At 38.4% G+C, this 105,231-nt stretch overlaps 1 protein-coding gene and 1 non-coding gene across 2 annotated transcripts; one reads left to right on the top strand and one right to left on the bottom strand.

Annotated features, from left to right (window-relative positions):
* Positions 1 to 1,330: 1,330 nt before the first annotated feature.
* On the bottom strand, positions 1,331 to 102,841 carry UBE2G1 (ubiquitin conjugating enzyme E2 G1). Its single transcript, XM_059046822.2, has 6 exons — positions 102,238 to 102,841; positions 31,067 to 31,169; positions 23,840 to 23,937; positions 18,566 to 18,744; positions 14,234 to 14,356; positions 1,331 to 2,444 (listed from the first exon to the last, which is right to left on the bottom strand). Exons 1-5 carry the CDS (start codon positions 102,281 to 102,283, stop codon positions 14,270 to 14,272), a joined length of 513 nt encoding a protein of 170 aa, XP_058902805.1. The 5' UTR covers positions 102,284 to 102,841; the 3' UTR covers positions 1,331 to 2,444; positions 14,234 to 14,269.
* TRNAR-UCG (transfer RNA arginine (anticodon UCG)) lies at positions 58,212 to 58,283 on the top strand. Its single transcript has one exon. It is a non-coding gene; the product is annotated as a tRNA-Arg (tRNA).
* Positions 102,842 to 105,231: the final 2,390 nt, after the last annotated feature.

Here is a 105,231-nt window from a genome sequence, read left to right as displayed (position 1 = left end):
GACAAGACTCACACTGATGATGAGGCACTGCTGGGACAAAAGCCACCTGGATCAGTGTCACCTGAGTGTGTTGTAACATCAAATGTAGAGGCATTTAGATTCACAGTCAGATGAACACTGGGAAAGGCACAGATGACACCTCTGACGGAGGAAAAGAAGCCAAAATCTCTCTCGAGGCCTGTGTTTCCATACGTAGCACGCTCAGGGCACCAGATGGAAACGGGTGTCATGAGACGTGCACTCATTCCTGGCTCTCCTTCTATCCCCCAAGATCTAGCCCTAAAGAACACATGGTTACACCAAAGTAACTGCATTAATGTGGCACTTAAAGTTCAAGAATAGTTGTCCCTGAGTTACTAGGTCATTTGCTCCTCTCTGAAGAGTCAAATCCCAGGTTTTAACTCAAGAGATTGCTAGCAGAATTACAGCAATAGGGGAACAAAATTCAGACTCCATCTTGCCACAAGCAAGCACCATGTGAACAATTTCTGCTTTAAGAATAAAAAGGGATTGCATTCCAAGTCCCAGGTAGGCATGCAGTACTGGCACTTTGGGGCAACAATATTTACACAGTCTTTGAAAAAGTAAAGTCACACGCCAAGTTCTTGAACAAAATTGGGCTGCAATCAATCAGACAATTTCACATTCAGCCATTACACATTTATGGGCTTTTTTAATGCTTCAGAGTGAAGAAGAGACTGAGATTTAGAAAAATCATTCTCTACTGTGACTACATCCTCAAATTATTTTACTTCTGCTTTAAAAAAGACAAGCAAAGTTCATAAAGGACTGGCTCCTCGCAGGAATCCTTTCACTCTTCTGCCCAAACATTTCTCCAAACCCCCCAGAGCAGAAAGGCACCAATTCTCACTGATTCTCACAATTAAACACCATGTCCCATCAGGTACTGTCTCAAGTTCTATCCCTTATATGCCAAAGACTACCTCCCAATCCCAGCCTCACACCAAACACAGAGGAACCTGGGCCCACCTTTAACACTGCACATGCTCATTTTACATTTCCTGAAATTATTTTTGAAAACTTATGATATGAAATATACTTATGCTCAAACAGTAATAAAAATCCAAGTGCACTATGTCAGTGGCAAAATCTGTATATGTCAAATAACAAAGCCTTTACATCCCTGTAATGCTTTGAGATTCACGTAAGAATCTACACAGAACCCATTACATACACTGCCATGGCCATGTGATTTTCAAGTATTAAATTTGTTTGCATAAGGAAACAACCTGAGATTTTTCTAAACTGCACTTCTCTGGCACTCAGTATTATAACCTTCATTCAATACAATAAAAGCCAACAACTTGACAATTATTGGAAAAAAATTATATTTTGGAAGAACTCACTACATAAGGTGACAGAATTCCAAAATCAAATTACATGAAAATATACATCGCAATTTCTCTGTACAATAGGTGAGAAAAATCTGCAGTATAGAGAATAGAGGCAAAGAAATATGAAGGGCTAAGGAGAAGGGTGTGTGGGTAAACAGCATTTTTAATAGCAAACCCAGAAGTTAAGTAGAAAGCCTGCAGCTGTGCATGCTTTATTCATCCAACCTTCACATTAGGTAACTGAGGGCAAAAATAAAACCAAATCAGAATTTTGTATTGTTTGGGGTAAATTTCAATAATTTAAAAACTGAATTGAATTCAGAACCAACTCTTTTTAGTTCTTGGGGATAATGACTGAATTCAAGAGCTCTCAACAATGAAAAAATGTTATTGCTGTATCCAATCCAAGAGATGGGTGCAAGTATAATACAAAAGGGATGAAGCACCTAGCGATGACCATTCCTCTGAAGTCATCATTAAATATCAAGTAGTTGCTTATTGAGTGTTTCAGTATTTGAACTAAATGATTTGAAAACTTCCTGGCAGACAGAAGAGATAAAAGCAAAGGGGAGTGTGTCAAAACAAAGAAGATACAAAGTTTAGTAAGTGAAAAGAGTTTAATGAAGCCTCAATGGTTTAAAGGAAATTAAATGGAAACTTTTAATCCTAATTGCTTTTTATCTGACATGCTTTAAGGAGTCTTTTAAAACTGATAAGAAACAATGAATAGGGAAAGAAAACCTGCTAAAATCTTTTAGAATTTACACGATTCTTATTCTACTACAACAAAAGCATTATTTGGTACAAGGTGTGTTTGTGGATGTACATGAACAGTATATATATTATCCGGATCATGTTGTGCTATGTACAGGTCTTTACAATTCTTCCTGAAGGTTAAAACAGTTCATTAGAATTCAAAATGCGTAATCATCTGTAAGTTGGCACTTGTTAGGCTCTTGTCAGCATTGATACTGGCATGTTTTATTGCAGCCCAGTTCCAGCCAGTGTTTGCCAACTTGTTACAACAGAAGTCCAGCAATAGGTGGGTAGAGTGCAGGAAAAACAGTGCCATGTTTCTCAATTGGAGACCTACAAGAAAGCAAACAGCATTATATAATGATTTTATAAATTACAAAAGAATTAATTGATTAGAAATTTTTATTTGTATTCCATTTCTTGGGAAACAAATTTTTCATTTCACTTTAAGCTCACTTTTGTGCTTTTCCAATATGATAGCCACATACAACCATTTCATTTTAAATTCAAGTAATTGTTAATAAAATTTTAAATTTAGTTCCTCAGTCACACTACCCACATATCGAGTGCTCAGTATGTCTACTGACTACCATGGTGGACACTGCAAATATAGATTATTTCCATCAGTGAAGAAAGTTCTATTACTAAGCCTTAACTTAGATTTCTCTAGGTTCAGTCCAAACCTATTTTATCCATGAAGCCTCCAACAACTGACCTTCTCTCCCAATTAGAGTTCCCTATTGTTTTGTATCTGCTGATCTCATGTGTTCAATTAGACTAGAAGAACCACAGCTAAATAAAAACAACTACCACCTTATTATGCTTATTATGTGCCAAGCAGTATACAAAGTGCTATACAAACTTATCTCATGCAATGCTCATAATCACCACATGAAGGGGTTTCCCCCATTTTACAGAGAAAAGAGAAACAAGGTCACAGAGCTAATTAATAAGTGGCAGAGGGCTTCCCTGGTGGCACAGTGGTTGAGAATCCGCCTGCCGATGCAGGGGATACGGGTTCGTGCCCCGGTCCGGGAAGATCCCACATGCCGCGGAGCGGCTGGGCCCGTGAGCCATGGCCGCTGAGCCTGTGCGTCCAGAGCCTGCGCTCCGCAACGGGAGAGGCCACAACAGTGAGAGGCCCGCGTACCACCAAAAAAAATAAATAAATAAGTGGCAGAGTTTCCTGTTCAAAAGGTTAGGAAAACATTAGTTTCAATTTAAAAAAACCTCTAATTAAATGATTGGACTTTTCAGAGCTTTTATTATATGAATGTGTCCTTTGAGTATGTAGGGGGAGCAGGAGAAGGGGGCAAGGGAGGAGAATACCTATTACTATCACATCGGATCAAGTACTCCAGAAACACAGAAGTCTGTATCACCTGCCAAGCCAATGCTGGTCACAAAGAAGTCTAATAGAAGATGACTGGGAATCCAAGGGATATAATTTTAAACTCCTAACAGTGAAGCCAAATGTACTTAGAGCCATGGCAAATATTTAACTCACACCAGACGTGTGAAAAGTTCAGTGTGTCTTCTAAGTCCCTGAATGAATTTATCAATATTACAATCACCCGAATTCAACCACACCAGAGCTGATGTGGGCAGGAAGAAAGCTGTGGGCTTCTCTATGGCAGAACATGTGCCTATTTCCCAAATTTAGACTACCTCCCTAAGACAGCTCCTGAGAAGGAGAATGGCTGCTAAATTTCTCTCCAAAGTGCTCACACCAATCAATGTAAACGGTCCCCAGCAAAGCACTGAATCCACCAGATATGACTATACCACCTTCACCAGCAATCAGGTTCTATTGTTTGCACACAGATACACATATGTGCACACGTTTTATTAGAAAATCTAAAGACATAGACTGATACTCAAGAGAAATCATTATGAATAGGACTGTAACTTTTCGGTTACGTTACTTAAATGTTTTTCCAAAGACTACATATCACACCCAAATTTACCCCTGTCCAATTAACCTCTCAGGGCTGAAAAAGAACTGGGTATAGAGCTTGGGCGTTCAGTAATCATTCCCTTATGATATGAACAAGAAATGTCAGGGCCACAAAAGAACCATTTAAAGACTACCTCCATGTGAGGTTTTAAAGAAAAATACTCCAGAGACGACTGACTATAGAAAGTCATTAACTACCTAAAATCAGGTATTTGAGCCTTTTAGTAGTTAGGACCCAGCTTTAAATAGCTTTAGCTTTTTCAGCAGGAAAAGGAAAAATCTATTCCCCCCCAGCTCCGCCTTTAAATAAAATATATTCTAAACAGAAAAAAGGCCTTGGTACAGAAAAAGCAAGTTTGTTGTTTTTTTCTCTAGAAAGAGAAATGTGAAACTGAATTACTTGCGTAACACTCAAATAAATGGTGCTGACCTAAAACAGTCATTTACAATTTGTAAGCATATCCCATTTCTGATTTAAAATAAATCTTCTGTTGTGTGACTCTGTTAAAAAATCACACCATTTTTATATTAATGGAAATTATATCAACTGTATGTCTTTACAAAATGACTTAAGTATCTATTTTTTGCCTCAAACTTACACTTCATTATTCTTGATTTCTAACCTACAAATCCGGAGATGGTTTAGTTGGAAAGTGTCTTGTTCCATTTATTTCTAAAACTAGAATCAAATCATTAGTTTTCCATGTGGTTACACAATTTAATCTTTTTAAAAGGCCTAAAAAAATAAAAAGCAGACAAGCGTGATTTAAAAAAAAAAACAACACTTTTTTTTCTAACACTTTTTGATGTTAAAGACAATATTGAAAGTAATTCGTCATTCAAGGGTAAGTGTCCCAATAAGTTCAACCATTCTTAAGTGAAAGCAGTCCGTGAGTTAAATAGCTTAGTATCAAGGAAGTTTTCCCCATTATCTTTCACACAGATAATTCCAAAAGTTCCAATTCATTCTACACTGCCAGCAAATATACTACTTACTAAACAACAACTCTCCCCCTATCACCAATCCATCCGTTTTTCCCCCAAACTGAACTATGCTTTTTCTTTTCCTTATGTCATGCACTGGTGACCATCCACACACCTCCTTTCTGAGGTCGGTAATACCTCACTGTCCTAGCTCTCCTCCTTGTGACCAAGCAGCCCACATGTTTCTGTCCCCTAAATGTGGAAATTGTGCAAGATGCTGTCTTTGGCCCTAGTATGTACTGCTCTCCATACCAAATGAATGGTCATCTCTACTCCAGAGACTTCTAATCTCACCCGCAGCCCTACATCTAACCTCTGTGCTAACCATTCAGTATCAGTCATACTTTCTCAAAGCCGCACCGTGCTTCTACTCCCACTAGAGCTCTGCGTGTGGTTTAACCTTTTTTATGCCTGGTCTAACTGGCTAAGTGAACAGCTCTCTAATGGCCTGGATAATGTGTATGGTACTCCTACAGAGCCCTTTCTTTCCCAAGAAAACAGTGCCTTTGTAAATATTCATTAACAAGAAATGAAATGAGCTCAGGGTCAGCTGTTCTTGGTGTTACCTCTCATTTCAAGATATAAATCTTAATCCTTAATAACACGCAACTGTTAAAAGGGAAGCAGATATATATTATTGAGCTAGTAAAATATCAAGACAATGTTAAACGCAAAGTACAGATTGTATGCTATGTATACATTTATGTTATAAACACAGACACACAAAATCACACTTGTGTGTACATGTGTGCTGGGGGGAGAGTAAGATTTCTGAAAGATTAAACAGTGTTTACTTCTGATAGCAGAACAGGGGAGCTGAGATGGAAAAGAGATTTACTTTTCCTTATATATAGCTGCAACTATAAAGGTAGCAGTCATATTCAGAGGGAACCAAAATAGAGCCATGATATTTATATAGGTTAGAGAAGATGTTTCTAGAAGGGAGATCAATAGTCAATTCAATTCAATTGCTACAGAGATTAAAAATCAAAACTAAGGGACTTCCCTGGTGGTCCAGTGGTTAACACTCCCCACTTCCACTGCAGGGGGCACAGGTTCGATCCCTGGTCGGGCGAACTAAGATCACACACGCCTCATGGTGCGGCCAAAAAAACCCACTAAACTAAAATTAAGCCTTTGGATGTGGCAAACAGGCAGCCCCTGGTTTCCTTATTACTTTAGTTTTCTGTGGAGAGGGAAGAAGGTGAGCCAAATGTGCTAGAAGATTGACAGTTTAAAAAAAAAAAAAAAAAAAAAGCAAAGCCCCTTTGCTTCCCACGTCCCTCTCTTCCTCCCTAAAGTTAAGTAGTACTACAAACTGTAAGAATTTTATATATTTTTTCTAGTCCTTTCTTTTTAAAAAAACTTTTATTCTATCAGATAACTATGATAGAATAAAATATAGTTGGTTTTACTTTATAATTTACATAAATGATATACTTTTTTTTTGCAAATTGCTTTGCTACTCAAGATTGTGTTGAGATTTAACCATGTTGATTATATATAACTAAGTCTACATTAGGTATTTTAGCTGATACAACAGAATATTGTGATATAAATAGTAACTGATCAATTCTGATAGGCCTTTTAAATAAAATTACACACAATACTGCAAGCAATATCCTTGTATCATGTCTCTCTGTACACACGTGCTAGAGTTTCTCTAACCTATACACCTAAACCACAGGATATGTTTTCAAATCGACTAGATATTACCAAATTGCTCTCCAACGTTGACAGAAAAACTTCACTCATGCCAGTATTTCCGGTACACCATTTCCCGAAATCCTCACCAACACTTGGGTTTCTTGGACATTTTGATTTTTTTTTTGCAGTAGGCGGGCCTCTCACTGCTGTGGCCTCTCCCGCTGCGGAGCACAGGCTCCGGACGCGCAGGCTCAGCGGCCATGGCTCACGGGCCCAGCCGCTCCGCGGCATGTGGGATCTTCCCGGACCGGGGCACGAACCCGTGTCCCCTGCATCGGCAGGTGGACTCTCAACCACTGCGCCACCAGGGAAGCCCCAAGTTTTTGGTTTTGATACTGCCAAACTTATCAAATTTTTTCCTTTTATGGGTGTTACTGGTGCCTAATAAATCCTTCTCTACCTTGATATTCTCCTGTATTTTGTTCTGATAGCTTTTTCACATCTGTCTTCTGTTTTAAAATTTACTGAAGATAGCTTAGTCTCCTCCTTACCTCAGTCAACAAGATCACCTGTATTAGTGGGAGTGAGATGGATGCATCCTTGAAGCAGGTTCAGTAGAGTTTGCACTTTTCTTCATAATCTTATTGTAACACAAGAGATCAGAAAGCCTTTAAGGAGCCCTAATTTTAAGGAGATACGGGTGAGATGTGGAGGCTAATCCTTAAATGATCAGGATATGAAACCCATCAAGGATGTGGTCCTACTGTGATAATCACATACTCCAAATGTGGTCTCAAATAAGCCATGAAGAAAATATGGCCGCCTAGGAGGAACAGAAGGCATATACATGGAGCCACATATACTTCTATTTGTGAGAAATGACTAGATTCATGCGTACGCATATGCAACGAGGTAAGGCAGAAACTCTTCTTACTGTGCTGGGCTACACAATGCCTACTATCCCGGGTCAGGTTATCTACGAAACAGATTCTCAGACAGGTATTTGTAAAACGTTTACTGGGAAGTGCTTCCAAAAACAAGAGTGAGAGAAATAGGTCTAAGCAGAAGAAGAAGAACTGAGGGGGGCAGTTGAAATAAAGGCTTCAGTCAATCCCACACTGGAATGGCCCTTCAGATAATTCCCAAATTGAGAAAAAAGTCCAAGCCTTTGTATCAACCCATCCGTAACCCAAACCAACTAGTCCTTGGGTGCAAGTGGCCTCTGGGGAAGGACTAACTTGGGCAAGTGATCTCTTGTAGCGACTCCTAGAAAGCACCTCAGCTATGAGTTATCAGTAGACAACATTCCCAACAGGCTGGGATATGATGATTTCCCTCTGGACAGGAGACAGTCACATCCACTACACCCATAGCTTATCTTCTCTTATCATCTTACTTATCCCCTGATAAAGCCAACCAGAAAGTTGTGAGTTGACCTATGAAGAGGCCCATGTGACAAAAAACTTAAGACTCAGTCAATGGCCTGTAAGGAATAGAAACCTGACAAAAACCAGTTGACTGAACTTGGAAGCAGATCCACCCACAGCTGAGCCCTGAGATGGCTGCAGTGCCAACCAACAGCTTGACTGCAGCATTATAAGGAGCCCAGAGCCAGAAGAATCAACCGAGTCATACACAGAACCCTGGCCTATGGAAACCATGGGTAAGAAATGCTGTTTTAAGTCACTGAATTGTAGGTAATCTGTAACACAGCAACAGAGAATTAATACAACCCCTCTAGCCTTGATACAGAACCAAAAGACCAAAGTCCTTTTGTCTAGTGGTATAGAATGTGGCCACACTGCTGATCTATGGGAAAGGGAGGATTTGTTTCTCCCTTTTTCCTCTCTCTTCATCCCATCCCACACCTGAATTAGAAAAAGGATATGGTTATTAATTATTAATAATCTTTATATAGGAGACACAGATACTACATGATTACACTTATATGAGGTATCTAAAGTAGTCACACTGATAGAAACATAAAGTGGTGGTTGCCAAGGCCTGGGAAGAGGGGGAATGGAGAGTTGTTCAAGGGGTAGAGAAGTTTCAGTCGTGCAAAATGAAAAGGCTCTAGAGATGTACTGTACAACAATGTGCATATAGTTAACAATACTGTACACATAAAAATTGTTAAGAGGGTAGATTTAGGTTGTGTGTTTACCACAATAAAAGTAAAATAAAGAAAATCTGGGTCAAGTACATCAACACTAATGTTTCCAGTTTAAAAAAAATTACATAAGTTATGGATTTTGATGTAAAAAATTACATCATAAAAAATACTAAATTAAATTTACTTTTCATTCAACCCAAACAGAATGTACATTTTTCAAGTGCTTATTGTGGGTTTTATTTTACATCATCCTATCACAAGACTACAGAGACTGAGGATATTCAGAAAGTGCATGAAAAAAGCAAGTCTTCAAGAGTTTGAGTGATAGACTAGAGCTCGCTAAATCTGCCACAAAGCAACAGGTTTCTAAAGTATAGCTGTGGGCATAAAAATCATGTAATGACAGAGACATTTAGATTATGTGGAGCTTCCCTGGTGGTGCAGTGGTTAAGAATCCACCTGCCAACACAGGGGACACGGGTTCGAGCCCTGATCTGGGAAGATCCCACATGCCGCGGAGCAACTAAGCCCGTGTGCCACAACTACTGAGCCCACGTGCCACAACTACTGAAGCCCGCATGCCTAGAGCCCGTGCTCTGCAACAAGAGAAGCCACCGCAATGAGAAGACCGCGCACCACAATGAAGAGATCCCCCACTTGCTGCAACTAGAGAAAGCCCACGCGCAACAGCGAAGACCCAACACAGCCAAAAATAAATAAGTAAAAATAAATAACTTTATAAAAAATAATAATAATTAAAAAATAAAGATTATGTGGGCACCTCAACCCTACAGCCTACCTTGTTCTGTGCATTAGGTAGATGAGTAAAATATAGACCCTTTTTTAGAAGATATTAGTTAAGTCATGGAGTCTGATGTGATTTCTTAATTTAATTTTCAAATGATTTCACTTTTAGTGCAATCCAAACAGATGACTGGAATTGGGTACTCACTGAGGCATCATTTCCCAACTGCATCATATCGTACGTAACAAGAGCAGTAAGACAAATTCATAAATGGCTAAAAGTTAATACTCTGTGCTACAGTGCTTCAGAAAGGGAAGAATTTGCTTGGGGATGAAGAGCAATAACCTCATGAAAGAGGGGAAATGTGAAATGGACCTCGTATCAAGTGGCAAAAGAAAGAGAACACACATTCCAGACCCTTGGCACGGGAGATGGGTCGAGTATTTGAGTTGAATGAATGACGAGATAACATTTCAGAAAGAGGGGGACTACATGAGCATAAGAGGGAAGCTACTGGTAATTTTTAATCAACATACAATAGACAAGATTGGGTCCCTGAATGCTAGTTAAGTACATCTGCTTTAATTACTTTATTTATTTATTTATTTTTTGGCAGCACCACACAGCTTGTGGGATCTCAGCTCCCCAGCCAGGAATTGAACCTGTGCCACAGCAGTGAAATCTTAACCACTATACCACCAGGAAACTCCCCTTAATTACTCATTAATCAATGTTTCCCAAAGAATGTTTGTCTTTGGCCATAGGTGGGCCAAAGGATCCTCGTGATGACGATGAGCTTCAGACTGAAAACAAAATGCAAAATCGTTTACTCAGTTCTTACTAATGAAAAACACACAGTTCAAAGACTATATAATTTTTATTTATTTATTTTTTTTTTTGCGGTACGCGGGCCTCTCACTGCTGTGGCCTCTCCCGTTGTGGAGCACAGGCTCTGGACGCACCGGCTCAGCGGCCATGGCTCACGGGCCCAGCCGCTCCGCGGCATGTGGGATCCTCCCGGACCGGGGCACGAACCCGTGGTCCCCTGCATCGGCAGGCGGACTCTCAACCACTGCGCCACCAGGGAAGCCCAAGACTATAATTTTTCACACAGAAGCCTGAGCTTAATAGTAACACAATAAGTTAGGAATAGTAACTAAAATTAACCATTAAAATATTAGTGCATTAATTTAATTCAAAATTCTGTCCTATCTAATGTCCAGCTGCCACACACACCCTTCTACAACAGTGCACAGCCATTACAATGCACGAATGAATTTATATGTAGGACTTGCGACTTTAAAGAAGGTTGTTTAAGCAGTGCTGACCTGTTTGCCAAGATTTCCAGTTATTGCTTCCTACACCTTTAATTGTAAGTTCTCAGTTTAATTTAATTATTAACAGTATATTATACTGTTTTTCAATTAACCTATTCTATGCAAGGAGGTATTTTGATTCAACATTATTATCTGCCTCTGTCTTCTTTTTCCGTGAACCTTAATCTTGATAAGTATACTTTAAAGATGTGTATGTTATGATCAAGTATAAATTAACTCTAATCCCACCAACAAAGAAGATAATATATAATCCGTTACAAAATTGGTTTGTGACACTTCATTAATACTTATTTATTTTACTTGCAATATAAATAAAAGGTAAATAAAATTCTTGATTATTTCCTAAATTTATAAACTACTGTTTATATGGTAAAATCACGCATAAGCTTAGGCTCCAACCTATTATTTCCTTCCTCTCAATTCGTTGTTGTCACCAAGCTCTTTTCTGACTGGAAAATAGTATGGGTAAGGAAAACAAGACCTGAAGTGTTTGTTGTTCCTAAAATATTGTCCGACCCATAAAAGAACCAATGCAATGAATGAGCTGAGCTTTGTGAAGACTAACATGGCAGTTGTATCCAGGACAAATATCTAGGATGAAGTGCAGGCCGACACAAAAGATGTTCAACTAGTAACAAGAACTTGACCTAAGGTGATAGAAAGCAAGAGTCAAAAAAAAAGATGAGGATCACTGACTAGACATGTGGCAGGTATTAGATGTTAATGATAATGAAATCAGGACAGGACTATTAGCAAAAATAAACAAAACAGATATAAATAAGGTGGTGAAAAACAGAAATAATTTGAAGACTGCAAGGTTACCGCTATATCTGTTGGGAACAAAGAGAAGTAAGGTTAATTTTCAGCATTTTAGGTTATTATAACAAGATCTAAAAGTAGATATGAGTCTTTTCAGAAACTGAGAGATATCAAACATGAAAACAGAATGAAAAGTGGGTAGACTTTAGCTTAACTTCTGATTTACCTTTGCATTTGATACATTTAATCATAAAAATCAAAAATAAAAATTAAGACAGTGTGATACTGGTTCAAGGATAGACAAGCCAACCAAGGAAACCTAGAAAGGTCAGAAACAGATCAACACATACTGTAATGTAGTTTTACAACATAATTGACACTGCATATCAGTGGTGAAAGGATGCACTTGTCAATAAATGATGCAGTCAACAGTTATATATTAGGGGGAATCAAAGAGTAAAGCTGAACTCCAACTCTCACCATACATCAACCAATTTCAGTGAATTCAACACATATGTGAAAGGCAAAACCATAATAACTTTTAGAAGACAGTATACAATAGTAGCTTTCTGATAGCAGGGAAGAAATTAAGACATAAAAAGTAAAATGCATACAGGAAACAACTAAAAAATTAAACTGCATCAAAATTAAGCACCTCTGTTCATCCAAAGACACAATGGCAAAAAGTGAACTGACAAGGATACAAATCAATAACCGAACTGAAAAACAGGAAAGACCAGAATAAGCATTTCACAGAGGAAGTGTCGATGGTCAAACACGTTACAATATGCAACTGCATTGGTAACTAAGGCAACACACATTAAGTCCATAATGACATATCATTTTACACCAGTTCAAAAACTTTGGGAAAACAAACTTTGAAGAAGTCTGATAATATCAAATGTTAACGGAATAGGGAACAAATGAAATCCTTGTCCTTGCCAAAAGGAGTATAAATAGATGCAACATTTTGGAAGACAATTTGGCATGATCTACTCAAAGTGATGTGCATATACCTTTAACTTAATGCCACCCTTAGGTATACACCCAAGAAACTCTTGTAGTATCTCTGCAACAAGAAACAAGGATAGCCACATTCTCTGTAATAGCAAAAACAGAGCAAAACAGGGGATTCCCTGGTGGTCCAGTGGTTAGGACTCTGTGCTTTCACTGCCCTGGGCCCAGGTTCAATCCCTGATTGGGGAACTAAGATCCTGCAAGCCAGGAGGCATGGCCAAAAAAACCCAAAAGAACAAAAAACAAACAAACAAAACACCAAGCAAAAACAAAACAACAACGACAAAAAAAAAACAAAACAAACAAAAGAACCCCTCCCAAAATAGAGAAATAATGCAATGAGAATCGAGAGTAATTTATCTAATGAAATACTACTTAATAGTGAAAACAGAAGAAATATAACTGCACATAACAAAGACCAATTTCAAGAATATAATGATGAGCTAAAAGTCACAAAAGAATGCATACATTACAATTCCACATATATTTAGTTCAAAAACATGGAATATGTTGTTTAGGAATACAAACTTGATGAAATTGTGAAGAAAAGCAATGGTACACAAAGAATTGGGAATATGAAAAAAGGATGGGGTAGGAGGGGAATATAGGAGATGTAACAGGTAGTAATGAAGTTCTTTTTCTTTTTTAATATTGATTGATTGATTGACTGGCCACACCACACAGCTTGTGGGGATCTTAGTTCCCCACCAGGGATTGAATCCAGGCCCTCGGCAGTGAGAACACGGAGTCCTAACCACTGACTGGACCACCTGGGAATTTCTAAAGTTCTTTTGCTTAAAATAGGTGGCCAGGTACAGGGATGTATCATGTATTCTGATTTTTCAGATCCTACGTTTCATAAACAGGTTTTATCACCTCGATATCTGATTTTAGAAAGGGAAACCAAGTAGCTTAAATATCACACATTTGGTCAATTCATCTACACCATGTCCTCTTCTAAGCCAGATGGGCGGCTGCTATCTTTGGCTCCTTGCTAGACTTAAAACGGACTTGTAGACAGGTGGCATACAATAAAAAGGAAAATTTTCCTACTGGCCTTATAAGTAATAAACAAGGATAAAGACCAATTAAAAAAACAAAGGTAGATGTTTAATATAAAATATAATCCTTCTTTAAAAAAAACTGGGAAACAAAAATTTAAGTCATTCTTTATCCATATAGCACAGTATGAGAAGATACAAGAAACTTCAAATGCCTAGCTTAGTCAAAGATGGTAAACCAAAAGGTAAAACGGAGGAAACTTAGCTTTAAAAAAAAAAACAGAACAGAACTTTATAATGAGAAACTTTACCATCAGTGAAAAGAGATAGACTGCTACCACACTAACAACCAGTTTAACACAAAATATCTTGTAAAAAACAGCTGCATTTACTGAAGGAAAAAGCAAGCGATGACACTATTTCTGCTGAGAAATAGGAGACTACTAAGAAATGAGGCCAATGAAAACAGGCAATTCAAATACCCAAATCACACAATTTCTAAAAACATTTATGACGTGTATAAAAATGCAAAAGAATAGGATGATTTTTTAAATGAACTTACCCTGAAATAAATGAAGTTACAGCTGTTGAATAAATGTCACTCAAAAGCAGTCTCTTGGCTTTTTCTTACACAGCGGGCAACTTTCCTTTTGAATTCTCCATTTCTGTCTTCCCTCCATTCTTTCTATAAGTACAAAAGAAACAGCAACTGATTTTATGTAAACTCCTCTTACAATCTCAAATACTAATTTTAATTTTGAATGTAATGCTTTGGTAATGTGAACACTTTTAAAATGTTAAAAAGTTGACAAGGTAGGAGTAGTCAAGAAACACTTTTGCAAGGCACTCTGCTAGGATACATGCAAATGACCTCTACAGGCAAAAGTCTCTTTAAAAAAGGAAAAGGCCCTGAAGATCATCAGCAGTTCTGTATTATGGTAAAAAGAAAGCTACGACTTACACATAAGATACCCAGGCTATCTGAAGGATCACCAACTCTCCCTACTGGTAGCAACCAGAAAATAAAGTAGACATAACAGGGCCTCCAATATTAAGTATATGGGTGTAATGCATCATACTGAGATGATACTGAGTACTATTTCTAGCGGGGGTGGGGGAATGAGGGGCTGGGACACATGACAGTGACAATATCACTATCACTGCCTGGCCCATGAAAATGGAACACAAAACAGCACCAGCATAGTTTCACAGGAGAATAGAGCTGATCTTACTTAGCCTGTAAATATCAGGAAATTCTCACAAAAATGCCCAGCCCTTTCCCCCCCAGCCCATATCATCCATTTAGGGACAGCAGAGACTACAGAAATCTTCAATACTTGCCTGTGCAGAGGAAGAGATGTGAACAACAATTTTTGCCCTCAAAGCAAGGCACCCCAGAAAGCCAATCATTATAATAAATGAGATAAACTATAATGCTAACATCTACAGAGATTTGGAGATGTTTGATGAAGTATTTATGGATAAAATGTTACTGTCTGTAATTACCTCATTAGCATATTTAAGAAATTTTAAGGAGAAAGGGTTAATTCCAGAAAAGAAGGAAGGTCAATCTCAAGAAAAGAAAAGAAAAAATCACCTAAAAAGAGCACTTAGCAGAGAGAAGTAAGACTGAGAGCAGGGAGATCAGATAGAAAACTATTAGAATAATGTAGGTAAGAAGTTGAAAGGACTCAAATCAATGGCAGAGGGGTGGAAAGGAATTTAGATATATAATTTGACTGACATTCTCTGGTGACACACAAGACTGGGCTAGGATGATGTCTAGGTAGAAGACAGATTGGTAGATGATGGTTCAAAGCAGGAGCTAGCTAATAACAGAGTCGCCATTTGTTGAATCCACTATGCCATACACTGTGGATGACCAGATGGGTGGTGTTATCATCTGCATTTTACATGTGAAGAACCTATGAAATCAACAGACCAAAAAGCACATATGTTTATCTCTTAGCTCTCCTAAGATCCTATTAACATGATCATACCGGAATTATTTTTTTAAGGTATAAATCCTCACTATCAAAGAAAATGGCATGAAAATCATCTAATAATGGGGAGAAATTTTTTCTGGAAGACCAAAAGTAGATGGAAGAACAATGAAACACGCATTAGAGGAGAGAGTAGTAGCCTACAGGAGTCTCAATGGAACCCCAGCAAAGGAGGGAAAAGGACCTATTGAACAGAACTCTGTTGTTAAAGTTTGGAAATGACAGCTCTGAAAGTCAGTTAAGAAGTGGGGTTGAGGTGCATGCCACAGCTAAAGAAGACCCAGTGCAGCCAAATAAATAAATAAATAAATATTTAAAAAAGATGTGGGGCTGAGGGACTTCTCTGGTGGTCCAGTGGCTAAGACTTCACGCTCTCAATGCAGGGGGCTCGGGTTAGATCTCTGGTCATGAAACTAGATCCTGCATGCTGCAACTAAGATCCCACATGCCACAACTAAAGATCCTGCATGCTGCAACTTAAGATCTCACATACCGCCAACTAAGACCTGGAGCAGCCAAACAAACAAATAAATAAATGAAGTGGGGCTGAAAAGAGTTTGACAGAAAGTCTGTATGACTCAATGCTTGGCCTTTCCTCCTACCTACATCCAAAATTTTAATACCTTCCTAAAATAATAATGATGATATATAGATTTTATATAAATACACTGAAGACCACTAGAATTAGAGCTGCTAGTGTGGGTATTGGTACCGAAAGTAATTACTTCTTCCGGCATTTAAATGGTACCCCTCTTCCTCCAGCTCACTCTTAGTTTTTTGTTTTTTTTTCACTCTTAGTTTTAACATCTGGCTTATTACTCACACACTCGAGTGGAACCAATTCTGCACACATGTGCCCCTTATGTTGTGTGGACTGATACTTGACTTATTAGAAGTTAGAATGGTTTTCTGCCAGTGTTTACGCCAATTCAATTACTAAATTCAAAGCCAGAGATTTGAAAGGGGGTTATTATATGTAGTGTTTTTCTATATGTAAGATTTCACCCAAGTTTTTAATGCAGGTTTGAAATAACAAGAAAAAAAGGTGAATTTAGCCTCCCAGCTTTCACATATACTAACAAAGTTTCCAAGAATAAGAATTAGAACAAAAGGATTATTAAAGAAGGATAGACGGCTGAGGAACTAGGATTATTCTAGATTAAAGGAGACTAATAAAACATGAATACAGGACTTCCGTGGCGGTCCAGTGGTTAAGACTCCACACTTCGGGACTTCCCTGGTGGCACAGTGGTTGGGAGTCCGCCTGCCGATGCAGGTGATACGGGTTCATGCCCCGGTCCAGGAAGATCCCACATGCCGCGGAGCAGCTGGGCCCGTGAGCCATGGCCACTGAGCCCACGCATCCGGAGCCTGTGCTCCGCAACAGGAGAGGCCACAACAGTGAGAGGCCCGCGAACGGAAAAAAAAAAAAAAAAAAAAAAAAAAAGACTCCATGCTTCCACTGCAGGGGGCATAGGTTCAATCATCCCTGGTCAGGGAACTAAGATCCCACATGCCGTGGAGTGCAGTGCAGCCAAAAAAAGTTAACAAATAAATAAAATAATTTTTATAAAAAAGAAAAGAACACCAAAAAAATGAAAATAAAAACAATAATATAAAAATGAGAAACCTACAATAAAATGGTAAGAAACACCACCCTTTACAAAATTAAAAATAAAAAAGTAAGTAAAAAATAAATAAAACGAATACAAAATGTAACGTGAGGACTTCCCTGGTGGCGCAGTGGTTAAGAATCCGCCTGCCAATGCAGGGGACATGGGTTCAAGCCCTGGTCCAGAAGATCCCACATGCCGCGGAGCAACTAAGCGAATGTGCCACAATTACTGAGCCCGAGTGCCACAACTACTGACGCCCACACGCCTAGAGCCTGTGCTCCACAACAAGAGATGCCACCACAATGAGAAGCCCGAGCACTACAATGAAGAGTAGCCCCCACTCAACACAACTAGAGAAAGCACTCGTATAGCAACGAAGACCCAACACAGCCGAAAATAATTAACTAATTTTTAAAAAGTAATGTGGGTTCCTAAAATTCTGGATTCTGCCGCCCACCCATTTTGTTCTTAGGAGATACATTTTGAAGTATTTAAGTATATACTTAAACATAAAGATCTGTAAAGTATTCTTAGTTTAGCAAATAATAATAATGATAATGATAACATTGTAAAATCTCCACATTTGTGAACCTATATGTGTAGGGTATAGGGGTGTTTATTTAACTAATGCAACATTTTGTAGGTCTAAAAGTTTTAAAAATAAAAGCTTGGGAATAATAACATGGACCTACTACTACTAGGGACTTGATAATAAGTTCTCATAGGTATGACAGCTGTTTTATAGTTATATAGGATAGTGTCCTTATTCCTTTTTTTTTTAAATTTATTATTTTTGGGGGGGGGGGTGCGTTGGGTCTTTGTTGCTGCTCGCAGGCTTTCTCTAGTTGCGACGAGCACAGGCTACTCTTCATTGTGGTGCACAGGCTTCTCACTGAGGTGGATTCTCTTGTTGCAGAGCACAGGCTCTAGGCGCGCGGGCTTCAGTAGTTGTGGCACATGGGCTTAGCTGGTCCGCAGCGTGTGGGATCTTCCCGGACCAGGGCTCAAACCCATGTCCCCTGCATTGGCAGGAGGATTCTTAACCACTGTGCCACCAGGGAAGTCCCTAGTGTCCTTATTCTTAATAGATGCAGGTACAAATATTTAGGGGTAAAGCTTAGTTATGTCTTACTTATCTCTGTACAGATTCATGAAAAAATTAAATGAATAAAAACATACCGATACATACCCACACATATATACTTATAAAGCTACTATAGTTCTAATCAAGTTTAATTAAACGGGAGGGGAGATGTGTGCATGTGACCACCTTACCGCAGCATCAACATTAGCAGGTGAGTCTCCATTAGGGTCTGCCAGCATAGAAATGACACTAATCATGATGGTTTCCACGGTGTGAATAGGCAGCCAGCGCTCCTCTGGCTTTTCATAACCATATTTATCTTCTCCGGGCTCGTGAAGAATAGAAATGCATACATCACCATTTTTATCAACTGCAAAATTAGAGATTAAGATTACTGTTTTAAATATTTAAAATAATTTGGCTATACATAAAATACATATTATAATAAACATGGTCCCGATTCCCATGGCATCTGTATAAAATTCAATACCACTGTACCATTAAAAAGATACAGAAATTAATTTCCAAAATGGAACCTGTTAACCTTTTAGGAAGACCAAAGATTGTACCAAGTAGGATCCACCTGACAAACCCAAAAGGAATGTAAGCTACCTTTTTCATTTGTGCAAAATTTCAAGACACCTAGTATGTAGATGGTGCCTAGCACTTACACGTAATAAATACAATGAAATGAAGAAATGGCATCTATTGAATCTGTTCTTCATTTGTAGAAAGTATATGGTCCAAACACCAGAACTGAGTTTCTAGATAATGAATTCCTAGTTTCCCCACTAACTTATTGATTGAAATTGTTAATAGTCAAAGGTCTAGAGACTTTCCTAAGAAAAAAATAAAAGGTAACATGATAATATACTTTTAAAATCACATAAAGGCAAAATTATATTTTCAGGGAAAAAGTATACTCAAATCCACAAAAGGAACATGTCATATTGCTAGTGAAAATTCATTAACATAAGTGATATTCATTAGGCCCCTAATCTATAAAATGGTTTTAAAATCCAAACCAAATTAACTGTTGATCAAAAGGGGTAGAGGGGTCCTAATCCACATTTACATCACAGAAATATTCCCTATTAGGAAACTATCAAAATCATAACATTCACTAATCTTCTACAGTGAAATGTTCCCTATTGCAAAAAGCATACTTATTGGAGAAATGTTAGAAAAGACAGAAAAGTATAAAATTTTGGTTAAAAATTTTTTAACCAAATTTCCAAACCCTATAAATAACCAATGACACTATTTACGTATATTTCATCCCTGACTTCCTACCTAAAGTCCAACAAATTTATGATAGGTATAATGTTAAAGCCTACTTTTCATCTCCTAACTCAAGCACTCCCCTGCTGTTATAAACTCTGGTTAACCAGAGTCAAAGTTCGTGTGCACTGTGGCTCTACGATAAATGCTTCTTGAACGTGTGCTGTGTGCCAGGCGCCCACCACCTGACTTGGAGTTCAGCAGTGAATGCAACATTCAAGACCCATGCCTTCAATGTCTTGTATATGAGCTGTTCTGCAATTAAGGTTCCTTTTCCCAACTCACCTACACCTCCTAGTAAAATCTCTTAACTAAAATGAAATAACTAACTAGATCAAGAGGCAAGAATAACAACAGCAAAACTTGTAACAGCACTATAAAGTTGAACAGAAAATGCTTACACAGTATTAAGATATTTTCCTCACTTATCACTTAAAATTTTTTCTTTGAGGAAGTCATTCTTTGAGAACATTTAACATCAAATGTTTGTATAGAATTCTATCAGAGAGAATCTATTTAAGACCCATTTTCCTTTTATAAAAATTATCATAATTTAGCACCTTTAAATTTTTTTAACCTTGTGTCATTTCATTTTAAACATACAGTTTAGTTTCTTAGAAAGAGGTTTTTATGCTTATACCTATTACCAAATTACACTTTAAAAATGCAAGATATGAGCTGATAATTCTGAGTGACAAGGCAATAAAACTAAGATTTTTCTTTATTGAAAAATTTTTAAATTTCACAACTGAAATCTAGTTTAAAATACTTTTAGGGGCTAAATTTTTCCATGTACAGAAACTTTATGTATTTCCTCTTTAGTCAAATGTCTGTTCATATCCTTTACTCATTTATGTACTCAATGTTTAGTTTTCTTCTTGCCAAACTGCTTCTTAATTTTCCTTGTTTAATTTTTGCCTGTTATTTTTTTTCTTTCATTTCAATACCCCAATAATGTTTTTTAATAGCTGGCCTTATTATCTGACACAAGATTCATTTAAGAATCCCATACTGAATTTAGTTACCATTTCTCTTTCCTCTTATAGTCTTCCAATATTTATTGCTTTTGAAACTAGAAATTTCTTGTTCCTAACACCCAGAAAATAATATTCACTATTTTAAAAAATCACCTGAAACTTTTTATTCCATTTAGAGTTTTAATTCACTTTGCTGTTTGGTGTGAAGTAAATTTCTAAATCAATTTCCCCATAAGTAGCTAGCCAACAGTCTCAGCATCAATGACTGAAAAGAAAACACAGCTCTTCTTCCATCTTGAAACTAAACTACCTGAACCATGCATACCCTTTCAAGCTATCTCCCTTCTCTTGAAGCTGTGCTCTAAAATTAGGAAAATCTGACTTCCCCTCGTCTTCTCTATTTACCCATCACTTGGGTACTCTCTTTTCTGCCTTATGGGAAACTGTCTTCTGCTTCCAAACAGGATGCTATGACTATTCTCACAAAGTGATTGGGAGAACATATTCTCCTGGGTACTTTTAAAGTCAACCCTTCTGGGCCCAAAACAACTGATACTGTTGAGGACACCTTCCTGGACACGTTTTCCTCTCTTACTTCCGTGGGCACACTTCCTTTCCCTGGTTCTTGAAGCCATTCTCTCAATCACTTTCTTTTTTCCCTTTTCCTTGGTCTGACTTTTGATGTTATCCTAATCTCCAAAATTAATCATCTTTTCCCTAAGTAAATTAAACCATTCATTATATCACAGTGTTACCCACCATCCCCCCCCCCGGCCAGCTTTATTAAGATATAATTGACATAAAATGTTGTGTTAAGGTATACCACATGATGATTTGATATATGTTACCTGTCATCTTGATGTCAGTAACTTCCAAGGCCCTAAGCTCACTGCTGAGCCTTGACTAGTTTTCTTTAATCACCTAAGTGGTTATGGCAACTGCACCTCCAGAAAACAAGTCCCAAATTGAATGCATCTAAGTCATACAAATAACTTGTATGACTTTACCATATAATAATTTTTAATAAAACAGCTTTTGAGATATAATTCATGTATTTGAAGTACACAATTTAATGGTTTCTAGTATGTTTAAAGAGTTGTATAACCATCACCACAATCAATTTTACAATACATTCATCACCATAGAAAGAAATGCCATACCCACTAGCAATTGATAAAATCCTCTATCTCCTAGCTATTTTGTCTGGTTTTCCCTTCCAAACCTTCCCCCGTGAGTATAAACTTTCTAGACATAAATATAGTCATGATGATAAATATAGTCATGATGAACCTATTATACAGCTTTAAAACTACTGAGTCTCCATGACTAAAGATACATATTCAAAATTCTATTTAAGAATCACATTCTCCATCATTCCCTGACTCCCTTTTCTATGCTACCAAACACCTTTATAACATCACTGTTGTCTCTGTTTCACCATTAAATTTATGTCGCTCTTTCCCTTACACATACCATAATATCCTTACAGAAAGACCATAACTCTATCATCTTTGTATCTCCAGCACCTAGCAGAAGCTCAAATGCTGGTTTTCCCTCTCGTTCCCATTGCAGACCACTCTCACTCCCCTTTCTAAGTCTAGCTCCTTCTGAACCTGCCATCCCTGGCCTGTTGCCTCCTTGGGTATCCTTTCTTCACAAAGCATCCCTTCTCTCAAATCAAGTCTTAATTACTTCACTCTCTAATGCCTTCTCCCTTATAACCTGCAAACCAACAATCCCTTCAACCTTAAAAAACAAAGAAAATAAACACTCATTTCAGTTGCCCTCTTCAACTACGGAGGCCATTGCTATTGTTCCTCTTAACAGAGGTTCCATGTACTGCTTACATATATTCTCTCATATAATTCTCACAGATAGAGAACCTAAGGTTCAAGAGGTTTTACCTACAGTAATATAGCTAATTTGTGGTAGAGACAACATTCAGAAACTTTGTTACATTTTCCTTTGAAATAGGTGCAAAATGATTGACTATTACACATCAAATAATTCAAGAGAAGGCAGGAGAAACTGCCAAAAGGCTAGGAAGAAATGAAAGAACATCCAAAAGGCAGATGTGGTCAATTTGTGCCTCCATATGACTATCGCTAATGTGTTCTACCAGAAAGAAATTATTTTTCTCCCTTCTTCCTAGTGCAAAAAATAACTATGTCTTTTGTGATCACCGCTATCTTAGATGTGATGAAATATGGTGGCTTCCTTAGTTCCCAATGGTTTTTTCCATTTGCCAGTCTAGTCTCTCCTAAGTAAGACTCATCTCTTTTTCAAGTCACTGAGTGCTATTACACTTCCTTGAAACAAAGCCTTGGTTTATTCATGCATCCGTTACCCTCACTGATTTTTGCTTCAACTAACATATAAGGGTTTCTATTCCTTGCAACTGAAAGTCTGGACTATGAGAAGTAGAATGCAGATTAGTGTAACTGTCTAAAAAGACAACTTTGATTACAAAACACTGATAGTCAAAATACTTAGGAAAGAAATTCTTGCAAGCTCTATCATACAAAACAAGGCCAAAAGTTCAGGGAGACTGTATACACATAGTTTATCTAGCCTAACCTTTGGCTCACAAAGTGAATTTTAAATGGTAGTACATCTTTGGGTAAAAAGTCAATGTCACCATTTTATGCACAGCAGTACTGGATACTTTTGAAGGTTTAAACACACAGTATTGTATCTCATTTGATCCTATCAATCACCTTATGAAGTAGGTAAGACATTCCTTTTTGACAGCTAAGAATATACATTAAAAGTTAAGTGTTGTCCATAGTCTAGGAGCTAAAATGAGAAAATAGAAATTAAAAATCCAGGTTTAATTACTTCTGTGCTTTTTGTAATAGCCAATGAGTCACCTAATACCTTGGAAATTATCTCCTCAATTATAAGAGCTCTATTAATGCTGAATATCACCCACCAACCCTGCCTCTAGTTAGGAACATCATGAGTCTCAAAACGAGCTGAAAACTAAGTAAGTAAGTAAATAAATAAAGATTTTTTTCCCATGTGATCTCTGTCACTCCTCTTCTAAGGAATCTAAATCCAAGCCCACGTGCATAACAAACACAACAAACTTAGTACAAAAATTCCAACGCAATTTCATTGAGAACTACATCTTCCTTATTGACCTTGAAAACTTCAGTGACAGGCCATCATACTTGCAAAGGTAAGAGTAAAACTAGATAAACTTACCATTTGGGTGCCAGATTTCTGTAATGAATTTCATTTTAGGAGGCCGAAGGGGATAATCTTTTGGGAAAGTGAGATGAGCCTTAAAAACACCACCTTCACTGAAAATACAAAAACAAAAACAAGTTCTTGCCTATAAGTTCCTGCTTATAAATAAGAAAATTATTAAAACAAACATAAAACAAGGATGCTAGTGCTAACACTATAAACAAAATAAATAATCTGGATTTCAAGCAGTTTACTTTACTCAAATATCCAGTTTAATAAACTGTCATACCTACCACCTTATTAAACTCTCAAAAAACAGTAAAATGAAAGAAACAGCTTTTAAAAAAGCCATCCAGATCAGATTACACGACTGCTGTGCTACAAACCTTTTAAACTCTTCCCACTGCACTTAAAACAAAATTTAAAAGTTAAGTTTAACATTGCCTATCAGGGTCAACTTGCCAATTTCTCTCTACGTTGATCTCAATCTTCCACTCTTCTCTCTCGTTCCAGCCAGTCTTCTTTCTGTTCTTCAAACACAACAAGCTTTTTCTCATCTGAGAGCTTATGCATTTTCTTATTCCCTCTCTGGGAACAGCTGTGCTGACCTTCAATCCATCCATCCATTTATTCATCTTATCATTTAACAAATATTTATTCAGTCTTTACGTGTCAGACACTGGGAGTACCGCAGTGAACAAGCATAAAGTCTCTCAAGGCGTTTAGAATCGGGTGACTTTCCAAAGTAGGGCTGTGCAACAGAACTTTCACACACTAGAGATGGTCTATAGTTATGCTGGCCAATATGTTAGCCACCAACCACTTGTATCAATAATATGGCTAGTACAACTAAGGAACGAATTTTTAATCTTGTTTAATTCTAATAGGCACATGTGGCTGTGACTGTTGTGTTAAGGCAGTGCAGAGCACTGTCATTTGCTTAGGAACTGTTCCTGAACAACTGTCAAAACAACATAAGTCATTGTTAAAGAAAACCAATGAAAAAAAGTCAGCCTTATGGGGCAAAAATGACAAAGTTCCTGACTTGTGTCCTTGGGTACTAGCTGTCTCCTCTGTTTGAAGCACTGTTCTCCCTTTGTCATATTCAGAACTCAGCTTAAATGTTACCTCTTGAGAAAGATTTTACTTGACTACCCAATCTTAACTAGCCACTGTGTCCCTATATTACACGGACCTCTTTTCATTTCTTTATTGTGAAAGCAATTCACACCTCTGATTCTCTTATTGTAAGGTGTACACCCCATCAGAGCAGGGTCATCTGACTGTGTTTGTTTCAGACCAGTGAGAAATGGAATCCTCAGCTCATTAAATGGTTTTCATTCATTAAACAAATAGATAATGATTATCTACCTATGGGAGGCACCGTTGTATGTAAAAGAATACAGCAGGGAACAAGACATTAGAGGTCACTGATTTATGGCACTTACCGTTCTAGAGTCAGAGGAAAATATCAAGAAAAATACCAGTAATACTGGAATGATATGAGCAATTATTGTTAATTTTTTTTTTTAATCTATAGAATAAGCTCATTTGCCTTTATGAAGAAAAAGTGAGGGTACGTTTGTATACAAATAGAAAAATGTCTGGAAACATGACACCAATATATAATAATAATGTTTAATTAACTTTGAAGCACAAGATTATGAGATTTTTTTACTTTCTGCTTTGTACATTTTGATATACCATGAATTTTTAACCACAAGCAAGTATTAACTCTTACTGCCTTTTTCTAATCATAAAAGCAAGATGAGGGGAGAGGGGAGTTAAACAAAGAAAGGTAGATCATTAACACCAAATACTTCTGAATACTTAGGAAAGGCCACTAGATTAGGAGTATAAAAAGTAACCTCGATTTTAAAAATCTCAAAACAGAGTATATGAGAAATTAGAAGAAAGAAAATAAGGGTAGTAAAGGGCTTACCAAGAACAAGAAAGAATATCCTTTCCTTTTGCACAGGAAGAAAACAGAATGAATGTAGTACAGATATCCAGGGGTAAAAAGGAAGAAAGCTGACAAAATTTTATGCCTGCCTTATGGTTTTAATTTTCCTAATTTATGAGACTATCTATTGAAGGGAAAAAACACAAAGACTTGAGGGAAATGGAGACTAGAACAGCAGTTGTAAAGAGCACATTACACTGTTAAGAGGTAAGTCTACCTTCTCGGACTATGTTACCCCAGCTGGATAAAGTAGTGCCAAAACTGGCCTTAGGACATATTAATTCTATGAACTAGTTTTTCAAACTGGGGCTGCAAAGCTAATTAAGTGAGTCACTAACCAGTTTTCTTTATAAACAAATAAAAACAGAAAAAAACATGGGCACTTATCACAAATAGTTTGTTTCAGTTATAAAATCTAGTTTGTTTCAGTCATAAAATCTACATGCATGTTTCTTTCTATTCATTAAAGTGTCTTAAGTATACACTGGGTCATGATGTAAAATATTTCTGATTATGGGTTGTGGTTTAAAAAAAACAAAAACAAAAACACTTTGAGAGCCACAAATACAGAAAATAGCCAAGAATCTATGTAAAAGAACATCAAAACAGCTACCACAAAGCCCATGTACTTTATCCCACTGGTAAGACTATTCCCTGATACTAAGTTAGCTTTTCTGGGTCCCTGAGTTCTGACTGATATCAGATCTACTTAAAAGTTTTATATTAGGGGCTTCCCTGGTGGCGTAGTGGTTAAGAATCCACCTGCCAATGCAGAAGACATGGGTTCGAGCCCTGGTCCAGGAAGATCCCACATGCTGCAAAACAACTAAGCCCATGAGCCACAACTACTGAGCCCACGTGCCACAACTATTGAAGCCCATGAGCCTAGAACCCGTGCTCCACAAGAGAAGCCACCTCAATGAGAAGCCCGCACACCTCAAAGAAGAGTAGCCTCCACTCGCTGCAACTAGAGAAAGCCCACACAACAAAGACCTAACAAAGCCAAAAATAAATAAGTAAAATAATTTTTTTAAAAAAGCTTTATATTAACTGATTGGAATTCCTATCATGAAAAATTGCCTTCGTCTATTAAATTATTTTCAATCTTTAAATTTTAATACGACTATCCTTAAAAGTTTAAAGTACACAATTTTAACTCTGTCTGCAATGTCCTCACCCATTCTAAACTAATCATGCAGTTCCTTACAGTTTTTCTCCTACAGGTGGAATCTTTCACTTCTCTAATACCTGTGAAAATCCTACTTGTTATTTTTAAAAGCCTAGTTCAGTAGTCCCAACTTATGGGCACAAACTTCTTGTGAACAGTGAACAGCCAAGTTAGCAAAAAACTCAAAACACTGAAAGAGTACAAAACATAGTAAACTAAATATTAAAATGTCACATATTCACTGTTTTTCAATTATATAAAGATCTACTATGATGAACAAAATGAAAGTTTATGAAAAGCATCAATGAATTAAAAATACCTTCCCTCCCATTATACATTCTCTTCACAGATATTAATAGTATAATTACTAGCATGATGTTAAAAAGAGGTATGAAACCAATAGTTTCACATTTGAAAAGGTTGAGAAATCTAGGCCTAGTTCAAGTTTCTTCTATTAGGCTTCCCTTACCGTTTTTGTATTAAAATTATAAAAATCTTTCAAGTATCAGATCCTATCATTCTACTTTGTCAGATCCTATCATTCTGCCATATTTACTTATTTAAATGATATACCATATGCTGCCATCTGAAATTTTGCTCAACACTGTTCTTTTATATATTCCTGTTACTATCTGTCTCCTGTTTATTCGTTTTTAAATGCCACAATTTTTCTATTACAATCAAAATGTTTGCTTCCGCTTTCTTTTGCTATTACAAACAACAGAATGTTGAACATTCTGAACTCTTTCTAGGCATTGGGTTTTACCCTAGAAATGAAACAAGACAAAGTTTAAATAACTGTTTAAAGTCACATAGATAACAGTGGTGGACTCAGGGAGCTAAACAAAGACTGTCTCCAAAACTCACGTTCTTAAGCACTCAATGGTAACTGGCACGGCACTGCCACTGATCAATCAATCTCTAAGCCATGCAGGCAGGTTCATTCCCTCCAAAATTTCATTACGGAATATATGGCTTGCGCCTCTAAGTTTTAAAGAGAATTGCGGAAGAATGTTGTTAGTGTAAAAGAATCTTAATCAGAGAGCTTAGTTAGCCGCCTCTTCATTCTCCATACCCACTCAAGGTAAGGCAATACTACAAAATACATATAATCTCAAGATTCTCCAGATTCTTCACATCATTGCCAGAGGTAGGAAACAAAATAAAGCATACTTCTTGAGCACGCTAGCCATTAGTGATGAAAAAGAGAATAAGAGATACAGGAAAGGTATACACTCACCATTCCCTCATACAAATTTTTAAGATTTATGATTACATGGTGCTACCCATGTCTCCTAAAGTTTCTTTAAAAACCTACTGCCATCCTACCTGACATTTTTCTTGCCGTGGATATGGGCAGCTAGCCACACTACTTGATAATCATTAGTCTGAAAATAGCAGGCATGTCACACCAGTTTCAGAATGTTTTTCATAGAAAGAAAGCCTCAAGAGGGGGCTTCCCTGGTGGCACAGCAGTTAGGAATCTGCCTGCCAATGCAGGGGACACGGGTTCAAGCTCTGGTCCGAGAAGATCCCACATGCCGCAGAGCAACTAAGCCCGTGCGCCACAACTATTGAGCCTGAGCTCGAGAGACTGCGAGCCACAACTACTGAGCCCGTGTGCCACAACTACCGAAGCCGGCGCGCCAAGAGCCCGTGCTCCAAAACAAGAGAAGCCACCACAATGAGAAGCCCACGCACTGCAAGGAAGAGTAGCCCCCGCTCACTGCAACTAGAGAAAGCCCACGCGCAGCAACAAAGACCCAATGCAGCCAAAAATAAATAAATAATTTTATTTTTTTTAAAAAAATCCTTATTTTCTAAGCCAGCTAAAATCCAATTTCTGTTGCTTGTAGCAAAAAGCGTACTAACTATTACAGTTACTAACTCTTCAGTTCCCACTTCAGACATCTCTTCCTCTGGGAAAAATTCCCTGACACACTCATAACCTGCCAAGCTACCAACTAGTTCTCACAACACCTGATGCCTCCCTCCATCATGGCTGTCCTCAAATAACTATGCAATGAGCTGTCTTGCCGACTAAACTGTAACTAGCCTCTTTGGGAGCAGTGACTATCAGCTAATTCAAGGTCATGCTCCTAGCATCTAGCATTAAGAGTGCTGAAAAAACATTTGGAAACTAAATGAATGAGTAATGTAAATGTCAGTATACTGCTTTATTTTTGCAACCATTCTAAATAGGAAGTCTCTAAAAGGGATGGCCTAAACTCAATAAATCATAAACCTCTTTTTTGAGGGCTGTAAAAACAATTTTATAACTATCAGCACATAAATTTTAGAAAAGGTCATTAATAAAAAGCAATCATACCAAAGTAATTTTGGATGATTATTATAAGGTCTGTCAATTGCATTAAGGCTTCATTACTCACAGGATGTTCAAAGTACGTGTGGCACTAAGGTTAAACTGCAGCCCAGGTGCAGCCAGTGCTCTCATCAGGAAGGGACAGTGCAGAAGTGGCAGCCGGTTGTCTCGTCAGCAAGTCCAGAGGAGCTGCCACAAATGCTTCTGCTGTCCACACCTCTGATCAACAGCCAGCACTTTTTAAATGTATACGAAAGGCCAGAAATAGATTTTTATAGGCGGCAAGAATGGCCTGTTAATTAGTGCAATGAGTATTAAATGTCTCTCTTTGGTGAAGCTGAAGGGACACAACATATATATGGACCAGCTGATAATATTTAGAGATGTATGCCACCATCGCACGAAAAAAGTGTAATAATTTTGCAAGGTCCTTAGAGATCGAGGTCAAACCTGGATGCCTAAGTAATCTTCTACACAGACATTAGTTTAGGAGAATTTCTCTTTTTATTGCATATCAACTTTAAGATTAACAAGATTCTGTCACTGGAATGTTGCTGTATCTCCCTTGAGTAAACCTTCACGCAATATGTTTTGATTTAAAAACCTAGAAGACCAGAACCTCATCAGGCTCATAGGCCAGGCTGCATGTATGATTTTTGTGTGCAAAATTTGGTAAGAAACTTGCTTTCAAATAAATAATATTAAGGTTGTGGAGGAATACCTCTAGGATGGCTTTCACTGGCTACTGTTATTTACCAAACTAACACTGTAGAATGACTAAATTGAGGTATTTTAGTTTGCAACAATTACCAATGCAGGGACTTCCCTGGTGGCACAGTGGATAAGACTCCGAGCTCCCAATGCAGGGGGCCCAGGTTCAATCCTGGTCAGGGAACTGGATCCCACATGCATGCCACAACTAAGAGTTCACACGTCACAACTAAGGAGCTTGTGAGCCTCAACTAAGACCTGGTGCAACCAAATAAATAAATGTTTTAAAATAAATAAATAAAAATAATACCATTAAAAAAAGTTACCAAGGCAAACATACCACTGGGAAATCAGCAAAAATTTTGATTGGGAATAGTTGTGACAAAACATAAATCATTTTTTTCAGACCTCAGAAAACCCCCAAATCAATACTACAGCTCAACTCTGTATGTCATACACCAGTTTGCTCTGGTATAGAACTAGCTCTGAATTTTCTCTTATATCAGGTGTTGGCGAAGGGGAGACAAAGGAGGTACCATCTCAGAACATCTAAAATAGAACTATTTCACCATCAAAAAAATGTTTGATGTATCCGAATCCTTGCTGCTTAGTACCATCGAGGACCACAGCTAAGTGACCAAGTATACTCCCCAAGAAGGTCCCTGCTGTCCTTCAGTTGTATGTCTTCGAGAAGGTTGCTGCATTTTTTTTCAATACCTCAACTTCTATAATAAGTGTGAGACTTGTACTAGTCACTAACATCAGATAGTCATGATCCATCTTACAGAACATTAAATATAAGTTTAAGTTGGTCTGCAAACACACAGAACAGAAAATCAGACTGTGGTCTTTGAATCTAAAAATGTATTATGTAACATATTTAAGAAACTCCATCTTTTTCTATTGCTCTTTGATTACACCACATTCTGTTGTGTATCTTTACATCAGTTAATAGTGATTAATTAAAAGTGATTAACTTTATCACTTTTATAAACTGGGAAACTTCAGTTTGTCAAAATAGTTTATATTTCAATTATTAAAAGAGCTCCACTTGGATGTTAGTTCCATTATACTTACTAAAGTGTATCTGGAGGACCAATAATAAGGACTTCCCATCGGTAGAGATCATTGTCATCTATTAAACCTGCTGAAAAGCCTTCCACTGGGTTTTTGTTGAGTTCTGTGGAAAAAGAAAATGTTTATCAAAAATTTTAAGTAAATCATCTTCACCCAACATTCATTACAGAACTTGAATATATACATGTTATAAATTCTAACCTGTTAAATGAACACACCTGGATCCATTAGCAAAATGCTACCTGATGTCCAAAACATTTCCATTTCTATAACACAAAGAAGCAATGGGTAAAGCAAACTATCCAGAAGATCAACTTCTACTGTGCCCTTTTACTTCTACCCTGGTTCCCAGCTAGGTTCTTACCATTCTAGTAGCTCTCTAGAGGTATATAGGTATAGCCAGACAGAGAGCTTATTAAAATGCAGGTATCAGGACTTCCCTGGTGATCCAGTGGTTAAGATTCCACACTCCCAATGCAGCGGGCCGGGGCTTGATCCCTGGTCAGGGAACTAGATCCCGCATGTCACAACTAAGACCCAGAACAGCCAAATAAATAAATTTTTTAATAAAAAATAAATAAAATAAAATAAAATACAGGTGTCAGGCCCACCCCCTAGAGATTCTGGTTCAGAGGGAAATCAAACCAATATTTCTCTGGTAATTCTTATGCTGTGGTCTTTAGGATACATATTCAGAAACACCAACAGAGTGCCTGATACCTTTTCATTGGAATTTGCTGCTTAACCAACCTTCATTTATACTAATAACTATATGTCTACATGAGTAAGTCCTCTGTATTCTTGGGGATATCCAACTACAGTTGGCGTTCATGTGTGGCCCATCAGACTCTGAGCACAGAGAGAGCAGAGGCTCCATCCATCCTGCTATGTGTGTTGACCCCCTTGCTGACCAGAGTTTCCAGCACCCAGGAGTAGCTTAAGAATAACAGCTGGAGCCCACAGGGATGGCAGTAGCAACATGAGATTTTCCTCTTCCAGAGAGTGCTCTAGCACGGATGGGGGATGACGGGGGCTGGGGACGACAACAGAGGCAAAGAACTAGTGAGGTGGCGGGGACACAGGCCATGAGGGCACCTTAGAGGAGCCAGGTGAGAAACAGTTCCCAGAGACACAGAGCTTAATAAAGTAATGACCAATCCATAGTGAGCGTCATGTCAGGATTTTTTAAACAGCTTTAATGAGATATAATTGACATTCGGTAAGTTGTGCATATTTAAATTACATAATTTTTTTACATACTGATATATGTATACAGCTGTGAAGCCATCACCACAGTCATGATTGTGTGTGTGTGTATAAATATACGAATCACCAACAAGGGGCACTGGTTGGCTCAAATTGAGAAGTGGGACAAAGTGTACAGGAGAGCAACTGAGAGAGGGCTTGCTGGGAGGCTGAACAGGTTTGTAATTCTCATATAATTCCTGCCATCATCCTCAAGGAGCTCAGTCTCATGATAAGTAAGTATAATACAACTCAGAGTGCTATAAAGACTGAACAACGTGTGTTAGTAACTGAGAAGAAAATATTAATTTTTTGAGGAATTAGAGGGGGTTATTTCAACAGATTTAACACTCCAACATGCCAGTGAAACACAGAGAGAGCCAAAAGTGAAAGTTTATTTATATTTAAACATGAATGGCTTCTTTTCTCAAAATTTGAGGGGAGATTTTTTTTTTATAAGTCTAGTATTTTTGCCTAGCTGGCAAAACAGATTTTTATAAATAGTTTTAAATCAGTACTGTGTCTTGAAACACAAGAAATGCATTACTTTTAAACAGCTATTCTAAGACATTTTTTAAATACTGAAAATGCAAAGAAATTGTATTTCAGTCTTGTTATTTTGTTTATGAATGCAAACATTTACTGAGTGCCAATATGCTGCAGACATACTGGGAAAGATCTGAAAGTCCCACTTTTACTGTCAACTGAGGGACAGAGTGGAGCATAGACAATTACAATCTGGGCAGGCAAATTCTACACTGAGTTATCTCATTTCTAACCTTTCTCTAGACAAACACTGGTGTATTACTTAGACCATTTTCTCCAACACTATATGTAAGAGTCTTATGGAAGATTCTATAATTTATCTAGAAATCACCTAATTGTTGCATTTTACATCAGAAGTCCAGTGGAATTTTATAAATGTAGGTGGGTAAATTCTTAAATTAGCATACATGGTCAAAATTACCCTTGAAAATTTCCTTACACTTTCCATAAAGTAAATTAATCCTTCTCACTTTTGTCAATACACCATAAGTTCTTTAAAAATCTTCTGCACTTTCTTTCCATGCTTTTCTTCTACAGGGGTGATTGTGTCCATTCCTTGTTTCATTAAGTAATGCAAAAGTAATGCTGCAAGATGTCCATCTATCTTAGTTTGGTCATGGCTTTTGCCCTTAGCATGGATCCTCATAGCCTAGATCCATGGGTATTAAACAGGCTTAATCTACCTATTAGTGGCAGATAGTTACCGTACCTTCATGATTCCTTCAAGGTCCAATTCCTCCATGGGGCCTTCCCTAAATAACTTACCAAATAATCTTCTTTTGACTTCTGCTAAATTCCTATTAATCATACTTTTAGTCTGTACTGCATCACCTGGCACTTAACTATCAGCTCCTGATTCCCACAGAAGTAAACAGGCAATTAAATACTCCAACATTAGTACAAGAATTTGGAGGGGCACAAAGAAGGGCACATTATAATCATGAAGAGACAGAAAGGCGTCTAAAAAGAGAAGAGACAGCTGAAATAAGACAAAGGATTTTGGTGGAGAAGGTGCAAGGCTTACACAGAGGAACATATACAAAAACTTGAAATATGGAGATCAGCATATGGGGGGGCTGAAGCTAGATAGCATGTCGGAAGGACAGCAAAGAGCCTTTAGAAGCCATGTTAGTTTAGACTATCCAGAGAGAAATGATGAGCCTTGGAAGAGTTTTTGTTTTGTTTTTAAAACAATGAGGTGACCTCATGAGATTTACATTTTCAAAAACCAATCTCTCAGTATGTGAAAGATATGTGAAAAAAAGTATGTGAAAGAGTAAGGCCATGTGATGACAAAGAAACCAGAAAGGAAACTATTAAAGTAATGATGAAAAGTGTACCTTTAGTATATGGTAGTGGGAATAATAAACAGGGATACACAAGAGATAGAATCAATCAACCAAGCTTCATGATGTGGGGGGTTTTAGATATTAAGCCAAAATTGACACACCATTTCCTCAAAAAGTTTATAAACAAAGAGTTACCATATAGCCCAGTAATTACACTCTTAGGTATAGACCCAAGAGAAATGAAACCATCTACCCACATAGGAATTTGTACCCAAATGTTTATACTGCAGCATTATCCGTAACAGTCAAAAAGTGGAAACCCAAATGTCCATCAATGAATGAACAAATTATAATATATACATACAATGGAATATTATTCAGCCATTAAAAAGGAATTTAAGTGCTGATACATGCTACAACTTAGATGAAACTCAAAAACATCAGGCTAGGGCTTCCCTGGTGGCGCAGTGGTTGAGAGTCCGCCTGCCAATGCAGGGGACACGGGTTCGTGCCCTGGTCCGGGAAGATCCCACATGCCGCGGAGCAACTAAGCCCGTGAGCCATGGCCGCTAGGCCTGCGCGTCCAGAGCCTGTGCTCCGCAACGGGAGAGGCCACAACAGTGAGAGGCCCGCATACCACAAAAAAAAAAAAAAAAAAAAACAAACATCAGGCTAAGTGAAAGAAATCAGACACATAAGGTAACATATTGTATGACTCCTTTTATATCCACAAATCCAGAGACAGAAAGCAAAATGGGGGGTGAGGGTGGGGGGGTGGGATGGGATGGAGATAGAGTATGATAAATGAGTATGGGGGTTTTTGGTGGGGTGATGAAAATGTTTCGAAACTGAAGAGAGATGGTGTTTGCACAACATTGTGAATACACTAAATACCAATGAACTGTATACTTTAACATGGCTAGTTTTTTTTAAAAAAATGGTTAGTTTTATGTTATCTGAATTTCAACTCAATTTTTTTAAATGATAAATAGGTTTCTACATAGGGCAACTGGGTAGGAGTCTGTTTTTTTCTCTGAAATGGGAATTATAATAAAGATGTGCTGATTTTAGAGGTTAGGGAAAGAAATAATGATAGGTTTGGTTTTAAGTACTTATGGGGGCATAAACATTGTTTGGGGTTTTTTTAAAATATCTTTACTGAAGTATAATTGCTTTACAATGTTGTGTTAGTTTCTGCTGTACAACAAAGTGAATCAGCTATACCTATACCTATATCCCCATATCGCCTCCCTCTTGAGCCTCCCTCCCACCCTCCCTATACTACCCCTCTAAGGTCGTCTGTCACAAAGCACCGAGCTGATCTCCCTGTGCTATGCGGCAGCTTCTCACTAGGTATCTATTTTACATGTGGTAGTATACATATGTCAGTGCCACTCTCTCACCTCGTCCCAGCTTCCCCCTCCCCCTCTGGGTCCTCAAGTCCGTTCTCTACATCTGCGTCTTTATTCCTGCCCTGCCACTAGGTTCATCAGTACCGTTAAATACATTGTTTTTAAAAGAAATTTGAGCTAAAGATAGAGACTTGGGGTTATCAGAATATTGCTGATAATTGACGCCGTAAGAGTGGTTGATGGCATCACCCAAGGAAGAGCCTGAAGTGTGAACTGCAGAGAATCTAACTGAAGGAATTCTAGAGAATACCAATATTGGGGGGATTAAAAAAAGAAGTGGCTACAAAAGTGACAGAAGTAGGAAGAAAACCAGGAAAAAGCTAGGCCAAAGAAGCCAGAGGAGATGCATTCCAAGGAGAAAGTTACCAACAACGACAATTACACGCTGCTCAGGAAAGAGAGGGTCTAAATTCAGTCTACTGGGTTCAGTTAAAAGAAGGGCAAGCCTGCCCTAGGCCTAAGTATTTAGTTTCAGTGTAATGGTAAGGCAGAGACAGGCCATGCCAGCAACACTGATTTGACAGAACGAAGGTGAAGCAGAAAAATACAGTTGGAAACTTTTTCTAGAAGTTTGTGATGGAAAAGTGCAGTAGCCATAAATTCGAGCACTTTTTTTTAATGTGAAAGGCCAACGAAAGATGTTTAAACATCCTATCACATTTAAAGGGTAATAGAGATACCTCATACTATATTTGAATCCAGATATGAACAAACAATAAAATTTAGCTGGAAAAAAAATGCACAGTTATTTTTTAACATACTCTTGGGTGGACGTGGCCTTCCTAAGCAGAACACAAAACTCAACAGTCAGATTATACTACACAACATATTTTAAATCCACTACAGCGATAAAGTTTAAATACAATTGAGGCTGGGGGAGAATATTTGCAGCACAATAGGTAAAGTCTAATATTCCTAATACAAACAGTTACTGTAAATCAAAAGAAAGAGTAAACACGCAAAGGGTACAAACACACTGGGGGGAAATGGAAATTGCTAACCAACACAAAACTCCAGCCTGCTGAAGATAAATATTTAAACCAATAAGTGCCTGTGCTTGGGTTTCTTCTTAGATTCCTAAGGTATTAGAGAAGTTCTGAATGTGACAAAGATACATTTTTTTCTGAATGCTACCTAGACACAGTAGAGTTGGAAAGAGCTAGAAAGAGCTCTCTTTCCCTCATATCACGAAGGCTAAAACAAAATTTTAAGTTCTAAAGCACACAAAACTAATCAATAATATTAGAAATCCACTATATCATCTTTTCTTCTTTTTCTTTCAGAGTGGCGAATGAGAGTGGTATATGGGATGAAGAATGAAAGAGACTTCCGGGATGCTAGTAATGGCATGCTGTACATCATTATTTATGCATTTTTCTTTGTGTATATAATACTTCAATTTTTAAAACTCAGTAAATCCCGAAGTGCCAGTGATTGTTAAATGAAAGTTATGTATGCCTGCTGTGAATCTGGAAATCACTGTGGGCCAAAATGGTCTACAAACCATGAATTAAGAAAGAAATCAATGGCAAGGTAATGTCCTTGAGAATAATGATTTAGATAGGCATAAGTAATGGAAAATAATGCATGAGCAGGCTTGCTATGATAGAGTCATTATTTAAGAATAAGACTAGAAGAGAATGGGGAGCACATATGAAAAGTAAGAACTCCACAGTCCTTGGGCTTCCCTGGTGGCGCAGTGGTTGAGAATCCGCCTGCCGATGCAGGAGGACACGGGTTCGTGCCCCGGTCCGGGAAGATCCCACGTGCCGCGAAGCGGCTGGGCCCGTGAGCCATGGCCGCTGAGCCTGCGTGTCCGGAGCCTGTGCCTCGCAACGGGAGAGGCCACAACAGTGAGAGGCCTGCATATCACACACACACAAAAAAAAAACAACCTCCACAATCCTGAATCTGAATCAGAAGTATCGATGTGAATTCACGATATAGCTTCTAAAAAAAATGCTGAGCTCTGTCCACTAAAAAGGTCGAGAAAAATGACCAATTCTGTAGCAATGAGCATCCCTAGCGCCCAGAATATGGTCTCCAAATATGAGTTATACTTAAAGGGAGCAGGGCTCTTCAGAAAAATGGCTGATTCCAGGTCTGGGGTAGGAAATGTTCTAGGATCATCTCATACCAGATAAAAAGGAAGCTATCAAATAATACTATGGTCTTGTTAAAAGTACAAGAGATTCCCACTGGCTCAATATGGGACAATTTGAGTAGCAACAGTTAATAACCACAAAGGATTGAAACATATGTTTCAACCCATGAGTTTAAAACCAGTGACTTAAGAAACAACAAACTAGGGCTTCCCTGGTGGTGCAGTGGTTGAGAATCTGCCTGCCAATGCAGGGGACACAGGTTTGAGCCCTGGTCTGGGAAGATCCCACATGCCACAAAGCAACTGGGTCCGTGAACCACAATTACTGAGCCTGCGCGTCTGGAGCCTGTGCTGTGCAACAAGAGCGTCTGCGATAGTGAGAGGCCCGTGCACCGCGATGAAGAGTGGCCCCTGCTTGCCGCTACTAGAGGAAAGCCCTTGCACAGAAACGAAGAGCCAACACAGCCATAAATAAATAAATAAAAATTTTAAAAGAAAAACAAACAACAAACTAATTGGTCCCATTACAGGATGCTAATAAACCATTTTGTTATTTTGAAAACGAATTAAAAAAAAAAAAAAAAAAAAAAGGCGAGGGCTTCCCTGGCGGCGCACTGGTTAGGAATCTGCCTGCCAGTGCAGGGGACACGGGTTCAAGTCCTGGTCTGGGAAGATCCCACATGCCGCGAAGCAACTAAGCCCGTGAGGCACAACTACTGAGCCTGCATGTCTAGAGCCTGTGCTCCGCAACTAGAGAAGCCACGACAATGAGAAGCCCCCGCACTGCGATGAAGAGTAGCCCCCGCTGGCCGCAACTAGAGAAAGCCCTGTGCACAGAAATGAAAACCCAACACAGCCAAAAATAATTAAATCAATAAATTTATTTTTTTTAAAAAAGGTGAAAGAATCAAGATTTATTCTTCCTTTTCTATACAAATGGTATTGTCAGGAAATCAAACAGTAACTACTATTTGATCAAATGAGTTATCTCTCTATAGAAATGGTGCAGTTAAAAAATGAAAAATTATGGGAGGGAGGCTCAAGAGGGAGGGGATATGGGTATATATATATAAATATAGTTGATTCACTTTGTTATACGGCAGAAACTAACACAACATTGTAAAGCAATTATACTCCAATAAAGATGTTAAAAAAAGAAAAATTACTGAAACATTGTCATTTTTTTCATTTTAACCTAGGCATTTTAGAAACGACAACCAGACATTAACGTCTCCTGATAAATAAACCACCACTTACGAAGTGATCTCACCTGATCTCACCAGAACCCCTGGACACAATTCCCAATTTATAGAAAATACAGAGAAATATGTTTAAGAACATTCCCGAGACACAATTAGCAAAATCTATACTTTAGAAAATTCTAAAAAGCAAGGCCTAGAATCCTCAAGAAATATACTGCAACAGGAAACAACAGAAAGACTGAATTCAAACTTTTTAATAATGTATGACATGTGCACAAATTCAGAGGCTGACTAGATCTAACAATATTAAATTATTGTTAATTTTTTTTCAAGTGTGGTAATGATAATGTTTGGGTTGGGTTTTTACTCCCATTTTTTTTTAGAGATACACGAATCTTTAGAGTTACTTAAATACTTACAGACAAACGATGATTATGTTTGGGGTGTGCTTCAAAATCACAAGGGACGGGGCAGAGACAGATCAATCAAGAGTGGTTGTGACCTAATAACTGTTGAGGCTTGGTGAGCACATGGAGGTTCGCTGTACAGTCAGTCTACTTTGGTATTATTATATGTTTAAATTTTTTTCTCCATGAAAGTTTTTTTAAATGCAAAAAAAAAGTTTTAATGTAGTCTAAAATAACGGTTTACATTTGTTGATCATGTGAAAATAAACTTTCACTGGGCCTTAAGCAAAAATACAAGGTGTCTCAAAATAACAACATTCAAAGACCCAAGTATGTCATTTTATACTTAGCTATTAAGAAAATAAGCTACTTTAACTGTAAATACCCTTTGCCAAGACCAAGAGTTGACTAAGTCTAACAGCTACAAAGCTAAATGCAAACTGTTATTTAGAGTCTAGAAGTGATGTTCCTTTATGTCTTAATGGTTGTAGTCTCCTGTTCTGGGGAATGTGCATTCCTGTCAAGTTTATTTATGTAACACACAGCTGGCTGTAAGGTGCATTTCTGTAAAGTGACTATTTTTATGCTGGCTTCATTTTGAACTGCCGAAATCTCAGATAGAACCTTTTATCCAGACACTATCTAATTACTCTTCCTAAGTATTGAGATGGTTTGTCAAAATAATTTTGACCTTAGAATAAATTGCCATATTACTTTAAAACACACATCGCCACAAAACAAGTCACCAAAATTAACTGGGAAAATATTCCTGTCTTGCAAACGTCCATTAACTAATCAATATTGAAAAAAGTAATGTATCAGCAAACTACCAAAGGTTTGTTCATATTTCCTCTAAAGGTTTTTTAAATGCATCAATTAAATCACCTTTACAGATTTCTGGTAAACTTTAAAAGTTTGCTTAAAATCAGAATTTTTTTCTTTACACTATGTCATAAGCCAGGGCTAGGTAGGGCTAGCTGATTTCCTAGTCCAAAACATTTTCAACCTAGATGAATTTCTTTTACTGTGCTTCAAAAACATAAGGAATATGGAACAGACAAGCAGAGGGGGTCAGAGATTGTATCTTGCAAAGATTTTGCCAGTATGCTTCTGAAAGGATTTGCTTGGCAGAATTCCAGACCACATTCCTAAAATAGCACTTAAGGAAGTTTTGCTGCCTGTAATGTTTCACCCTGCTTACATCCTCTGCAAACACTTATTACCTAAGGGCTCTTCAACAGTAAGTCCTGAGTATGTTGTTGCTTGTGCTCAAATACAGCAGCAGTGGCTCCTATCTCTGACAAGATTTGCTGTGGCAGGAATTCCCCACAGTACATAAAACGTTACACCTTGACACTATAGCCTACAGTTTACGGTTTTATATAAACTTCTCACTTATTTTTTAGAAATAATTTGATAGACACGATGCGGGGGGGGGGGTCCCACAACACTTGTGAATTTCATCTCACAAGAGAAAATATGGGCCATAGTTTGGAACAGAGTATGGTATTATGTCAGTCAAACCTGGGTTTGAATGCCAACCTCTCTCACTACCCTTAGCATCTAAACAAGTCATTTCTCTTTTTTTGAGTGTCACTTTCCTCATCTGTAAAGCACAGTAAAAAAAAAAAACCCATGGCAGTGCTGCAGGACAGATGAGCAATACTGTAATATGCAAAAAAAACACTGTCCATCTTAGAGTACCAATAAATGTCAATTGTCCATTTTCCTCCTTTGAAATTGCTCATTAGACTACAGGCTATAAAATGAATACAGGGACTTCCCTGGTGGCGCAGTGGTTGGCAATTCGCCTGCCAATGCAGGGGACAAGGGTTTGAGCCCTGGTCGGGGAGGATCCCACACGCTGCGGAGCAACGAAGCCCATGCGCCACAACTACTGAGCCTGCGCTCTAGAGCCTGAGAGCCACAACTATTGAGTCCAACACGCCACAACTACTGAAGCCCACGTGTCTAGAGCCCGTGCTCTGCAACAAGAGAAGCCATGGCAATGAGAAGCCAGCACGCCGCAACTAGAGGAAGCCTGCATTCAGCAATGAAGACCCAATGCAGCCAAAAATAAATAAATTAATTTAAAAATAAATAAAATAAAATGAATACAATGTTCTTCAGAATCTCAAGAACAAGCCATACCTTAAATACTTCTTTTTGGAAATACTACCCACCCCTGAGCATCACACTGAACTGCTTGTTTTGGTGTTGTTTATTCTGTACCAGTTTATTCTGTACCCCATACCCCAGGGCCAAAAAAATGAGTGAATGAATACCTGACAAGCCAAAAGAATGAGATCTCGCTGAGGATTTTTAAAATCAGAATTAAACAACGGGAGGCCCAATCCATGGGGGAGCCTGAGAGCTGCCAATAGCCACAGCTCAAATCTCAAGAAGAAAACAGATATGTGAAAATGAAGCCAAAATGAAGTCAAATAAACAAAAGTAAGCAACAAGAAGAGAGGTCCTAACAGAATTCTAGTTCCTTAAACCTGGTACCTGCCCTCTTCCATAAATTTGGTTAAGGGTCATTTTTCATTTTTTGTCTAAACTTACTCTAGTTCAATTCCTGTCACTTCCAACTAAGAGTACCCTTTTCTCCATTCAAAGAGTCATATTTTTAAGCTTACACCCCAGTTGGCCTCTAGTCAGTTTCCCCTCTAATACTGTATTAGCAGTGGTTCCTAGCTTTCCTTTACCCTCAGCCACATTACACAGGGGTTACAATTGGTTCTCAGCAGGGCTGGCAGGGTATGATCACCCCCAAAGGCAGATGAATGGGGTAATCTATTCACTCTGCCACCAACAGCTGAGGGTGAGAATCATTAAGCACTTCACTCCATGCTGATTTTCTTAAGTACTACTCAAATTAAATTAACATTTCTAATAGCTCTTATCTCCTTATCTATTTGTTTTGTATAAAACTAGGTAAATTGCTCTGCTTCATGTATCAATACATGGAATGTGCTTTTTTTTCTTTCTTTATTTTTGCAGGGGTGGGGGGGGCATGTCACACAGCTTGCAGGATCTTAGTTCTCCCTGGTCATGGCAGTGAAGGCGCCAAGTCCTAACCACTGGACCACCAGGGAAGTCCCTGGAATGGGCTTTCTTTTGTATTTCTCCAGGTTTCAGCAACCTCAGAGTGAAGTCTACATCTCCTCACCACCCCTTGTTATGATCACTTGCATGAACAGCGTCACAATCAAAACTCCCCTCACACTGCGGCGAGGTTCTCGAATCTCCATTCCAGTTCACTTCGAGCTCTCTTTTCAACCACCTAACACTACATATAAAAACCCAGGAAGACTTTAGAAAAAGTCTCAAAGAAATTACAGAAATATGAAAGAAAATATTATAAAGGAACAGAGACCTGAAAGGCAAAGTATAAGAGTTTAGAAAAGAACAAAGACAGGGATTACAGTCATTTTAGAAATTTTTTAAATGGGGGGGGAGGGAATACAAAACAAATCATGGTCATAACTTTAAGAAATATACCTTAAATGGGACTTCCCTGGTGGTTCCGTGGTAAAGAATCCACCTTACAATGCAGGGGAGTTGGGTTCGAACCCTGGTCAGGGAACTAAGATCCCACATGCTGCGAGGCAACTAAGCCCCTGCACCACAACTAATGAGCCTGCGCTCTAGAGCCTGTGTGTCACAGCTTAGAGAAGAGAACCCATGCACCACAACAAAGAGCCCATGCGCGCCGCAACTAAGACCCAACGCATCCAAAAAATAAATGAAATAAACAAATAATAAATCTTTAAAAATAAAATTTTAAAAGCTGCTGCCTATCAGGATCCCAGTGTCAGAAGCCAGAACTGAGAGTGTTCCCAGAAACAAAGATGAGGCACACCTGCTGCTCCATCCCCACCCACCATCGTCCCTGGGAGGGCAGCACCCCCCCAAAAAAAAGAAATACACCTTAAATGAAAAGGTAAACAATCACATGTTGAACAGAGTAAAGATAAAAGATTAAGCAGATATACTTAAATTGATACTCTTGAAGAGTATCATAAACAAATATACGAAACTCTCCTGTAATAAACAACTAAATATGCAGGCTGAAAACATACTCTACAACCCACAAAAAAACTGGTACAAAATAAACACCACCAAAACATCTGTCAAATGAGAGGTACTGAGCTTTAAAGCAAAACAGTATCATGAGCATCCAGACAGAAAAAAATCAAGTCAAATGTAGGCGGGCAGGTAGAATCTGGTTGGCCTCAGATTCTTCCACAACAGGGAATTCAGGAATACTGAATGAATAATCACAGAATTCTGAGGAAAAGTGTGATACAAAAAATGTGAAACATAAAGAAGGGGTAGAAACAGGATGGCATTAAGCTCTCACAAGTATTGTGAACTTAAGGACTTAAGTTATTTCACTTCTTGAAATAACTGCTGGGAAATTAAAATAAAGAATGCTGTAACAGAAAAACCAAGGTGAAAAGACCAATGTACTTACTGACCATTTAAATACAGGACCAAAACTAATCAACCATGAATGGTTATAAGCTTTTAAAAACATATTATAAATCCTGATAATGTTAAAATAGGTCTAATCAAAAAATAAATAACATAAAATAAAATAAAATAAAAATAGGTAGGTATGTAGTCAGGAGAAAGGAAGAAAGGGAAGAAAGAATACATGCAAGTGTTTATTCCCTTATCCTGGTTTATCAATAAGTCAATGGGTTGTACTAAAAGAGACTCAAAACTATTTAGAGGTTTTTGTAATTTTCTTCTCTCCGCTTTAGGACTATTTTAGGAATTCATTCCTTCTTGTAGTAACAAACATCTGTTTGTGGTAACAAACATCAATCATGTTTGTAATAGTATCTTAGTTTCTCTTTTTCAGCCAAATGCAACCAATTTAATTAAAAATTTATAAACGGCATGCATATTATAACTCCCTATTTCTACATTCATTATATATGCATTAAAAATATCTGGAATGATGTTCATCAAATGTAGGTGATGGTTATTACTAAGTGCTTGGTTTCTTTTTAACTTTTTCTTTAAATAATGAAAAAAGCCATTTATTCTAAAATAACACAGGAAAATAAATTGTAAGCAGTCACTCTACCTCCGCATCCTTCAAAAATAACCGTTATTAATAATTAGCTCTATATTCTTTCAGATTTTAAGTATACTACCACACAGTACAGAAAGTAAGATCATATCATTTTATACCTTAGTCACTTAAGTATGGTATGAACATTACTTTCTCCCCCTCTAATACTGCCATAAAATTTTTCGTACTGTCCTCTACATCTGTGGAAGCATACCTAGAATATATAAGTTGAATTGTGAGTCAAAGGAACATGTATATCATCTACCAAAAGTTCAGTTCAATTTATAGTCCCAGAAACACTGTAGGTATTTCTCTACAGCCTTGGGTGTTATCCTTTTCCCACTGACAACTGATAATTTATACTTCCTACATGCATTACCTATTTGTATTTTTTGCCCTTTTTTACATTAAGTGATTCAGCCTTTTCTTATTGATTTGGGTGAGCTTTATAAGCTGTATGGCTCTTTATAAATGCCATTTTTTTAAAACGTTCTTGATTTGTGTTATTTTTTAATTTTTGGCTAAACAGAGAAGTTCAAGGAGTATAAGTTTTTTTTTAAAGTCAATCTTTTTTCACAGCTCTTTGGTTTGTCGTGCATACAAAAAATCTCTCTCCCTCAAGCCCAGACTAAAACATTCTTGATTACTTTCTTTTATTTTAATGATCTTATCTTTTGTTTTATCTTAACCATTTGGCTAATTGTTGACCATGGGCAGGTTCCTCCATCTGTAAAGTGAGGGTAACAGTGTCTACTTCGTAAGGTCTGTTTGAGGAACACATTTATGCACCTAGTGTCTAACCCAGCAGTTGGCACATTGTAAGCAATCAGTAATTATCACGATCCTTTCATAATTCATGTAAACATAAAGACATAAAACTAGCTCCCCTCCACCTATCACCAGTATGATAAGCCAGTTGTTCCAAGGCATTTTATTAAATAATCCACCTTTTCCCCAAGAGGTGAAAGACAGCCATTGGTAGATCCTGGACTTGAAGGTCACTGAACTCTAAATTCACTGCTTCTTTCCACTATGGCACTGAATTCTGGCTTTGGTTTCATATTTGCCTATAACAGCATCTCCTTTTAAAATATTTGACTTACCTTAAAATCTACCAAGAAAAGAAAATAACTCAAACTGATAGTCCCATTCTCTCACTTGTACACATATATAAATTTCTAAATTGGATACAGAGCACCTAGAAAGAAAGCACCCTAAATAATTAAAAATTAAACTCCCTAGGGACTTCCCTGGTGGTACAGATGTTAAGAGCCCTCCTGCCAATGCACGGGACACGGGTTCGAGCCCTGGTCTGGGAAGATCCCACATGCTGCAGAGCAACTAAGCCCGTGCACCACAACTACTGAGCCTGTGCACTAGAGCCCGCAAGCCACTACTGAACCCACGTGCCACAATTACTGAGCCCACGTACCACAACTACTGAAGCCCGTGTGCCTAGAGCCCGTGCTCCACAACAAGAGAAGCCACCACGATGAGAAGCCCGCGCACCGCAACGAAGAGTAGCCCCCGCTCGCCGCAACTAGAGAAAGAAAGCCCATGCACAGCAACGAAGACCCAACACAGCCAAACAACACAGCTTTGTTTTCATGATTGGGAAATGCTTGTTTTAGGTAAAGAGAAAAGAAAGACGAGCTTACTGACAGTGAGTCTTTTTTAAATAAAAGTTGATTTTGTGGGCTTCCCTGTGGGGGGAATGGTTGAGAATCTGCCTGCCAATGCAGGGGACACGGGTTCAAGCCCTGGTCTGGGAAGATCCCACATGCCACGGAGCAACTGGGCCCGTGAGCCACAACTGCTGAGCCTGCGCGTCTGGAGCCTATGCTCCACAACAAGACAAGCCACGATAATGAGAGGCCCACGCACCATGATGAAGAGTGGCCCCCGCTTGCCACAACTGGAGAAAGCCCTCACACAGAAACGAAGATCAACACAGCAAAAATAAATTAATTAATTAATAAACTCCTACCCCCCAACATCTAAAAAAAAAAAAAAGTTGATTTTGCCTGTACACACACACAAGTATTTCAAAGTCTCCAGCAGCTTTACAGTGTATCTATAGCTATGATAGAAACTTAAAACAAAAATTACATGTAGCCCAGATAAAATGACTGATAGACAGTCAAAAACATCAGACTATTTCCAACAGAAGGGAAGGACAGATCCCTAAAACAATACATGAGAAAACTGGACTTAAACCCAGAAAATGAAAAAGAAAGCAGCACTGAGGCTAGAGGTAGATGGTCACTGACCATCTAGATGGAAAGTTTAAGTAGATCTTAAGGCAATCTAAGGAAGGAGCTGGCTTCAAAGCCAAGAGAAAATGTTTCCTATGCTAACTAGTGGTTTGGCTTAACTGCATTCCACTGGCTTTAAAAGAATGAAAGAAAACAATCTCATAAAGAAATGAGATGCAGTAACATATGCCATCAGATGAAGGTTAGGATTGAACCATGTGAGGTCCCCTTCCAATCTCATTTCCTTGATAAACTCTAAACACAAAGTTACAAGACTGTGTGATATTTAGGGCCAAATGCACCTGATATTTACAACATCCAAACTCTCATCATTTACTTAAGACAGCAGACAATGATTCATTATACAAATCTGACATATACTAGCAGGCAAAAGTCAAAATTCTCTTGCTGTGTCCTTAACTCTTTCACATTAAAAAAAAAAAAGAAAGAAAAGAAAAAGAAAAGCTATGTGTTAGTGCATTATCAATCTGAATGACAGCTTAGTCAAATTTAGTTTTTAATTATGAAAATCCATATCCATCCTGTGCTTACTTGCACTCTAAGCAGAAAGTCCTTTCATAGTCTTCCTCATAAATGAAGAACAGGTAAGCACATATTTTTTAATTGTTTATATAAATTTAAATATATCTCATGGAATTGACATGTATATACTATGTATAAAACAGATTAACTAATGAGAACCTACTGTATAGCACAGGGAACTCTACTCAATGCTCTGTGGTGACCTAAATGGGAAGGAAATCTAAAAATGAGGGGCTATTATGTATACATATAACTGATTCACTTTGCTGCTGTACAGCAGAAACTAACACAACATTGTAAAGCAACTATACTCCAATAAAAATTAATTTAAAAAATAAATAAAATATATTCCAGAGTTAAAATATTTCACTGCGGATATGTGCTAAATTTTAATTAGAAAATTCCCTATTTATAGTTGTTTTAAATTTACCACAGCTACAAATAGTATTTTGTATTCTAATCTGGTAGGCAAGAATATAACTTACTTTACTAATGGGGTGAATTTTATTTTATATGCTAATTACAATGAAATGCCATGCTATTCTTGTCATTTATCTATTTTTTTTAGATTTTCATCTTTTTCTTAATTCTTTTATTAAATAAAATTTTCAATTTTAAATATTATATTCAGACATCTACCTTTGCTCTTGTTTCTAACTTTCAGTTGATTCTCCTGGATTTTTAAAGCAGATTCATCATTCGGCAACATATTTGGTAGCTTTGTTTCCATTATTTGTGTTTTGCCTTTGTCTTGTTTTCCTACAAGGGCTAGAACAGTACCGAAAAATATGAACAACAGTAGTTATATACATCTTTTTATTATTCCTCACTTTTAAAATACATGTAATTACTGCTAATTTCCAACAACTATTATTTATACATTAAAGCAGGTCCAAAGTTATTTTTTTGCTTTGGGGTTGTTTTTGGGGTTTTTTTTGTTTTTGTTTGTTTGTCTGTTGGGTGGGGGGAGTGCTTTGGTTTGTTTTTATTAAAAAAATTTTTTTTTTAGCCGCACCGCCCATGGCATGTGGGATCTTACTTCCCCAACCAGGGATCAAACCCATGTCCCCTGCACTGGAAGTGGGGAGTCTTAACCACTGGACCACCAGGGAAATCCTGGTTTATTTGTTTTTGGTTTTTATTTACTTATTTGGCTATGCCGGGTCTTAGTTGTGGCATCTAGGATCTTTGTTTCAGCATGCAGGATCTTGAGTCGCGGTGTGTGGGACCTAGTTCCCTGACCAGGGATCGTACCCAGGCCCCCTGCATTGGGAGTGTGGAATCTTAGCCACTGGACCACCAGGGAAGTCCCCTGTGCTTTGTTTTCTAAGGTAAAGAATGGAAGCCAGATTTTTTCAAATGCCTTTTCAACATATGTGTATATTATTACTGATCACAATCATGGGACTGTTTCTTCCTTAATGTATTAATATACAGTACCAGTAGTAACAGGAAAACATTATCTTCGCAATCCTAAGTAGAATCCCATCAGTCATTTATCAATACTATTTTGTTGATTTCAACGTGCTAAGATTTTACCAAGGCACTGGTATCTATAACTGGGATTGTTCCAGAGGGTTTCTGTGCACTCTGTCAGATGTTGATATTGGACTCAGGCTCAAAATGAAACAGGAAGCTTTACAATTTTTACAATAGCATAATTAAAATAAAGTGGGAACCAGAATAAACAGATTATTGGAACATGTTAGACAAAAGCAGGCTCTTTGGGAATTTATAGAATTGTCCATTGGGGGAGAGAGGAATAAATCCAAAACTTATATCACATTTGTATATAACATACATTTTACCAAAATAACTTAGTTAAAATATATATATATATTTTTTTGGCTGGACTAAGCAAGACATGAATCACAAAAGTCATAAAAGTCAGGTGACTTTCCTGGCGGTCCAGTGGGTTAAGACCGAGCTTCCACTGCAGGGTGCACGGATTCCATCCCTGGTCAGGGAACTCGCCTGCCACATAGTGCAGCCAAAAAAAAAGGAAGTGGGGGAGGGTCCATAAATCAGAATGACAGCTTTGTCTACATAGAAATGTAACCACTTGAATGACAGGGGAAAATTACTAACATATGACCAAGCGTTAATCTTCTCTTAGTGCACACAAGTGGATTCATATTACAAAGACAAAAAAGGCAATGCACAAAGTAAAAACTGGAATGGGTAATATAAATGTAAGATGTTCTAACTCAAATGCATATTAAAACAATGTGATTTCTGGTTCTTCTACTATTTCCTCTAAGTAGGCCCAATCCCCCTCGTGCCATAGGGAGAAAAAAATAAATCTAAGCAGCAGGCCATTCCAGTTCCAATACAAGATTTCTTCCAGAGAGGAGAGTAACACATGTGACTATGTGAAAAGAGCAGTGATATATTGCTATTAATTCACTTTCTGGTATATCTTACCATCATGCCTTAAACTTCTCCTCAAACCTTTCCTTAAGTTGGTACTACTTGATATGTTTCTCTAATTATAATCACAATTTATTTACTTTATTTGTATGTATAATCACATTAGCAAAAGGAGGGAACCCTGCTGCCTGATGAGAAATGGAGTACATGCAATGTATCTTTACTGAAAGGCATACTGTGCATAATAGTGATTTTCTCCACATTGAGTAAAAATGGTTTCTAGAAAATGGTATGCCCTGTAAAAAATACAGGTGAGCATAAGAGGCCTAGAAGAGGACATACAGTCAAACAAAAAAGTTGGAAGTGATAAAGCTTATTAAGGGAAGAAAACCATAACACAAGAGCTTGACTATGACCACATCCCCCCTCCACCATATAAAAGACAGTGTTTATTTCTATGCAAGAGAAAGAAAAATGAAGGTAACATTGACTTGGGCATGGCATGGTGCTTTTCTGAAAAGCCGAGAAATACTTTGTACAATAGATTTATAACCATAATTGGCATGTATGCCACTAAGCACTATGTGGATATAGCAGCAGGATTTTGTATCTTCAAAACTATGAAGAAGGTAAAAGTGGGGGAAGAAGAGAATTCAGTAAAAGAGTTATTACATTGCAAAGCAAGTCCTGAATTGTTTCAGAGGTTTAAGAACAGGGCGAGAATGCACAAATTTAAATATCATTGGTAAAACAGCTTCTGATAGCGAGGCTACAACAAATTTCCCCCAGTGAACTGTGGAAAGCTATTAATAAATACGGTAGTGCTGAAGAGCAAATTTGTAATCTCAATGAAAACAGATGTTTTTTGGGAAATGAAAGCCATCTTATACTTTCATTTCATAAAACAAGAAAAATTTGTCAGATGAACATTGCTTTTATAAAGAAAAACTGAAGGGGATGTTAACCTAAATTCTTTGTTGGTATACTCTGAAAATACAATACCTAAAATGTGGAATGTTTTTTTCTAGGTATTTTTTTAGTATTTTCTGAAAAAGTCTGGAGGGGGGCACTTTTTGTAAAGCATACTTTTTTGGGGGGGTGGGGGGAGCACGGGGAACGCAGCTCAGCTTGTGGGATCTTAGTTCCCTGATCAGTGGAAGCACAGAGTCCTAACCACTGGACCACCAGGGGATTCCCGCATACAATCTTTTTGTAATCAGAAAATAAAGCTATTTCCAAGGCAGGAGGAGCGTTGAGTTTATTTTCATCCTATACATTCTTTCGTTCTCAACTTCCCCACTTTCTGAATCAACTGTGCAGGTTCCAGACTTGCCATATTCAACCATGCCCTGCTCTTCTCATTTACTCCATCTATTCATCAGCCCTGACGTTTCTTAAATGTCTCTAATGACCATCTACTTTTAGCATTGCTACTGTCAATATCAAGCCTAGGTTTAATCTTAAAATATGATTTAAAATTATCCCAACTGTTTTCTACCCATACTGAAGGTTATTTTTATCTGTATTAACGGTAAAGATGTTTTTTTGAGGATCTTGTATATTATATTATATTCCTTTCTTATGAGAAAAGGAATTCAGGAGAAATAATTTTCTGATCTCAGTAATACTTAGGCTTCTTCAGAGTGTGTGCTTTATTTTTATCTTATCTATACCATGAACTGTGTAACTGATCATATCTGCCTTTACACTTTGGCTGTGAGAAACTTAAGAGCCAGTTTACATCAGCGATAAGGACAAAGAATTATTTAGTATGTATTTTTAGTAAAGCTAATTCTAATGAATACTTTATGCCTGTATCCATTGTTTTCCTTTCACTCTCACTTCTAATTGATGTCAACTTGTGGGAATTTATTCATTCAAATATTTATTTAAGTATGTGCTAGGCGTTGGGGATATAACAATGAACAAAATAGTTCCTGTTCTCTTTGCTCTTGAGACAAAAGGGTCTCAAGGATCTTTCATGCTGATGGGGAAAGATAAACTATAGTATATCAAATGGTGATAAGCCACCGTAAACTACTTTTTGAGCAAGATGGGAAAGACAATAGTCTGACAACTTATCAAACCAAAAAATATTTAAGCAACGTTTTACCTCATCATTTTCCCTACTCTTAACACTGTACAACAACATCAATGTACTTGGTCGTCTAAACCATACACTTCAAAATGGTTAAAATGGTTTTATGTTATATATTTATTTTACCAAAATTTTTTAAAAGGCTTTCTGATCCTCTCACGCTCTCATGGTATATAACTAAATTTCTTAGACAAACTCTCCCTCTAAAATTTAGCTCCATCTCAATCCTTTCTCATCCTCTACTTCCCTGAATCACTGACAGTCCAGATACAAGCTGAGCCTGTGATTTACACCCCCACTTCCCCTCAGACTTTCCTCCCTCAGGCTTTGATGAGTCCCCTCTTTCTTTCCTAGTTTTCTCCTCCCTCTCTGAACACCACTTCTCAGCATTTTAATGGCTCCTTTTCCTCCAGCTGCCCCCCAAACACAGCCTTCGAAAAGTAACCCAACATTTGCCCTTTTCTATTTTTTCAACAATCTACTCTTAGGTACTTGCATACACCAAAGGCTTCAAGTACTAGCTTGTGTGGGGTGTTACCTCCAAATTTACCTCTCATGAGCTTCAGAATCCACTTCCCAACAGGACCTCAACCTAAGCTCATCCTCCCCCGCAAACCTGTTCATCCACCTGGCTTTCATTATTTCCCCTTAGTCATCCAACCTTGAAACCTGGCGATCATTCCCTATTCCTCCCTCTTCTTCACCCATTACATCCAACTAACCTACTAAATGACCCTAACTTCCAGTACCTTCCCCAATAATCTGACCTACAACCTGTCACCAGACTGATCTTTCTTGGACAAAAGTTTGGTCATTAACCCAGCACTCATGTTCCTCTATGATCTGACCCCAAAAGAAAGCTTTCCGTCTTTATCTCTTACTTTACATCCTCCCCTCCTCTGAATATACACACCATCATACTCATACTCCTAAATCATATCCCCTTCCTCTTTTTACTAATGCCAATCCCCTATGCTTAAACAGTAATTCATACTTCTACCACACTTTTTTTTTTTTTTTTTGGCCGCACTACAAGGCTTGCAGGACCTTAGTTCCCCCACCAGGGATTGAACCTGGGCCACAGCAGTGAAAGTGCCAAGTCCTAACCACTGGACCACCACGGAGTTCCCGAAAGTCTACCAAATCTTAACGGGCTGGTTCAAACGTAAGATCCTCCTATAAACCTTCCCAGATCAGGAATGTAAATTAACCTTCTCATCTGTGCTCCCTGGTATTTTGTATTAGTGAATTTGCCACATTCTAGCTGTATGAATTATGTTTGTCCTTATAACTCAACTATATTTTAAGAGGCTCAAAGGGAGCCATTTATTTGGAGGAGGGAAGATACAAAAACTCACCAGACTGATATAACATGTGAACACTAAGTATAAACCCTTTAGTTTTATATAAGAACCATGCTAAACATATTTAATCATTATTAAGTACCTACCATTATATTTTGCCAAAATGACATTTAAATTAAATCTAGGCAATCGAACTAGATAGATACACAATCACACTTGACTATAATTATGTAAAGAGCTTGGGGTTTTGACAGTAGTGATTAGGAACAATGAGATCAACTTACTTTGGGTTTCAAAATAGCTTCAAGTCTTATCACATTATGACTCAGCTTTAATAGGCACTGCTTTCTAGCTACATTACTCTTAACCTATTCCCTCTTAATCCTGGCCAAAACAGACTACAAATTTAGTTGCTAACTGACTCGTCTCCAGAGCAAAGTATTTTCAGGTTTAGAAAAGGTTCCCTACTCTAGCTACAGCACCAGGCTCTAGGAAATCCTGTCCTCCTGTGTCCACAGGGCTCCAATCCCCTAACTAATAACACATCCGCAATATAGTATTCTTCCCAGTGCATCCTGAGAAACATGGTTCTGTTTTCTTACTTCATCCGACAGAATCACTTGATTGTCCATGCTCTAGTTCAGTGGTTTTAAAACTTTACACAGGACTGCCCTGGTGGCGCAGTGGTTAAGAATCCCCCTGCCAACGCAGGGGACACAGGTTCGAACCCTGGTCCGGGAAGATCCCACATGCCACGGAGCAACTAAGCCCATGCGTCACAATTACTGAGCCTGCACTCTAGAGCCCGCGTGCCACAACTACAGAAGCCCGCACGCCTAAAGCACGCGCTTCGCAATGAGAAGCCACCGCAATGGGAAGCCCACGCACCGCAACAAAGAGTAGCCCCCGCTCGCCGCAACGAAGATCCAACGCAGCCAAAAATAAATCAGTTAATAAAAGAAAAAAAAAAAAAAAAAACTTCACACAACTATTTCTTCACCTGGGTAGTAGCTATACCTTGCTTTATAACAATTCTTTAAACTGCACGTTTTATATTGCATACATCATACATACATACACTATTCTGTAGATATGACTCTACAGCACAAGAGTAAAACAGACTGAGAAGTAATTTTAAAATTTCAGAGAGAGAGAAACCTTTAAACAACTGAATCTTTTCCTCGAACAATCTTAAAAACAAACAAAGTTGGAGGACTCACATTTTTCTAATTTCAAAACTTACTACGAAGCTGCAAGAATCAAAACAGTGTAGTACTGGCATAAAAACAAACATAGAACAACAGAATAAAATAACAGCCCAGGATAAACCCCTTGCATACATCATCACATGATTTTTGCCAAGGGTGTCAAGACCATTCAATGGGAAAAGGACAATCTTTTCAACAAACGGTGTTGGGAAAACTGGATATCCACATGCAAAAGAATGAAGTTGGACTCTTTCCACACATCAGATGTAAAAATTCAAAATGAATCGAAGACCTAAATGTTAAAACTAAAACTCTAAAATTTTTAGAAGAAAACACAGGGGGAAATCTTCATGACATTAGATTTGGCAACAATTACTTGGATATGAAAACCAAAAGAACAGGCAACATAAGAAAACAATAGATAAATTAGGCTTATCAAAAGTTAAAATTTGTGCATCAAAGGCAACCCACAGAATGGGAGAAGTGTGCAAATCACATATCTTGACATGGGATTAATATCCAGAATATACAAACCTCATAAATTTAAGAACTTGAGTAGACATTTTCCCAAAGAAGACATACAGTTGGCCAATAAGAACATAAAATGAGGCTTCCTGGTGGCACAGTGGTTGAGAATCCGCCTGCCAATGCAGGGGACACGGGTTCGAGTCCTGGTCCGGGAAGATCCCACATGCGGCGGAGCAACTAAGCTCGTGCACCACAACTTCTGAGCCTACGCTCTAGAGCCTGTACTCTGCAACAAGAGAAGCCACCACAGTGGGAAGCCCGCGCACCCAACGAAGAGTGGCCCCCCACTCTCTGCAACTAGAGAAAAGCCCACGCGCAGCAACGAAGACCCAATGCAGCCAAGATAAATTTTTTTTAAAAAAAGAAGAATATGAAAAGATGCTCGTTATCACTATTCATCAGAGAAATGAAATGAATCAAAACTACAAGACACCACTTCATAACTGTTAGGTTGGCTCTTGTTTTTAAACAAATCAAAACAAATCAAAATAGCAAGTGTTAACAAGGACACAGAGAAACTGGAGGCCTCGTGCACTGTTGGTGGGAATGTTTAGTAGTGCAGCCACTGTACAAGACAGTATAGCATTTCCTCAAAAAATTAAAAATTGAATTACCATATGATCCAGCAACTCTATTTTTGGGTATATACCCAAAAGAACTTAAAAGCAGGGACTCAAACAGATACTTGTACACCCAGGTTAAGCACAGCATTATTTGCAATAGCCAAACGATGTGGAAACAACCAAGCGTTCATTGGTAGATGAATGGGTAAACAACATACATACACTGTAGCATGAAACCATGCTACAACACGGATGAAAACTGAAAACATTATGGTAAGTGAAACAAGCCAGACACAAAAGGACAAATACTTTGTGATTCTTATATGAGGTCTCTAGAGTAGTCAAACTCATAGAGACAGAAAGTAGAATGGTGGTTATTAAGAGCCAGTGAAAGGCAAGAATGGGTTAAACTGTTTAGCGGGTACAGAGTTTTTCAATTTGAGATGATGAAAAAGTTTTGGAAATAGTGGTAATGGTTATAAAACAGTATGAATATACTTAATGCCACTGAACTATACACTTAAAAATGGTTAAAATGATCAATTTTATGTTATGTGTATTTTATCACAACAAAAAACAGTCCAAACATACAAATTAGATAAATGTGGAGCACCTCAAATAGAAGCCAGTCATCTTCCTACTGCTTTGTGTGACAGATCCTGAAGTACAGATTGAGGATATCATTGCTCTTAATCACTCTCACACTTTTGATGTGGTCCACACTCAAGGAAGGCACCATTAATATTCAATCATGGGGGACTTCCTGGTGGTCCAGTGAGTGGCTAAGACTCTGCACTCCCAATGCAGGGGGCCCAGGTTCGATCCCTGGTCAGGGAACTAGATCCCGCATGCATGCCGCAACTAAGAAATCTCCCAGGCCACAATTGAGACCCTGTGAAGCCAAATAAATAAATAAATAAATATTAAAAACAAAAACAAAAACAAAAAACAATCATGGAGCTCAAAATTTCTCAATGTAGTACTCAGGAGCCACTCCAGCCAAACCAACACATGATGAGACATTTGCTACCCTTGCCTTAATATGTGACCTTTGAAAACAAATCTGCCCTTCTCTTCCTATGTAGGAACCCTTTCTCCCTTGTCTTCTGTGGAGCTCCTCCTAAATGAAAGGGCCATTTTAGTCTGTGTGAGGTTCAAGTAAGCCAAAACTTTCACTCTCATTGTTAAGGACGTGTATATAAAAAACAACTCCAAATGGACCAGGTAACAGACTTCTTAGGTCTGTGAGGGATATCAAATTCCACCAAGTTGCCAGTCATCATTTTTATGGAGTGGGAACTCAAAGCCTGGACTAGAAAAAGAAAGGCTAGTCTGGTTCTCCCAGCTGAGAACCAGAACATGAAGATAAATTAGTCTTGATTTAAAAAAACAAAACACACCCAGCTAGAAATACTTTTCACAAATTAATTATTTAAGTAAATGTACAAGCTGCAATTATTTTATGTTCTTCAAAATACTGACATACTGATTTTTTTTTTTTTTTTTTTTGCAAAAGCACTTTAGTACCTTACGCATACCAGCTCTGATGGGCATAATAAACGTCAAGTGAATTCACAAATATTTTAGCTAACAAGAGACACAGTAAAGCTTAAGATTTGGGTCTGAATTCACTGCCTTGCACCCAGACTACTGGGGGCGGGGGGGGAGGGGGGAGATGATGAAACAAAATAAAAGAATGCTGTTGTGCTTTGCTTCTTTGCTTCCATTTTCATTCCTCTACATCAGTTCCTCCCCTCCCCCCCTAGAATCCATGAGACAATCCTGAAATCACTTATATATTTACTCAAACTTATAAAGGAAACTTAAGCACCTACACAGAAAATTGGAATTTAACTAAACTTTTTCAAAAACCGAGTCTGAACAAAAAATTACGTTGACTGCCACTAGGTGAGCTCTTGTGCCACACTGAAAGTGAAGACAACAGTGCAGCAAAATAAAAACTGTTTATATTACTAAGTAGAGTAACACATATAACTACAAAATACAGTAAAAAGTTGGAAGAAACAAATAAACCAAAACCATAAGTAACGGCTTTCCGGTGACATGAGACTGAGATTTCTCTCTCTCTCTCTCTCTGTCTCCAATTAATCCACGGTTCACGAATAGGAACCATGGATTATATAGCTTAAAGACTTTAATACACTGAAAATTCAAGACATTTTTATAATAGTTAAGGATTTCAATAACCCAAAAAACTAGGGATCCCTTCAAAATAACATTGATCTATCTTTTGCAGCCAATTCATAAACCAATCTTTCTCTTCCCAGTACAACTTTTACTATGAAGCCTGGTTCCTTGCCATTTAGGCTTTTTTAAAGGTATTTTTTTAACATTTTTATAAAATGCTGCTACTTATAAGTAGCTTAAAATTTCAGTAAAGTTCTCTTAGTCTAAAATGAAGTTAATTTTTCCCCAGAAGTACTAAACTATCACCAGTAGAAGTTCCTAATGGAATTATGCCAAACAAATTCCCTGGTGACATTCCATGACTCATTAAAAGAAAGATTAAGTATCATGCCCTTTGGGTGGAAAGACTAGTTTAGCCAGATTACCCAAGCACAGAGTTACCAGTACTAATAACATCTCATATACCTTTAAAAAAAAAAAAAAAAAAAACTTTGTACATTGTACTTTGATGGAAGTGTTTAATAATTTAACACTCTGTAACACAAGGCAATTGATCATATTTAGAAGCAGCAACAACAATCCAAAATCTAAATTATCATGATAGATTTTTCTCAATACAAGCCGAAGGCCAAGTGTTTCTAAATCAACTGTTGTCAAGTTTCTCCCCCTCCCACGCATTTCAAAGCTATCTTCAAATTTTCCACAGTCTTATCTGATCTTAGGAATAGGAAATATTCTGTTAAAGAAAACACAGCAAAGCCTAAGTAACTGGATAACTGAAAAAAATTTTTCCATGTCAAAAATCACCATACAAAATTAAAAGGCATTGGGAATTCCCTGGTGGTCCAGTGGTTAGGACTTGGTGCTTTCGCTGCACAGGCCCGGGTTCAATCCCTGGTCAGGGAATCCCACAAGCTGCTCGGTGCAGCCAAACAAAAATTAAAAGGCAAACAACTACTCTTACAAACCTTTAAAACAAGCCCCCCACACCGCAACCCACACAATTCAAAACTGTCAAGAAGTGTTCAATTTTATTGGGAATTTTTAAAATAAAATTATATCTGTCTTTTTCTTTTAATATTTATTTATTCATTTATTTGGCTGCACCGGCACTTAGTCGTGGCACTCAGGATATTCCTTGCGGCATACAGGATCTTTAGTTGTGGCATGTGGGATCTAGTTCCTGACCAGGGATGGAACCAGGGCCCCCTGCATTGGGAGCATGGAGTCTAACCACTGGACCACCAGGGAAGTCCCTAAAATTATTTCTTTTTACCTTGCAGAATCAAACATTTTTAGAGGTCCCTGATAGTAAGCACGTAATAAAAAATGGAATTTTAATACAGTGATAGTGGGACTGTAAACTTCCTAGCAGGTAACTGGTGATATTTGTTAGGAAGCTCAAAAGGGTACAAAACTTCCAGTTATAAGATACGTGAGTACTGGGGGTGTAATGTACAACATGATGACTATAGCTAAGACTGCTGTATGGTATACTTGAAAGTTGCTAAGAGAGCAGATCCTAAAAGTTCTCATCACATGGAAAAAAAGTCTTTCTTTTTTTGGAGTAACTATATAACACAATGAAAGTTAACTATTTTTATTGTAGTAAGCACTTCACAATATATGTAAGTCATTATACTGTATACCTTAAATTTAGTCCTGTATATCAGTTACATCTCAATAAAACTGAAAAAAAAAAAAAAACCTCAAAAAATGTTTTATCTTCTTTGATTCAGCAATAACCACTCCTAGAGATTTATCCAAAGATAAATAAAAGATTATGTGTAAATATTTTTCATAGGAAAATCCACAGAAGCATTAGCTATAATTTAAATAATTTGTAATATAAAAACAATCTGAAGTCAAAAATTGGGGGAATCCTATGGTATCAATATTTGCATATGAAAGAATGCTATGTATCACTATAAAATACTTTGAGAGTATTTAATGACATGGAAAAATATTTACAATTTGTTTTTAAAAGATAAAATATTGTAAATATATCTAACTCTTAAAAACATATACACTACATGTATTTTTAAAAAGTGAAACCAAGAAATCTGGCCTAAACCTCTAATCTATCTTCCAGTTCAAGGTGCCAGCATGAGCACATGTGTTTATCTCTTCTCCTTCCTAATAACTTTATTAAATAAGCTTTTCTAAAGAAATTTTACAATAACTTTTTAATTAAAAATACTTTTTAAAAAGCCTAGCTAGATTGCCCATGGTTCTGAAAAGATGGAAAACGGATGGAGGAATGTGAATTGATTAGGCACAGTGGAGGGAGAAGAGCAGAATACTCACAGAGGGGGTGCAGCGGGCGAGGAAGGCTAATCTTCTGGGCAGAACCCCAGAGAGGCGCCAGTTCAGTGACCGTCGTAGTGAGAAGTGGGACTGAAAACATCTGTCATAGCAAGAAGTCAACAGAGAATGTCTAAAGTTGATAAACCAAAAAATAAACACTATAAGCATATTATTTAGAACATGGAGTTAAGCCCCAGGAAATCTGAACCAAAAAGGTTTTTTTCAAAGTAGTTGCCTGTGGAGAGTGGGGCTCTTCATTATTAGGCCTTTTGTATCACTGATATTTGACTGCTTGATTTTTTAAGCTAAGTGTGTATATAATATTGATTTTAAGTTTTCATCCTTTTTTATTTTATACTTTGTTCATTTTGCTTTTAATACACAACATTCTACTTCCTTCCCATCAAGGCAGAGGCTGTATGCACCTCATTTAGCAGTGTTTTTCAACTATAAGTTATGCAGTCATGAAACAGATCTAGTAGGATATAAACAGCATTTCTTTTTCCTAACAAAAGGAAAAATAAAATAGGGATATTGTTGGTGAAGCTTTCATTTCAATTATAAATGTTTACTTAAATGTGTGTACTATGAAACATCTCTTTCTCGTGTGTCTATTCTCAACCCAGCACCCAGAACAATCCTGTCAAACTGTGAATTCAGATCATGTACTCCAATGACTCTGAGTTCTGCCTCACAGTAATGAACAGCCTGCATAATTGCCTAAAAGGTCCTTTAGAATCAACCAGTATCTTTTCAACCTTCTACTTGCTACCTTGTACACTTGGCTTCAGCTAACTGCTCTCCCTCATCTTCCTCTGACATTCAAGACTATATCCACTTCAGGGCCTTTGTGTTTGCTGTACCCTCTGCACGATTCCCTTCCTCAGCTAATTCAATTATTTAAATGTCATCCTATTTTAAATCATAACCCTCACACTCTTACACTCTACTCCCTATTTTATCCCCTTACTCCTTATTACTCTTCATAGACCCTATTTTATTCCGTTTTATGGATACTTCCCCCACAGCATATAACTTTCTATTAATTTTATCTCCCCTACCCCCACTAGAATGCAAGCTCTAAAAGAACATGGATTTTTGTTTGTTTGCTGATGTAGTCCAGCACCTGTTACAGTCCCTAGCATGTAGTAGGCTCTCTGTAAGTATCTGTTGAATTAACAGATTAGATAAAACATACATATCATTTTAGGAATTGCCAGATTATTGGCAATCAAGCACAACAGTTTGGAACCTTTAAGAAATTCTGGTAATTTCAATTTTAAGGATAAGCTATGACTTAAGACTCTGGAGTGGTAAATTCAGGTTATTCACAATACTGAGTATGTTGCAGGCAAACTGGGCCATAATGAATGTGCAAGTCTGTTGAAATAATTAAAACAACCTTTCTTAACATCAAAAGTAAAATTGTAAATCATGGTATCTCTGCCACCATTTAAAAAAAAAAAAAGGGAGAACCTATCCCCTAAAGAGCTAAGATACTTTAAAGTACGGAAGTCTTATACCTTTTTTAAATATGTCACAGTGAAAGTCTCACGCTCAGTAACCACAATTTGCACACATTCACAATTTTCACTATTTCCTTCAACTCCGAATGGAGATCAAGGGGCACGCTGTTGATCACCTTCATTTCTTCAGAATAAAACAAAGAGCAAGTTAGCATTCCTGTGAAATTCACATAGCAGGTCTTTTACTATGGCACATACGGATGACCGAGCCTCTGTCAGTCATGATTTTCTTTTTCAATGAATTTTTTTCTAGTCTACATTACAACTCACTGGATGAAAAAAAGAAATCTTCAACAGATTTTCAATGATTAATAAGAAAAATCCTTGAACACTTCTCCCTCATACACACAGAAGCACACATGGCAAAACAGATTTCTACTGAGTTAAAAAGAAGCTTATCCAACTGCAAAAAGAAATGTCTTTAAGCCTGCAAATGAATAACGGTTTTTCCATATTTCGTGCCATTAATTAAGCACACTTAACAGCATAACTTGACAAAAAAAAATTTCACTAATCACTTGTTTTTTGTGTTCTTGGAGAATAAATTTTGGTATTTGCTGCTTTGCAACTGGTTCTACCCATCCATCTTCTAAAAAAAACAATGTGGTTTTACCTGTTTTTACCACAAGAAGTAAAGGCTTTTTTAAAGAGGGAAATAAACGAGACAAGCTGAAAGGGCAGCTCACAGACATAAATAAATAAAATTGAATGAAGTACTCAAGCCACTGGCACAATGAAAACTACACAGAATAAAGTAAGTAGCAGACCTGATGTTGATGAAAACAAATTTATGAAATGAAAGAGAACCTCAAGAAAATTACCTAGAACACAGTAGAAGAGAACGAAGGAAGCATTTAGAAAAATAAAATGAAGACAGGAAATGAAGATGAACAATCATAAAACTGATGTCTTTTGAGGAAAAATAAAAATGAAAGCATATTACAAGGTATATAAGAAAATATTCCTGAATCACAGATTGAAACGGCTTACCATGTGACAGGAAAATGTAACAGAGAATCACACCAAGACCGAGATATATCCTGATGAAGTTACTGAACTTCAAGGATAAAGAAAGAATTCTACCAATACCCAGGCAGAAGTAGGTCACCTACAAAGGGAAAAAAAAAGTCAGGCTGGCCCCAGACTTCTCTAGAGTAACCCTAGATGCCAGAAGATAATGGAGAAATGTCTACTGGGTATTAAGGGGAAGGCAACATAGCTCAAAAATTCTATAACCAGCCAAAATATAACTTCACTTGTGAAATCCTCCAACATTTTAAAACATACCAGACTCCTGAGAATAGAGCATTCAAACAACCACTCCTCAAATAGAAAAATCTATTTGATAAACATAACAGATTTAAGATTAAAGCTATACCTTTATAATAATAGCCACAGAACTATAAACTACCATATTTCATCTATTCTAAGAGGCACGTTTTTTCACATTTTAGTATATCTGAAATCAGCATGCATGTTACAATCAATGGTACGTCATAGTTTCTTTGACAGAACTTAACCATGTTAGTGGTTGTTGTACAATCTTATAATCAATGGTACTTTAGACATAATGAAATACAGTATAAACTTCCAAAATGAGAGAAGGGAGAGAAAATAAAGGCAATAAACCATGTAGTTTAACACAGAAAAAAGAAAACCAAACAAAAAGACAGGCAATGAAAAGAACAGTATTACAGAAGCAAATCAAAACATACAATATTAATGTAGATGATTAAAAGCATCTCAGGGGCTTCCCTGGTGGCGCAGTGGTTGAGCGTCCGCCTGCCGATGGAGGGGACACGGGTTCATGTCCCGGTCGGGGAAGATCCCACATGCCGCGGAGCGGCTGGGCCCGTGAGCCATGGCCGCTGAGCCTGCGCGTCCGGAGCCTGTGCTCCGCAACGGGAGAGGCCACAGCAGTGAGAGGCCCGCGTACCGCAAAAAAAAAAAAAAAAAAAGCATCTCAGATTGGGCCCAAAAAGACTAACCTTTCTTTATCCAACTACATGGGGTCTACATGAGACAAACCTAAAACAAAGACTTTGAGAGGTTAACAATAAAAAGTTAGACATAAGTATAAGCAAGCAAGTATAAACACTCATCAGTTGAATTCAACGTAGAAGAACATTAAAGGTGGCAAAAAGGGTCACTTTTCAGAATGCTCAAGATTACAATCCATAAAGATATAATGTATATAAAACTACGTACACCAAAACCTTCTCCCTCTCTCAGTATATATTTGGAGCCCAAATATATATATTTGGAGCCCAAATTTTAAAGAAATACAAGAAAACTGGGCAGAAATAAAAATAGAAGGCAATCACCATTTCAGTCCTTAAAGACCAAACAGATAAAACTATAAAACGGCTGAACAACATAAAATGGGATGAGATAAAATCCCTATGGAACAGTTTATAAAAACTGATTGTCTATTTAGGCCATAACACCTAAAAATTTAAGAAAGCAGAAATAATAGAGACCACCATCTGAAAATGAAACAATTAAACTACTCCCCTTAGTGGAAGAGACTTGACCATTTATGTACTATCTCTCCCTAAACTACTCCATTCAAAGATGGAAATCAAAATTAATATAGATTATCTAATAAATAACAATTATAAAAACTACCTATATAAAAAACCCCTTTGATACATAAATAAAGCTATACTCAGAGGAAGATCCACAGCCTAAATAGTATCAACTGATCAAGAATTAAAATTAAATATTAAGCATTCAACTCAAGGTTAGAAAATAAATAGAACTAAAAAAACAAGCAGAATAGGGAGGGGGGTATGGACTGGGAGTTTGGGGTTAGCAGATGCAACCAACAACATATAGAATGGATGGACAAGAAGGTCCTACTGTATAGCACAGGGAACTATATTCAATGGGTCCTGGGATAAACCATAATGGAAAAGAATATAAACAAAAACGTGTGTGTGTGTGTGTGTGTTGTGTGTGTGTGTGTAACTCAGTCACTGCTGTACAGCAGAAATTAACACTGTAAATCAACTATACTTCAATTTTAAAAGCAGAATAAAGGAATTAAAGAAATTCATAAGTTACTCAATTAGAAATCAGAAGCTAGTAGATTTAATTCTAAAACCTAGGAGCTGCATTTTGAAGGGAAAGGTAAAAACTCTAACAGATAAACCATTAGCTAGACTAAAAAAAAATTACATAAAATTAGAACTGAAAAAGAAGCAGTAAGATGATACAGAGGAAACCAAAACAAGTTTCCAGTAAATTTAAGTTACTAAATTTTTTAATGTAGATAAAATAAATGGTTTTCCAGGAAAATACAAATTGTCAAGTGGAATCAAGTAGAATTAGAAAGCAAACACCTCAATAACCTCCAAAGAACTAAGTTGCCAAAGAGTTATCTCTCCAACCACTCCGAACACCAGTCCTGGACATGTTCATGGTAAATTCAAAAGGTAGTTACTTTATTAAAGTACATCCAGAAACAGAAGTTTTCTACATTTCATGGAGCTAATCGTGCACAGACAGCACAGAGGATACTCTCTGACAAAAATTCTAAATAACAGCAAACACTAATATACAGTATTTACTATATTCCAGACACTGGTCTAGATAGGCAATGTATGTAACATCAACTCATTTACTCTCAAAACAATCCGACAAGCTGGAGAACCAAAATATTTAACAGCAGGTACAGAACAGTCACCAACCCATCAGAAGCATGCCAGAACTAGGCTATGCTGGAACACCATCCTAGAGGCCCTCTTTTTTGCCACACAATACCCCTTCTAGTGGCTAGATCACAAGGAGGAAGGGTAACAGCCAAGGAAGGGAGCAAGTAGTTTAACAACACGTACATCACATTAGTGCTGGTCCCTACTGACTGATTACCACTACCTGCTTATGAGTTGAGAACTATCTGCTATCTCCACTTTACAGCTGAGGAAACAGAAACAGAAAAGTTAGATAACAGAGAGGCTAGGGCACTTAACCTCTAAGCTATACTGCCTTTCTAAAATAATAAATACTAGTAGATATAACCCAACAGTAAATTTAAAAGGTGTCAATCTTCCACAAATTTAAGAGAGGCTCAATCGTTTGAGCTCACATCATATTAAGATCAAATGAGAAAAGGCATTTTTGTTTTTACTGTTGAAAACTTTTCATAAAATGGCAATATAGTGACTTCCCTGGCGGTCTGGTGGTTAAGACTCCATGCTTCCACTGCACGGAGTGTGGCTTCGATCACTGGTCAGGGTACTAAAATCCCACATGCCGCACGGCGAGGCCAAAAAACTTTTAAAAATAAAAAACTAAGGGCTTCCCTGGTGGCGCAGTGGTTGAGAGTCCGCCTGCCGATGCAGGGGACGCGGGTTCGTGCCCCGGTCCGGGAAGATCCCACGTGCCGTGGAGCGGCTGGGCCCGTGAGCCATGGCCGCTGAGCCTGCACGTCCGGAGCCTGTGCTCCGCAACGGGAGAGGCCACAGCAGTGAGAGGCCCGCGTACCGCAAAAAAAAAATAAAAATAAAAAGCTAAAAGAAATGCAGGTATTAAAAAAACAGCAATATACATTCCCGATATTAAAAGGAAAGAATCCTAATAAAATAGAGGTGGATATAGCACCAATATTTTTAAGAAAGACATACCATATAATACACATGCAGCTGTATACTGTGTATATTCATTAAAGATTTTATGTACATAAATAATACATTAAGCCAGTAAGGCAAAAACTAGAAGTATTCCCATTGAAGTCAGGTAACAAAACAAAACAAGGATTCCTCCATGACAACAATTATGAAAGAAAGGAAATGAAGATGAGCAATCATAAAACTAATGTTCTTTGAGGAAAGAAAAATGAAAGCATAGAACACTAATAGTTTAAAAAAACTATTAATAATAATAAATAATAGTAAAACATTTAACAATGTTTTAGAAAAATTAAGCAATGTACTCCGGTTTAAAAAAATATTTAAAGAGGAGATATGAATATGATTATTGCATAGCTAGGAAAGCTAACAAAACCAAATGAAAAACTAAACAAAGCGGGCAATTACAAAATTAAACAAATTAACAACTTTCCTATACATAAATACCAGCTAATCAAAAAAAAAAAAAAAAAAAACACAACAACAGGAAAAATAACCCTGTACCCAGAAGCAATTCAAGTCTAACAGAAAAATGTAGAGCTTGTTTTAAACATAAATAATTAAAATACCCACTGAAAGCCAGGAACACATAGGAAGCCAGATTTCATTCTTGGAAAAGATAACTACACTGTGAAGATGTCAAATAGCCCCTAATCAATCTATAAATTCAATGCAATGCACTTGATCAAAACTGCAAAGTATTGGGGGACACGGTGAGGGATAGCGGTGAGTAAAACTTGACAAAGTGATGCTGGTGCTTGCAACTCTGGAACAAAAAGATGCCGGTATTATCAAAATAACAGCATTAATATTTGCATTTTAATTAAAGTGCTAAGAATTTTTAACAATTCGTAGAATTTGTAAAAATAATCATCTCAATGCAAAAAAAGTGTTAATTGTGAAATATCAAGAAAATGTAAACTTATTAAAATAAATGTTTAACATACAATCCAATATTAACTGATAAAACTAAGCTATTCAAAACTAAAACATTACATTAAAAATTTACTTAAAATACACACAGAAAGGAAAATATTTCAAGATTGAGCTAAAATATACAGCTAAAATATTATTTGAATTGTAAATATTCAGGGACAAATTTTTGTAGGTGCTAAAACTATTCTAACTACAACTCTGAATAATCCCATCTCTTATTCAGAAAGGCTGAGAGCTGCAGTTTTTGTCTCAAAGAGTAAGCCTACTAAAATAAGGGTCAGATCATCTCTCTGCCCTGCTGAAAACACGTGTCGGCTCTCCACCTCACTTAGAGTGAAAGCCCACGTCCTTATAATGGCCCACGATGCCCAACAGGACCCGGCACACACCTTTCCCTTTAGCTGTCGGACCCCACATCTCCTACTTCTCTTCCCACTGCTCACCTTAATCTTCCCACATCAACAAGTCCAGCATCCCATTAACAGAAGTTCCAAAAGAGATAACAGAAAGAGGGATGGATAAATACATACATACACACCATTTTCCCAGAACTGCAAGACATAAAATTTATAATAGGGCCCTCAAAATACACAAAACATTAACAGAAAGGCTCACACTAAGAGCAAAATAAAATTTCAGAATACCAAATCCTAACAGCTTCCAGACAGAAAAACAGTTGACTTTTTTTTTTCTAATCAAAACTTCAACATTAGTCTTGAACTTTCCAAATGAGAAGAGACACAGGCAGCTGTTTGTTATAATCTCTTTACAACTGATTTTTTAAATTCTATTTGTTTGTAACTGATAAAAATAAGATGATGTATAAATGAAAAACTTTCTAAAATTACAATAACTAACATAGTATAATCTGGACTAAGAACAGGCTTGGAGATCTAGAGAAGTGTCCAGAAATGAACCAAAATACACATGGAAATTTGGTATATGATAAATTTGATAGCAGTTCAAATCAGGAGAGAGGAAAATGAATAAGTCAAAAATGGTATGTTAGGACAACTGATTCGTTAAAGAAAAATAAAGTCAATCTCTACCTAATTCCTTACAACAAAAAAAAAGTCAAGATGGATAAAAAAATTTACTGTAGAAAATAAAACCATTAAAGTACAGAAAGAAAATATGGGAGAATGAGGAACATTTTTTAAATCCTGGTTTAGAAAAAGTCTTAGGGGGACTTCCCTGGTGGTGCAGTAGTTAAGAATCCGCCTGCCAATGCAGGGGACAGGGGTTTGATCCCTGGTCCGGGAAGATCCCACATGCCATGGAGCAACTAAGCCTGTGCACCACAACTACTGAGCCTGTGGTCTAGAGCCCGCGAGCCACAACTACTGAGCCCACACTCCACAACTAGTGAAGAGTAGCCCCCACTCGCCACAACTAGAGAAAGCCCACAGGCAGCAACAAAGACACAAGGCAGCCCAAAAAACAATTAATTAATTAATTAATTTTTTAAAAACCCAAATAAATTCTTAGGGACTTCCCGGGCAATCCAGTGGTTGGGACTTTGCCTTCCAACACAGGGGGTGCAGGTTCGATCCCTGGTTGGGGAGCTGTGATCCCACACACCTCGTGGCCAAAACACCAAAACATAAAACAGAAGAAATATTGTAACAAATTCAATAAAGACTTTAAAAATGGTCCACATCAAAAAAATTTTTAAAAAGAAAAAGAAAAAGAAAAAGTCTTAAATCAGATACAGAACCTAGAAGCCACAAATGAAAACTTCAAATACCATACAAAAACTTTAAACTTCTGAAAGGTTTAACAAGGAAAAGAGGAGGAATCCGTTAAGACAAACTAAGAAGCAAACATTTGCACACATGACAGAAGTAATCCCTAAATAAGTACAGGGCACTGACAAAAAAATAAGATGCGATCCAACAAGTGCACAGTGGAGTAAATACAAATGTCCAATAAAAACATGAACAACTGCTTAACCTATTTCAAAATTGTAAATATCACTTATATCTTAAGATTGGAAAGTGAGTCTCAGTTTTAACCAGAATTGGGTGAGATATGAGCCAATAAGCAGAAGGTAGAAATGTCACTATTTAATTTTTATAGAGAGCAATTTGGTATTATTAAACTTTATTTTTCACCCTTTCATTTAAATTCCATTTTTAGGAATTTGTTCTACAGAAAAACTGGCACCATTGAGAAAATTATCACTTAATTTCTCCTAATGCATCATACTTTTAAAGTTTTTAAAAAATTCGTCAGGGCTTCCCTGGTGGCGCAGTGGTTGAGAATCCGCCTGCCGATGCAGGAGACACAGGTTCGTGCCCTGGTCCAGGAAGATCCCACATGCCGCGGAGCAACTAAGCCCGTGAGCCATGGCCACTAGGCCTGCGCGTCCGGAGCCTGTGCTCCGCAACGGGAGAGGCCACAACAGTGAGAGGCCCGCATACCGCAAAAAAAAAAAAAAAAAAAAAAAAAAAATTCGTCATATTCACACACAGAATTCAAAAATACTTTTACAGTATTAGCCTCTCAAAAATATTTGCTCCTCTTTTACAACTTCCTATTTGTTGTACTTTCTGGAAGATTTCTTCAATTTTATCTTCTAAGAGCTCCTTTCCTTCTTTATAGAATTCTGCTCCTATTTACAAACTTAATCTTCGTTATTAACTTTTTTTCTTTTTTACATGTTTCCTTCTCCATGTCTGAGGTATATTTCCTCCTAGTTGTTTTCTACCTCCACTGACTTCTTTCATATGAAGAAACACTATTTTACTTATCTGATAAAACTTGACTGTCCATATTTAAGAGTAGACGACTAAAATGAACAGGGGAACTGGAAACTGAGCACGTGGGTAGGAGGTAAGGATTGATAGCTTCGTGTACTATAATATGCTCTGGCTTGTGTCTGGGTGAAAAAGAGTACCTCAATGTAGCTTTAATTTGTGCTTCTGTGAAGTCTAGCACCTACAAAATTTTTCAAAGTCATCTCTAATTTTCCATAAAAGACTGTTCATGCCCTTGTCCTTTTTTTCTAGTGGGTCCTTGTGCTCATTTATTTTTAAGAAATTTATTTTAAGATGGTAATTCTTAACAAAATTAATTTTAATTTTAAAAACTAAGAACAGGGCTTCCCTGGTGACGCAGTGGTTAAGAATCTGCCTGCCAAGGCAAGGGACACGGGTTAGAGCCCTGCTCCGGGAAGATCCCACATGCCGCGGAGCAACTAAGCCCATGTGGCACAACTACTGAGACTGCACTCCAGAGGCTGCAAGCCACAACTACTGAGCCTGCGTGCCACACCTAGTGAAGCCCATGTGCCTAGAGCCTGTGCTCTGCAACAAGAGAAGCCACCCAATGAGAAGCCCAGGCACCAAAACGAAGAGCAGCCCCCGCTTGCCGCTTAGCCTGCACGCAGCAACAAAGACCCAATACAGCCAATAAATAAATAAATAAATAAATATTTTTAAATTTAAAAATTAATTAAAACTAAGAACATAAATTGTTCACAGTATTTTTCTCTCTGCTTAACAGCTTTTTCTTCACTTCTATATTCCTATGCTTTTTAAGCATATTCTCTTTCATAATTAAAAAAGTAATTTCTTTGAATGGTTGGTTACCATAGCTTTCTGCTTCACCCTCTCACCCTTTTCCACTTCCTACCCCCCTTACCCACAAACTTCCAAAGGATTCACTGGTGGAAAAAAGAAAGAAAAGGAAGGGGGGGAAGAAAAATCCCTGCTCTGAGACATTTATTTGGATTTAATTTTAACCTAAACTATTTATAGCACTACTCTTTCCTATCTAACACACTACCTACTCTTTCCTACCTCCTAATGCATGCTGTTATCTAAAATATCCTCACAAACTTTTCTATCTTCCATTTTCAAGGGCCATCCCACAATGCTGCTTCCTCCATGAACCCTTTTTAACTGAAGGTAGTCTCCATGTCATAAAAACCTACAGCATCATAACTTTTTTCTTATGGTATATTACTTTCCTTAGTTTGATATGATTTTGTCGACTACAGGATCCATGTCTAAATATTTATTTTATATCTCAGAATATTGTCCAGTGTTGAACATTCAGTTAGCAAATGATGGGTGCTCGAAAACATAATTTTATAAATGTTTTTATGCTTTATAATTTTATAAATATAAAAATAATTTAGGTCCAAAGGTATTTCAAACAGTAAATTTTAAATTCTTATCAATTATCGGCCCTTGATTCAAATCAACTCCTCTTTAACCTTATTCTCTCTAGTTTCCAACTTTCCCAGATCACTTTTTTTTTTTTTTTTTTTTGCGGTACGCGGGCCTCTCACTCCTGTGGCCTCTCCCACCGCAGAGCACAGGCTCCGGACGTGCAGGAGCAGCGGCCATGGCTCACGGGCCTAGCCGCTCCGCGGCATGTGGGATCTTCCCGGACCGGGGCACGAACCTGCATCCCCTGCATCAGCAGGAGGACTCCCAACCACTGCGCCACCAGGGAAGCCCCCAGATCATTTAAAAGCCTCCTAAATGTTTTTACATCCTAGGTCTTGTCTTACCAAATCTATATACCTTAGTCCTATTACTTCTTACACAACAACCCAGTCAGAACCTGGGATTCTATATGCCAAGATCTCATTCTCTGTCAGAGAAACCCTGCCTCTAACAGAAGCTCTGGGTTCTCTGATCAGACTTCTCCACATTTCTCTTTTTCAGCTTTCACCCCCCCCATATCACCCTAAAATGACACTGATGTACTTACCGATTTTAAATATTCTCCATCTCATTTTCAAAATATGAATATACCTAAAGCCAGGTGAGAGTCTGAGCAGATTTCCCAAGCATCTCCAGGTTCCAACTCTCCCTCTAATACTCCTGTATTAACTGCCCCAGCTTTAAAACTGGTCCTAAAATTGCAATTACAGTTTATATAAATATATATTATTTCTCTGCTACTTCACTTCTATCCTAAGTAAAGTATAAAAAGAATTCTTTTCCATTAGGCAATGCTACAATTTTGGTAAAGACTTTTACCCACATATTAAAGAAAACGGACCACCTTCAAAGCCATAACATAAAATTACAATGTTTCTGATTAGATCTATGAATATCTTGTCTTTCTATAATATGCTTTAAGTTAATATTCTGTGTGAGTAGCACCTCTAGTGGCCACCAGCATCTTTGCAAAGAAACGATAGCATAACCAGAAATGACTGAATTTGAGCCAGGTGGATCAATTCAGTAAAGTGAAAACCCAGTATTTCCAGAGAATTACACACACAAAAGATTTAACTGGTCATGTAAATAACATTGTGAGTTTATAAACATATATTACCACCAACAATTTCATACACCAAATTGTTTATAGTTACCTCTACAAGTGATGATAATAATAGTCAACACTTATTGAGTGCTTTGCTATGTTCTATAATCATCCCTTTACAAGTATTAACCTATTTAATACAAAAATCCTATGAGGTAAGTACTAAAATTTTCCACACTGTATACAAATCCAATGTCTTCCCTCAATCTCTGCCCATAGACTCCTTACTCCACCTTCTCGCGTGTTACTCTAGATGAGCTAGCTAGCTGCCCATGCTCCTAGCTAAGGCTTCCAAACTGGGCAGTAATTAGATCCCATCTAATTTCCTTCACTCAGACATTGCTCCAGAAATTCCTACCCTCTCCTGTGTCATCAATTCTTCCCTCTACTGAATTCAATCCCATCAACATACATGCTATCATTTTCCAACCTTTACAAACACAAAAATGAAGCCCACACTTGCCCCAATTACTGTCCCATTTCTCTGCTGCCCTACTTTAAGAGCACAACTTCTACGAGTCACCTGCATTCCCTGTCTCCAGTTCCTCTCCTTCTATTCACTTAAGCTCACACCAACCTGGCTTTTGCCCCCACCAGTGGCACTTAAACTGTCCTTTTCAAAGTCTCCACTCACCTCAAGTAATCATTTATCTGTCCTTGTCTTACCTGACCTCTTATTTGACACAGCTGATCTCCCTCCCTCCCTGAAATTTCTTCACTTGGCTTACAGGCCACCCACCATATTTTGATTTTCCACTTACCTCCCTGACTATGACCCCTCACACTCCTTCCCTAGTTTCTGATAATTTCTCTGACTTCTTAATACTGGTGTGCCCCAAGATTTGGTCCTTAATCCTCTTCTCTTACTGACCCCAACCAGTCTCATGGTTTATTTACAATCTATACACTAACAATTCCCCAGTTTACGTCTCTAAGCCATACCTTTTCACTGATTTCCTGATCATATATATGATAAACTGACTATAAGGCTCTTCTACTTCAATGTCTAATAGGCTGTTCAAAATCAGTGTATTCAGAATTCAGCCCCCGGTAATCCCTCTACCTGGTCCTGCAATCTTTTCCATCTCAGTTAATGCCAACTCCCTCCTTTCAGTTGCTCAGGCCAAAAACCTTGAAGGCATCCTGGACACATTCTCTCTCTCTCTCTCTCTCTCTCCCTCTGTCTCTCTCTCTCTCTCTCTCTCTCTCTCTCTCTCTCTCTCTCCACACACACACACACACACACACACACACACACACACACACACACACTCCTCCCCGCCCAAAATCTGGCTCATCAGTAAATCGTGACCACTCGATTTAGCAAATATAACCAAAAATTCAACCATTTATCATCTCTACTGCCACCATTCTGGTCCAGGCCAATGTCATATCTCTTCTGGCTTACTGCTAAGTTTCATAGTCGATTTGTTTCTGCCCTTCTTTCTCTCCCTGCAGTCTATATACTCAGCATCAGAAGTCAAGCGTGATCCTGTTAAAATGTAAATCAAATCATGTCAACTCCTATGCTGAAAACCTTCTAATGGTTTGCCTCAGCATAAAAGCCAAAGTTCTTCCCTATAAAGACCACACTATCAACCCTCACACCTTGCTGTCTGCTGACAACCAGGCCCCTCCTCCCACCTCAGAGCCTCACTGCCTGAGAAGCTTGGCCCCCAGACACCAACTTTGGCTCCACCCTCAACTTTCCATCCTCTTTCCCCACTTTATTTTCCCTTCAGGGTACTTATCACTAACACATCCATTTTAACTTAATTATCTAGTTTATTATCTGTCTTCCCACACTAAATGTAAATTATGTGCCAGCAAGACTTTTATATTCTGTTCTTTAAAGTACTACAATGCTTATAAAAGTAGGCACTCAATATTTGCTAAATGACTATAGAATTAAATTTAGAGATTAAATTTGATATGTCAGCACTTTGAGTTGAAAGTGCTATGTGAGACAGTTTTTACATGATCCAACCACGTAAAAGCTATAAAGCTTTAAAACAAGGCCAAGTCCTCTTTTCCTATATAAGAGGGTGAGAGATTTCACTATACTCTTCTTCAAACCTTTTTTCCAGAAGGTGAAAAATACATATTATTGATAAATTTCTCTTTGGTTGCAACAGATGTAAACTCTGGAGACTAAAGATCCAGGGATGTCTCTGGAAAAAAACAGCAATGACTATTAGCCAAAAGAAAAAATTGAGGCAAACAAATACACTGGTGCTCCAGCAGGTTTCTAAAACAGCACTATGTTCTTCATTTATTGAAGGCAGAGCCAAAGTTATCCTCAACAGTAAACCAAGTTAAGGAGGAATAAATAGCATAACAAGAAAACAAGCAACCAAAGAATAGCTAATTATTGCTATTAACGCTAGAGCACACAACATAGCAGTCTGTACTTCAAAGGATCTCCAAATAAGTAGCCCAATTGGGGCTTCCCTGGTGGCGAAGTCGTTGAGAGACCGCCTGCTGATGCAGGGGACATGGGTTCGTGCCCCGGTCTAGGAAGATCCCACATGCCGCAGAGCGGCTGGGCCCGTGAGCCATGGCTGCTGAGCCTGTGCTCTGCAACGAGAGAGGCCACAACAGTGAAAGGCCCACATACTGGGGGAAAAAAAAAAAAAAAAAAGCCCAATCAATAATACGAAAAAAGGTTCTCTATACAGCTTGCCCTAGTACTGAAGCAAATGTCAAAAGGAATGGGTCTCAGAAGTTATTTGAATCTTATTTCTTTAAAAAAAAACAAAAAATCCTTAGCCCAACCATGAAACACACAAAACATGAGGCATGAATTTAAGTCTCACAGATAATTCAAATGATAAATACTATCCCCCCAAAGTTCTACTGGTCTTAGTCTGAGAAGACAACTCAAGAAAAAAATTAAACAATTGAGAAAACTCATTTGCCTCATATATAAAAACTGGATTTCATGCAATTAAGATAAGACCAAAGCATAAGCATATATGTCCCTTTTTAAACTTACCAAATTATAAGCAGAGTAGAATAGTAAAACGGTTTACCATGTACCCATGATCCAGGTGCAATTATCAATACATGGCCCATCTTTTTTATCTATTTCCCTGCCCATAACCCCTCAACCTGCATTTTAAATTCCAGCTGTCGGGCTTCCCTGGTGGCGCAGTGGTTGAGAATCCGCCTGCCGATGCAGGAGACACGGGTTCGTGCCCCGGTCTGGGAAGATCCCACATACCGCGGAGCGGCTGGGCCTGTGAGCCATGGCCACTGAGCCTGTGCATCCGGAGCCTGCGCTCCGCAAAGGGAGAGGCCACAACAGTGAGAGGCCCGTGTACAACAAAAAAAAAAAAAAAAAAAAAAAAATTCCAGCTGTCATACTAAAATTAAAAGTTCTAAAATATAACCACAATACTATTATCACAGCCTAAGAAAAATGAACAATTTGTTAGTATCAGATACCCAGTGCTCAAATTTTCACTCTTTCTCCGTAAAGACTATTTTTACAGTTAGTTGGTTAAGAATCAGGGTCCATCCAAGCAAGATCCCTACACTATATTTAGTTAATAATTTATAGGTTTCCTGAGGCTTTTTCTTTCCCTGTCACTATTTGTTGGAAAAAAAAAAAAAAAAAAGACACTTGTTCTATAGAATTTCCTTCTAGATTTTACTGATTGTATCCTCCTGTGGTGTCTCTGAACATGTTTTCTGTACCCTGTGTTTCCTATAAATTGGTAGATCCAGAGGCTTGATCAGATTCAGACGCAAATTTTTTGCAAGGAAATTTCACAGCTAGGGGCTTCCCTGGTGGCACAGTGGTTGAGATCCACCTGCCAATGCAGGGGACACAGGTTCGAGCCCTGGTCCAGGAAGATCCCACATGCTGCAGACGAACTAAGTCTGTGCATCACAGCTACTGAGCCTGCACTCTAGAGCCCGCGATCCACAACTACTGAGCCCGTGTGCCACAACTACTGAAGCCTGCACACCTAGAACCCATGCTCCACAACAAGAGAAGCCACCACAATGAGAAGCCTGCGTACTGCAACAAAAGAGTAGCCCCCGCTTGCCGCAACTAGAGAAAGCCTGCGTGCAGCAACAAAGACCCAATGCAGCCAAATAAATAAATAAATAGATAAATAAATAAAATTCTTTTTTTAAAAAAAAGTATGCCCAACTTTCTATTTAACTAATAGACAAGTTCCATATGGCTATCTGCCCCTAGGTCTACCCTGCCATAGATCAAGGGGAAACAAAAGACGGGTGAGGAGCAGGCAAAATTTGGGGGGCAGGGGGGGAGGGCGAAGGATGCCATAACCTTAAAAAAAAAACTTTAGGTAAAAATAAAGAATGGAACATACCAATTTCAAAGAACAAACCATGAATATACAGACAACACCAGAATTTTAAAAGTGATGAGAGTTAAGGGTGGGAAAAAACTACATATTTCCCATCTTTAGAAATTTCCTACAATTCAAAATTCAAACAAGTTTTGATTATATGTATTCATGTGCCGAAGAAATAAAAGATCAAACTTCAAACTGAAAACGTAATTATCTGAAATCTTTAAATCAGCTTTGCAAAATAAATTGATGCATAATTAAAGTCTGATATGATGCCATGTTAGGCCAGAGATCCAGAAAGAACAAGTAGAATGATAACACCAAATGATAGCACCAAATGATAGCACCAAGCACCAAATGATAGCTAGAAACACAGGCCCCAGCCTCACAACAACAACCTAATGTTCATTACTTTTTGGGGGGAGGGAGGGCTGTCATTAGGTCTTCTCTGCAGTGCTTAGCAAAGGTAATCTTCTAAGAATCAAAAATCTTTTCAGGGAATTCCCTGACAGCCCAGTGGTTAGGACTCGACGCTGTCACTGCCAGGGCCGGGGTTCAGTCCCTGGTGGGGGAACTAAGATCCTGCAAGCAGCACAGCACAGCCCCCCCGCCAAAATCTTTTCAAACCAAGCCCTAAGCAGATTCTAATGCCTTAAAAGGATAATGTTGCTCAATTTGAATTTTAAACAGTACTGCTTCACTTTCAGTTTATAATAAAAATGAAGATTAAATTTGTTTTGCCAGACTTTTTTCAAATTCAATAATCCTGGCTAATTTCCAACAATTTGTAAATATTTCATATGTATTACTTTCACAGATCACTTTAAAAGAGTTTAAAAAGTAAGCATAAAGAAAATAAAGCTTCAATAATCCTACAAAAAAATTAATTCTAGCAATTATTTATCAGGCATAAAGCCAGCCACTGAATTATTGAATTATCTTTAGTCATAGTACCAAGAGACATCTGGTACAGCATTGCTTTTACTGAAAAAAAACCTCAACAAATGTTTACTGACTTACTAAGACTTGTTTACTCTTCTAATAGTCACCTATTATACAAGTCAAATCTTACAAGAGAAGGTCTCTTGTTGATCTTCAGAGCATGAAATCAGAGACAGCTTCAGTATGTAGATCCACAAGTAAAAATAGAACAGATTCCAGAGACACAAACTGAGAAGGAAGAGGAAGAACACAGCCATCCTTTTTTAAGTAAACAACCTATGGTTCTATTCAAAATCATAAAATAGGTATTTCCCATAATATGAAATAGAAGTGTTGAATAATTCACAACTGCACTTTTCAAACTATTTTCACATTACGATTACTAATAAGATGCTCATATCTGCTACTGATGTTTCAACAATACAATATTCAGAACTGCTACACAACTTACAACTTCTCTTTATAAAAATGACTATCCTTAAAATACAAATATCATTTACTGCCATTAATATGAAGAACAATTTTAATTCTCATCTTAGGTATATTTTCTACCTAGTGAAAGAAGTCTTTACATGTAGATCATTCTTTATACTAATCCAATAAATATCGAATATCAATGCAAGTCAACAGTAAGTATAGGGACTTCCCCAGTGGTCCAGTGGGTAAGAGTCCATGCTCCCAATGCAGGGGGCACGGGGTTCGATCCCTGTCTGGGGAACTAGATCCCACATGCGTGCTGCAACTAAGAGTTCACGTGCTGCAACTAAGAGTTCACATGCCACAACTAAGAAGTCCACATGCAGCAACTAAGAAGTCCGCATGCTGCAACAAAGATCCCACTAGCCACAGCTAAGACCTGGTATAGCCAAAAATAAATAAATAAATAATTTTTAAAAATAAGTATGAACATTGTATCCAGACCTCAACTGAAATAATCCTAAATATACAGATTACATAGCCAGTTAACTCAGTTTTTATGGTCCTTCGAAGTAGGTAAGATACTGCAGTCTCATCTATGTAACCTATACTTTCCACAGGAGTCTAGAAAGGAAGAACAGAGAAAAGAAGAAATATGCTTCAGAAAAAGATACTAAATAGGAAGTAATACAATTGGAGAAATCCAAGAAAAAGACTGCTTAGCTCTTCTAATATAATCTTCCAGCAATTTCTTTTCTAACATCCCTTCCAGAGATTTAAACTTAGCAGCTACTTGAACAATGCCATCCATTCAACATATATTTACTGAATGCCTACTACATGTCAAGCAAAGTACTGTTTTATGTGCTACTAATATAATGTAGTAGTCATTAAGGCTACTGTCTCTTTTTGATGAATGACTAGTTCAATTAACTCAAGATTTCTAGCAGCTGATATGAAAAAGAACTATCAGAAAGCCACACAACTAAGTACCACTAAAGTTGAAAAAATTATTTTTCTGATTAAAAAGAATTATTTGCATTGCTAACAAAAAGAATGAACTTACTCCTTGAAGATCCCCTTAAAAAGGACACTGTTATATAGTATCTTCACAACACCCACAATGAATTTCACAAGGCTGCTGCTGACAGCATTATCTCCACAGGTGGAGATAGCAATGACTGCACTCAAAGCCCAATTCAGTAAAGACACCTCTGTGGAGGGCGGTGTGCGGCAGGGTAGGTGCGGAGCACTCTGCAGAGTCTGAGGAAGCATTTAAGGGATCCATAACAATGATATTTAATTTGTTGAGGGGGAGAGGGAAAAAGGAGATCAGCAGGCAGGTGGTTTCAAAACTCAGAATCTAAATTAAGAGACAGATCTTCCTCTCCCTCCACTAAATGCACAGACAATTTTGAATAGAAAAGTTCAGAGGATTCCAGACTACAATATCTATTTAAGAACCCGGGAGGAAGGGATTGACCCCAGAATCTTTAGTCAATTCTCAAAACATATAATTTAAGCTTGGTAATCTTAACTGAATATGGTAGCAGCAAATATCAGACTATACTCACTGACCAGTCACCTATAGTGCAGGTACATATACTCTATGTGGCCAACAGAGAATAAACACCTTAGTGCAGAGCACACACCTTCTAGAAAGCCTTAATGAGGTCTTACTACTGAAGAGAAGACTATTCCAATGGATACTTAAAATGTCTTAATACTCTTCACTGACTCATGCCACCACCACCCCTAGCCCTTCTCGATCTCTTAGTTTCCCCAAGTGTCCTGGCCTTTTCAAACATCTGGCTAGTTCCTATAATTATCCTGTAGTCTTAGCTTAGATATCACTTCCTAAATGATGCTCTCACCAACTCTTCCTGCTATATGAACCTCATATCTTATGGCAATTACAAATTTAACTGACTGTCTTCCTTGCTAAACAAATGTGCTGGGCTTCTCTGGTGGCGCAGTAGTTAAGAATCCGCCTGCCAATGCAGGGGACACTGGTTCGAGCCCTGGTCCAGGAAGATCCCACATGCCTCGGAGCAAACTAAGCCCATGCACCACAACTACTGAGCCTGCCCTCTAGAGCCTGCGAGCCACAACTACTGAGCCCGTGAGCCACAACTACTGAAGCCCGTGTGCCTCGAGCCCGTGATCTGCAACAAGAGGAGCCACCACAATGATAAGCCCATGCACTGCAACGAAGAGCAGCCCTGCTCGCCACTAGAGAAAGCCTGTGCACAGTAACAAAGACCCAACACAGCCAAAAATTTAAAAAATAAAAAATGTGCTTCCTTTCAGAAGCAATTTCTCCAGTGTCTCCAAACCCAGTAATATTTAAAGTCAGCATTCAAATGTTTACCTGAAGGACAAGACTACCTCTGATGAAAAGCAGATGAAAAGCAAATTAGCCTTAGAAGTTTTTCAATCTCCTTTCTTATACACAAATGAGCAAATTTCTATCCCATATAGTATGGCTCAGCTAATTAGCTAAGAACACTGTCAAGGCACCACCTTGAACACTTCAAAAGGAATAGCAAAGCATTTACAGAATGTCTGGTTTTGAGCAGTACTTCCTACTGTACTCCCCAAATTAAACTATTTGTAAAAATGTGCACCCAGGGACTGAAAGAAGCAACTTATAATTAAATGACAGGGCCGCTGTTATTTATTTAAACCACTCTTAGATAATATAACCATATCATCTTCAAGATAATATTGCCTTCCCAATCTCTATAAAGAAAATGTTTCTTCTATGTAGCTCACTGAGAAGTGGAATCAGATCATGAAGGAACCATTAAAAAGGAGACTGGCCAGACATTAATTTTTTTACTCCAATGTTAATTACTACCTGGCCCATAACGAAATAGTCTCCAAGGACCCTAAGAACAAGCCATATGGTAAATGGAAGTGTTATCAATCAAGGTTCAGGGTGCAGAAAACAGAAAATACATTCAGTATTTTAATGAGAAGGAATTTAATGAGATATTAGGTGCTTACAAAGTTATTCAAATGGCTAAAAGAATGAGTTAGGGAAAGAACTTCCAGTATGACAACCAGAGAGATACAGAACTGACCTACCAGCAACCCTGGAGCCAAGAGTTCAAGAACAGAACACGGCAACAGTGATCCAGATTCAGAACATGAAATCAAGGAGAAATCACTACATCACTTCTACGCAACAGTGTACGGCAAATAATGGCGAGTGTAGTAAGAAAATTAATTTAAAAGCATATAGATTAAAGAAATAAAACTGTGTTTATTTGCAGACTATAGCTGTGTATGTAAAAAATACTAAGGAAAATATAAAAAGGCTACTAGATCTAGTAATTCAGCAAGGCTGCACAGTACAAGGTCAAAATACCAAAAACATCAATTGTTAAATGTCCATCAACAGAAGAATGGATAAAGAATATGTGGTACATATACACAGTGAAATATTACTCAGCCATAAAAAAAGAACAAAATAATGCCATTTGCAGCAACATGGATGGACCTAGAGATTGTCATACTAAGTGAAATAAGTCAGACAGAGAAAGACAAGTATATGATATCGCTTGTATGTGGAATCTAAAAAGAAAAAATGGTACAAATGAACTTACTTACAAAAGAGAAATAGAGTCACAGATGTAGAAAACAAACTTTTGGTTGCCGGGGGAAGGGGGTGGGAATTGGGAGACTGGGATTGACTATATATATATATATATATATATATATATATATACATACATATACACACACACACTACTATATATAAAATAGATAACTAATAACAACCTACTGTATAGCACAGGCTACTCTACTCACTACTCTGTAATGACCTATATGGGAAAAGAATCTAAAAAAGAATGGATATATGTATATGTATAACTGATTCACTTTGCTGTACACTTGAAACATAACATTGTAAATCAACTACATTCCAATAAAAATATAAAAGAAAAAAAATCAATTGTATTTTGACATGAAATACTTTGGGATACACTTAACAAAGAAGATACAAAATCTATACAGCAAAAACTACAAACTTGCTAAAATTTTAAAAAGACCTAAATAGGGACTTCCCTGGTGGTCCAGTGGCTAAGACTCCATGCTCCCAATGCAGGGGGCCATGTTCGATCCCCGATCAGGCAACTAAGAGTTCACATGCCACAACTAAAAGATCCCGCATGCTGCAACTAAGACCCAGCGCAGCCAAATAAATAAATATGTAAATACTTTTTAATAAATAACTAAAATTAAAAGACTTAAATAAATGGAGAAATATACCATATTAATGGAAGACTCAGTATTGTTAAGATGTCATTTCTCCTTAAATTAATTTATATATTCACTGTAATTCCATTCAAAATCACAGTAGGCTTTTTTGTAGAAACTGTGTCAAACTGACTTGAAAAGACCTCAAAAAGCCTACACAATTTTCAAAAGAAAAACAAAGTTAGAAGACTTACACTGCATGATTTTAGGACTTACTATACAGCAATAATCAAACTGTGATCTCAGCATAAGGTAGACATATAGATCAATGTAACTGAATACAGAGTCCCCAAAGACACCTACAATAGGTTGGTCAACAGATTTTCAACAGAAGTTCCAAGGTAATTCAGTAGAAAAAGTTTAGTGACTTCAACAAATGATGCTGGAACAATATGCTACAACCCAGATCAACCATTTTTTAATTTATTTTTGGCTGTGTTGGGTCTTCATTGCTGCGCGCAGGCTTTCTCTAGTTGCGGCAAGTGGAGGCTACTCTTTGTTGCGGTGTGAGGGCTTCTCATTGTGGTGGCTTCTCTTGTCGTGGAGCATGGGCTTAGGTGCGCGGGCCTCAGTAGCTGTGGCTCATGGGCTTAGCTGCTCCACAGCATAGGGGATCTTCCCGGACCAGAGCTCAAACCCATGTCCCCTGCATTGACAGGCAGATTCTTAACCACTGCACCACCAGGGAAGCCAGACCCAGATCACTCTTAAAAACATTATGCCAAGTGAAAAAAATCCATAACAAAAGAACACATATTGTATTATCTCATTTTCATGAAATGTCCAGAAAAGGCAAGTTCATAGGGACAGAAAGTAGATTAGTAGTCAGTCGCCTGGGTGTGGGGCTGGGAAAGGGGAGTGTCTCCTAATGGACACAAGATTTCTAGCTGAGGTGATGCAAATGTTCTAAAATTACACTATGGGGGACTTCCCTGGTGGCACAGTGGATAAGAGTCTGCACTCCCAATGCAGGGGTACAGGATTTGATCCCTGCTCAGGATCTAGATCCCACAATGCATGCGCATTTAAGAGTTCACGTGCCACAACTAAGGAGCCGGCAAGCTGCAACTAAAAAGCCCACCTGCCGCCACTAAGACCCAGCACAACCAAATAAACACATTTTTTAAATTATTTTAAAAATAAAATAAAATTACACTATGATGATGGCTGCACAACTCTAAACATACAGACTGTACACCTAAAATGAGTGGGTTTTATGATATGCAAATTAAGCCTCAATAAATCTGCCATAAAAAATATACTTTCATATGCGGGGGGAGGAGAAGCAGAGACTAAGTTCTTGGAAATTAGAAATAAAATTGCTGGGACTTCCCTGGTGGCCCAGTGGTTAAGAATCCCCCTGCCAATGCAGGGGACACGGGTTCAAGCCCTGGTCTGGGAAGATCCCACATGCCACGGAGCAACTAAGCCCATGAGCCACAACTATTGAGTCCGCGTGCCACAACAACTGAAGCCCGAATGCTTAGGGCCTGTGCTCCGCAACAAGAGAAGCCACCGCAATGAGAAGCCTGTGCACCACAACAAAGAGTAGCCCCCACTCGCCACAACTAGAGAAAGCCTGCACGCAGCAACGAAGACCCAATGCAGCCAAACTAAATAATTAATTAATTTAAAAAATCATCATAGCGTTTCTTTAAAAAAAAAAAAAAGAAAAGAAAGAAAATCGCCAAAATGAAAACTAAAATGGCCAGTCTAAACAAACAAAAAAAGGCATGGCTGAAGACCAAGTCACTAGTATGGAAAAAAAAAGTGTAGGAAATCTCCACAATATAGTAACAAAAGACAGAAAATGGACAATGGAAATAAGGAGAGAAAGAAAAGTGATCAAATACATGACTAGTAGAAGTTCCAAACACAATGCAGGGGAATGAAGATGACAAAATATTAAAAGAAGGAAATTTCTGAGCTAAAGACAGACCTAAGCCTTCAGCCTAAAAGAGCCCATTGAGAGTCTAAAACAACGAATAAAAAAAGTTTACACTTAAGAGATACATATAGGTAAAATTCTATAACTCTGAGTATAAAGAATATCCTTTAGAACTTCAAAAATGTATCTACACAGGAAGTAAAATTAGACTGACATGAGTAATTCTCCTTCACTGTCTTCTCATAAGGAATTCTGGACACTATAGACAATGAAACAATGACATCAAACTTTCATGGGGAAAAGATTTTCAACCCAGAATTCAATTCTCAGAAAAGCTAACAATCAAATGTGAGGACAGGGCTTCCCTGGTGGCACAGTGGTTGGGTGTCCGCCTGCCGATGCAGGGGACACGGGTTCGTGCCCCGGTCTGGGAGGATCCCACATGCCGCGGAGCGGCTGGGCCCGTGAGCCATGGCCGCTGAGCCTGCGCGTCCGGGGCCTGTGCTCCGCAACTGGAGAGGCCACAGCAGTGAGAGGCCCGCATACCATTAAAAAAAAAAAAAATGTGAGGACAAAATAAAGGCATTTTTCAATATGCAAGGACTCAAAATTTACGACCCACACACTCTTTATAAAATTTAAGAAATACTAGAAATAGGACAACATGGGTTATGAGAAAATAGTTGCATATGAGCCAGAATAACTAAGTGAAGGTGAAGGAAGTAAGACTTTGTTTGATACTTAAAGATTCTCCTTCAATAGACACAGTTTCAATGATGAGAACTACAGGGCCTATTTAGGTACGAAATCATTATTTGGTATTACAATGAATACATCAACATAATTATAAAAATGCTGTTTTCTGGCTCTTTTCTGAGACAAGACAAAACATTATTTCAGTTATAAAAAAGAATATAAATGTTATAAACCCTGATAATATAAAAACAATTAACAAAAGCTGCATGGGGGGAAACCATGGAACAGTAAGTGATCTAATTTTTTTACCTTTCATAGCAAAAACTCCTACATAAAGCTGATAAATCATTTTAATAATTAAGCCAACCATCAGAAGAGCTACAAATACATAACAAAAATCAGGAAAGGGCATTAGTGTTATGAAAGTCTTCATCTTTCACAGTGAGAAGTTAAAGTCATGAATTAAGAGGTATCGTATAAACTATAGTGGTAACCATAAGCATGAACTATAAATTCCCATCTGGAGATGGAAAAGGAGGGGGGTGAGTGGATGGGAGACTTACTTTTCATTTTATTCTCTTTGGTAGAACTTATATATTTGCCATGAATATGCAATATTTTTATAATTTAAAGAAGTGTTTTAATAAAAATTGAATTGTTTTAGCCATACAATGGAATACTGTGTTTGAAAAGAACAAAATAAGTTTCTACATACCAATACATAGACATCTTTATTAAGTGAAAAATCGAGATGCAGAACAATGCATTAGGATGGTACTATGTTTACAATAAAATGTGTGGTACAGCCCCCGTGGAAGACAATTTGGCAGTTTCTTATCAAGTTAAACACAGTCCTACCATACAATCGGCAATCATGCTCCTAGGTATTTATTCAAGGTAACTGAAAACTTTACTTTCACACAAAAACCTGTATACAAACGTTTACAGCAGCTTTACTCATAATCACTAAAAATAAGAAACCACCAAGGTATCCTTTAACATAGGAACAGATAAGTACTGTGGTACAATGGAATGTATACACTGGAAAGTGTACAGTGGAATACTATTCAGTGATAAAAAGGAACGGGTTACTGATTCAAGTAACAAATGTAAATGAATTTTAAATGCATATTGCTAAGTGAAAGAAGCCAGAGCCTAAAAGCTACATATGACAAATTTAGGGAGAAGGCAAAACTGCAGAGACAGAAAGCAGATCAGTGGCTGCAGGGACTGGTGGAGGAGGGAGTGGTCAACTGCAATGGGGACACACAGGGGAATTAAATATCGACAAGGATGGAATGAAGACTATGACAAATGAACCCAACTGCATGACAAATGTATGACATAACCTCACTGAAGGGGTTGGGGGGAGGGAGGCTGACTTAAGTAAGGTTAGAAATCAATATTTGTAAACTGAAAAGATAAGGACAAAGAACTGTATATAAACACTGTATTCTAGTTGTAAACTTGTTTCCCACCAGGGTATGAGTTAAAAATTCTAAAACTGCTTTTAAACACAACTGGTAGGGGCCAGGTTTCTCACTGTCAGAGAGGGAAGTTACAAGAAAACAAGAAGGGAAGACTAGAATGAACATTCTGCTACTTGATTAGAGTCAGAAACATCAGTATGAATCTAGAGGTAGCTTAATACATATACAAATGGATATACAGAAACATTATAGATTTGTATATACCTAAGTTAAAATACACATATTGCCTACTGCTGTCCTATAAGGTAATGACACTCCAGTAGCAACGAGCACTTTCAAGGCTCAGATCTTGGTTTCTAGATACTATTCTTGGAGAAACAGCTGACTCCAGGGCTGAGAAAGAAAATACAAGATAGGTCTGACACATCCTGTAGTCATCAGAAAATAAGGAAGTGCTTAAAAACTAAAAGGTTGACTGCATGTCAAAGCAACGTCAGAGCCAACTTGACTCTCAATAACCAAAGCTGAAACAATTTCAGGACAAAATGAATGACATAAGGAACAAAATAAATATATGATGATTAATTTATGTCAACTTTGCTGGGCCACAGTACCCAGATATGTCGTCAAACATTACTCCAGATGTTTCTGTGAAGGGATTTTTTAATGAGATTACAATTTAAATCAGCAGACTTTCAGTAAAGCAGATCACGCTCCATAATGTGAGTGGGCCTCATTCAATTAGTTGAGGGCCTTAATTTTTAAAAAGACTGACCCCACCCCCAAGAGGAAATTCTGCCAGCACACTGCCTTAGGAGTTGTACTACAACACTGACTCGTCTCTAGGATGCCAGGCTACCCTGAAGAATTTAGACTAGCCAGCCCCTACAATCACATGACATATAATAGATATATCTGTATATCCATCCTATTCGTTTTGTTTCTCTGCAGAATCCTGCCTAATACAGATTTTAATCCCCAAAATATAAAATATATAAGCCCATACAGAGTAAATGATTGAATTAACAAATAAATGGGGGAAGTGATAAGTCTTCCTTACAGATGAATTCCAAATGATGTAGGTAGTGTCCCCTTCAGTAGGTGGGGCCTAGTCCCTCCTTCCCACAAGAGTATGGGCTGGAATTCTTAACTGAGTAGCTTACAAAGGTAAGGGTAGGAGAAGAGAAAAACAGTAACTTTACAGTGGAGAAACCTGATCACCACTGCCTTAACCAAAGGATCAAGGTTCACATCACCAGTGTTGTTGTATGGTTATCCACTGGCATGTGATAAGAAGGGCACTTCACCTCTGTGGTATTCTTTCTGAAAACCCCAGTCTAATCAAGAGAAAAACATTAGACAACCCCAATTTGAGAGACATCCTACAAAATACCTGAGAGGTATTCCCCAAAATTTTAAGACACAAAAAACAAGGAAACTCTTGAGAAATTCTCCAAGAACAGACAAGACTTAGGACAACTAAATGCAATGTGATATCCCGAGTGGGCACCTAGAACAGAAAAATGAACATTAGGTAAAAACTATGGAAATATGGGACTTCCCTGGCGGTCCAGTGGTTAAGACTCCGAGCTTCCACTGCAAGGGGTGTGGGTTCGATCCCTGGTCGGGGAACTAAGATTCCACATGCCATGTGGCACAGCCAATCAATCAATCAATCAATCAATCAATAAGGAAATCTGAATAAAGTATGGACTTTAGTTAATAATAATCTATCGGGACTTCCCTGGTGGCACAGTGGCACATGCCAATTGGCACATGCCAATGCAGGGGACACGGGTTCAAGCCCTGGTCCAGGAAGATCCCATATGCCACAAAGCAACTAAGTCCGTGTGCCACCACCACTGAGACTGCGCTCTCTAGAGCCCGCAAGCCACAACTACTGAGTCGGCGTGCTGCAACTACTGAAGCCTGTGCGCCTAGAGCCTATGCTCTGCAACGAGAAGCCACCACAATGAGAAGCCCGCACACTGCAATGAAGAGTAGCTCCCACTCGCCGCAATTAGAGAAAGCCCACGCACAACAACAAAGGCCCAATGCAGCCAAAAATAAGTTTAAAAAAATTCAAGAAAAAAAAATTGATTCATTAATTGTGACAAATGAACCATACTAATGTATGATGTTAGTACAATAATGGGGAAACTGGGTGCAGGGAATATAGGAATTCTACTATCTTCAGAATTTTTCTGTAAATCTAAAACTTTTCTAAACTTAAAAGTTTATTTAAAGAAAAAAGGCAGGCCTATCACAGTGGCACTGCTTCCCCAAACAGCCATACCATATGCCTTAGACCCTGAAGAGGGCAGCGGGAAGCACAGCACCCTCACCGTGACACTGCTGCACCTGCAAGAGGTAAATATAAACCAAACTGGTTAATGACAGTTTTGTTCTTTTTCCACCAGGCAAATGCTAAGGGCAGAAGTTGCAGCAAAGGTATAATCCTAAGGGAGAGATGTAAAAACAACCAGAAGAGACACTGAAGATACAGTATTTCCCTGGGGAATTACCACACCACAGAGGTCCACAATAGTTTGAATAACGCACAGTCCAAAGTCCTAGACTGCTAAAGATGACAATATAAACCACGCTATGCACTACTAAATACAAAAAATAAATATTATCCTACTAGGTAAAATAGTATTAAGGGAAGTCTCAGAGTAACACCCCTCTCTACATAAGCCTTGAAATAGACAGATATTTTAGTTTTAGAATCCTACGGCGTAGAAGATGAGAAATAGACAAACTCAAAATATCAGGTGAGGCCACAAGCAATAGTAGTTCCCCTTCCAAAAGTCACAAAGTTTTCAGAATTTAACAGTGTACTATTGTATAAAAAGCAGTAGTTTTGGTAATAAGATGACCTGAGTTTAAAATCGAGTTTAAGGGCTTCCCTGGTGGCACAGTGTTTAAGAATCCGCCTGCCAATGCAAGGGATACAGGTTCAAGCCCTGGTCCAGGAAGATCCCACATGCCGTGGAGCAACTAAGCCCGTGCACCACAACTACTGAGCCTGTGGCTCTAGAGCCCGCGAGCCACAACTACTGAGGCCACATGCCTAGAGCCCGTGCTCCGCAACAAGAGAAGCCACCGCAGTGAGAAGCCTGCGCGCCACAACTAGAGAACGCCCACAGACAGCAACAGACCCAACGCAGCCAAAAAAATAAGTTTTAAAAGCTTAAAAATATATATTGTAATAAATTCAATAAAGACTTTAAAAGTGGTCCACATCAAAAAAAAAGGGTTCTTCCTTTCAGAATTTCAATTTACAAAAAAGGCAAAATGCAATGAAAAAAATAATCAAATATTAAGAAGCTACAAAGGGGGCTTCCCCGGTGGCGCAGTGGTTGAGAGTCCGCCTGCCGATGCAGGGGACACGGGTTCGTACCCCAGTCTGGGAAGATCCCACATGCCGCAGAGCGGCTAGGCCCGTGAGCCATGGCCACTGAGCCTGTGCGTCCAGAGCCTGTGCTCCGCAACAGGAGAGGCCACAACAGTGAGAGGCCCTTTTTTTTCCCTGTCGTACCGCGAAAAAAAAAAAAAAAGCTACAAAAGGATGGCTGATGTTTGTATCCTGTTTTATCTTTTCAAATCTACAGTAAACATGTTCATTTGTAATTAGGAAAGTTGTATTTTAAAACATACACATTCCATTTTCCTTTAGAATACCTTGATTTAGGTTACCTGACATCTATTTTAAGAACATTTAACTCACCCTCAAAAACATAAGAAAATCAAAAATAAAACCACACATAAGAAAATCAAAGAACATATGACCCCACAGACACCCTAGGACCCAAGCAGGAAAGGAATAATTGGATCAACACATTTTTACAGTCTCTATATAGACCTAATTTAAATACTGTTAAAGAACAGGCTCAGAGAGTAATGAAATCTAGCTGTCTTGGTTCTGCTATTGTGAATAAGCCAAACTTAGTTTCCTCCTCTGAAAAATGTGGTTAACCACCTTGGTAGGAAACCTAAGATAGCTAAGGTTGAGGACTGGAAAGGAACTTTGAAGATATTTTTTTAAAAAAAGAAAAAAAAGGGACTTCCCTGGTGGTGCAGTGGTTAAGAATCTGCCTGCCAACGCAGGGGACACGGGTTCTAACCCTGGTCCGGAAGGATCCCACCTGCCGTGGAGCAACTAAGCCCATGCGCCACAACTACCGAGCCTGCGCTCTAGAGCCCACGAGCCCCAACTACTGAAGCCCACACGCCTAGAGCCCATGCTCCGCAACGAGAAGCCGCCGCAGTAAGAAGCCCACGTACCACAAAGAAGAGTAGCCCCCGCTCACTACAGCTAGAGAAAAGCCCATGCGCAGCAATGAAGACCCGATGCAGCCAAAAATAAATAATTTTTTTTTTTTAGGTTAAAAAAGCTTTAAAAGGTGGGGGGAGAAAACCTTTAATTTTTTTTTTTTTTTTTTTTTTTTTTTTTTGCGGTACGCGGGCCTCTCACTGTTGTGGCCTCTCCCGTTGCGGAGCACAGGCTCCGGACGCGCAGGCTCAGCCGCCACGGCTCACGGGCCCAGCCGCTCCGCGGCATGTGGGATCCTCCCAGACCGGGGCACGAACCCGTGTCCCCTGCATTGGCAGGCGGACTCTCAACCACTGCGCCACCAGGGAAGCCCTAATTTTTGAGGTAATTTACAAAGAGGTAGAAAAACTAGTCATAGAAGATAAAGTTGTCCATTAGAGAAACTGCTTTGAGAGAAAAATAAGGACCTTGCTGAGACACTGAACGTGCCCAACAAGTATCATTTGGTCAGCTATACTGTAAATAAGTGAAGAGGGGTGTGGTATAAGGGCAAGAATGTCTACACTACTGCGGCGAAGTATATATATTCTAATTATCAACCAATATTTATTTATAAAAGTCTATGTTCCCCACTAGAAGGGGAAGCCAGGAATTGTATCATGAACCTTTGTATCCCCAGGGCCTGGCATATAGAAGGAATTAAATGTTTACTGAATGGAAGTATTCTAATTGTTTCACTTTCTACCTTAAAAGGTTCAGTTCACATGCGCTTAAATCCTGTGGGGGGAGGATCTAGAATGGTAAATTTAATCCATTCAATAAGTATTTACTGGTTGCTTGCTGTTTCAGTCACCCTTCTAGGCATCTGTGATATGTCAGTTAATAAACAAAAACAAAAATCTCTGTCCTTAGGGAGAGACTGTAGTCTAATATCATTCTCCACTCTGCCCAAAGCAATGCTGAAGTGTGGTCCCTTAACCGGTGCCAATCCACCAAACTGTTAATGGTCCATGACCACCAGCCAAAGGAAGCATTTCGAAACTCAGATAGCAATTTGATAGTCACTTTATATAATGAACCTAATATTATAAATATGGGCTCGAATCTGTCTTTATTTCATTTTTCTAATTCATTTTTATTGCTTTTTAAAATATTATATAATGAATTGAACATTTTTAAAAATATTTATTTATTTGACTGTGTCGGCTCTTCGTTGCCGCACGTGGGATCTTTTAGTTGCGGCATTCAAACCCTTAGTTATTGCATGTGGGATCCAGTTCCCTGACCAGGGAATCGAACCCAAGCCCCCTACATTGGGAGCATGGAGTCTTAGCCACTGGACCACCAGGGAAGTCCCTGGGAAATTTGTTTTAATTGGTCTTTCACCACAGATAATGAGAAGCACTGGTCCCACATACTTTGGATCACATCACTTCCCCCCTCCTCAGTGACTCTATTCTTCAGTACCTTTATGGTATTCCACAAATAAAACCAACCTTTCCAAATATTATTTTCCCACTAGTTCAGTTTATCATATACTCCAACCACATTGAATTGTTTTCAGAACAAGCTTTCTGTCTTGCTTGTTCTTTCCCCTCAGCCTTAAATACTTTCCTATTTTATGTGATCAAATTTTACATATCCTTTAAAAGTCAAGCACAAATGCCACCAACTCCTCAAAAGCCCTCCAGGTAGAAGCAAGCTTTCCCTGACTTTCTCTGATACAGTATTTTAAAGCAGCCCTCTGAGGATTTTCTACAGACTACAAGTTCCTAGAATACAAGAATAACTTATTCATTTGGCATCCCTATGTACTATACAAAATAGGCATCAAATTTGCTGAATGATGTAAGAGACAGTATTATATGTGCATAAATGAGCTTCACTCGAGATCAGAAAAACCTCCAAAATTATACCCAAAATTGTAGGCATTTTTCTCAGAAGGTCTTTAATGCTTACTAAATTCTCAAAGGAGTCTAAGAAGCCCACAAATGTTGAAGAAACTACTGATACGGAAAGGGCTTGGGTTTCATCAGCAGACAGATGTATTTCTGCCAGCCAGCTCCATCAGGGTTAGCTTGGCCAAATACCGGATATAATATAAACCTTAATTTCCTTATCTCAAAAAGGTGATAATATTTACTCCAAACATTTGCTGTAAGAACTGAATGTGACCACATATGGTAAGCCTAGGATCATGAAGAGTAACCTGTTTCCTCTTCCTGCCCTCTTCCCTCTTTTATGTTAGTGAAGTAAGCAGGCTTAAGTTCTTTACAAAATTCCTTTAATTACAAATTACTGCCATCCCTTGAAAGTTGTGCCCAGACTACTTTCTTGGAAATCTTCAACAGGGTTATTTGTCTTTCATAAATACCTATTTGTTTTAAATCTGTCAACTTTAGACTTGTCATGCTAAGTAATTCTAATTACTGTTTTTTCTACACTGCTAAATGCAAAGTTTTTTTTAATATATAAGTTAATGCTCTTAAAAGAACTGACATCTTGATTCTGCTGTATCCAAAATATAGTCCTTTTCCTATGAAGCCTTCCCTGACTTCACTGTACTCTGCCATAATTAATCACTCCTTCCTTCTGCTCCTTCCACATGTATGTTTCACACTTATACTGCATTGTACTTATACTGCAATATGTACTTATGTTGCATTATAACTTTGTTTACATGTCCATCAACGCCTACAAAATGTAGCACCTCAAGGCAGGAATACCATATCAATTATATTTGCATTCCCCCAGCATTTCTCAATGCAACTGAAGAGCTCAATAAATGAGCTTTTATACTGATCCTCTCTTCCATTTTCCAAACGACAACACAAGAAGTTTAAAGGAGGATTATTTAAAATTAAGATGGAATTTCTTCCTCAAACTACAGATTTCTCAATTCCAACTTTCTATTCCTTGAAAGTGTTGTTATGGCAATTATGTTGCTATGTTTGTAACTATGAATAGTAAGTTTAAAAAGGGGTTCTCTACATGAAAACAGACTGATAAAAATGCTCTGGTTACAAGTGACTTTTTAAAATTTTTTATTTTAATACACAGATTTATAGGGCAATGGAAAAAATAGAACAGAAAGATCTCCTATACCCTTTACCCCATTTCTCTCAATGCTAAGATCCTGTATCACTATCATATAATGGCGAACCCAAGAAATTGACATTGGTACAATCCACACACTTTATTCTTATTGTGTCACTCTTGTGTGTGTGTATAGCTCTATGAAATTTTATCACATTTGCAGATTTGCATAACCACTACAAGATAGAAACTGTTCCATAACCACAAAGATCCTTTATGCAGCCGCCTTATAGCAACACACTATTACCATCCTTAATCCCTAAAAACCACTAATCTATTCTTCATCTCTACAACTTTGTCATTTCAAGAACTTTGTAAGGGTGTTAAGACCGTTCAATGGGGAAAAGGAAGTCTCTTCAACAAATGGTGTTGGGAAAACTGAATATTCATATAGAATGAAGTTGAACCCTTATCTTACACGACATACAAAAATTTACCCGCAACGGATTAAAGACCTAACGTGAGACCTAAACTATAAAACTACTAGAGAAGCTTTGTGATATTGGACTTAGCACTGATTTCTTGGATGTGACACCAAAAGCACAGGCAACAAAAGCAAAAATAGACACCTGGAACTACATCAAACTTAAAAACTTTTATGCAAAGGACATAATCAGAGTTAAAAGGCAACCTATGGAAAGGGAGAAAATATTTGCAAATTATGTATCAGATAAAAGGTTAATATCCATAGTATATAAAGAACGTATACAACTTAACAACAAAAAATCAAATAACCTGATTTTAAAAACGGGTAAAGGACTTGAATCAACATTTTGCCAAAGGTGATCTACCAAGGCCAACGAAGATGGGAAAAGTTGCTTAATGTCAGTAATAATCAGAGAAATGCAAGTCAAAACCATATCACCTCACATCAATCAGGATGGCTACAATTAAAAAAACAAGTGTTGGAGAACAAGTGGAGAAATTGGAACCCTGTACACTGTTGGTGGGATTGTAAAATGGTGCTACTGCTATGGAAAACAGTATGGAGGTCGCTCAAAAACATTAAAAATAAAACTTCTCAATACAGATGCACTACTCTGGTGGAGGATGTTGATATTAGGGGAAGCTAAGCTTGTGTGGGCGCAGGGGGTACTATGGGAAATCTCTATCTTTCACTCAATTTTGCTGTGAATTTAAAACTGCTCTAAAGGGAATTCCCAGGTGGTCCAATGGTGAGGACTTGGCGCTTTCACTGCTGGGGCCCAGGTTCAATCCCTGGTCAAGGAACTAAGATCCCACAAGCCATGCCACGTGGCCAAAAAATAAAATAAAATAAAATAATAAAATAAAAAATAAAACGGCTCTAAAAATAACGTTTATTTTTAAAAAACAGAACTACCATATGACCCAGCAATCCCACTTCTGTGTATATATTCAAAAGAATTGAAAGCAGGATTTTGAAGAGATATCTGCACATCCATGTTCATAGCAGCAATAATCACAATAGCTAACAGGTGAAAGCAACCCAAATGCATCTACAGATGAATGGATTAACAAAATGTGGTATATACAGACAATGGAGTATTACTCAGCCTTAAAAGGAAGGAAATCCTGTCATATGCTACAACGTAAGTTACACTAATGAGCCAGTCACAAAAAGACAAATACTGTATGAATTTACTTATATGAATCAAATGCAGAGAAACAGTAAAACAGTTGTTAGCAGCAGCTAGGTCAAGGGGGAAAGGGAGAGTTGTTTAATGGGTACAGAGTTTCAGTTTTTCAAGATGAAAGAGTTGGAGATTTGTTTCACAACAATGTGAATATACTTAACACTACTGAACCATACACTTAATGGTTAAGATGGTTGATTTTATGTTTTTTACCACACAGAAAAAAGAATTTTATATAAATAGAATCATAGAATATGCAACATTTTGAGATTAACTTTTCATTCAGCATAATTCCCTTGACATCATCTAAGTTGTTTTGTGTATCAATGGTATGTTTCTTTTTATTGCTGAGTAGTATATTCCATGGTATGGATGTACCAGTTTACTCACCCATTGAAGGACATCTGGGTTGTTTCCAGTTTGCAGTTATTACTAATAAAGCTACTATGAACATTTGCATGTAAGTTTTTATGAGGATATAAGTTTTCATTTCTCTAAAATAAATGCCCAAATGTGTACTTGATGGGTTGTATGGTAAGTGTGTATTTAGTTTAACAAGAAACTGCAAACTGCTTCCACACTGGCTGTACCATTTTACATTCCTACCAGCAATGTATGAGAGATGAAGTTTTTCTGCCTCCCCTGGCCAGCATTTGGTGTTAATCTCTTTTAAGTTAACTATTCTATATAGGTATGTGGTGATATCTTACTGTGGTTTCAATTTTCATTTCCTTGGTGTTTAATGGTGTTGAACAACTTTTTATTTGCTTATTTGCCATCTGAAATGTCATTCATGTCTTTTGCTCATTTTCTAAGCAGGCTATTTTCTTTTACTGTTGAGTTTTGAAGAGTTCTTTATATTTTCTAGATCAGTCTTTTGTCAGGTAGTTTACAATTTTGTTCTTCCAGTTTGCAGCTTGTCTTTTCATTTGCCTTTCACAAACAAGTTTTTTATTTTGATGATGTCCAGTTTACCAATATTTCCTTTTATTGATCATGCTTTTGGCGCCATGTCTACTTTGCCTAGAACTACTTTGTCTTGAAATAGAAACTCTAATTAAAATACACCTTATATAAGAAATTGATAATACAATTAAAGTGTAAGCACATTCAAAAGCAAATCAATGTCTTCTAATATAAAGGACATTTTTAGGTTTTGTTGTTTATATTTTTAACAGATCCCTAACCAATGGACAAGAAAGGAGAAGAAAAGCAGAGAAGGAAGAGTAGCAGTTTTTCTAAGTTATTAGACATTAATATAGAACATCAAAAAAAGGTAAACATTTCCACTTACAAAAATTAACTTTTCAAAAATTTTCGAGAACTTAACATCATAAAGAGAAGTACACATCTCTACATCAACTGCAATAAACTACAGAATTTTTTCCTAGTTGTTTCTTTGAGGGCCAGAATCAATGGAACAGCATTGATAAAAATTTCTGATTTAGGGAATTCTCTGGCTGTCCAGTGGTTAGTATCCACACTTTCACTGCGAGGGCGCAGGTTCAATCCCTGGCTCAGGGAAGTAAGATCCCGCAAGCCACATGGCACAGCCAAAAAAAAAAAATTTCTGATTTACTTGAATTAGCCTAATACTATCTTGCACTAGGGAAAAAATTTTTAATTCTCTATTTTAACATGTATATATCTTATTTCCTAAAGACGCATTTTATTCTTATTCCCTCATTTATCTGTTCATACCAATAATTCATGTTCGTTCCCAAAATTTGCAAAATATTTGCTTTTTTAAATTTGTACTTTTCTGTGGCTGAAATGCCTTCAACCAAATATAACTATACTATGTTTACTTGGCCAGACTGGTTCCATAAGCATATACTATGCTTTCCTCTCTGAAAAGTTATTTCCCATAAACCAGTCAAGGATGGCATTAAACAGACTTCTGCAGGTCATCTAGTGTTTTAAATTCTAACAAAAATATTTCTCAATAATTTAGAAATGCAAAATCCTTCATCCTAAATTGAAGTGAGTCCATTAAAATAAAAGAATGCTTAGCATTTTACTTGCTTGAAGGAAGAGCACATCCACACTACAATTACAATAAATTAGCATGACCTCCTCAAAGAAACTTGCACTAAACAAGATCAAATAACCCAGGGATTGAAAGTCTTCTTGATATATAAAAATACTCTTCACCTGGAAAGTCAAAAAGCAACAATAATATAGTAGTAGTGAATGGATTTTCAGATTTTCCTCACTCGATATCACTCTATTAATAATGAAGGCATCTAATGTCACATTTATATGCACACATATCACCAAATATAACGTGTATTAACTCATAAACTATATGATAAAACCATATACTTGGGCACTACTTTACAGTAAGTACAGATTATACTAATATGTACAAATTAGAGTTTACTTCAGCATTTTAATATATTAAGCAGTACTTGAGAAAGTGACGTCTTCCATTACAAAAGACAAGTACATTTCATTCTGACTTTATACAAAATTAAACTACCATTACTTATAAACTAAATTTCATTACATATCAAAAATATTCAGAGTAACACAAAATTACAACTTAAAACATTTACTCCCTAATGTTAAGAAAATTCACTTACTCACTAAAAAATTAAAGACTTTCTTCCCAGCTTTACCGAGATAAAATTGACATATAACATTGTGTGTGTTTAAGGTATACATGATTCAATATATGTACATATTTTGAAATAAGATTCTGTAACATAACATCAGATGCATAATTCCTTGATGCTCCCTCCATTACAGGGATTACAAACCATCCAACACCCCTCCCTCAACCACAATGTCTGTTTCATTTATACTTTTTTCCTGACAGCATATAGTAGCTGCATTATTTCTATAACAGTGTAATGATTTCTGGATATAAAAATTCCCAAACTCTATTAAACAATTAGTAGTTTGATGAAATATAAACTTACTTTTATACTTTTCTTCCATTTCTAAATATGTGGGTAAACAACTATTAATATACAAATATTAATATTCTGCTCATCACCTAGAATCTTCTACCACTAGGGTATCCCTGTCAATAATCAGTTACTCTACTTCTGCTACTTTAAGATTATTAATGGAATTTTATGTCAGAATGCCAATACATTCTAAAAAGGCCAATGAGAAATATTAAAAATTGGGCTTTCTTTGGCCCCATCTGGACATGTAGACTAATACTCTGTGAAGGTGAAGCCAGGAATCTGTATTTTTAACATACTCCCAAGTGATTTTATTGCACAAATCTGAGAAACACACATAACTAACTCATCACAACCTACTTACATGGGTAGACAAGGAGACAAAGATTTGGGAATGTTGCAGATTACTTTAAAATATGCAATCAAAATTTCTACAGTAAAAGGAGTTCAATTATTTTACTGTTACTGCTTAAGAGATTCTTCTTGCTAGTTCTGGGATGACAGGTACCTATGAGAAAGCAACTACTGTGTTGTCAATTTTTAAAAAACTCAAGTGATCTTAAAAAAAATAAAAACCTTGTATTCTTTATAAATGCTTGTCATAAAGTATAAGTTAGTATGGTTAGAGTAGGGAATAAGTCCAATTAGTCCAATTTATTTTCTCAGAGTTAACTGTTAACACAAAAAAGCTTAGCGCTACTTTCAATCTATGACATTTTGCAGAATGTTGGTCGTAAAGTGACAATGGCTAAAACATCTTTTTATGATTACCTTAAGAATATCACTTAGATTTTAATGTGCATTATTTTGTACATAAAATTTATTAAGATGAGATCATTTCCCCAATCATTTTGGTAGTTACTGGATAAATTAAGCTCGAATATTTAAATTTATAAAACCATATTTCACAATTGTGTTAAACTGTTGCTCCCTAGAAGACAATATAGCCCATTAAAAACAACGAAGTCTCTAATAAGAAGGTCCTGAATATTAATCTAGCAGCACCACTTACTACCTGTGTGACCTTGGGCAAGTTATTGATACTCTCTTGGCCTCAATTTCCTTATTAGGAGGACTAAATTAGATAATATATGTAAAGCTCTCAGCGAAATGCTTGATAGATGCTATGCTAGTCCTCAGTAAACGTTAGCCCATATAAACATATATATAAACATATATAGCTATATAAACATATCGAGTATAAGAAGGCACACAAGAAATTATCGATGATGGCTGCTTCCAAGAAAAGCAGCCTGGGTCGGGATGGAAAGAAAGACTAAACCTTTTTTTACACTCTTTGTATTTTTAACCACTGCTTACAACACCTTTTCAAATAAATAAATACATCATCTCTTGTGCTGTGGGATTTCTTAGTGTTTAGCATTATGCACTGCAAAAACTGAACTGTGACTGTTGAATTTGCAAAGGAGTAAGTCATAGTCTAATAATACCCACAAAGAAATACACAACCTATCTGATTTCATGAATCTGTTAGGTGTTCTTACTTGCTTCACAATGGCCATTATGGTCTTAACTATAACACCTTAAACCAGAGTTTTCAACCTCGGATGACTACGTCCCTCAGGGGACATCTGGCAACAGAGACATTTTTGGTTGTCACCACTGAGGAGGTGTACTACTGGCATCTGGTGGGTAGGGGCCAAGAATGCTGCTAAACTTCTATTATGCATAGTATAGGCCTTTACAACAATAATCAGCCCAAAGTATCAGTGGTGCTGAGGCTGAGAAACTCTGCAACCCAAGGAACCATTCTGCTTCACTCAGAAAGTAACCAGGTTCTTCATTACAGTTACCAACAAAACACAACACACACACAATAAATTCTCCCCTCAAGTAATGAAGTAAAATCCTTCAGGACTGGCAGACTAGGGGTTCAATAAATTTTACTATTGTTAACCACTGTTGTTAAGTTTCTGAAATTCTAGCAGCTAGAATGGCTTACATTTGTGTGTCTACTCAGTTCAATACATTTCAAGATTTTCAAAGCATTTATTATTAAGCCTTCCAAAAGTTCACTCTAAATTATTTCAAGAGATTACAACTTACCATTCTTTCCTGTTTTCAAATGATATTTGAAAAACCAAAACGCTCAAACAATGTACTACTAACGACTAAAATACAACAGGGCCTTTATTTCAGTATGTAGCTTTATCAAGTCTTCCCAATAAACTTGATATTTTCACATTTTCCTTAAAACACTGGCCTTGGCCTGTTTTATACATTTTGAGCATGTTAATAAATAACCTTCAAAAATTTAAGAAAATATTAACAACAGTCCATTGTGTCTGATCAAAAAGACAAGAAAATTAATCAGCAGCTAAGTAACTTTATAATGAAGCGTGAAATATTACAAACTAAATCATTCTGTCCTCCAAACTTAAAGCATATCTTGGTGTGCCTTATCAAAAAGTCAACCATTAAGAAAGAGCTTTGGGAAATGTCTTATCAATATTTGGGATTAATCTTGTAAAAGAGTGCAAAACTGAACCAAGTGGCTATCAAAATTTACAGCCTGTTCACAAACAGGTTGTAAAGAATTCTGAAATACTACTACTGATAACACTGTTATTAGTCATACTTTACTTTCTTAGTAACTGCTTAACTTCTTCTACACTTTAAAATATGTATCTTTCCCATTACGAAAGAGTTGAGTACTGTTTTAATACTGATTTAGTATTTTAATACTGTTTAACAGTCCACCACACAATTAAAACTTATTCTGATTATTCTTAGGGAGAAAAAAGAACATCTTAATTCCTTCCTCCAAAACAAAACAAACCAGAAAAATACACAGAAGAGTAACGTGTGTTTGCAAATATAAGATGCAATAGTTATTCTTTCACTGCTTGCCCAATACATTTGCGATGGACACAGATATCACTAGAAATTCTCCATTCACTCCGTCACTCCCCCTTAGGATTTAGAACTTTAGTACTTGTCCAAACCTGCTTGCTCACGCTCTAATAATAAACCTAATTATACAACCTGTAACAGCCCCTGACAACCTTTTCCTTAAGAAGCCATAAAGGTGATTTAACTAACACCTCAACCTAAGTCTCAGTAAACCTATTTCAAAAACAGATGTCTTCATTCCAGCCTCTGGGTTCTGCCGAGGGCTCAGGGCCGCTGGCTGTTGAGTTGGGAGGTGAAGATCCGTCAGAACTGAGAAGGACACAAGGCTGGGCGTTGGGCAGCAGTGGTAACTGCTGGTTCATTTCTCTTTAAATCTGGCAGCACGTGGGGCGGCATTGTGAAGCCACCGACCCGCCTCCCCCCTTCCACTCCGCACACGTACGTCCCCGTCCCCACTGCGCATGCTCCGCTCACACAGTCCTAGCAGAGTCGGAGCCAACCCCCTAAAAAGTCAACCTGGAAGCCGCAAACGGCCGGAGGCCGGGACAATGGGGGAGGGGGGACGCAGGCACCTCTGGGGAGGCAGACCGGCCACCGCCCCAAGCCAGAGCCCACGGGCCTCAGCCCCGGGGACCCGCAGGCCTGCTCAGGAGCTGAAGTCGCTCGGAGCACAAAGCCCCGAGCCGGCCAGCGAGCGGCTCTCGGCTCGGCCCGCTCCTACCCTCCCCCAGCCGGGCGGCGCAGCCGGAGCCCGTGCCAGGCGGAGGCAGGCGAGGCGGCGTTCCGCGCCCCGCAGGGTTCTCAGACCCCGCGCGCCCGCGACAAGGCCGCGGAGGCCGGGGCTTTTGTTGTCCGCCACAACTCCGCGGACCCGGTGCTGCCTGGGCAGAAGTTTGGCGCGCCTCACCTATCCGCCCGGGGGCCAGTTCCTCTCGCCCACCCTGCCCCCGGCTGGCCGCCCGCGGCCCCGACAGCCGAGCCCAGGACGCGCAGCCGGGCCGGCCCAGACGCTCTTCCTGCCTCGGGGATCCGGCGGCCTCTGCCGCACCTGAGCCCGGACCCGCCCCTCCAGGGAGGGTCCGCCGGGGCTGGGGACCTACAGCCCCTCCCCCGCAACGTCCCACCGAACAGTGGGGGAGGGGGCAACCTCTCCTCCTTCCCCCAGGGCGGCAGGCGCGGTCCCGGGGCCGAGGCTGGGGCGCGTCCCCGCCCCTAATGCCCTAAGAAAGCAGGGAAAGAAGTGATGGGCCCGGCCGGGACTGGCGCCCGGGATCCCCAACCTCGCAGGCCCGCGCCCGGCCTCGACGGGGGCTGCCGCTTCCCCTCGCCCGTTCGGCCGCCCGCCCGGGAGCACCCAGGAGGTTGAGAGGAGGAGCAGGCTGCTCGCCGCGATCGCGGCCCGGGCCGGCGCCCTCTGCCCGCCCGCTCACCTGCCAGCTGTCTTCGCAGTAGCAGTGCCGACTGCAGCTCCGTCATCCTCCCCGCCAAGGGCCCGGGCTGGCGCCGGGGCTTCCGAAGGACTGGGGACAGGCTCTGGGGCTGCTGGAGCTGGGTGTGCTGAGGAACCCGGGCCCCCACAACGGGAGCGCCGAAGCCGAGGGAGGCTGGGCTGGGGCGGCGGTAGCGGCGTCTCGCTGCCGGTGCGAGTCCGCTCGCTTCAGCTTTCCTCACAGCGCCTCACGCCCGGAAGGGGAGGGTACCCGTGCCGCCGCGGCGCGCACTGGGACTTCGCTCGCCCGCTTCCCTCCTTCAACCCGCCAGTCGGCCCCACCGGTGCCTTCCCCCGCCACTGCCTCACAGCGCGCAGGGTCGCTCCACGCAGGCGCGCTGGGGCTGCCCACTTCGGAAGCTGCCCTCCCGCTAGGCCGACCCCTCTGGCTCCCTGCCCCGCCTCCGGAGGCGGAACCCCGCCCCCTCCGCTCAGTGGCCCCTGACGCCGCCATCTTGGGAAGGTCGCCGCCTGGCCGGGTGCCGGGGCCTCGGCGGGAGACGCCCCGCGGACGCCATGACAAAGAGGTCGCGGAGAGTCAAGACAGCACCTCCGGGGCGAAGCAGGTGGTTTGAGAGTGAAGGGGCCAAAAGAAGTGGTAGATGCCTAGTTGTTGGCGAGCGCCCAACAGCTATCTAACGCTCCACACATGGTGTGCGAATTAGTCATTGTTAAAGCCGAACTTAGTACTGGTGTGCCCCATTTTAAGCACACCCCCAAAATAGACTTCAGATATGCTGGTAATTCACTTTACAGAAAGTTGCACAAAAAGATTCTTGAAATAAGTAAAATGTTCTGCATCTCATAGCACAAAATGTTTAAACATCGTTAATAACCTCTATGTGTAAAGTGAGTTGAGATTACCAAAATCTGATATACACGGTACAAAATATCCAGAAGGGCATCTACTATGTAAAGTCTAAGTGTGGGAACTAGGGTTTGGAAAAAGCAACCTTACCCCGCTCTACCTCTTCTCATCCTCATCCCCACAGCTTTCTGCCTTGCATAACAGAGTCTTAATAAAGAGACGGAGCAGAGGAAAAATGATACCTAATGGCACTCAAATGTACCTGTTCCTTCAAAAATATTTACTGAACCTGCATTAACTTTGCACCTGAACTGTAGAAGACACAGAGAACACAGCTCTGTTCCTATCCTCAAAGGTCTGACAGTCTCTGTGAGCTCCAGGTAAGGTAGCCAGAGGAGGACCAGGTTCTAATACAGTTTCTTGATTCCAAATATTACTGAAAAAATTGTCCTCACTCTCCCCCTAAAACAAGAATTAAAAGGAACAAATAAACATTAAGAGTGAATCTGCAGGGCCTCCCTGGTAGCGCAGTGGTTAAGAATCCGCCTGCCAATGCAGGGGACACGGGTTCGAGCCCTGGTCTGGGAAGATCCCACATGCCGCAGAGCTACCGACCCATGCACCACAACTACCGAGCCCGCACGCTTAGAGCCCATGCTCCGCAACAAGAGAAGCCACCGCAATGAGAAGCCTGCACACTGCAATGAAGAGTAGCCCCTGCTCTCCACAACTAGAGAGAGCCTGCGTGCAGCAACAAAGACCCAATGCAGCCAAAAATAAATAAAAATAAATTTTTAAAAAGCTGGAGGGCTTCCCTGGTGGCGTAGTGGTTGAGAGTCCACCTGCCGATGCAGGGGACACGGGATCTTCCCGGTACGGGAAGATCCCACATGCCGCGGAGCAACTAAGCCCATGCACCGCAATGACTGAGACTGTGCTCTAGAGCCCGGGAGCCACAGCTACTGAGCCCGCGTGCCCCAACTACTGAAGCCCGCGCACCTAGAGCTGGTGCTCTGCAACAAGAGAAGCCACCACAATAAGAAGCCCACGCACTACAACAAAGAGTAGCCCCCTCGCTGCAACTAGAGAAAGCCCACGTGCAGAAGAAAAAAAAAAAGTGAATCTGCATAAAAACATAAATCTACCATTTAGAAAAAGGTGAATCTGGACTCCTTTGGGAAACAACTCCTTGGAGCTAACCCAGGTTTTGTGAAGCCTAAAATTTACCCCGTTTGAAGTACTCTCTTTAGGGAAAAAATTTTTTTAATTGCGTTTGAATATGATTGTCTATTTAGAATGAGAAAATAAACCACAAATAACTGTATGCTTGGAAAATTGTTCCCTTTCTCTGAGATCTCTTGAGGCAGGTTATCAGAAATTCTGCTTGATAGCACCATGGTTTCCTCTCTCACCTAAAACAAATTCCAGCCTTCCAGGGGGGCTGTAAAGCTTCCTTAGCTTTACCAGAAAAAAATCTGTTTCTGACACCATCCCTCCTTTCTGGACCAAAAATCTTTCTATTTAAGTAAATTTTTAGTTTTATCAAAGTAGTAAATACACATAGTTCATAACCAGTGTATTAAGGATTATAGTGAAAAACAAACATATTTCTCATGTGTGCCCTTCACCATTCCTAAATCCTGCTTACCAAAGGCAATCCCCCCCCCCTTTTTTTTTTAAGATGTTGGAGGTAGGAGTTTATTTATTTTTGCTGTGTTGGGTCTTCGTTTCTGTGCGAGGGCTTTCTCTAGTTGTGGCAAGCAGAGGCCATTCTTCCTCGCGGTGCGCGGGCCTCTCACTATCGTGGCCTCTCTTGTTGCAGAGCACAGGCTGCAGACGCCCAGGCTCAGCAGTTGTGGCTCACGGGCCCAGTTGCTACGCGGCATGTGGGATCTTCCCAGACCAGGGCTCGAACCCGTGTCCCCTGCATTAGCAGGCAGAGTCTCAACCACTGCACCACCAGGGAAGCCCCGGCAATCCCTTTTAACCCTTTTAGCAGTTTCTTCTCGTAGTTACCTCCATTTATTCTAAATGATATAATGCTTTTTCTTGATTTATCCATTTTAGACCTTATATATTTATTCTTATTGTAACTGATAAGGATTTAACTGTCATGCTACTTTCCAT

The sequence above is a fragment of the Kogia breviceps genome, chromosome 19 (assembly GCF_026419965.1).
Source record: "Kogia breviceps isolate mKogBre1 chromosome 19, mKogBre1 haplotype 1, whole genome shotgun sequence".
NCBI classification, from domain to species: Eukaryota; Metazoa; Chordata; class Mammalia; order Artiodactyla; family Physeteridae; genus Kogia; species Kogia breviceps.
Note: the sequence above shows the minus strand (reverse complement) of the source record. Positions and strands in the feature narration are given on the sequence as shown.

Coding starts and splice junctions, on each gene's coding strand:
- UBE2G1 (XM_059046822.2), bottom strand. CDS start 102,283: ATGACGGAGCTGCAGTCGGCACTGCTACTGCGAAGACAGCTGGCAG. Junction 18,745..23,839: donor AGAAATCTGGCACCCAAATG/GTAAGTTTATCT, acceptor CTAATTTTGCAG/TTGATAAAAATGGTGATGTA. Junction 14,357..18,565: donor CTGCTAATGTTGATGCTGCG/GTAAGGTGGTCA, acceptor TTGTACTTATAG/AAAGAATGGAGGGAAGACAG.